At 40.8% G+C, this 144,179-nt stretch overlaps 4 protein-coding genes across 6 annotated transcripts; 1 reads left to right on the top strand and 3 right to left on the bottom strand.

Annotated features, from left to right (window-relative positions):
- Nucleotides 1-7,192: 7,192 nt before the first annotated feature.
- Nucleotides 7,193-20,540, bottom strand: INSIG2 (insulin induced gene 2). Of its 2 annotated transcripts, none has more exons than XM_039555453.1 (6): nucleotides 20,416-20,540; nucleotides 16,168-16,503; nucleotides 13,258-13,382; nucleotides 11,023-11,189; nucleotides 10,505-10,604; nucleotides 7,193-10,035 (listed from the first exon to the last, which is right to left on the bottom strand). In XM_039555453.1, the coding sequence occupies exons 2-6, from the start codon at nucleotides 16,409-16,411 to the stop codon at nucleotides 9,994-9,996; spliced, it is 678 nt and encodes a 225-aa protein (XP_039411387.1). In that variant the 5' UTR covers nucleotides 16,412-16,503; nucleotides 20,416-20,540; the 3' UTR covers nucleotides 7,193-9,993. The 2 variants fall into 2 exon arrangements, with proteins under 2 accessions (XP_039411387.1, XP_039411388.1); XM_039555454.1 differs by having other exon boundaries at nucleotides 16,328-16,503; nucleotides 20,416-20,508.
- A 2,105-nt stretch (nucleotides 20,541-22,645) lies between these two features.
- On the top strand, nucleotides 22,646-93,664 carry CCDC93 (coiled-coil domain containing 93). Of its 2 annotated transcripts, XM_019290495.3 has the most exons (24): nucleotides 22,646-22,768; nucleotides 30,042-30,196; nucleotides 58,654-58,767; nucleotides 60,462-60,556; nucleotides 63,037-63,148; nucleotides 65,580-65,678; nucleotides 66,752-66,808; nucleotides 70,927-71,027; nucleotides 72,122-72,161; nucleotides 73,600-73,692; nucleotides 74,179-74,229; nucleotides 75,234-75,320; nucleotides 78,598-78,714; nucleotides 80,159-80,221; nucleotides 80,396-80,469; nucleotides 81,018-81,099; nucleotides 82,216-82,287; nucleotides 83,385-83,456; nucleotides 83,720-83,828; nucleotides 86,342-86,424; nucleotides 89,496-89,533; nucleotides 90,442-90,526; nucleotides 91,188-91,301; nucleotides 92,490-93,664. In XM_019290495.3, the coding sequence occupies exons 2-24, from the start codon at nucleotides 30,191-30,193 to the stop codon at nucleotides 92,541-92,543; spliced, it is 1,818 nt and encodes a 605-aa protein (XP_019146040.1). In that variant the 5' UTR covers nucleotides 22,646-22,768; nucleotides 30,042-30,190; the 3' UTR covers nucleotides 92,544-93,664. The 2 variants fall into 2 exon arrangements, with proteins under 2 accessions (XP_019146040.1, XP_039411385.1); XM_039555451.1 differs by lacking the exons at nucleotides 22,646-22,768; nucleotides 30,042-30,196 and adding an exon at nucleotides 57,402-57,618.
- LOC120410306 (5-hydroxytryptamine receptor 5B-like) lies at nucleotides 92,840-106,138 on the bottom strand. The gene is given in 5 exon segments (XM_039555452.1): nucleotides 92,840-98,291; nucleotides 105,122-105,196; nucleotides 105,198-105,533; nucleotides 105,535-105,696; nucleotides 105,698-106,138. Coding segments are annotated over 5 exon segments (1,098 nt in total). The 5' UTR covers nucleotides 105,890-106,138; the 3' UTR covers nucleotides 92,840-97,958.
- Nucleotides 106,139-110,653: 4,515 nt separating this feature from the next.
- On the bottom strand, nucleotides 110,654-121,227 carry DDX18 (DEAD-box helicase 18). Its single transcript, XM_010407118.3, has 14 exons — nucleotides 121,110-121,227; nucleotides 120,823-121,011; nucleotides 119,675-119,809; nucleotides 119,024-119,159; nucleotides 118,610-118,710; nucleotides 118,311-118,510; nucleotides 118,109-118,223; nucleotides 117,117-117,256; nucleotides 116,751-116,912; nucleotides 115,662-115,814; nucleotides 114,880-114,993; nucleotides 114,362-114,418; nucleotides 113,204-113,381; nucleotides 110,654-112,571 (listed from the first exon to the last, which is right to left on the bottom strand). The coding sequence occupies exons 1-14, from the start codon at nucleotides 121,225-121,227 to the stop codon at nucleotides 112,429-112,431; spliced, it is 1,941 nt and encodes a 646-aa protein (XP_010405420.2). The 3' UTR covers nucleotides 110,654-112,428.
- Nucleotides 121,228-144,179: the final 22,952 nt, after the last annotated feature.

Genomic DNA, 144,179 nt, shown 5'->3' with positions numbered 1-144,179 from the left:
TTTTGATGAGGTTAGATAACAAGCATCACATGGAGAGAGGAGTACCATACACACAGAACCTTCTGAATATATGTCAGCAATAAAATGAGAACTACAAAGGCAAGCAGTAGCTGCCCACTGTAGGATGTCTCATCTAGTTCAAGCTCAGCTGTGCAATACAAGCCCCACTCCGCGTAGTTTGATAAAAAGCCACCCTAAAACAACAACAAACCCCCCATAAACTGCTCTGAAGGATTAGCACAAGGATATATCTTTGTTCATGGAGCCCTTTTTAATCTTGAAAAAGGAATTTCTTACATCAAAAATAGAGAATTCTTTCATGTCTCTGTCAGCTCCGTAGCCCACCTAAAACTGCATTATTACCACTGACAGAAAGACAGGTGTTAACAGCTGGAGAGAAAACAAATGTAGAGTGCTGTGGCAAAATCTGAGGAGAAACAGATGTGTGAGCAATGCTGTCTTTGATATTTATTTTAATAGTGCTTCTCAAATGTGTTCAATATTTATGCAGCCATAGGCTCAGCTTTCACTGGCACACGAGAGCCCGTGCGGTGCATTATTCGCCTCTGCCACCACCTCTTCTTTTCTTTTCCCCCCCTTCCAACCCTCATAAAAAACAGCACCCGCAAATCTCCCAGGAAAAGCTGGCTTATTCCTCCTCCCCTCCCCCAGTATGAAATGGATAGAGTTTTTTAGCAGTGGGAGTTCAGTGTGATTAGTATGCTAATACGGGAGAGAGAAAAGGAAATGGAGATGAGAGATACGGTCCTTTAGAGAAGAAAAGCAGGAACAACTGAAAGGAGGATCTCTGCTAATCAATTAACCTACAATAGACCTAATGCCATAAGTAGCTATTGTGCATAAAGGGACAGAATTCTCGGTGACAGATGGCACTTGGGCTCATGATATTACAGCGTTGCTGCTCGAGAGCTTGTTTACCTCCCGTACAGGGGTAAGCAATAAAGCAATAAAATTGCTTATTTATTTTAAAGAGAGAAGTTGAAATGCTTATTTACCAAATCAATCAAGGTTTACTAAGGCAGAACAGCCACAATCCTCATGGCCCTAAAATGCTGGATACTTCACTGATTTCAAATAGCAGTTATCTATTGCAGTTTCTTGAACCCACTCTGACTGCAAAGAGACATTTAGTTTGCAAATTTTGATGAAAATTGTCATTTTTTTAATTGCCTATTTCACCAATTTGAATTTTAAAACAAACGATTAACTAGAAGCTCATTTTTACTTGCCTTGGGCAAGCCCAGAAAAATATTTGTCAAGACCAAAGCCTGTCTGCTTAGCATTTGAGTTGAGAAATGCACAACTGCCTTCAAGTCAACATTAGCTGTGACAGAAGCAAGACTATTATTTAACAGAAGCTGAAAATGTCAAAAACAAGCGGCATTTGGCATTTTGACAAGACGGCGCTGAAAAGAAACTATTTTTTTTCCTCAACACTCAGATAACTGTAAATCAAAAGTGTACAATTACCACTTGGCTCAGAGTACAGCTTTGGTGGGTTTCTTTGAACCAGTGGGGAGAAGGAGAGCAGATGGCTCTCTGTCTTCTGCTTGCAGCCACCTTCAAAGTCCCACCATGGCCCAGACCCTCCATACTTCAAAAAACCCACGTTCTGCTCCCAGGAACTGAGGCAGCATCGTCCAACAACTCGTGTCAGGCCTCAGACACATCAGCGAGATGAAGACATCCCAAAAGTTGAGGATATATGTAAATGCTCCAAGGTATATGTTTTAGGTGTTAACTGTCAGAATAAATTCAGACTTTTTTTTTAAAGTAGATATTGTGCCTAGGCATTAATAAGCTTTTTTTGCATTAGAAATCATAACAAAGGGTCAGCTGAATTAATTAAAAATAGTATTGTGTTGCAGAGAAGCCTGATACTGAAGAAGTGCAGGAAAATTAATATTTAAACCACTTCTCACAGCGAGAGTAAGTTGGAAGTTATGGTTTTAATCAATGACAAGATGCGACAGTGCTCATGATAAACAATATTGTTAACCATCTCAGGGAAACAATGCAATGGTGGCAAGATACTGCCTTCAAGAACTTTAGATACCAGAATGAACAGGCCTTAATAATTTAAGAGAGGCCAAAGTGATGAACATATGTTCATCCTCATTGCACGCACCGGATACTACACACCATTTATCTGGACTCGAGAAGAACAATTTTCCTAGCAAGGTTTCCTACCCATGAAGTCCCTTTAACATCAGTCAGGATTAGGTAGGGTATCAAATCTATAAAGATCTGTCTATACAAGTGTCACTCGCCTGCTTCCATCCTTCCTCAGTGAAATCTCATTGTGCACCTCACAGCAGCTGTGCAAGAGAGACATCAGGAGCATGCTGCACGGACTCCATCCTAGGTCCCATCCCTTAATCTGCTCTGTAGCAGCTCCATGACCAACCTCACCATATCCCTCTGGACTTCATTAGTTACTGTGACCTTGGAAATCACAAACTCTCAGGGTCTGACAGTTCACCAAAGCCTAGTATTCCACAAAAAGCTGACCCAGATGATGCCAGAAAGCACATACTGTCCCCATAGCTTTGAAACTTCCTTGAAAGTTTGGGGGGTTCTGGTACAAACTGGGTCCCTCTGCTGTTGCAGAGCACCTCTGGTGTCCTGCTCCTAAGACCAGTGGAAGGCAGGAGGAGGGAACACCACAGACAAGAGGCACTCAGCTGGCATTGATGGGGGAACCCCTCCAACTTCAGCTAATCTTATTTTATTGCCTGGGAACAGATTAAGGGACCACATTTGTCAAGCCACAGGTTGTGGGAGCAATACAGCCACCCTCATTTACCTGTGAGCTGACTCAGAGCAGTGAAACCCAGTGGGTTTCACATCCCAAAACACACTGCAAATCCAGGGACTTGGGGTGCAAAAACGCACCCAGAATGGTTGGGTCTGAAAAAACAACTCTTCCCCACACCTTCAAGTATATTCCCACCAAGACTAAGGGTTGAATGCAAGAGCAACCTGTCATACCTCTGTCTTTTGGTACTTAGAGGTGATTCTCCTTTGTAAATTTACATTTTAAAAAAATCAAAAAGCCCGTGTGTGTACCATACAAATACCACTGGTATTTGTCTTTGGGCTGGGCATTTTGACCTGACATCTAAACTGAATTCCCTTTTGTATCCAGCCAGCTTATCAAGTGACCCCCCCCATCTTGCTGCTCTTCACTGTCCCAAAGTTCATCCCCTGGATGAGCACAATGATCAAAGTCTGCAGAACTAACCCGGAAAAAAAACCATTTCCAAGAATAGGTACATACCTTCCTTTCTACCAGCTTCATTATTTCTAAACACTGCATCTCTACACTTATTACCTACATAATACTACATATCTAACACTTCTTATACCACCTATCCCCACAGTGGACACATCACCTCATTGATTCATGTCCTTGGACCATCAGTCTTCAGAATCTTTCAATTCATCTTCCTCAAGCCACTACTCCAGCACCATTTTTGCTTGACACACTGATCTGTGGAAACTGGCTGGTAAGAGGAGCCTGAAACCACACAAAGCAGTATTATTTCTTTCTCCCCAGTTTAATCAGAGCAGGCACAGGTCCAACACAAAGCCTCAGCTGAATTTCCTACAAGCAAAATACTGGACCAAAAAAAAAAAAAGGCGGGATCGTGGCAAGCATTTATGACAACAAACTCATCACTGGCCAACATTTTGTATTTGCATCATTATTAATCTGCTCTGCCAGATCTGATTCTCCTGAAGAGCTGATATCCCATATGAAAAGCACACATTGCAAATCACAGAGGATGATGACAGTTTTCATCAGTGCTGAAAGACAGGAGGGAAAGGCAGAATCTGCAGTGTGCTGCTCTTACGTGTTGCACAATGTAGGAATTTTTTTGACCTGTATCAGATGAGAAAAGAACTAAGGTCTAAACAATTTGATCCCTTTAAAACACAGTGGGCCAAATTCCCGACCAGCACGAAATGCTGCACATCCACTGAAATCGATGGAGTTTTGCCAGTCCGGCTGAGAACTTGGCTTTGCATGTCAGTTCATTCAGCAATGATTGCACTTGACGTGCAGCTCAGAACAAGCATTTGTTTTCAAAAAGAAACAGTGGAGTCTTTCAGGGCTAACCCAGCCTAATCATAGTCCTGGCTCCAAGAACGGGATTAACAGTCCTTAGCTCAGGCTGCTATTTGTGCAAAGGAAGAGTAAGGAGGAGGAAGAAAGCATATTCTTCCCTCTTCGGCACACTGATAGCATGTCCCACTACTCAAGACAAGAAATGATGGTGTGCAGAGCAGGGCAACTTTGCTCTTCGTTGGAACCTGTAATTAACACTTAATGTCTTTATAGGCACTGGGCATCCTTTCACCCCACCTGAACACCATGGAGTCACACACTTTACTTCAACATTGTGAACCAGTGCCCTGGGCCAGACCAGCAGTTTCTCACAGAGTTCAAATGGAATGTGTCAATCTCAGCAAGAAGTTGCTAAAGCCATACTTCCATGCAAATTCTCTGGTGGCATAGCTAGGCTTACCCCAGGCATCCCTAGTCACAGAGGAAACAGCTGGCACAGCTGGGATAGAGAAAAACAGATGAGCCAAAACATATTCTGGTGATCATGGCCAATGAGGAGAACAGCTGAGTCCAGAACAAGTCAATACAAATACATCTGTAAGACTCCCCTTACCCTTGTTTTGAAACCCAGGGTACAATCAGAACGATCACTTACTGTCCTTCTCTTTCTTGCAACATTATGGAAAATGCTGGATGCTCTCCTTGCATAATTTCTATATGGTAAATTAAGGTGCAACCCTGTTCCTCACGGCTCTCTTTTTAATGCAAACGTTTTTTCCCAATAATTGTGTGAAAGAAATCTTGCTTTGAGGTTTGATTACCAAAAACTATTAAATATTTAAATGTTGGTTACAAGATGTACACTGAACTAATCAGAGAACAGAAATAGCAAAACTACGTCGTGAATTCAGACAGCGATATATTTATAAATACAGATTTTTTCTTTCAGTAACTAATTTGCCATATTTGCTTCAAAGGCACAATTTCAGAATTTCTACCAACAAAGTCATAAAAGACAGACCTTGTGGCTACACCCGTGGACCTTGCCACTGCAAATGCTCTGCAAGGTGTGCACATATCTCTGCAGAACTACAGTACAACAGGTCACCTCCTGCACGGGTATTTGACATAGACAAGGCAGAACTGCTGCCTGTACATAAAGTGAATCCTATGAACCTCAGTTTGGAAATGCTGCAGGTTGTGCATCTGACACAGATGTACAGGGCACACTGGACACAGAGCTCTCAACCAGTTTGGCCTGAAGAACATTAGTAGCTGTCTGTTCACTTTATATTCCTTTTTGTTCCTATACATTGCCTCCTACCTGCTACAGTGCTGGGCAGGCTAAAAAAGCGTGGATGTGCAACAGGAGCTACTGAACTTCTGTGCTTCAGAACCAAAGAACAAGAATGGAAACCGTCAAGAAAATGCCAAACTACATTTCAACCTGGATTTCAGCTCCGATCAGATCAAGAAACAACCCCTACTTCTTTCCCAGCACGGCTTTTAAACATTCAAAGCACAAACTCCCAGTACGCTGCCTGAAAAGCCCAGGCATAAAGTTTATCCTTTAATTTGAGGCTTTGTCATTTGGCTGGGGGAGAGGTAATCAGGACAAGGCTCTGGACCATGCTGCTCAAAACATGACAACAGACACACCAAAAATTCAAGCTGGCTGCCTGAAGCAATTAAAGGAGTGTTTACTATTCCATGACAGTTAACATGTTGGACTGACCTTTCATTTACTGTTTAGTGCTGAACATTAAGCTGCAAAATTACTCATGCTTTGCATTTAGTACTGGCATCAGAACTAACAGCATTAGATAGCTATTCCCAGAGTGAGGCATGCATTCCCTCTGCCCAGCTGTGCACCTACTTTCACAAGCACTGATCTGCTATTTGACATCACTTCCACAGGTTCTGTTCACCCACTGCCATCAAGAATTATTGGTAACACTGCTCCAAAATGTAAGAAGCATATGCAAAACGTCCAGGGTGATGCAGGTGGTGGAATTATGTTCCTTCCTTATGTACCAGGAAAGAAAAAAAGGGAGGACTGGTGTATGCCCACAGGTCCCTGTGGCAGCTCCCAGCCAGATGGCAGCAGGGAAGTACAGAAGCTGCGGAGGAAAAGTTTCTTTGTTTACTCTCCTCCTAGCTGCCTACAGCAGCCGTGTTATAATGAGAGGCACAGGGTGCATTTTTCAAGAGCCTGACAGCTCAGCAGTTGGAATATTCCCTCAAAAGCCCAGTAACTTTTCATTTGACACCCTCAGGCAGGAAGGACCTGGAATTTTCATTCTCCCAGGCTACAGATGGAAGGGAGAGGTTAAGTTTCCAGCAAAACACCTTTGCTCTTGTGCTTTTGGCTAATCTTAGTGCTTACTACCCAAAATTATGGTTATCTCTCTCCCTGGCTGTAATCTGCCTGGTCAGACACATGGCATGCCCAGGATGCTGCATTTTGATAGCAGAGTTAGGAATTTTGGGTCACAGGTTGCCAACACAAACAGGGGCTTTTTCTACTCGCCCCCTGCACTCCTTCCAGCTTTCAGTTGTGGTGCTGTCCTGCTGTGGGACTGCATCCCAAACCCCCATGCACCTCTCTTCCCACCCTGTCTTCACCTCTGCCTGGACACTTTTCCATTACACATTTCCAAACCTCTATTTGTCACATCCTTTGTGAGACAGTGATGGGCACGATGAATGGAGTCTGTGAATGGCAGAATAACATTCAGTTCATATCCAGACCAGAACATTAATAAATACAAATATATTATGAATTTTCCTGCCATTTGTGTTTTGGGTTTTTTTTAATATTCATAGCAGCTATTTGTATCTAAATCTCTATTTTCTGCATTGTGAGTGAAGTTATCAAAGTATTCAAAAGGGCAGATTTTCCAAGGCTGCTCAGCATGGTAATTAAGATAGAATCACAGCTGATTTGATCTTCTCTGCTTCTTTTTCACTATTTTTATACAGATACGCAACCAATATGCCAGCTAAATGGTCAGAATTATTATGAGATGGCTGATAGAAGGCACCTCAGTGTATTTTAAATATCAATATAATTTCTTAAAGAAAGAAGAAACCTATCAATCAAGGTTGTAATTGTGTTTAATGCACATTTTGCTTTTAACAGCAATTTGCCAGTTTAAACAGCATAGAGCTTACAAGGGTTAATTGGTGAAGAGGTTATAGTGCTTTTAAAGTTGTATCTAAAATATACCTTATTCATTCTTTATTGAACAACGTTTTTAAGACAGTCTAAGTTACAGCTACGTGCTATACGGTAGCAGCATGTCCACACCACTAAAGTTAGTGTCAGCATTCTCATCATGAACCTTTCCCAGCGTTTGAACACATCAGCCCTAAAATCACAGCACAGTTTGAAACAACAGGACACCCACGATGTGATCCTGTACTGATGTTAGTCAAGTAAGAATAAAAACAGTAAGACACATATAATAAAGGACTCCACCCAAATTTATTTTGGATGATTGCTGCCTTTGTACAACATGCTCAAAATTTCCAAAATGAAATTTAAAAGTCAGCGGACAGCACAGTCTAACCAGGTTTAGCTGAATCTGAGTGCAAAGTGCTGTAGAGTGGGTGCCACAGAGGCACAACAACCACTTCCCACATACTGCACATTTCAACACACACAAGGCTGCTTCTGTGCAAGTATCGAGACTGGCAGGTAACAGCAGCTCTACCACCATGGGAATAACAAAAACAACTCATCTTCAGTTGTGCACACTCATTGGTCACGATGAAACTACACTGTTTACCAAGTCAGCACACTGGCTACTGAGGTACCATGTTACCCCCTACAGTTAGGATATGAAACATCTGAATTTTTAGGCCACTCATGCCCTGATAACTCAAGAGGGACTTCTCACGCTGTCCACCAAGCTGAAGCCATTTGTTGAAGTAAAGAAGGTGGATGAGGTGAAATACTGTAAGAGAGAGATCCAACTTCTTCAGAGAATTGCTAGACCCTGCCTAAAGGAACTCACCTTCGTTCATGCCCAGCTTGATTTTTTTAATAAAATGCTTCTTATTGCTAAATGATTTGATTAAGAGAGAATCTCTAGTCAGGAATCTACTTAGAGATGATCTGCCTCTGCTTAAAGCAAAGTGCCTCTGTAGGTGCTTTTCTGAAGCATCACCCTGGGACAGTGTGCTGCAGGTGATGAGAATTTGCAGAGCTGCAGAACCAAACTCTTCATATATCACTTGCTTATTTATTATTTTTACAATTCCCCATTCAAGAAATTTTCCTTTTGTGACCACATCTTTTGTTACAATGCTTTTGGAAGTGCTCATTCCACACTTTTCAGACTTGGAGGTAAGCAGGTAAGACTGAATAAGTTGCCTAGCTCAAGCTTCATGTACAATGCATTCACACATTTATTAATAAAAACTTGTCTAAACATCTACTTATTCTTTGGACCAGCTCCAGCCTCCCTAGGTGACTGTAACATGTCTTATAAACCTTTCATGGAAGACTTAAAAAATAGTACTTAAAGAAAAAAAAAGGAAAACAAATACATTTAAACATCATCAACAAAGACAGAAGGGGAAAACAAAGTGGAGACATCCCATGCCAAACTCACTGCAGGCACAGGTTAGCAGTGTCCTCTTGAAATCTGCTTTCTGCCTTCTTGCACTTCTTCTAGCTCATGGTCTTAAAAGGGAGCTGCAAAGCCAAGAGAAAATTCCATGTATGCCCCCAAATATGGGTCACACATTAAAAACCTTCTTAAGAAGGGAACTGATCAGCACACAGCCCATTTCAGCTCACTGTCCTACCAGGCCGTCTGTGCACAGGCACCTGTCAAACAGGGGTAACAGCATTTCTCTACCTCAGAAAACTGCTACAAGAACAAATACATTTATGGTTGCCTGGACACAGTAACAGCAACGAGGACTCCACCGTAGTACCTAGAATACGTCCCTGCTGAACCCTGCCAACAGAGCAGGGGGTGGACAAGGACCACCCAGAGTAACATTGGTAATGGAGGGGTTTATGACACTATATGGTAGTGGCTGATTTCCTTCAGCAGAATTAAATTTTGCAATAAAAACTCCCTAAGTTGCTTTTCCTATCAACAGAAATCAGCTTAAAGGATTGTACAAGAATGACCTGAACTGTATCCTGTTTTGCACACAAGCAGTTTCAGAATCTGTCCATGGTTCACATAAATTAAAAAACAAACATATATGCTGGGAGTACCAAGGGAAAAATAGCAAATAGTTTCCAGATTCAGTTTCCATTTCTGTTATACTTCCACTACAGACAATGAAATACTATGGCAATAACCCATGGAACCTGCATTGAGTTTCCTCACCTGTACTGTGAGTCAGAAGAATGATATACTGTGTTAATAGGCATAAATCAGTTACTTATTGCATCAAAGTTCACCTGTAATCCATAAATTTCATACAGATATTATGGGCTATCATCATGGAAAGAGATCTTCATTGCTAAATGTGAATCCCCCCTGTCTTTCACCAGCTGTTAAACAAATTCCTCAAAACTTCCAAGATAAAGTGAAGCAAAAAGTTTCAGCTACAGAAACATAGTGCAAAGGTTCAGTTTGGCACTGCAACATGACAGACTGACAGGAATTCATGGTAAACTGTTTAGATTTGGAAAAAAGAATCCTATAATTGAACCAATATTGTCAAATGTATTGCATACTATTGTAACTTCACAGTAATCAAAATCAGACATCAAGGTTTCTATTAGAAGCAGCAATCACAGATTGCAGTAAAGTATATCACTCAAGGGAAAAAATTGCATTTTGGCAATTTCATAATCAAGTGTTCCTTATGCTCCTCCAACAGTCATTCGTCAGACATTTTCCTGTTTAAAAGGTGCATATTGTTTCCTCTCAGTCCTCGTGAGACTTCTCTGCAATGACTTTGCATTCATACTGAAAAACAGAAGTTGACAAAATAATATTAATTTACATAACTAGTAAAAAGGACCTAAGAAAGTGATTTTTCTACAAAACGGGTGATAAAATAGCACTTGTTAAACTCCACCCAGAGAAGTCTGATCTCCGTAAGTTCTGTGCACATACTGGTGGCTGCAATTTCTGTCCCCTGAGCAGGTCAGACTTTGGGGATGGCCTGATTTCCCACTATACACAGGAGCTCTTACTTAGCTCATGGTCCTAAAAGTATGCAACAGAATGTACAGAGCAAAACATGGGTGTGCTCTGAGTAACAGTATAATCAGCTCACTAAGTACATCAGCAAGCAATGATTGCTGATTTCTACCTCACTGCACACCCTTGAGCCAAATAGCTGGCTGGTACACAGCTGGCTGGAGGAAGAAATGATAAGTACACTTGAACTTTTACTGGAAGGCAATCAACCCTCCTCTCCCTCCAAACTCACCATTGCCAGCTGCCTGCCAATATTGCCCATTGTTATTCCACCAGCAAAAAATATACATGGCAACCAGGAACGAACATAGAGGAAGTCTGGAGAGGTGTATCTGGAAAAGAATGCACATTTTTGAGCTCAGCATTGTGCAATACAGAGAGTCCTCCAATCACAAGACAAATTCACAATTATTAGGACATTTCAACTCAAAAATATATGTTACAGAAATTTAATTTCTTGCAGCAAACAACAAAGGAGGCTTCTTATTGATTATAGCTGCATTTGTTCAACCAAACAAAGCCTGTTACATTGTTGGCAAAGTAGCAATTTTATTTCAATTAGCATTTCCAACTAGATTTCTCACTTACACACACTTAAGAGCTTTCATGAACAGTCCAATTTATGCTGTGCTCAAAATTAGGTGGTGACAGCTTTGAAAGTCATGTCAAATCATACCCCTTCAGTTATTCTCATTTAATGTTAACAGCTTCAGAACATTATCATTTCACTTTAGGGGAGCAAATACTTACTGATAAACTCCATTGTATACCAGAAGCTGTGACACCAATGTGGCCAGGAAAGCAATTCCTACTCCAAGACCAAAGCCGCTTCGTGACCTGTCAAAGGTCCACCACAGCCCAATGGACAGGGCTGCCAAAGTGAGAGACAGCTGGATATTGTTGGCAAAATCCACCTTCTGTGTTGGTTGTTAAGGACAAGCTTGGAAATACCATGTACAAGTATACAGCAATTTTTGTCATCCTGTTTATATTTAGGCACAACAGAAAAAAATACCATTAAGAAAAGTACAGTGCAACCTGTATCAGCTCTCACACAGCTATCAGACGTGAGGAAATAAGCCTTCTAACTGTCAGAATTTCAGGAAACTAAAAACTTACGACGCTTCTTCAAATTTTAGGGTCTTTGCTCTGTACTAGAGTGAAGAGCCTCTTCACCTACCAAACAATGAAGCATTTTATACAGACACACAATGCACATGTTACATCTCATCCTCACCTTTATTACACTCAATATGAAATCTTACATCTAGCATTAGACTTCTTCAACTGACAGGGATTTACCAAAAAAAGGTATTTATCACTCTTAATCGCAATTTTGTTTAAATTACATGATGCTTTACATTCAGCTCAATGCTAACATGTTAATGTTTTTTATAAATCAAAATGAAAATATTACTGGAAAGTGTTCGTGTAAATCGACATTGAAAGTCAGTTTTGTCAACTTGTGAAAGAATTGTGAAGTCACTTCAGATATCTTTGTGTGTTTTACATCCTTCAAAATGTTTTGAAAACACTAACTCATTCTCATTGCTCCTGTCCAAAACAGGTAATTAAAAAGAGGCCTGTCATGTTTCATAGGCCTGAAAAAAAATTTATGAAATGACAATATAGAAACCACTGTTCTATTTTCTCACAAAAATCTGGAGAGAGACCTAGCAGAAATGAGAAACAAGCTTGACGAGCTGAAATAAATAATTACAGGATAAAAATCAATAGCTTCAGAGAAAGTGTCAAAGAAGATCAGAACCCTCACCAAATCTGGCAATGTGCAGAACTGGCAGTAGCTGAAGAGACAGCAGTCTGGAGAGCTGTCAAGCAGGAAATACAGACAGTACATTACTGATGTCCTGGAATATGGGGAACAGCTGTTAGAGAACTGAAGAAAATTTGCTGTAAATAATCAGACCCGTACAAAGAGGAGCTATCAATTCTTATTTCTTAAAAGCCCCAAAGTTGCCACGGGCTCACCCAAGAGGTACAGGCCAGGTCAGTGAGAACCACAGCAGCAGACCAGTGCATCTTTGGCAAGGAGAGTGAGGTTTGTGAGGGACAGTGGGAGTGACTTGGAACGTTGGCAGCTCCAGCTCATCAGGCCATACTGGATAGCAGAGGGTGGGGAAAAAACTACACAACAACAAAACTCAGCAGTGGCCTCAGTGAGAATTCAGCCAGCTCTCCCACCTTTCACTGAATGTGCCCTCTCTTCCTGGGAATGAGGAGATTCACTAGCACATGAACAGAACTTTTAGCACCATTTTTGTGAACTGTGTTGGAGCTGACCCTGATGAAGACGTGAGTCACAGAGATGATCAACTTTCTTCATGAGACTCCAATTTTCACAAGCAGACCCTGGTTTCAGCTGACAGAGGAGGCACTACACATATCTACAGAAAACCTCAGGACACACAGCACTGCCAGCAAAGTGCACCATGAGAAAAGCACTCTGGCACCCAGGGTACTCTCTTGGCATGAAGGATGGCATCCTTTGCAGAAGGGAGTAGCAACACTTCCTGGCACTGTATATTCCTGGGTATTCCTGGTCCTGAGTTTTTCCCACTCTCTGCAAAGTGCATGTGCTTCACTTATGACTCAAGACAGGGCCTCAACCTCTTACTACAGCATTAAAAAGACATCAGCTTGGAACGTCCTAAAGCACTTTTCTGTAATACCTAGCACATGAGTATCTTCCCACACTTACTTTAATTATTCAAAGAACATAAAGACTCTAAGTAACATAAAGCCCAATATCGAGACATTTCTAATTAAACTATTTTTCAGAACAAAAAGATGTGAGACTCATCACTTCCAATACTGCTACAAGCTTGACACTAACACATATTCTGCATTTCCCTTGCAAGAATGTGCATGTTACACCTTTAACAACAATTCACCATGACTGACCGTGTGAGTTTTTTTAAGTGGAAGCCCAATTGTTCCCACCAATGTGATTCGAATATAGGATACAGCACTGGCATGATTTATTCCCACAAAGACTGCTACACATCGCATTACACTGGACCATTCTCTCTTGAACTTATGTGGCTCTCCCAGATGTCTGTCCATGCAGGGGTACAATAACCCAATCACAGCTGTGGAGACAGGAAAGAAAAAAGGTCCTGAAGTTAAAGCACTGGCAACATTTTACTAGAATAAAGACCATCTAGACTTTGACAATTACAGTCACTACTAAAACAGATCTTTTAAGGACAAACAGCACAAAAACACACACTGTAAAAGAAGAGGAATTTCAAAGAATTTCATTATTTTAAAAAGCCCTGTAAGCTTCAGCAGCATCTTCAACCACTGCAGCAGAAGTAGCAATACAGAGACAATTTGAACCAGGGGCAGAGGATGACAGAGCTCTCTCCCACACCAAAATCTGAACTGTAGTTCAGAAAGGGCACCAGTAGCTTGCAGGTTGGCACTTCCAAAAATCCCACACATCAAACATGTTTAAAATAGCTGCAAAACCAATACACCACAGTACTGGTGTGGTTTATAACATCAGTATTTTGTGTTTTCTTTTGTTCTTGTTACAAGCAGGCTTTGTTTGGATAATGCTTTGCTCTTCAATGCTACTATCAAGCTCACCCAGAAGAGAGAAAGCCAAGAGCCTATGGTAGCTGCTGAATACAGGAATCCCAGCCTGAGGGAATTGTGATGCTCTTTCAATATTTCTTCACAAATGTGCCCTCTACTGCAACTGCAGCTAAAAAGACTTTTACCAACCCCACTAAGGAATAATAATGGTGCTTTAATGCTAGACTGTAGTGGTGCGAGCACAGCAGAGCCTGAGCCATTGGTACAGTTTCCAGTGCCTTCAGTCTAGCACACTGCTGGAGGTAGCACTGCAAATGCTCTTTATTCTGCCACAGAGGAAACTGATCTCCAGGATTTGGGAAAATAAATCATCAGTAAAGTTGGAGCGGGAAAAAAACCTCCCTGAGCAATTTTCTTGCCAAAGGCCTTGGGCCAAAACTCATGACTAATAATGGTGATGGATGAAAGGACTTCTCTGAATGCAGCCTCGATCACCACTGATTATAAATATGCAAAATACTTTTATTCTGTTCATAATAATAAACCATACTGCAAAGAAATGTTCACGTCAATTCCAGGAAGGCTGTGCACGTACAAATGGTAAGAAAATGGGTGAATTATCAGCATTTACCACAGAGGTTCCCTGTATGTATGCTAGAAGATAAGGAAAGAAAATGGAGAAGACTGAAAATGAAAATAAAAGACCTTGAACACCTCAACAGGGGTGACTCCTGCTGGTAAAAGCCAATTAAGGCCATAGTATCTTTAAATCAGGTAGCTTAAAATCAGCTACCATAATCAAATCCACTTTATAAGCCATATCCAGTCTTTCCATCAAAACCACCAACCCATCAGACCCAGAAAGGTCCACAAGTTTCTTGTGAGAGGATGGCAAGATGTAACCTTCCTGAGTGCCCACTGGCAGCTGCAGTGTTCTCAGGTGACCCAAGAGAGCACAAGGTGCAGCCTGATGCAAACAGCCAATGGTGCAAACGTTGCAGTGAACACTGCAAACCTCGTGCACTGCTGCTGCAGCAAGCTGGGGTTCATTGTAACCCCCACTAATCCATATACAAAAGATCAAACCTTTACCAGGCTTATTTGTCAAGACAATCAGTTTAACCAGTTTAAAGCATAAAAGAAAAATGCAGGAAATAAACCAAAAACTAATCAAGAATCTTGGCAAGAAGAAGAGGACTAAGATAACTAGCAGATAAAGCAGGTGTGTAAGTGCCACCATAACACTGGAGAATACAACATTCAGGGATCTGTCTGGAAGGTTTCCTTTCAAATCAGGCTCCTCTACGACATCTGAGGTGTACTATTTCAAGAAGGTATCAAAAAAAACCCCAATTAGACTACTAGGAAAAAAACAGGCTTAAATATTATCATTAGTAAAACAGTGATGCCATGTCAAAAACAATTTTATTGACTCATATTAATACTCAGAATTGTGAGCTTCTCAATCTGATTAAAACTTGCCTCTAGGAATATACCACCTGTATTCACCACAGCAGAATCCACCAGTACTGGCTGCAAAGAATATTCCCTTAGTAAAGCATGAAACTGACCCAAAGCACCAGTGAATTTCAGAGCCAGGTAGAAAGTCAAATTCCATCATGCCTGTAACCTGGAATATCCCTTGATACTTCCAAGGAGAGGAGAAGTTCTTACCACCTACAGCAGACAACTCACTTGAACTGGCTAAACACAGAGAAGGCTCAACTCCCTATGTGGTCATAGGAGAAATGGAGCATGTTCACACCATCTGAAATACACAACTGCACGGAGGTGTTCTGTTCTGCACCGTGCCCCTACAGCTGCCAACTGCAAGCCTCAGCTCCCAGAGACACAGTCAGGGCTCCCAGCTTCGCAGGGCTAAGGCTGTACCTCAGACTGGAAGGAGGAACAAAGAGAAAGCTGAACCACAACAGAGAACATTTCTCAGGGTGGTGTGCTGTGCTCAAACAAGGCACTGTGTGCTGCACAGTCTGACACCACCAGGGTATTTTCAAGGGCTGTCTGGGAGCACACTCCTGTAACCCAACTCCAGGTCAGCAGCAGCATCACCTCCTCACATTGTTAAACTCTAACCCAGCAGAAAAAAAACAAAGGTTATGCTCTACTAACAACATTACAGTAAGAGAAGTCAGCAGAAGAACAATTTCTGGACACATTCATATTTGTGTATACATGGGGAGATCAGAAGGATATCAACAGCTCAACAAGGACAGTGATGCTGAAAGGGAATTTATCTTCCCCACCTCTCACAGAGTTTTTTGTAACTACCTAACTACCTCTGCACACCAGGCATACACACGTGACTGAACTTACCTGATGCTGTGCCACAGCAAGGTGGCACCCACCAAGCTGAGGAGAAGATGCTTGTGATCACGTCAGGGGGGAAGAGAGTAACATTTCTCTGGATCTGAAGCAAGTTTAACACTAATGCAAGAAATACACCAATAAAAAACAGCACTACACCACGAATTACCAAATTCATGCCCCGACTGGTTACAGATGAAATGTACGGGCCACACTTTTTTGGTAAGGTTGGCATTGCATCATTTTCTGCCATGACTTCTTATGTTATCAGAGGCATCCAAGAGGCTGACTGAGGATTTGCTTGCAATCAGTATTTTGACTCTTCAGTTGGGAGACACCCAAACCCTGAAAAATAATAAAAAAGAGTGAAAATGCAGATATAAGAAACATTACATGCATTTCTCTTATTTGGAGATTGGGTTAAAAAAATGCCTATTATATTTTCTTCTGAATTTTCTGAGGAGGCAATTAGTCCTTTGATAGCAGAATCAACCACAGCTGCAAAAACGCCTTACAAAGGAAACAGGTTTTACAAATAGCTTTTTCTACTAGGAGACAGAGGAGGAAACACGTGGGATGGGACAGCTAGGAATGGGAAAGCACATTCTAGGAGGTGAAGAAATGACATAGGTATCAAAATGCAAGAAAGGCTTGCTTTGCAGTAAGAATAAATTGTTTTTCTCCCCTCCTTTAAGCAACAACTGGAAGTTATATAATTCAGCAACACATAAACACAGCCCTCAATTCCAAGTCAGCCACAGAGGTTCAGAGATCTCCCTTCTTGAAGAGAAACCAAAAAACATTTCTCAATTGGAAAGTGAAATCTGAGAAGTAACTCTTGGGCTGGAGTCAGAATTTCAGCAATCCTGCAGCACACATGGTCTGTAATCTCCAGTAAAAGCAAACAGCTCAGCAAACCAGAGCAGTAACTTCAACACAGAGAAATATTTACCAAAGTAACACACACTTCTGGTGAAAACTGACATACACTACTACAAATCCTAACTGTAATCAGGCACAGAAGCACCTGAGGGCAAAGGAAAAGGAGCTCCACCTGCCTTTGCACTAGGAAGCCTCTGACATGAGTAACTGCTGGCACTACAGGAATGGCAGAGTTCCCATCCCAATCCCTCTTTTTAAAAAAAACCAAACCTGTCCATCATGAATCTTGTTATACATGGATTCAGTGCCACATTCATGTATAACAACGATTTTGATCGACAGCTTAGCCACCCGGAACTTCAGAAAAAAAGCCCTGACATTGTTTTTAAATTTGAAACTGCCAGCTGGTGGCGGCTTCTGTTAACTCTTATTTATGGCATATGGGGAGCCAAACCAGAACATCCATCCCCTTTCGTCTCAGCTCCAGCAGATCCAGAGGAAGCTCTCTGAAGATACAGCAGCAGAGCAGAGGACCCAGCATTCATTCACTTCTGCTGACTGAAAGCCAAAAGGGAAGTTAAATTCATCCAGGCTAGTTAAGATACTCCAGTCAACTGCACAGAAGATGTGATGCCACATCATGACATCCTCCACCACATGAAAAAAGTTCCAGCAGACAGAAAAAGAAAAGAAAAAAAAAAAGAAAACCAGTTCTGTTCATACAAAACTTCCCACTGGCAGTTTGGGGAGGCAACAGTGTCTTCCTAAGAACACAGGATCTCACCTACACAGCCAATTCCCCACGGTACTTGTAATCACGAACACATCTTGGGGCGAAAGAGAACAACCAAAGTGTTGGGCTTCTTAGTCTGCTTCCTGACTCACACTGCCAGCACTGATGTCTGTATCAAGGCTGGCACTGGCACTGCAACACAATTCCTCCAAGCAAAAAGGAGGTGCTCCAGATTTTTCTTCCCTGCTCTGGATGGCACAGCACTGGAGCTTGGATAATACATTTAGCCTTCAGGAATGAAACCACGGAGTTACAAAAACATCACTATTTCAGCTGAGAGTCTCCCCTGTATCCCTCAGGGTTTTGCCCACCAGGTAATCACAGGATTTCTCAGAATTTACAGGAGTCTTTTCAACACATGGCATTGGAGGCTGTAGCTCCCAATTACAAGCTTTGCAGTAATACTGTGCCTAACAGGGGCTTTCAAACTGTTATGTCCCTTCTCAGCCTTAGCTTGCCTAGGGAAATAAGCTAAACTCTTGACTCTCCACTTACTTCACCATCCCAACAGCTTTTGGCACTTCCTGAAGTCTGCATATTCCTTTTTTTTAAATGCATGATCTGAGCTGATGTACAAGAAAGTTCACACTTCTATTTCTCTTTAATAAGCACCACACAGGATCAGAGTTTCTTTTTTCAGTCATAAAGTGGTTTGCTCATGTCCCGTGATCCTTTACTACATTCGAGTCTCTCTCTTTCCTGTTACTGAAGTCCTTGTTCCCTGGTACAGCTCCAGACCTCGCATGCTGCATTTCAGCCTGTAGGTGTTATTTAATTCTGGCACCCAACTTCAATCCATTTTTCCTGAAGGATTTCTCAGTCCTCTTTGGCCCTGCAAACATTGCCAGCTTTGGGTCATCGGCAAGAATCTTACTGCATCCTATTTTGTGCACCAAGATTATCAACTAAAATAGAATCATAGGATGTTTTGGGTTGGAAGAGACCTTAGAGACGATCTAGTTTAATCCCCCCATACTGAGAGAGATCAGCCCAAGTCCCTGTCTTTGATGAAAACTATTAATAATTTCCTTGCATTGATTATTTCCCCATTTTACACTCTCTCGGTATCTCTCTCTAACAAGACTCTGCTTCTTGTAATTCTTCAACTACAGGAATCTTCAGCCTAATTAATAATCATCAACTCTCCCACATGGCAATACTAATGTAAACACCAATCAGCTCTTAACTGTCCTTTTTTTTCCAGAAAAGCTGATGATCAATACACAAACACTGCAGCTACAAGTTATTCAAGGCACCAGCAACGTATTTTTATTAGCAGGTAAACAGCCAGACCACAGCGAGGGCACCTGGGTGGGTATATATTGACATATGTTTACAAAACGTAATTCAAGGTCTGAAACTAGCATGATGCAATCGTTTCCACCTGGTGGTTTCTCACCCTACCCATATCATTATTAGTTGTTTGACCAGTTTCCAGATTTTCCATTGACCCTAAGACCTTCTGGCATGCCACAGAGCAACAGGGGAATGGAGCAAAGCGATCAATGCTCGGGAAAGCTTCTTCAGTGTCCCAGACAGCCTGGGCTCATAATGCTCTGGCACAGCAAAGATATATACTATCATTACCTTCCATGGAAATTAAATTACTCTAAAGATACCAATTAATCTCTAAAGACACCAATTCCTTCTGACTAGGAGGCCACTGTTCCTGCAGACAGCAGAGACCACGTCTCCTTTCAAGCCTTATGTTCTACTGCAGGTTTCCTCTCAGATAGGAACAGACCACAACATATTGAACCAACACGACTTCTGAGCCTTCATCTCTTAGGAATGCACATTCACAGCTGTAACACCGCACTGAAAGCTGCAGGCTTGGCACGGCCAGAGCCTCAGCTGCACTTCCTTCCTCGCTGGCACACTCGGATTCAGCCCAAGCTTTTCAACACACCGTGCACCATACACGACTTGCACGGCAGCCACACGGTGTCTGGCTGGTATTGCGCAAAAAGTTAACATGTAAATTATCACCCTAAACATTTCCAAAACACTTAGTCACTTAACTGTCTCCTAAGGAGAAGATCGGTCCTGCTCCCGTGTGCTCTCCCCGCGCACCGGGAGCGATTCACGACTTCTGACACCACCCAGACACACCGGGCACGGCGCGGTGTGGCCGAGAATAAGATTTATTTAGGCAACACCACGCAGGAGGTGGCAAGAAACCCTCTGTCTGCAGCGAGGCAACGCCAAAAGCAAAGCAAAGCAAACCATCGCCCCTCCAGGCATCGAGAGCGGCGGTTCTGCCCCGGACCCCCGGGCCGGGGGAGCCCAGCCCGCCCGGGCAGCGCCAGCACCTCCTGCCCGGCCCCGCACGGCCGGCGGAGGGGCCGCGGGCCTGGGGCAGCCCCGCCGGGCATAGGCTCTCCCGGCTGTCGGGGAACGGCTCCGCCGGCCTCTCCCTCCGTCGCGCCCGGCCCCACCGCCCCGGCCCGTGGGCAGCACGGAGCCGAGGGGCACCGCTGCCCGCCCTCCTCGCCTCGGCCCGGCCCGGCTCGGCTCGTCCTCCCCGCCCGCGGCACCACAGCCCCGGCCCGGCCCGGCCCCTCCGCAACGCCGGGACTCACTCGGCCTCCGCCATCTTCCGCAGTCCCCGCCCCGCGCAGCCTCCGCAGCGCCCGCCGGGCCTCGGCCGTGCCGGGCGCGGGCAGCGTGGGGGGAGCGTGGGGATGCTCCGGCGGGACCCGCCCGCAGCCCGCTGCTCTGCGGAGAGGCTTTGGGTACCGCAAGTGGGACTCTGGAGCAGCTCCAGAGGAGCGCCACGAAGTTGATAAGAGGAGCACTTCACGTTGAGTCCTGTGTGCAGTGTTGAGCACCACAGTATAAGAAAGGTATTAAGCTATTAGGGAATGTCCAGAAGAGACCAGGAGGGTGGGGGAGTTCTGGAGGCCGAATGAGGAGCGGCTGAGGGCCCTTGGTTTGTTCAGCCTGGAGGAGAGGAGACTGAGGGGAGGCCTCATCAGGGTCTTGAACATCCTCACGGGAGAAGGTGGAGGCACAGGTACTGATCTCTTCCATTTCATGACCAGTGATGAGACCTAAAGGAATGGCCTGAAGCTGAGCCAGGGGAGGTTTAGGTTGGATATCAGGCAAAGGTTTTTCACCCAGTGGGTGGCTGGGCACTGGGACAGGCTTCCCAGGACAGTGATCACAGCTTGGTACCAAGCCTCACAGAGCTCAATAAGCATTTGGAAAACACTCTCAGGCACATGGTGGTGTCCTGTGCTGGGCTAGGAGCTGGACCTGATGATCCCGATGAATCCTTTCTGGCTCGGGATATTCTGTGATTCTGTGATTCTCTGACAGGCTGGGAAAGTTGGGGCTGTTCAGCCTGGAGAAGAGAAGGTTGCATGGAGACCTCATAGAAACCTTCCAGCAGCTGAAGGGGCCTACAGAGGAGCTGGAGAGGGACTATTCATCAGGAACTGTAGTGATAGGACAAGGAGTAGTGGGCATAAATTGAAAAACTGGAAATTTAAATTAGATATAAGGAAGAAATCTTTTATCATGAAGGTGGTGAGACACTGGAACAGTTGCCCAGCTGAATTGTGGATGCCCCAACCCTGGTGGTGTTCAAGGCCAGGCTGGATAAAGCCTGGGTCAGCCTGGTCTAGTGGGAGGTCTCTGCCAATGGCAGTGAGACTGGATGGTCTTCAAGGTCCCTTCCAACCCTTAACATCCTGTGATTCAATCATTAGAAGGAAAGCCATATGTGTTGGGCTGTTTGCCCTGTGAGCATGCTCCCAGCTGGGCTGGGGGCAGTGGTTGGGGCTGTGCTGCAGCCTGTACCGCTTGCAGGCACAGACGTGGTGGGGATGAAATCCTTGTCCCCAGCTGAAGCTGCCAGCCCAGCTCCTCCTGAACACCTGCTTCTGCAATGACTTTCCCATGTGCTTGACTTTAGTGATTGAGGACAAAATTGCACATCTCCTTATTCCAGAAGCTACGTTTTCATCGCGGGTTTGAGCCTTTTGAGGAAAATGTACAATGTGAAGCAGAAAACAATTTGCTTCAGCCTGTCTTAGGGATGGTAAAGGCATCACAATAAAAATTATATGCATGGATGGGATATGGGAGAATAATGCTGTTACATTAATTTATATATCATATATATTCACTATAACATTATATTCATTATTATTCTATTAATGAAATCTTCCCTTTATCATTGCACTGATATGGAATACAATTTTTTAGAAATATTTGTATATTGCATTGCCCCAAGCTTGGTATTTCACTGCAAAGACTTTGACAGAGCTTTCCATATTACAAAGTCTGCAGTAATTCAGTGCATATCCCATTACAGTTCCCAGAATAATGAGTAGGTAGGATGGAATTTTTAGCTGTTTACTACAGTGGCATCTTTAGTGATAACTGTGGTTTCTTGGTGCTGGTATATTGTGACCAGCAGAGTCACCAAACATGTACAAACTGAGAGGGGAGGATATGAGTCTATAATAGACATATTAAGAATGGAAAAGGGAGGCATTTGCAGCAGCAGAAACCCATTGTGGTTTAGCTGAGCAATAAATGAATTTTCAAATCATTCAACTTTGGCTTTTGTCACACAGAAACAAAGGCTTTTTATTCTCAGTAATTCCTGCTGAGCTGCCTGCCCTGTCTGTGGTTTAGATAGTTACTTTGCTGTACTTGAACGCCAAATTCTGGATTGAGAAAGACAAAAGGTTTTTTTAATCAAATAAAATATCTTTCCCTAACATCAGATAAATGCCTTTTGCCAGCCACATGCCTGAAGGAAAACAAAGTGCCTTATCTGTTTGTGCCTTAAAGACCAGGACCATCAGAAAGCCTGAAATAAGAAACTTTGGGAACGTGAAGTGTGTGCATTAGAGAGGAATCTACTCTATAAGTGGATGGAGACTGCCAGTGGCTGCTGGATCTTTCCTTCTCTAGACACGTGTAAGTATAGTCAGGTAATGATTTGTATATAAATTTGGATTAGTTACAGTCAGGTCTGCTACTGGGTTTGGTAATATCAAATTAAAAGATCTTAATTCCTACCAAAAAATAAAGTGATCATATGACAAATATTAGCCATATTGATAGAGGGGCATTAAAACTAATATATGAGAAAGTTAATAACCAGTGTTGGTGTAAATCACTGCAACTCCAAGGACCTTAGGACATTGCCAGCTCACACCAGCTCAAGTCTCAGTCCTTAAACCCATCTGGTTATCCTAGAGGGCACAATATCCTGTTGCACAAAAATGGGAGAAGCATGAGGGAAAAGCATACAAAAGTGTACCTGAATTGGAAATTGCCAAATTAAATACATCAACAAATAGTTTTGCAGAGAAAGGAAACAGAGCTGTAACCTGCAGAGAGATGGCACTTGCTCTGAATTGACTGGAATTGCTATGAAACATCACAGGAGAATCATCTGTTTTGGAAAGCAGCACAGAGTTGTTTCATTGCACTGGCTGCAGAACAAGATAATCCAGAATGTTCTGAATTTAGTTTTGGGACATCAGTATTGCTCTGGATATAATAAATCTGACAAAGAAAAACTCAGGGAAGTTCATGAAAAGCAGAGGAGCCTAAAGCAGCCATATACCTCTAGAGAAAGCAGAATTGCTCTCCTGTCCCTAACAGGGGCTTTTTAAGAGCTGTGCTTTGTAAAGGCCTTCAGAGCTGCCTGATGTGCTGGTTGAGTGAGCCGAGGCCAGTTGGCTTGACTGGAGGTGTGTCCACAGCAGGACTGTAAAGGAAGGGTAAGAGGACCATGGGTACATGGATGGATGGATGGACGGATGAGAAAGAAAATAGGTGGAAAAACCTAACCTGAGTCTTTGTGTGGTGATCCATGATAAAATGATCGGGTGTTTCTGAAACGATATCATGTGTAACTTGGGAAAAGCCTGTGTGTATGACAAGGAAAAGCCTTCTATAGAAATCTGGAGCTGATTCCTGGTAGGGCTTCCAGAGTTTATATAAACGTCAACATCAGGCCAAAGTCATTGTTCTTTACTGAGGCCTTCACTGTGTGCAATAATGGGGCAACCACGGAGTGCATTCAGTGTAAGAAAACCAACTGGGTGGGAGCCTTGTTCCCAGGGGTTAGGCCAGGTTTGTTTTCTGTCAGGGGTGAGAATGAATGTCCATAGAGCTCTTCAAGCACAGTCTGCAGATCCTAAATATCTATGACATCCCTTCTGCAGAAGCCTGTTTGTGAGCTGGGCTGAAGCGTGGCCAATGACCAACAGCAGCTTTGCAGCAAGGGATGCCTGTCCCTCCCTCATTCCGTGTTGCAGACAACTATATCAAGGACTGCTGTGATCTGGGGCCTTTAGCTAGGACTGTGAAAAAAAATACTGTAAATTCTAAATATTCTTCAGGAATATACATCTCTTCCAAAGCCTTCACATACAGAAGCCTTCTGGAAAGCCTTCATAAATAAAGAATTATAGAACTGGGCACATTTTCCAGAAATGCCTTTTATCTCACCAGCTGAGGATGCTTTTGTGTTTTATTATCTGCAAAAGGAGGTGCTGTAGCCACCCAGGTTAGCACACAGCTGGGTCACAGGCAGAGAGCAGCATGGCTGACAAGTCCTGCAGCACAGGAGCTTGTTAGGCACAAAGTGCAGCGTGCTGTGAACTACTCTGGGTCTTGGCAAGAGTGCAGCCAGCAGTGGACAAGTTCTATAAAATTGATTTTCCAATAGTGTTGGCATTTTAGAGAGGAAAGGGAAAAGAGACAGCAGCAGTGTGAAGCCATCAGATCGCATGCACTCTCACATATGAAAAGGACTTGTGTTTATCGCAGGTTAGCAACAGGATATGCAGTTTTATGTCTGACATCAAATTTTTGTTTATTCATTTTGCAAAAGATGCTGGGTTGTCAGCTGCAGGGGCTAAAGTCATTTATGTGCTGAAAAGTGCTGCATGGACAAATGCAGCCTGGGTTTCCCTGTATCACTCTGCCAGCATGGCTCAGCCCTGTTTCAGTTTCCCTACTCATTCAGTACTTGCTAAAATAGTCACCTAGGGAGTCAACACTGCCAGCCATGGCCGTGGTTTCTGAGATATGGAGTCCAGCCCAGTCAGAAGTTTGCCAAGATAACCTCATTGCATCACGCGCCACAGAGCCACAAACAGCTGTAGCATTGAAGGACTGTGACATTTAAACAAGATACTGAAAATGCAAGGTAATCATCGCCATGTTACAATGCATCCAAATGTGGAATTTAGAAATTAAAGGCTTCCTACCATATTTTTATAGCACCAGGCAACATCTAGGTTCAAGGGACAGACTGAATAGCTGGGACAGTGATCTTCAGTGGGGCGTATTTTTTTCAGTGGTGAGAAGCAAGGGCAGTGTGGAGCCTGAAGATACACAGGGAATGTACATGAGTGCATTCTAGTCCTGTGAGTGTGTGCATCTGTCATAAGTGTGCCACTTGCTAAGAGTCAAAATAAGGTCAGTGCAGATGAGTAAGTATATGTTAAAAAAGGACAGGGAGGAAATTAATGTCAAATCAAGCTAAAAATACATGGCTGAGTGGATGAGGAAAATGGCATAAAAAATGCAAACAGAAAAACTGCAGTCTGAGAACGAAAGCAGCCTTGCACAAGAAGTTAATTTTTTTCCTGGGCTTGACTGAAAATATTTTAAATATATGTGTCTTTGAAGTTAGAATGAAAATTAATGTATTTAAGTTTGGAGGTTCACAATTTCTCTCCCCATGAAACTGAGATTCTCTCCCTTCCTGCCTCCCTCCGTCCCTCCCTTCCTCCTTTTCCCTCTCTTTCTCCTTCATTCCCTTTGTGGCATCTCAGATCCACAAGAAAGGAAAACATTCTAGGAACTGCACTTGAAAGAAAGCTTCTGCCCAGGATCCCAAGGTTTTCCATGTAGTCATTAGCAGGCAATCACAATGACAATTGCATTTGGCAATACTGTTGACTGAATTTATTTCAATTGGCATTGTATTTGTAGAGGTACAGACTTTATACAAAAAATATCAACAACTCATTTTAAATTATTTTGAGATAGGGCAATAACCCACCCCTGTTTTGCCCTTCAGTGTACAAAGGCAGAGTGTGAACCTCTAAGGCACATGTTGTGATTTTTGGGGTGGTGCTGTGCAGGCCCAGGAGTTGGACTCGATGGTCCTTGTGGGTCCCTTCCAACTCAGGATATCCTATGAATCTATGAACAAGGCTACTCCTGCAGAGTTTACAGTCCAGAGAGGAGCAGATTCCTCTGCAGGTGGTAGAAAGAAACAGCACACAGAGTGTGATTGTTGTGCTCATTTGATGCATCTATTTTAAGTTAAAAAATTGTCTTCTGGAGAGGCCTGTTTCTTTCCTTCACCTGTTGCAGTTGGAAAAGGTGCCAAACTTCATAGACATTAACTTTTAGGCCTCAGAATAAGGAGATAATGATGTTATCCTGTGTAATTTGTTCAACAGCACAGGTTATCTGGGTCAGTGTTGAGGAGTGTTTGTGTTGCAGCAGTCTCAGGCACTTCTGTCGGACAGCAATCACTGCTGGCATTGACAGTGCTGGGAAGGACACATTACAGAGCAGTTTGAAAAATGTCTATTTCTCTTAGCCAACGGAAACCTGCAAATTTACAGTGACAATTCAAATACCACCAGTTCTCATTTCCAACAAATATTTCCATTTTGCAGCATCCAGCTTCCTCACAAATTTGACCTTTCCCTCAAAAAGCACATGATGCAAATGTAAAAATAAAGGAACCAAGATCTCACTTAGAAACACAATTTTCCATTGAAAGCAGTTTTAATGAAATATATTCCATCAGCTGTAGTTGCTTCTGACAGTCAGTAAGTGATTCGGGTGCCTAAACACAGGATTCATGGTCTGTTTTAGAAATACACTAAGGCATCCAGGATACCTGCATGGAGCTGGGGATGTGACAGCCACCTGTGAGACCCTTACCGGGCTGGGGCTGGGGTGGGACACTCCGGGGCATCTGGAGTAGCATTGCACACCCTGTGGCTGTGCAATTGGTCTCAGAATCTCTGCGATTTCAGACAATAAAACATCCCATCTGATGCCATTACTAATGGGCTGTCAGAGCCTGATAAAGGAGAGGGGGCAGCAGCACAGTGCCCTTGAGTCTCACCCTAAATTCCTGACACTCTTTTGGTCTCTCCTGGTTATTTTCCACCAGAGCAGCCAGAAATTCCTGCGGTGGCATCTCCGTGCTGTGACCTCCAGTGAGTGCAGAGCGCTGGGAGCTGGCTCACCCACTGCCTCCATGCCAAGCCCCAGAGCAGGAGGCAGAGTGCAGTGCAGGCACTCACAGCAGGAACTGTCCTGGGAACACTCTGAGCACATGACATGCAGGCACAGCAAGCTTGGCAAGAAAAAAGTGAAATCTGGTGTTGGGCAACTGGATTGTGCAAGGAACACCGGGATAAATGGAGTGATACCTAGTAATGAACTCTGTGTAAATCTCCCTGAAGCTATAAAAAGAGAAGGAGGATTAATAATTGTCTGAGTTACCATTATTAAATATATTTTTTAAGTCTCAGGGTCACAGGGGCAGCACTGGAGAGCCATATCCTGGAGAAGGAAGACAAGAACATAACTGGTCCAGGTTGGCTGCGGCTCTGAGCAACCTGGTCTAGTGGAAGGTGTCTCTGCCCATGGCAGGGAGGTTGGAACGGGATGATCTTTCAGGTCCTTTCCAATCCAAAACGTTCTGTGATTTTATGGTAATATAATATAAATGGGATTGGTATTGCAGAGTTCTCAGGCCTTTTCCTCCTTCATAATTTCATTACCATTTTGCCTGTAATCTCTGTGTAAAAATAAAGAATTGTCTCTTTAGTCTATAGTGACCTGCTAGTTAGTGTCAGCAAAGCATTGTTAGGCTGCCCTGGATTGCTGAGCTACTGCTTAAACTTGACCTTTTCTGATGAAAGCAGGGACTTGGCTGTGTTGTGTAAGATTTGATGTTACAACAAGAACATGGGGTATGAACCTTCTGAACTTACATTTTAATGTGATGGGAAATGGATCTGTTAACAAAATCAGTTATATTCTTCTCCACATATTTTTAAGGTTTAATAAGGAAGGCTCAAGAAGGTTTAATGAGAAAGATATTTTTTTAATTCTTACCTCTTTTAGTAGAATTATCACACACAAGTTGAACTAAGGTACACAGGACCTCAGAGGTACTGAAAAATACGTGCCCAGCTGCGTTGCTGATGTGGAACGTTGAACTATGACCAGCCTAAACTAGCTCCTGGCCTTTGTCTTAGCCCTTTACTCCTACACTACACATTTTGAATATGAATGTCTCCTGGCATTGTAAATTTACCCCAGTGAAGAATTTGGCCTTCATGTTGCAGAGACAAAATCTCAGTATCGTGTTTGTGTTTGGATTGTTCTTAGTGGGTTTTTTTTGGTAAGCTGTTTTCTTCTTTTTGCTTGAGTGATTCATTTATGAAACAAGATGATGAGATTCAGGTTTCTGATGGTCTTTCCATTACCCGGGAATTGAAGTACTCTGAGCAGGCCAGGACTCGCATGAAGATAAACACACATACTCAAAGTGAACACAAACATTTTAAATAAAACTTGCGCCCCTTGCTATTTACCCTGCTGATCTTCTGCTGTGGATTTATGGCTGTTGTCACAGTACTTTCTTTTCTGGCCTTTCTCGGAAGAAAGCTTTTTCAAGAACTAAATTAATTAAATTCACAGAGTGTTAAACTAAAACTATTGTCCATACAGATATGCACATATAAACGTGCATACACCTACAATTAGAAACCAGTTCTTGTGGAGATTTTATCTATATCTGGCAGATTAGATTATCTGATAATTTGTTTGTTTTGAGTTTGGATCTGCAGGGCAGATGCTGGACTCCAGATAATATAATTACTTTGGGAAAGGGCACCAGCTTCTCTTATGGGCATCCTTAGACTCTTACGAAGCTCTTCTATTCCAAATAAATTCACTGCCATGTGTTAGTTGCCAAATATATTATTTTTTAAAAAAAGGGAATTTTGTGCACCAGTCTTTTTTGAGAGTAATCTGCTTACACAGTTTCTGGACTCTTAGATCATTTTCCAGCATTTGTGGTGCAGCAGAATAAAGATCATGTTTTATTCCAGTTATGAGATTTTAGCTATATATTAGTAGAGACTTTAAAAGTAGTTTGACATGCTTGTAACCAGAACATGGGCCAAAATGAGTAATGTTTTGCCATCAGTGAATTTCTGCTGCTTCAGAAAAAGTGATCTTAACTTCAGAACCAGCAATGATCTTACATCTACATGTTTCAATGAAACTTGGTCTCTTTATGGCTGTGCTAGAAGATTGATACATTTTCTGTTTGCTCTATAGGCAGAATTTCAGTCATCCTGGCTTTCTCTTTTACTGCATAATAAATGAGGAGTGTCATTCAAGGGTTTTTTTTTTTCTAAGGAATCTCATCCTCATTTGGTGCAGAGCCACTTCAGATGCTTTACTAACATTTTATTGTCTGCCTCACTAACAGATACGGTGTCTGCCCAGAAACACTGTGGCTTCCCTTAGGTTGTTCTATTCATTCAATTCAAGTGGACAGTAAAACATGCTGAATGACAGAGTGTCACTGATGACTAGAGAGCTTTAAAGGAAAACCATTCTGCCTTCTGCCTTTTCATCAGTTTTCATATATCTGAATCTACCCTGCATACACACACTGTATTTTAATGGCCTGTTTATTAATTATATTTCTATTAATTTTTAGTAATTAAATAATTAGGAAAAATAGGTACCTATGTCAAAGATTAATAATCAACCTGCTATTGAGAAATGTTGGTTAAGTGTATTTTTGGTAAATTGTTCTGCAGGGCTTGGGAAACATGGAAAACTGAGGGAGGGTCTTTAAATGGAAAAAATCATTATGTCTGTCTGCTCTGGTCATAGATGAAAGAGATGACTGAAAAATGCCAGTCTGTGACTTGTATCAAGGGTGTGAGTTGGTGGAATACCTGGATTGGTAACCAAAGACCTTCTCAGGTTGGAGTTTGCCATGTAGAGCCTGGTACAAAGCCAGCAGCACTTGTGTTCCCTTTTGGCTGACACAGTGCACATGTCTCATGTGCTGCACAGGGATAAGGTGCTATTTACATTTGCTTTTCTTTTTTCACTTCCTAGTCAAGCAGAAGTGTAAGTGACTGTAATTCCTCTCTCCATTAACTAGATGTGACACTTCAGCAACTTTTGCCTGACATACATCTGGTTTTCTGGAGCCCCTTATCCTGAGGGATCTACTGGACCTTCAGATGCCCTTCAGGTATTAGATACCACTGTGTGACTTCCAAGGTAACCCAGGAGATCTTTCTTTCTGAAATGCAGGTAGGGTTTCTTTCCTGTTTATCACATATTCGGGCACTACAAGATGGATATGGTGTAAAATACAGATGTATTGGGAAGCAGAAGTGATGGCAGCACAGGCAAGGTAATTAAATGAACTGTCTTGGAGAGGGGTGATACTGGATGCTCAGAATGCTGCAGCTCTGCACCTTTTAAAATTACATACACTGTTTACAACAGCTCTTGGTTGAATAACAATTTATGTTGCTGTATGTGCAGCTAAATGTTAACTATGACACCATGCAGTACTGCTCTGTCTCTGCGTGAAGTTGTGAGTGGGAAGACACACAGAACTTTCTTCTGAGACATTCCCATCTATAGATACATATGAATTGGTAGAAATAGCCTTTCATAATACCCACAATTTTCTGTAGTTCTAATTTTTATTGTGCCTGCTGCCTGAAAGATGATAAGACTTATTCATAAATTCACACTCCAGTGGTTTGATAAATATATAACAGTCTGAAAAGGAGTTTCTTGGTGCAGTGCATGTTATTTATCAGGTCTCAGTTTTCCTTGGGTTTGGTCCTAAGGTTTGTTGTTGATTTTTTTTTTGTTTGTTTGTTGGTTTTTTTTGGCTGACTTCTCTGATCCTCTTTCTACTAAGAGCCACAAGGAAAAATAGCACTTGGGACAAATAAAACTAAATTTGTTGTGACAAAAAATATGTTTATATACCTTTATTATATTATCTCTTCCTCTCTATCTGATAAATGAGGAGGCGAGAATATTGTAAAGTGATATTCTGTAGCAGGCACAACACTTATCAGTTACTTTCCTTTGACCTTCTGCCTTAGAAAATTAATTCACTTGAGCTGTTCATACACTAGAACATTAGGAAAAAAATAATGTTAGCACTGGTGAATATAATCTCTGCAGGAAAGCTGGGCAATTATTCAATGATCTAATCTTATCTCTTGTTTCATTTTTATATGGCAAGTCTACATTTAAAGTATTAGATATACTGTGCTTCTGCTCAGTACCATCAAACCCCAGTAAATAAACGCTGCTAAGTGCCACCATGAGTGAAGGAGCTTATAATGAGAAGTGTGAGCAGCCCTGTGCACCATTCATCATTCTGTTCAGGCCCATATTGGGGCTCTTTTTATCAGCACTGTTCGGAGCGGTGTCATCACCTCTGGTATAAATCTTCTGTCAGTGTCTGTCGTCCCCGTGCCCTATTAAACTCATGCTCTCACATAATCATGGAATGACCTTTGGATGTCTTTCATTAACCTCTGACCTGAACCCCACTGCCTTCTTGTTGGTAGGTAAATCTATAACATGACATTTGCTTACGACTCAACCTTTATCCTTGCTTAATAGTTGTGCCTTTCAATTCTTTTTTTTGTTCTGGAGCAAAAAGATAGTTACAATCTTAAGGCACAGCTTGGATTTTAAAGGTTGGAACACAATATTCACCTAAGTGTCTCCTAATAGACTTTCTAATATTTTTCCACTGCTGCATATTGAATCTTATCAGTTGTAAACTGATGCAGGATGTTAGCCTCTCAAGTAATAATTTCATTTCTGATAGAAGTTTTCTTTCCCTCAGATATTTTCTTCTTGCTGTGTTCACCTAATCAGGGATTAAAGATTGATTAATTCAAATTCAATTGTGCAGCTGTGCCACAGCTTAGCCTAAAATTTCTGATCCTGCAGATGAGGATAGCTACTACACAGGAATAATGACAATAAAAATAAGGCAAGATTTTGTTCCCATGAGGATCAAGTAGGCTGGAAAGTAGTTCCTGCAGTGCTCTCTCTGTGTTGCCGATGTCTTACTGCAAAGCCTTGGTCAAGCTACTTGCTTTTTCTATGACTCATTTACCTCACTTGTAAAACGGGCCATGGTAAAACTGTACCTGCAGAATAAAACATGAAAAATGGCTTCTATTTACCTCTGGTGTGCTCGGGAACCAGGCTGATGCTCTTATTAACCCTGCTCAGCTAAGTGTGTGTACAGAGTTGAAAGCATACTGAATTATATTCTCCTTCAGTCCTCCCTCCCCCTGTGAATGAGCCTCTAGTTACTCTTAACTATAATTAGTACCAATTAACTAAAATTCTTAGCAACTGTAGTGCTGCACATCCATGAAAGTTTGATTTGAAAGTTGATTGATGAAAGGGGTTCTTGGCAGTGAACAGGAAAGGATGCAGTTGGGGTTTGTGGAAAAGGGCAGGAGTGGCTGGTGCTGCCTTGGTGAGGTTTGGGGGAACGGGCTCAGCCTCTGACAGGAAATGGGAGGCAGGGAGTGGATGTGGCACCAGAGAAGCCCAGGGAACACAAAATGCAGGTGTTAAGGGTGAATGAGATCGTGAGGAGAGAGAGGGGTGGATAGGTGGGGTGGGGGTCTGTGTGCAAGGTGCTGTGGTGCTGATTCAGTCTTTGGAGTGACCAAAAAAAAAAGCGTGGGGCTTCCTGCGGGAAAATTAGGGAAAACATGAGTGAATGTACATGCATGGCTTTTGTAATTCTCTGCTAAAGTGCTGCAAATCATCCCAAAGCAATGGTAAAGAAAATATTAGATGGCTTTATTGTCTCCCAAATTTTACACATACCTTTAATAAGAATATTTTAGCAGTATTGTGTGCATATAAAATTTTCAACTAATTTGTGTAATGGTGACAGTGTTTCCTGCTCCATATAATGCATACACATTCTGTAAATCTGTTTTGATTTTGCTATTCAGGAAGCTAAAGCAAAATGCCAGCAGTTTGTTCCTGAAATGTTCTTTTACTGTATTCAGGAATGGCCAGTAGGTTATGCTTCTCTTTCCTGTTTTGGTATGAGGCTGTCTCCTCACAGCTGGAAGGCCCATCTCTTCTCAGCTTGTGATCAAGCACCATCAAAATGGAGACAGTTTCAGGGAATTGGGAATGAACAGATAAGCAATTTGTCTCTTTTTTTAACTTACAGTGTTTTGACCTAACATTTCTCCCTGGTTTTATCAGTACTGTCCTCATTTCTCCTTTTTCTCTCTCATTTTCTTCTATGCTTGGGTTTGTGTTTTTTGATATCAAGGGCAAAAACCCCCTGTTGTTGGTGTTTTTCACTTCATGAAATACCTGTAACAAGCTACAGGGGTAGCAAAGGAAACTGTAACAAACCCCAGCTGTCAGCAGATACCCATGCCTGGTGTTGGCTGACAGCTGTAACTCCTCTGCCTCTCTGGAGAGAGGTTGTTCTTGGCCTCAGCCATCTCCACTGGAAGGTGACAACACAACATGTGCCTGGGACCAGGGTCCTCTAAATGAGTTGGGCATTGTCTGAAACAGCATCAGCTTCCTCGTGCTGTCTGAACTCCGGAATACAGGAGATACGCTGGGGGATGTGGCTGCAGAGGTGACAGTGTCAGTGTTTGCACAGAGCTCACTGTCACTTTTGGAGCACAGGCAGTGCTCAGGTGAACCCTGAGGAGTGCACTGGAGTTGGTGGTAAGTTAAACCACAAGCTGGTGAGATGCCGATTCCAAAACAGAGTGTACACAAATGTCCTGGCAAGAGGCTGTTGGTAGGTCAGCTTGCTCTCATTGGCAAAAGGGGAAAAAACTGGGCAACACACTGTGTGATACCAGTCCCTGGACAATTAGTGACTATTAATGCCCTCAGGACACTGACACAAAGCCCTGCAGTGACAGGGAGGTAGGGACAGGGAGCAGGGAACCGTGGGAAATGTGATGGAAAGGTCATTTCCCTCATACGTGCCTAGTGCCAGTCTTCACTTGGGCCCAGCATCCCTGGTGGTGCCCATGATGTCACCTGGTACCTGGGCACAGGTTGACTGGACAGGGATCTGTTATGTCAGGTTTCATTGGAACTGTTATAATTCCAAATAATGGTAACACTAGTGACAATAGCAATAAGGTACAACAGTACTCTGGAGCTCTAGCTATGGATCAGAATTATATTGTGCTAGGCACAGCAAAGCCCTTTCCATCACCACTGGAGAGTGGGATAAATGAAATCACAAAAGCATGGGAATAGAATTAGAAAATAAAGGACTGTCTCTCTACTTTTTATTTGGATTTCCACATACATTTGGAAATGGTTGTCAGGGTCGAAATTGGCAAAATGCAATTGAGAACCTCTGGAAAAAACTATATTTTGAGGAGCAACATATAGAGTAAGGATCCTCTCCCTTAGATGGCTCAGTCCCGTGAACCTGAGTGTGCTTTTGATCTGGCCATGGCAAAGCAGAAGATTTTCAACGGATGACAACAACTGAGAGGATTTTGGATGACGGCAGCAAAGAAATACAAAGGGGTGGTTAATTGTGTGACCCATAGGGAACACTGGAAGACATTAATGGGTATAAAGAGGGCATATTTCCATAAATGACCATTAGTCTTCTGCAAATGTTCCTTGAAATGTAAAGGAATGATTTTGTCTCTCCAATTAATCATCCTAGAAATTCTCCTTCGTGTAATCTTGAAAACACGGGAGAGGACTTAGTATCAGTAAATGTTGCCAGATGTACAAAATGGCAGAGTAATGTGTTGTGTAAAATGATTTTTGGTGGCAGAAACTGGATAGGAAGCCAAGAATACTGCACCAACATTTGAGCTTTTCTGTGAGAGGCGTTGCCAGCCTCAGGAGGGAGCACTGGATAATTTATAGGTTAACATTTTCTTTTTATGTGAATAGCATTTTTTCTCATTTATAGTTAATTAGGTTAAGCATGCATGGGGAGTGAGGGAGGAAAGACTTTCAGAGAGAATCTAAACGATTAGTAATTTGAATGAGTAAAAGAATCTGCTAAAGGATGTAGCTCTGGAATTAAATATGTTGCTATAACAAGTGTAAGTATCAGATAGGAATTTTAAAGGTTCTTACATTAATTATAGCAGCAGCATAAAAAGAGGTAGAGAATATTTACAGATTTGGCATGTGGATTCTTTTCCCAAGTAGCTGCTGTTTCATTTTACTAGAGGAGGAGAAACTATTTGTCCCACCATTTCACAGGTTTGTATCTTTTGCCCACATTTCATGTCTTAGGGGTTTTGGTTCACATACAGAATCAGTTAAGGTGAATTACAAAGTAAAATGAACATTTCCTTAACCACTGAGTTTCTTCAAATCTTTTTTCCTGTATGAAATCCTCTTGACACTTTCTGGTTGGATGAATATTTTTTTGGCAGATTCTGTGTATTCATCTTTACTCAGGGACTGGAACAGTTCCACATAGGCCCCTCTAAAAATTTTGCAGCATATCTAGTCTGGGACAGACTATTATGCAGCTACTCAAATGGCTCGGGGTATTAAAATCACCTGGGCTGCAGTTTGTTTACTGGTGCACAGACCTGTCAAATGCAGCATGTTGATGGTGAGGGTTGCACAGTGGGCTGGCATCTCCCACCACGAGGGTGGTGCAGCTCTCCTTTGCAGCACCACATCACAGGCTCTGTCCCATCCTGATGTCGTGTTTCCCTGGCACAAATGGCTGGTTTCAACTCCAAGCCTGGCTCTTCACTCTCTGACCCAGAGCATGGCTGTTATGGCCAGAGCCAGGATGCCATATTCCAGGATACCTGTGATGAGCAAAACAGAATTTAAAAGAAGGAAGACATTTATGAAAAATTAGTTAAAATGCATTTTTACCTGGAATCCCTTCCACTGCGTAATTTTTGAAAACGCTCAGAACAGCTTTTAACTAATTTTCAGTTCTCTTAAATGTTGGGTGGAGTTTTTAGATGTAGGCATGTGAGTTCAAATTTAAGCACTTTATCCAAGGGATCTGATGTACAAGCTCTCCCAGCTGGAGAGTGTGTAGTACTTCTGAAGACCAGGCAGGACTTTGAGTTAGATACTAAATATAGATTTAACAGTTTATCCCTTGACACCCAAATAATCTAAAAGGTGAATGATTTATGATTTCAAGAAATGAGTGATTATTTATACTGGAAAACACTTCCATTTTTATTGCACATGAACGGTTCCACATGGAGAGTTATTCAAAGCAGTTTAATATTTGTGTGTGCCCACAAATGCCAGTTTCTTTTTCTAGACAAGGATCTTTAAAATATACTAAAGAAATTGAATGCTAAGCCCCAGTGAAAGTCAGAGAGAGACAAGCACTGAATTCCTTCATTTTAAAAGATCCCAGTATTTACTGACTTACCCCTAGTTGACACAACAACATTTTAGAAGCAATTTTGGATTCTTCCAACATGAAAAGTGTGGTGCAATGAGTTTAAATGTCCTGCCTTGGGTGACCCAGGGAAGCAGAAGCAGACACAGTAGAACAGAGGCACATGACTCAGAGCCTGGCCACCTCCTGAACTACAGAACTTCTCTCACAAGCCAAGGGGATTCTTTCACATGTGCAAGGAGAAATGTCAGACAAAACAACAGTTCAGCCAAGCTCATGGTGAGTTTGCATAAATAGGTTTTGGCCAAGCAGCCGACGCTGAGGAGCAGAGCCCAGAACTTTGAGTTTGGTTCCTGGCAAACTGCACCTGTGCCTCTGGTGGCTGCTGGTGAGTCCTTCGCCTCACCAGCCTGAAAAGCTGGGCAGGAATGACTTATGGAGTGGTTGTGAGAATTAGCTAATTTACACTGGGCCAGAGCTCTGCCAGGGAGCTGCTCTGCCCTCAGTGGGAGAGCCTGAGACGTGCTGTCTCCAGGATAGGATTGAATTGCACAAGGGCTCATCTGTTGCTGCTGAGGTCATTGGGAGGTATTTTGATCCACCCTTTAGCCCCTGTACTTGCCCAGGCAGCCCCATGGACTGAAGCTGACAGACGGGTGCAGTTTAGGCATTTTGGGCATCAACCAGCTCCCACAGGGCAGCTCAAAGAAAGAGCTGTGGTGAGCACTGCTGCCTGTGGAGCTGCACCAGATCTGAAGGGCAGCATGAGCTCTGCCACACCTGATTGCTGCACCTCTAAAGCATGTCCATAGCTCTCCATGAAGAGATTCCTGCACAGTGAGAATGTTAACAGGACTTGTCCCTCTGCCCACATGTTGGTTCCCATACATGGCAGGAATGATCACAGCGGAAGGATCCAGGTGAGGAACCACAAGACTCTTTATTTCCTGACACCCCTTCTGCTTAGAGAGTCAGGCCAGTTCACAGGGGGACAACTCTGGGATTAGGCAGGTGGACTCTGCAGCTGCTGTTTTATTTGTCCCAGCAGCATCAAATGTCTCCTCTCTTTAGCTGAGAGAAGAAGGAAGAGAGGCAGGCATATTTTATCAGTGGTAAAAATGGCAGTATCCAAGGAGAGGGATCAAGAAGGGATGGCTGGTGTGGCTTCTCTTCAAGACCTGGATCACACCACTAGCAGCTGAAATGCTTCTTGGACCAATTGGTTTTCCCATCTTTGGGAAGGGCTCCTTCCCTTGCACCTGGGCTTTGTGTGTTCTCTCTGTTCACACTTCTATACTTGATCATCAGGGCAGTGGGAGGTGCTGGGTGCACTAACAGTGCCTGGAGTACTGCATAGCTCTGATGGCTTTTGCTGTTTCCTTGTGGAATCTATCCTGGAGGCTGTGCCAGTGGATGTTCCAAGGCTTGGCTCATAGTTACATTCCTTTGAGAAATAATGGTTTCACTGGAAGAAGTTCCAAGTACATTAAAAATGTAAGAAGTACAGCATTTTTCACACAAACGCTTGCTGTCAATATGGATAATGAGCTATGTGCTGCTGGTTTCCTTCTTGGGGTGGGAGACAAAGGAGAACTGGACTTTGTGCTGAATGGATGCTTGTGAGAAGCTGGTACTATTCAGTGATTCATGAGCAGCTTGCAGACATCAGGAGTAAAGGTTCGTTACATCTCTAATTTTTTTCTTCCTTTGGGCAGGTGGCCTAACAGCCCAACAGCTGATCCTATGTTTTAAATTTAATTTTAATTGAACGCACTGCTAGAGATGCCTTAAATTGACTCTTTTTGTTTGAATTTCCTAAGGGAGCTTGCCCCAAGACCTCTATCCTAGTGATAACTTATTCTGGCCAATGGAGCCAGTGTGTATTTATTGTGTAGCTCTCTGTCCCCTCTCTGGCTTCTGCTCCCATGAACACTGCAGTTGCTGATGACTAGAAAATTACTCAAGTGTGAACTGTTTCACTGTCTGTCACTTTGCTCATTAGGCTAGTGAGAAAATGTATCTACGGCTCTGTCACACACAGCCCTCATTAGGTTAGCAGCACATTGAGATCATTGCCTTTTTTAAAGATGGCTGCAGGAAAATGGCTGGGTAGTTTGATGCTCCTCAGTAATAAGTGGAAGTAGCAAAACTAGGGCTCACTGCATTCCACTCTGAGATAATTGCACTGTTTGCAGAGCCTGATCAATGGAATGAAGTGATACTGCTGGGCGAGGCAGCATAATCCCACTTCTTACTCTGAGTGGAAGGGGCAGAAGGTGCTCAAGGTGTGCAGAAGAGGTTTAGGACAAGGACACTCCATTTTTTGCATCTGCTTCTCCTTGTGCCTGTTAAACTGGAGGAGCTCCACTGAAGATGGTGTGCTATCAGTTGTATCAGCATGAGCAGAATTTAGGTCTATCAGCTATAGCTCTAACTGGCAATGAGGGCTACCAGGGGGTTTCTAGTTCCTACCCCCAGCAATTAGCCAAAGTAGCACTAATCAATACAGACCCATTTTAGCCATTCCTAGAAGGCTGCATTTAGACTCTCTCACTGCCAAATGTCCGTGCTGAGCTTCTGCTAGAAAACATGTGCTAAATGACCACATGCCTTCTCTCTAATTAGTGCTTTCTTTCTAGTTTACTTCTTTTTTTAAGCAAACAGTGCCACTGACTTCCACATTGGCATTTCCCCTGAAACTGATGCATTAACTGTTATATGCCATGGAAAAACAGGTAGCTATTTACTCCAACCACCAGAGCAGTGACAGAATTCTACTTGCAGTAGCACCACAGTGTAGGATTGGATCCCTGTATTGATGGGAACTGCTGCTTGCTTTGCTGCAAAGGGTTATTCTGGGAGCTGCAGTACAGCCTTTCCTGCTGTGGCTTTGGTGTGGACATAGTCTAGCTCGCCTCCTTACTAGGTGCTGTTAGCATTGGTAGGTGAAGGTTTGCATGTCACTACAATTGCTCAGAAAAGTCGTTTTACATGAGGAATTTCTTCTATGCTTTCATTGTAAAGTATTTCTACTGGTTATTTGCTTCTCTGTGGTGATCCCAAAGACCTGAAAGGGAGTTTACACACAAACTTTTGCATTAATTGAATCTTTATAGATGTGTGTGGGGCAGTGTCTGGTCTCCCCACTGGACCTGCAGTGCTCATGATCCATCTCTGCTCCGCCATGGGAATGTTCATCATTAGCATTGGTGCAGAGGATCTGTGACATTCTGTAGCTGATTAGGTTCATAGCAGATATGTATCCCCTAGGGATAAGATGATGAAAAAAACTTAACGCCTTTTTGCTTATTTAAAGTTGATATCCAGCTCCAAGTTAAATTGGATATCAAGTACTTGACTTGCTCTGCATATATTCTCTTCAATTCCATATACATAGGATTCTTCTCATTATCTGCATTTACAAATTCAAAGGCAATTAGCCCTGAAATAGCTAGAAATGTAGAGAAAGAAATGTTTGAATTTTTATTTCCCATAAAGTTCACGTTTTCTTTTTCATTTAAGTGGAACTTTAATTTATTTTGAAGCACATACGACAAATGAAAAAAAAGAAAGTCTCTCGTGGGATGGGAGGCTGAAAAGGACCATTGTCATGAAATAGAATATTTGCTTCCTAAGCTGGTGATTCAAATACTCCTTGAGAAGCTGAGTCTGTATCCACATGTTGAGAGTGCTGGTGCTGGGATGGCTGGGCTCTGGTGCTTCAGGTCTCCTGGTAGCTGAGCTGGCATCAGAGCAGTGCTGGGTGTTTCTAGAGGCCAGCCTGGTTTCTGTGCTTGGTACCAGCCTGCAGTGTCACCACAAAGCACAGCCAAACCTGCAGCACCACACCATCTGCTGTGTCCAGCCCGTCCCTGCCATGGGCTGGCATCCAGCTGCCTCTACAGTCCCCAGCAGGAGCTCAAATTTTTATCCAAGCCAAGCTTTGGAGCTACCTGTGCAGGAACACCTGTGTTCAATCAGAGGCTGAGTGGGTGTTAAAGAACATGGGAATGGAAGAAAGGGCTCAAATTCTCACTTAAGATGTAATCCTGGTGTAGCCTCTGTGAAATAAGCCACTGCAGTTCCAAAGGAATTGGTGTCCCCATACTGAGAATGAGCAGACTGAGAAGGCTTGGCTCTCATAAACCCAGGCACAGAGCAGACATAGGATAGGAGCCAATTTCCTGGATTTTTCCTTTGTGTCAGAATGGAACCAGTCTGGTGAACAGGAAAGCCTGAACTGTGGCTGCAGTGCCTGGGCAGGAGGGCAGCTCTGGGGACCTGTCTCCAGCTCTCTGCCATCACTACATTCCCTGCAGACCAGCCTGTCCATCCCTGCAGGGTTTCACAGGGCTTGTCTCACCTGGCCACTGGGAATAACAGGTTCATGCTCTGTGTTGATTTTGCAGTTGTCTTCAGTTTTATATCAGTATTTAAGTTTCCTTCTCAGACACAACTTGTCTTCAGACATACCAGCTTTTCATGAAAGTAATTAATTTACAGCAATATCACTTAGTTCATCCAGCTGGCTGGTTGTGCCTTATTAGTGCCTAGGAACAAGACTAGGTTTTTTCTTCTTTCTGACAGGGGTTCTTGGAGCCTCGATGAGCAATTAGTTTAAAAAAAGCTGTCCTGGGGAGACAGAATTAGTACTAAAAAGGCCCAAGCCCTAACTTGAAAACCTTTGAGATGTCTGGAATTTTGTTATTCTTTTTATTCATCAAAGGATACATTATTAACTAACAATCTTCCCCAAAATACATACCACCTATTAAAAAATAATAACTTTTTTAAGGTTCACAAGTTAATTTTAATAATTTTTATCTAAAGTAAAAATATAATATCATATTCCAAGAGATGAATGAGTGTCCCGCTGAACAGATGATGCTTCAAGTGTTGCTTAGGGTTTTTTGTGTTGGTTGGGTTGTTTTTTTTGTACAATTGACATTTTCATAAAGAAATTTCCCAATGCAGAATTACTGCAGGAGCTGACTTTCAAAGGACTGTTGGTGGCATCGGTTTCTTCTTCTTTTTATTGGAGCTGGGGGGAGCCAAGATTAGCCTGTAGATGTTTTAACATCTGTAAATTCTTCAATATCTGCTGCAGTAGGAAAATAAATAACCAACAGCAGTACATGAAGACATTATATGTAACATGGCCTGAACTAGTACCTCACTAATGTGTACATAACCTGCTTTATAAAACCATATCTTAGCCAGGCTAAGCACTTAATTATTATTGATTAGTTCAGCCCACTCTTCCAGTATCAGTCGTTATTGAAATAATCTCCATATCCCTCATTAAACATGCATCTGTTTCCATGGGAATACATTTTTAAATAAGAAGTGCTATTTGAATATTATTGGTTTCACTGGTTGTTCAGGCACTTGGTACTGTGGTTGCCCAATCTGTCATAGTTAATCAACTCTCATCTCTTAACACTGGCTGCAGTTATCAATGAGTTGAGGATTAATATTCTGGGCGAAGCAGATGATAAATCATTTGTATATAATTAGTGTACAGCAAGGTTACAGCTGACATGAATTTTTATCTTAATTATGAGAGAAATTTGTTCCATTAATTTAATTTAGTTTGCATGAGTGGCTAGACACCTAACAAAGTTAATCTTACACCTGTCATTACAACATTAAGGAGAGGCTCATTTTCAAGCTGTAGACACAGAAACTCTGGTATATAAGGATAATGTTGCTCATTCTGATGTGAAAATAGATGATCGTAGACAGAAGATACAGAACCTACTCTGTTTAAAGACTTCCCAAAGGATTTATGTGTGAATATTACAGAGATTCAAATCTGGTTGCTGCTGTACCGAGCAGAGTAATTTTCCTTCATTCTCCTTCTGTACTCCTTCATGAGGGAAGCATGCAGTGCCTACAAACAAAGATTTTTCCCTTATTTTCATGGATATGCATTTTAATTACTTTAACTATATACATATAGTTAACATCTGACAATACCATAGCACTCGTATGATGTAATATCTGCATTAATAGCTATGGGTGAGGAAATTCTGCTGCCTGCAATGCAGCCTTCATATTTATGTGAAAAAGAATTATTCATAACTTCATCTACTACACAAATGGCAATTATGCAGGCATTTCTGAGGTTTCAGCAGATTGAATAAACCTAAATTCTGTGTTAATTATCCAAGCAATTATCAAGTCTGATAAATCATACATGATTGATAGATAAGGTGGGGCTGTTTGGGTAACAGGATATGGTGTTAGTTATTTTGCTGATAATTAACCAAGCACCTAAATGAAAAAAGACTATTTGTGGCATCTCTTATAAAAATGTTTATCTTTATAGATTTGTTGATTATAGTTATTTTATTCTGGTAGGATGACATGGAAAAAGAAAAGCCAATACCCAAGTCTTTTTACAGCTAATGAGATGAGACTGAATACAGTGGAGAGAGAAATATAAGTGAAAATTGCATTCTGCACTAGCTCAAGTCCAAATACATATTTGTAATACAAGCCACAGTCTCTTTCACATTTGCAGCATAAAAATAACCCTCAAACAGAAACATTAATTGAACAGTAACTCAGATTAATGTTTTGTAATATTAGTTCACAATTATTACTCTCAGCTAAGGTCAAGAAGTATATAGTTGGATATTCACAAAGAAATGACTGATTTAAAAACAAAGAGCTCTAATGGAATTCAATAGTGCTTTTCAGTCATTCCAGTTGGCATCTCTATTACCTGAAATGATTCACAGTCCATTATGGGAGCTTCCATGCTAATAGAATGTCTATCTTCTGTAATACAGACACATCAGGGCACTAACTGAGAATCTGTCACAATGAATTTCATCTAGATTTCACTTCATCTCTTCATGGACTGTAAAATTTGCTCTTGTACAATGCCTAAATTTACTGTGGGTAATTGAGAGAGATCTATAGATGCAGCACACAGTAAAAAGCAGTTTGCCAAAGATCTATTGTAAATTGTGCAGATTTGGTTCAGTTGGGAAAAGATTATGAAATGCTGGACACCACTGTCTGCTAATTAAATGTTTTTGGTGAGCTCTGAAAATATTTTGAATGGATCACAGTGAATAGAAAAGTGAAAACAGCAGCCTGGTTAAAATATTTCTCTTGCAGCTAGAAAGGCAATGAAAAAGCTTTTGAAATCTAAGAAACCCAAAATAAGAGGTAGGCAAATGAGTGAAAGTAAACCCCATTACCCCCTGTAAGACTTATGGATCATATCAAGTAGACCTATGATATTTTTTATCTCTCTTGTGTTTACATAGTGCAAAGTGAGATAGTATCCACTTAATCTGACTTCTTCTAGTTCTTTAGAAAATCCTTCTTAAATAGGGCAGGCAACTCCATTTTATTTTTGCAACTGAGAATATCCATCCTATCTGAAAATGTTGCTGTTAAGTTCTATGCATGGATTCTTGATAAAAAATTAAAATAACGTTTAATGCGTGGCTCATTTTTTCCCCAGCTGAATACTTGCTCCTCTGCTCATGAAATAGATTTCCTGAGCATTTTCAACCATTTCTATCTATTTTTTTTTTTAATTTTACTTGTTTCCATTGATAGCTAAATGAAGTTATTGGTATCCTTACTGATCACAGAATTTAATATTTGTTAGCCAATTACAATTGTGATATATTCTATAGCTTTTTTCCTAAGCCACAAACAGAATAATAGCATCACGCTTCACTGCAAGTGAAGTGATCTCAGCCTTTACATTAGGAGAAAATCAGAATGGTATGACTGCAGTTCATTACTGAAATAGGTAACTGATGAACTGAAAAGACAAAGGGCATTGTTAAATGAAATGTCATTATTAGAGCTGCTCATGTTTAACAAATGTACTGTAAGTTAATTCAGTGGTGTTTTCTCCAAAGTTCTCCGTAGGACGTTCACCATTCATGCTAATGTCTTCACATGGTCAAAGTATTTTTATTTTCTTTATGGAAATAAACATTAACTAAATCTTAAGCAAACACCAGTTAAACTGTTGTAAAAAATGGTACATCAATTTTTGTCCAAGGTTTACTTCCAGAGCTGTGGCTCACCCAGTGATCTCTGAAAGAAAAGCCTTTTTGAATGTTTTTGAATGCTTATGTATATTATGTTTGAATAAATGCCTTGTTTTCCTTGAAGGGAAACAGAAGGTAGATCCAGAGTTTCATGGGAAAAAGATTTAGTCTTTGGGCTCCAATTTAGCAATTTGTGATTATGCAACAAAGCACTTTGGCACGTGTTTAATGTCAGGGCCTGAAGCATCTGTTTAATATGTTGCTGAATTGGGGCCTTAAAGCACTAGCAGAATCTTGGACCTTGTGTTTTAAGAGCTGTGTAAAAGTAGTGTTCTGATATCAAATAAAAAACATATCATACTTTCAGCATCTGTTGGAAACTGTTTGCATTGCCCCAGAGGTGATAAAAATAATTTATGGACTCAGTATTTTTCACAACAAGGAAATGACCTCAGCTTTGGCAATCTGAGGTAGTTAGTGAAGCTTTTCTGCTACATTTATAGATTTACTTGAGCTACATATTCTTTGACCTGTATTTTAGATTTATTGGCAGATACATAAGTCACAGTGAATAACCTAAAAAGAAATTGATGCTCCGTGCATTTTGTGCAAGGATTGACTGACAGATTAAGAAGGGCTGCTTCTTCACAAGTGATTGAGACCTATGCCCTTGCTTGTTATAAATATGTCTGTTGGAGTGTCATGTGAATTTTTTAACTAAAAGTTTTAATACAACAGGAAAATTAAAAGCATATTTAGACTATAAGATGTGTAAATATGAGCTTGAAAAGAGAATATATGTTATGGATGGCATGATAAGGACAAACTCCTGGGAGCAGCCCTTTTCTTCTCTGAGCAGTCCCACTGGCCTGGCACCTCTCTTAAGAAGAGGACTGCAGAGTCCAAGTCTGTTGCAGTGCATTAATGGTCCAAAGGAGCAGGGCAAGAAAGGTTCCTCTGGTTCCTCTCCTCCTGCTGTTGAAGTAGTGACACTCAGGTCAGCACTGATAGCAGCTGAGGCTTCACCCAGAGCTTGCTTTGTCTTGAATTGGTTTTGAAATGAAAGTCTGGGCCTTCAAGGTACATATTTAAGGCATATTCATCCCTTTTTCACTTTAGGCAAGGAACTTAGAAGTTGCAATCAAATATCTGTACTGACAGCTCCATCATTTGCCTGATGGAAACTGGAAAACAAACAGCTCCCTCTCCCATCCTGCCACCAGAAGTGAGATTAATTTAAAGTGTAGGGCAAGACTGTAAAAGTTTACTTTCACTCTCTGTTCTTGTGGCCTTAGTAACCCCTTCACACAGTTTTTTTGCAGCAAAAAATAATTGGCAATATAAAAGTTTTAAAGCAACCCATGGTGATGTATCTTCATTTTCTTAGAGGAAGCACAAGACACAAAATAAAAAGCTCACTTGAAACTGAGCTTCATCCTCATCTGTTCAGCTATGCATAGATTTTAAATGTATGAAAGAGAGATGTAAGAAAGAAATTGTAACAGATTCTATCTGTTCTACTGTTTCTGTCACCAGAGACATCATAAACAAAATAAACACGACTTGGACTGCAAACAGCTATGGATGAATTAATATTTTCTGCCTCCTGAATGTGCTACAGGAGATCTCTGCATTGGAAGTGAGCCTTGCACTGTCTGAATATGCACGGGGCTCTCTGAGCTATCTCCAGCAACGCTAGCCACCAGGCAAAACATGTTTTCTCGACTTATTGCCACTCATTTGTTTAACTTCACCGCCACCTGCTGTCAAGGAAGGGAAGCTGGCCTGCAGGCTGGGAAATAGCTGTGATGTGCCCAGGTAGGACTTGCCAAAGCACTTCCAACTCTTACACAATTTTAATGTGTTGTAAAGGACAGGAAGGAAATAGTTGTTCATAAGGTTTGTGTCCCATGCATCCTTTACCTCACCCAAGGGAGTGTTTTATCCCTGTCACACCTTGTGAAGACTGCAGTAACACCAACCTAAGTAATGCCACCATTCTTTGGCACATTTTCCTTCTGCATTTTCCTCCTGCTTTTGCTCATGTTCTTTTTGACAGCACTCTTGCCCTATGTTCCTTCAAACAGATCCTGGAAAATCCCATCTTTTCCACCTTGCTTTAAAGTACCTAGAATAATGGCTTGAAGAGTAATCAGTAATTATAACATTTCTCATTTTGTGCAATGAAAGCACCATCAGTTTATCAGCCAGAGAGCACCAGAGCAGATGGATCCTCATCTCTTTCAGTATGTCAGTATTTCATACCTCATTCAGTATGTCAGGAAGTTCCTTCCAGTCTAGTTACTTGATGCTGGCATTTTCACTACATCTAACAAATAACACTCAGTGTGGATAATGGGTTGCATCCAGGAAAAAAAAAAAAAAAAGACAATCAACCAACTGAACAGCACCCCTTCAAAAAAACCCCCAGAAATATATGTATATGTAGGCTGTTAATTGAAAAAATAGTTTGCTTATGGAGAAGATGTTAAAATTGGAATATATTCTGCTACTGATGGGTGCAGTTAGAGATGGGAAGTCCGTAAAAGCATGACATTTTCTATTACTTCCTATGTACGTCTTTCCAGCTTTGACTCAATGACTTAGTTCTTTGGCCTGATTCAATATAAAACAACAGAAAACTTTCCTTCAACCACAGCAGGCTTTGGCTAAGACTGCCAGCAGAATGTCTGTGGAAGACAAGGTGATATTTGAAGATTAACACAAATATTGTGTTTAGATAGTTGATCTGATGGCCTTGAAAGGTAAATGATATTACAGTTATATACATTTATTACAAATAGTATATTTTTACTCTGCAATGTCAAGAATAGGCTCTTGTCAGTGGCAGTACTACTTTGGTATTAACTCCTCATGGCATTGCTTCCAATCTCCTTGCTTTTCTGATTTTTTTTTTTAATTACTAAAACGGCTAATAATCAGTACAGCTGTAGAAAAAGCAAGATATAGTCTATATATCTTCTCTTAAGTCCAAAAAATAAAATTGCGTTTTGGTCCTGATCTCAGAATATGTGTCGCTATCAAAGCTAAGTTATGAGCTATATGGCTGAAAAAATGTAGCTCGATTTTCAGATACTGTGTTAAGTGCAGACCTGGCAGTTAGAAAAATCTTATTCTGCCTTATAAATGGAGTGAATTTGGTATGGAGTTCAGTGAAGAAGCATCAGAATGGAACACCAGCATTGCGGGTTCCTTAGTAGAACACCAACTCTCAGGGCAACAAGATGTATGGGAAAAAGTCTTGTCCAGCATTTGGTAGCCTGTTAGCACAGGAGTGTGTTCTGGTGGGCAGAATGTAGAAACAGTCAAACTCATGTCCAGATCTCCTGATAAACCTCAGTATGAGACATGGAACAAAAGACTCTGAAAACGAAAGAGTTACATAAAATACTTTGGAAAAAGGTTGGGCTAGAGTTGACCATGGTCAAAGGCCAGAGATGTTGCTTTTTTTTCTTCTTGTTTTATCTCTCCATAAAATGTTTAAAATACTTGTTCTGACTCTAACCCTTTCACCATGCATTTCGTTTCCTCAGTCTCTCCTATGAAATGAGTGGATGCTCTCCTGAGAACATCCACTCTTCTGCACAACCACTCAGCATATGTGGAGGCAGACTTCGTAAACTGAAGTATCTTCAGAACTGGCTCAACATTTGAAGTTCTGCCTTTTGGAAAGTTCATGGAAAATTACTGGTACCTGGTAGTTCTAACTTACTGCATGGCACGAAAGCCACTGCTTTCCTTCTCACTTTGGAACTCCCAGTTCACTTTGTCTTCCTGAAAGCAGGCTTGGCTGTTCTGTCTCTCACAGACCAGCACAGACCTGTTTTCTCTGAGCTACTATGAAACATGCTGCTTCACTTCATACACACTTCCAGAAATAAAGGCAGGTGAATCCTGATGTGATGTTCTGATAGAGCATATGCACTCAATTCATCCTACTTTCTAAATCAAAAAATTGCAGGGGTTTTTTTGGCTATGCAAAGGGAAGAGTATAGTAGATGGATTGACTAGACGACAGCCAGTTAGGGATGCAAAGACTGACAAAAAAGAAAATGCACTGTCAGATTTTTCTTTAAATCTGCAGTAGAAAGGGAACTGGGAGACAGTTTCACCAGAAGAGATGAAGACAGAGAAGTGGCTTTAAACTCAGTAGAACAGTAGGCAAGGTAAAAGGTTAATTATTCCTTTGGTGGAAGTTACAGTCCCTGAATTAATGGGAGCAACTGCATCTTCCCCCATGAAGCAGTTCCTGGATTCAGTCATTTCTGCTCCCCATGGCTCCAGTTATGGCATTGCTCCACTCTCACTGCTCCGCTTCCCACCAGCCCCAGGCTTCCCAAAGTGGAAGGAATTAATTTCTGCTGAGTCCATCTGTGGGAAATGGAAGAGTTTCATAGCATGGCTTTTTGGTTTACAAAGTCTGAGTAAGAGAAGCAGTGCATCTCTGCAGCTACAGGGCATCATAGCGTGGGGTATGGTAAGTTGGCAGAGCAAGGCCAAGAGATGGGCAACTGGAAGAGGTTATATTCCCTCACAGAGATAGATTTAGGAGACAGAATGTAGCTGCACATCTGTTTTTCATACTAAGTAAAACTAATATGGATCCCAAGAAAGAAGGCAGCAGCAACGGGCAGCAGAGCTTGCTGGAGTTAACACTTGCTTTGTGAATGAGCTGTGACTTTAATAGCCATTCCAAACAAACTACACTGGACAGCATATGGCATATCCCAGGTATTTGTGTACCTGTAGGAACATTCCTCCTAATTTTAAAATCATGGAAGTTACAAGGCATCCTTTTCCACCTTTTTTTTCTAGAAGGCATAGTTCCTGATAAGAGGGCATGCTTTGGGGATAAGCAGTATAACTCCAGACATATTACTTCCAGCCTTTCAAAATCACAAGGATATGAACTACTGGAGACAGTGAAGAAATTGCTAGGAGAATTCTGCAACAAAAGACTTCATTAGCCTTGAACTGTAAAAAAATCCAGCACAGTCACAGGAGTCAGCCATACTGCTGCTTTTGAGGTGACTGATAAGAAAAGTGCTGACAATCTTAGAGGTAAATCTTTCTCCTGAGTGGCCCTGCATAAAGGATGTGAAGTTGCATAATAAGGCATTGAAAATTCTTATTTTTATTATGAGCCTTGCAATATTTGATGTTTGATTATAGCCCAGCTCCCAGAATCAAGGGATCAGGTGAAAGCTTCTGTTTTAATTAAGAAACAAAGGTTTTCTTCATTTTATGGTTGCTGGAAAAAAAAATTTCCAGGGGTGCAAAGCCCCCTCAAATCAGATGGAAAACCCTTCATGTTGATATATGATTTAGGTATATTAAATCACCTGATATAGGTTGATTACATTGTTTGTGGAGATTGAATTTTTAATGTTCATTGTTTAATAACATTAAGGATAATAAACCCAAGTGAAGGTTTCTTTTTTAAATGACCCATGCTTTTATTAGCAACAAAACAGCTTCAGGGAGACCTGAGCTCAGGTCAATTGGTTGCTTTGTGATAGCACTTGTGAAGGAACAAAAGGCAGGTAAGACTGATAGCTGATGTTGGAATTGTCCCTTTCTGGTAAATGACATTAGATCTTTGGCAAGAGTGGATGCAGATACACGAATCTAGAAAGCAAGAACCCCACCAAAGGTGACTCAATACAAATGTTTCTGGCCACAGTGGGCACCTGGTCGTGCTGTTGTAAAGGACAGAAGGCTGCCACGATTTGGGCAGGCTGCTTATTGTTTCTGCACAAGGCAGCTTCTTCCAAGTGGAAGGTGGAAACTGGGTCTTGTTTTGTTTTTTAACTTCTTGTGCTTTAAGAAGCCTTAGAAATCATATAAATTGAAAGCTAAATCTTTTGGAGATGTAACTTTATCCTCCCTCATTCTCTTGGGCAATAATGGATCTGTTTTCAAGTCACCGTTTAGTATGAGTGATTTTCTCCAACTCATCAACCATTGCAAACTTCCTGAATATTCCTCACTGCACAAAGCACTAGAATTACCAGTTGGGTATTTCTGCTACAGCACAATGAACATGGAAACGAACTCAACATTTCTACTCGGCATCACAGGCTGAATGAAGATTCCTCAGGCCACTGTTGTGAGATGCTGGGAGGAAGCACAACATATCACTTTTCTTTCATGGTAATCATGAGATGCTCTGTGCTGACTTACTCAGGCTACTCAGTTTTAGGCTAGGTGACATTCTGATGATTATCTTTACATTTACATAATACATGCTGTATTATCTTATTAAATAAAATATTAATATTATGTGGACCAGATTTATGTGATAAATTAAAAAATAATTTGGTAATTACATGACCATTTTTTTAATGAATTCCATACTTGAGTTAAGTACAGTTAAGAACTTCCATGGTTTTAACATTCTTGACCTTTACCTAGTTTTTGGCAAGGTTCCCTGATGTTTAGGGGCTTTGCGCAGCTTTTGAAGGGTGAGAGAATCAGTCTGCACAAACCCCAGCCTTAGAAAACCAGTCCTTTGCAGACTAAAATTCCAGAAAGTGTTTTCTAGACTTACTATAGCTACTAACTGCTTTTATTAACTCCTAAAGAAACTCACATTAGTTTGTCCTTGAATTTTAATGAAATGTGTGCCATCACCATTGTGAAGAAGAACTTATTCAGAAAAATTGTGTATTTTATTTGTTAGCATATTTGCGTTCAATTTGTGTTGAAATTAGCTATGATTTGAAAATTACAGTTAGGTTAAGATCCATCCTTTTTCCTTACCTCTGAATAGCTAGAACAGCAAAAAGTAATTCATTTTTCTTAATAATTGCTTCTGTAGAAAAAGAAAATCTTTGAAAAGACAGCTCAGCCAAGCTTCTTGAACACTGTAAGAAAATACTTGGATCACACTCTGAAAAACCTTGAACTGTCCAGTGCAATAAAACTTGGGACTGCATTTCATGATGCCCATAAAACCTGCTCCAAAGCCTCCTAAAAAATGTCTCAGAACAATTCAGAAAATGTTTGATTCAAATTACAAGAACTCAGTGATTTAAGGGACAGGAGAAGTAAGGTCACTGTCAGCCCTGATTTGTTTTCAGGATGCTCACTCTTGTACTCCGTATGTATAACTGAATAATGAATTAAAACATATTAAACCACCTCGAGGCGGCTTTCCAGAGCACAGCCGGTACTCCAGGAATGCATGTCTTACTGGCAGCAGAATACAGCGATGTGCCTGGTGTCACCAGAGGGTGCTCTTCCCCCATTCGTCAGTGTCTGCCTGAGTGTAAGCAAGATTTGATTCTTAAAAAGACACGTAGTTCTAGTGCAGTTTTGGATTACGCCAGGATCCCCTGTGTAGAAGCAGTCTGAAGATGGAGGGAGTGGTAGTGAATGGTAGCAGAGTTTGCTTTTCATTTAGGGTTAAGTTGCAGTCAGGCTAAAATTCCTAAAGAGCTTTGCTCAGTGGGACTGTTTAATTTCAAAATGCACACATGTATAAATTACTCAAGTTAAACTGGATGTCTGCTGAGACACTGAGACAGAACACAGCCTTTTTTTTTTTTCTGTAGGCTATTTTCCTTTTTGCTTAGCTGTGTCCAAGGTTACACTTCCCATGCTCACCTTGAATCTCTACAGTTCTGTCTTTTTTACCTCTACATCACTGATACTTTATCTTGCTTCTCTTACTACTTGTCTGCCTTTTCAATTCTCTTTCAAAAAATCAACATAGAAGAAGAAAAGCCAAAAATCTCCTCCATCTTAGATCATCATTCTCCTGGGAGTGAGGTGTACCTGTGAGAAGTCTGTTAACTGTTTCAGACTATCTCACTCCATTGGGAAATTACTGTTCATTTTTACAACTATTTTAAGTGAAGGATGTGTCATACTATTCTGGCATGTAGAAGGTAAGGTCTAAATCCATATATTTTGCCTAAAAATGCCACAGTGAAAATATATACCTCTCTGCACCTTTGAAAAGATTTGTAAATCAGTAATCCAATGACCTGTAGTCTCTTATTCTTTGAACATCAAATAAATCTTACTGGTGATTCTGTTTGGAGAAGTTTTACCTTTCACAAATATATTTATAAGTTCCTGGGCTTTTTGTTTTCCAACAATTCCAGATTTGCTCAGTCTCAATACACAAATGAAGCAAAGTATTTCTTCACTGTGTGAGCATCACAGACAGAGCTGTGATCTGTAATTTAATATCCTGGCCCAAATTAAGGAGTCTGTGATGCACTTACAGTGCAAAGGTTCTCATTTTGTTTGTTCCTTCTCAGGTCAAGGCTCAGTGAATCAGACTTAATTAGTAATTCTATGGATTTGTGAGTTAGAAAGACCCACTTCATTGTCCCGGAGATTAATTTCTTTTGAGCATAACAGCTACAGATGACCTGAGACTTTCAGAAGAGGTGTAAAGGCACTGTCCCAAACAAACCTCTCTGGGGGTGGCTACTCTGTGTCAAGGTGTGCTGTGCCTGTCCTTGCCTGGACTTTGCAACGTGTACCCATATAGAAACTGAGAAACTCCTCAGCAGCCTGATTTTCAAAGAGAGTACAGTAGCACTCTCTGAAAATCAAGCCTCTCAAAAATTGAAATACCCAAAATGCTTGGCTACTTGCATATCCTGACCACAGTCTTTGAGTCATGTGATCAAAATCATGATGATGCAGAAAGAGAAGTCTGGTAAAACCTTTAATATTTGTCAGATACTTAGTTATAATATTCTCATTACTCTCCAGGCAGACTTTAGACCAGGCACAGATGAAACTGTAGAGAGGACCAGCCACCAATTCTGCCAGCTTCTGTTATGTGGACCAGGAGGGATCTGTGACTTTTTTTCTTATCAGAACCTCAGTATTTTCACTATCAGACTACCTTTTCTTCTCCAGATTCCACAGGCCACAAAGTCTTTCCTCTTCCTCCTATTTAAGAAAGGAACTACTCTGTGGCCCTTTTCTAACTACATCACCAAAATGACCATGAACAGGAGTTTCTTGTGTTACCGCAGCCATTACTCTCACCTGTTTTGCCTATGTTTGCCTTGGGTTTGGTTGGGATGAGCTAACAGCTTGGAAAGTGAGCTAAAAATGTTTGTGTTCATATTGCCAATCTTAACAATATTAAACAATGTTAAAAATGACACAAACATATTTTTCAAGAAAAATGGTCTTCTTGTCTGCCTGTTTGTTTTAAACTATTAAGTGCCGAAAATAGGAATTGTTCAGAGGAGAGACTGAACAGGACCTTGGCTGGACTGGACCTTCTGAATGTCACCCATGGGTACGATAGTGAGCATGTTTAAAACATCACTATTTGCTGTTCTAGGTGAGTGCTGAAAGGGCACAATACCTTGCAGAGAATATCAGTCGGTTTGCAATGCAAAAATGCAATGGTCTGCTGCAGCCCCTAACACAGTGGCTACTGTAACAGGTCTGTGACTTTTTCATTTCACAGTGCACAGTCTCATTTCCGCTGACGATAATTGGGAATTTGCAATTGCCCACTGAATGGTTCTCTATGCTTACTACATCTCACGAAATAGATGAAGGGGAGCCGAGTAACTGTAAGGAGATGGGATACAACCAAGACAACAAATTAAAAGAGTAAATGCATACAGAGGGTGATTCTAGTGCTGTGGCCAACAGTATTGCTGATTCCAGAAACCTGGATGAAAACCATCACAGGTATCATTTCATTAGGGATCAGGATGGAAGTGATCTCTCTGCTGGGGCTGCTAGGCAACAAAATGTCTTGAAAAAAGAGCTCACCCAAGAGATGAGCCACAGAAAACAATGCAGAATTTGACACTGAGTCTGGAAGGCTTGGGTTTAATTCCCTACAGCTGGCTTCACTTTCTGCTGTTAGTAGGAATCCAACTGAGAAGATGCAGTCATGGCAGTACCGAGGTCCATAGCCCAGTGCAACCACTGAGGTCCTTTCCATTTACTCTGAGATGTGTCCATGACACTTTGTTTTATGGTATCCATAAACAAATGTTGTACCTTAACAAGAAGATGCTGTAGGAAGGACCATTGCACAGGAAGTTATACTTACTTTATTTTATCTATCATGCAGAATGGAAATAAATTGCTTTTAGGCCTTCTCAGCATAGAAAACATTGGAAAGTTACTTAAGTTACTTTGTTTATCTAACTGTGTCTGCTCTACAAAGAGTGGAACCCTTCCTGTTGCTGTTACAACTCCATCACACATTTTTATTCTTATTACAAAAAGAAACAAATATGTGCTAGAAGAGACAGTGAGACCTACTGCTACATTTTCAGTGGTGACTGAGTTTGATGATGTCGCAAGTCCAGGCTGAACAGCGAAATGAATCACATGGCTGTATGAAAAAAGGATGAAGCTCTTCAGCTCAGCTTCATGGGATCAAGATTAATGAAAAAGGAAATTCAAGACATGATTGTTGAAAGCAGCTGCACCAAGCACCAGAGCTCACTTACCTTCACAGATCAAAATGAAGTAGGGAAAGGGAAAACAAAGCCTAAGTTGAATCTGCTAGAGATTTGCAAGCACAAAATCTAAAAACCTGAAGGAAGGGAGGTTTTTCTTTTTTAGATGGTAACCCTCTTGGGACTCTTCTTAAACCTAAGTGGTATTTAGAAGATTGATTATCCAAATGTCATAGGGGACAACAGCTCTGTCTGGGTAACTGAGTGAATTTACATCACAATTAGGTATTGGGAAGCAGTGCTTTTGAGAAGTATTGTATTGAGGTTCAAGTGATCCAAGATGAGTTGTAATGACCATAGATTTTTGTATTTTTGTGCCTTTCCTTTTTCTTTCCTAACTACATACCAACAGAAGGAAAATTCCAGCCTATAAAGGAGAAAAATGTTTCCAGTCCTTGTGGTCTCATAGACATAGAGCAAATTAAAACAACCTATTACATTTCTGTAACTACATCATTTCAGGCCAGCTTTGTGATTTTGGGGGCCAGTTGCATGAGTTTTAAAGTTCATAGGAGTTAATTAGCCCTGTCTCCTTCCTTTGGATTACTGTGCTTTAAAAAGCCAGAGAAACAGTTCTGTTTCCTGGGGTAGGTTAATTCCCTCCCTTGTCTGATACTCAGTTACTACTTAAGCCCCTAGTTTATACTACTTTTGGCTTTTTATTTTTCCTTTTTCTTTAATGTATTTCTTTGGAAATGAATTTCATGACCATATCATGGCTCAGGAAAATTTTTCTCAAGTTGATGTTTCTTCTCAGCAGTTCCCTTATGACCTGTACTTGCTGGTGCGTCTGAAGGTTGTCTACATCCCTTCTAACACTCTCCTGTTTCAACCCTTCTCTTTGTCCCTGCTTTTCGTTGGCTTCAGTCTTCCTCTGCATGGCAATCAAATTAGAGACGTACAGTTCTCTGGGAGGAGAAGACAGACAAAACACAGACAGTCCGTATTGCTGTGGTGACCACATTAGCCTCTGGGGCTGTGGAACAGTGTTCTGCAGCTCTAATTAAGATGTGGCGTGTGGTTAAACCAGGCCTGAGCTGGTCTGGCCTATTTTTACTTTTATTATTGTTACTATTGTTTTGATCACTCTGTCAGGGCAGCAGTCAGAATGGACTGGCTCATGTATGCTCTGCTGCCGTCCAAAGGATGGGAACACTGCTCTCCTGTTCCTTCACCTTCTTGAGATGCTTCTAGCCACAGCTGAGTGCAAGGTTATTCTTTTTAATACTCTATGTGGCAAAGAGTCTGGAAACAGAACACCTGTGATAGACTTGAAAAGAGACCCCTGTCAGGTATTTCTGAAGCCATCGCCAACAAGAATGCTACCCATGAATACTGCCATGGTTTGCTACCAGGCTGTTCAGCCCATCAAATCCTTGTGCATTGGTGTGATTTTATTCATGAATCCAGCGTGTGTTGGCAACCAGCCTGGGCACAGCATCCAGACCCCAGCACACCCATCAGGGTCTGCCCGGTGCTGCCAAGCCCAGGATGGGAGGCCAGGCTCCAGCACATTCAGGTGCCCACCTTCCCACCAGGGGATGCTCAGACATGGCCCCCTGATGTGCCCTCCGCTGGGAGGTAGAGCCAGCACCTGTTGCAGGGGTTCCTCAGCATGGGACTGTTTGATGAGCAGCAGCTGAGGGAGTGGGGGGTGTTTAGCCTGGAGGAGGCTCAGGGGTGACTTTTTCAATCTCTGCAACTCCCTGGAAGGAGGAGGGTGCAGCTAGGTGGGGGTCGGGCTCTTCTCCCAGGAAACCAGCGACAGGATGAGAGGACATAGTCTTAAGCTGTGCCAGGGGTGGTTTAGGTTATTAGCAAAAGTTTCTTCACAGAAAGCATGATGAGATATTGGAATGAATGCGATGGTGCACCGAAGGTGACCTGCACAGCGCTGCCGGCAGCCCCACAGGCCTCCCCGCGCCCAGCCTCCTGCGCGGCACCGACCCCCGCGCTCCCGGCGAGGGCTGGGAACGAGGGGAAGGAGCTCTATTCTTAGGGAAGTGGTGAAGTCACCGTCCCTGGAAGTGTTTAAGGAAAGCCTAGAAATGGCCCTTGGTACCATGGTCCAGTTGACATGGTGGTGTTCAGTCTTGGACCTGGTGATTTCAGAGGTCTTTTCCAAACTAATTGATTCTGGGATTCCAACCTAAGTGATTCCGGGACCTGTGTGCAGGGGAGAAAAAACAGAATTAAACCCCCCTTCAGCTGTTCGGTCACCAAAGGAAATACGGCTGGCAGTGAGAAGTGTCAGCGCCCTGTGGAGCATGAGCGGCCGTGAGGCGCCTCGCAGTCACAGAGCACTCAGTTAACTTGTCCTCCATGCTGGCGGGAGGCCTCAGGACCCCTTGCAAAAGGGAAAAAAAAAAGGAAACAGCGGCGGGAGAAGGGCAACGCCGCGCACGGGAATGGCCCGGGGCCCGCGGTGCCGGCGGGGAGGAGCTGTGCTCTGAGGGGCCGTGGGCACGGGGACGCACGGGGGCACCCGGGGGCGCCCCCAAGGGCGCAGCCCGCGGGCGGGGCCGCGGCCGCTGCGCTCCGCGCAGCCCGTCAGTCACATGAGCCGCCGCCCTCCTTTCCCCGCACCCCCTCGGCCGCGAATGGCACGGCCCGGATGCGCTTGTACGCAAGAAGGGTGCGGGCGAACCATTGAGCGAGGCCGGGGGAACCCGGCAGCCGCCGGCTGGGAACACCCCTTCGCCGGGGCGCTGCGGCGGCGGGGAGCGGACGTGACAGCGGCGCGGCCGGCGGCGGAGGGCGATGGGGGTCCCGCGGGGACAGGAGCGCCAGGCCCCGCAGGAGGTACCGGAGCCGCGTCTCTCCCAGCCGCCCGTCCCCCGGGCGCTGCCGAGCCGCGGCAGCTCTTGCTCCGGCCCCGCTGCACCGGTGTCCCCGGGATCCCCGGCTGCTCCTTCCCCTCGTTCCCGGCCCTCGCCGGGAGCGCGGGGGTCGGTGCTGCGCAGCAGGCTGGGCGCGGGGGGCGCGGGGAGGCCTGTGGGGCTGCCGGCAGCGCTGTGCGGGTCACCTTCGGTGCACCACCGCTTCCCGCGTCCCCTCTGCAAGCTGGGCTCGCCGGGTTCCCTTGGGAGGGAGCGGAGAGGAAGAGAGTGCCCAAAGGGTTGGAGGTGGGAAGGGTGTGCAGGTGGGTCCCTGTAGCTCTCGGGGGATGCCTTGTTACCTTCTCTCCGGCCTAGGGCCGAGGTGTTCGGGAGCCCTGTGCCTCTAGGAAATCATGTGTATCCCCGGAGCTGTGGGGTTTCATCCTGTAAGGTGGGGACAAAAGCACTGGGACGGGCTGGCTGTGGTGGTGAGGCTTCGGAGCACTGAGGCTGTCCGGGCTGCCCGTCACAGTTTACTTTTTGTTACTGCTGTGCTTTGAAATTGCATTGCCCAAAAAGTGGAATTCCATGTGAGCGTGTCCTCCTGTTTTTGTAGAAGAATTATAGAAGCGTGTCCTGTTTCAGCTGGGATAGAGGTTAAATTGAGGCGTGTGATTTTATGAACCCTGAAATTGAATGAAATGTGCGAAATGGAGAATAAATTAACTGCCTTATGGCAGTAGGACAATCTCACTAGCTGGAGGCAAGCAGTGGACCAGGAGTTCGATCAGTAAAAGCATTTAGCTGGGTGAAAATATGTGATGTTAAATCCATGTAGAAATGTGTTACCTGTTTCTTTCATGTCTTTCAAATGAACAGTTTTAGCATTAAACCAAGTTGCTCATAGAAGACAGGTTTTTCTCTGGTACGTGATCTGTGCCAAGGTTAAGTTCAGAAAACGTTCATTCCTCAAATGAATGAGAAAAGCTGAATTAGTGTTGTGTTGTTTGTTTGTCAGGTTGAAACAAGAGAAGATGAGGAGCAAAACATCAAGTTGACTGAAATTTTGGAACTGTTGGTGGCTGCTGGATATTTTCGAGCAAGAATCAAGGGGTTATCACCCTTTGACAAGGTGAGGCCAGCACAATATTTTTCAATGCCTTTTTTAAGTATGAGGCTTATATGTTTTGCCAGTTTGCTTAGCAATTCTAGGTGACTTTATAAGAGACATTTGCAACCTGTGAGGCTTCCCTGTGTGAATAATTCTGCAAATGACCTAGTTTCAGACAGGACCTCCTCAGTCTTGAAAGACAATTTTGTGCAGCAAGGCCTGTTTTAGAGGAGACAACTGGATGCAAACCAACTGCTGTCTGCTTTTATTGTGGGTGTTATGGCCTGTGTTAGAATTGTGTACAGGGAATTTTCCTCCCTCTCTCAACAGCAGTTAGAATAGCTAGGATATGTGGAGATAGCATGGTAATTTTAAAAACAACATTGATGAGAAATGAGGAAGTGTCTGTGTAAGAATGGAACAGTTAGCCTGGCGAGATTATTTTGGGGTTGTTTTTACTTATCTATAGAATATCATATTTGTTAACCTTTCATTGTCCTAGACAGGAAGTGTGTGATACTGAGAGTGAGCAAAGTTCAGGTTGAAGAGAGATTTCTGAATTGTTTTAGTGCTGACTCTGTGAGAAATTCCTGAACCAGGGTTTGAAAACACAGAACTACAGCAGCCTTGAAATGGACTCTGCTGTTTTCTGCTCTGTCTTTGATCATAGCACAGCCTTACTTTGCAGTGCAATTTTATTTTATTCAAACTCCTTGGTATTGCTAACAGTAGCTGCTCAGGAGTGTCTGCTCACAGAGAGAGTAGTTTCAAGGAGACTGCCTTAGGAGGTAACATTGTTGCATTTATGTGTAGAAATCACTTACACTTACTTAAATACGATTGCAAAGTTACCATTTCATGACAGTGCCCAACCTCACCGAAATGACCACTGCTGCTGAAAACGATCACGCTGCTAATGCAAAAGGGATATGTAGGTTATCAGTTCCAGAGGGGAGCGTGAGAGGGGTGATGTGTCAGAAACCTTGTTAGAAACACGGGGTCCTAATTTGCTGCATGATGTTGTCAAGTTACTCCACATTTTAATCCCTTTTTCTCTTCTTTGCCTTTGCATACATTTAGGTTATTTTGCACATATTTATGAAAAGTTGTCTTTAAATATTTATGTAAAGTTGATGAAATCGCTCAGGAGTTTAAATATGCGTATGTCAGAATAGGGCCTGAAATAGAGATTTCTACAGAGCTGGGGATTTCCATTGCTGTGCTGATACTGTGTCTAGCACTTTGTGTTGCATATGTCAGCAAGCAAGAAGTAATAGTAGCAAAGATGTATATAAAGAGGTAAATATATGACTGCAGTAATTATGACCCTTGATAAAATTTTGATATGGTCACTTTTTAGAGGTCATGACATTTAACATACTGTTGCTTTGTATCCATTGTTTTTTTTTGTTTGGTTTTCTTTTTTCAATCTGAGAGCTGTTTCAAAACTAATATATAAAGCTAAAAGAGGAATTTAGATTGTCAATAACTGCTGGGCTGGTTTCTGTCTTCTGGTACCTGTGCATTATGTGTAGTATTGTATGAAGTTGATATGGTTATGCCATGTATTTCAGTCTGTCTTAGAGCAGAGAGGATACTGAGCATGGAGAGATTACTGAGATGTCGTTTCTAAAATAAATAAAGCCTCGAAGATGTATTTGGGTTTACCTCTTCAGTTTAAAGTGGCCCTGACAATGCTGTTGCTTCTTTGCCAGGTGGTGGGAGGCATGACGTGGTGTATCACTACCTGCAGCTTCGATATCGACGTGGATTTATTATTTCAGGAAAACTCTACTATTGGTCAAAAAATGTGAGTTGATTAAATGGCAAGTGGGGGATTTTTCTTCTTTTTCTTAGAAAATAAAAAGTGGGTGGGGAGGCGGAAGTTACCTTCTATTTTTCTGTTTCTAAGAAAGAGTTTTAGTTTAAATTTCCTGCTTTTGAGGACTGCCTGTTTACAAAACGTTGCATGGGTTTCTGGGTTTCTCAGACTGTAGTTCCACAAATCCTAAAACCAGAAAGAAGCTTATTTCGGAAAAGGCAGGGCTATTCCCACTGGGCTGCAATGTTCTTATATCCCTACTAAGCACTGAAAGCATTTGTTGGCTCCACACTGAACTGAATTGGGAGCTGATGCAGGTTAAAACCTACCCTCCCCCCAAAAAAACCAAACCCAAAAAACCCAAAACACCCCAAAAGAAAAAAAAAAGAAAATAGTTTTAACATGAATGAATTCCTGGATCCGGTTCTCTGTGCAGCTGCACAGATGCTTGTGCTGGCACAAGGGGATGATGCAGAGGCCAAAGCAAAGGGCAGAGGGAGACCACGCTGCTGGAAGTTGGAATGCAACATTAGAAGACCTTCCCTGAGTTTCATGTGTCTGCAGTTCTGCTGTGTAAATAACCTCTGACTCCCTTTTATGGTTCTGGGTTGGAATTGTAGGCATCAGCAAACAGAATTTAAAGCATGTCACTGTTGCCAAAATAGTTACCTGCCCCATACTGAGGAGGAGGATTTCCTTCTCAGGGTGACCCAATGAGAACATTTTGTTTTGATTCATTTCTTAGGCATGGAATTTGCTCATAAGCCAGCTAATTCCTGTACCAGGGAGGTTATAGACATTGTTTTTGCTGGGATAGGGAACACATTCTAAACTCCATTATTTCTTCATGTGTATCTGTGATAAAAGAGCCATAATTAAAATTTCCAGGAAATAAGATTAGCCTGACAAATTACAGTGGCATGAAGAGACTTGTTTACTCAATGTAGTTAAAAAGAAATCTTTCTGTGTTGTTTTCTTGAAAGTCATGGAGCATTTACACGGCTTTTCAAAATAAATATTTGTGGGTATTGCAATTGCATTTGGAGACACTCAAATCATCATGCATAACTAACTACATAAAGCATTGCTGACTGCAAAGAATTAAGTAGAGACCATGAATGAAGATGGTGGTGGTAGTTTTTTATCTTTGTTATCCTTAAGAACAACCAGGTAGGAAATAGTTAAGTTGTTCTCAAAGTGTTCTGTTATTTTTCCAGCTGACTGGATGCAAAATTGGCAAAACAAAAACCAGGCTCCTCTCCCAAAACAGCAACAATGATTTATTTGTAAATCTAAAGTGTTCAGTATGACAGTAGCATAGGCTGTTTTGATGTCCATGTAATGTTTGTATTGGTAGAGGCTCAGGGCTTCTGTGGTGTTCTCAAGATAAGGAAAAGTTAAACTGTGTTTTCTCACTATTATTCCAAAGGCATTGTGAAGGTGTCCTGTTATTTAATTACTGAGCTGAAATAAACATGGAAACATACATTGGATAAATAGCTTTTGTTTTAATTGCCCTGGCTTTGATTGTGCTTCACTTCCCTCCAGGAAGTAAAATGTTTCAGGCTCTATTCCCAGATTTTGGTCACTGTCTCATATCTCTTGATCCCCTTTTGTTCTTCCAGGATCTTAGTTGTCCTTTTGGACAGTATTAAATATCATTGAGGTCAATACTGGACCAGTTAATTTTTTTCCTTCATGGAGAAATAGCTTTGGTTTTCCTAGTAAAGTTTTCATCCTCAGTAGTGACACCTGCTTTAAAAATGTACTTGTCAACATTGGTAGCCAAAAAAATTCTTGCCCTAAAATTAGGTATTCAGTGGAAACAGGATGAATTTCTTGCAGAGGGATCCCTTGTGGCAGGGTAATCCTTTCACTTAACCAGCTCTTACTGAGCTCTAGAATGAGATTGCTGCCAATTCAGTTTTAGTCACTTGAAAAGTATGTAAAGTGTACTGTGTATTTAGATTTTAAGTGCAGTATGTACTTAAATTCATAAAGTTTCAGGAGTAACATCAGGATATATTCTGTGAGTTCTGCTAAATAAAGTCTTAAGTTCTTATATTTGATTCTGGACTTCCTTGGAGTGCACATCTCTTACTTAATGTAACTATTCTTAAAGCTACTGTCTCTTCATATTGAGTGTACACTAAAACGTGCAAAGGTGTTTGTAGGTGTATCTTACATGGGTATTTCATCTGTCCAGACATGCAGATCCTGAAATTTTCTGTAATAGTTAAATTTCCAAGGTAGGAGCCTGTAAGTCGGGCTTAATCACCTCTTCACAGACTGATGATATAAATAGTGCCTGTAAAAGCTGTGTTGTAAATAGTTTGATTGCTTTTCAGTATATATAGTGGAAGCCACTAGAGGGAATCTTTGAACTATTGTGTTTGCAAAAATAATTTGTAATTTACAAAAGAAAATTGTAGCATATATACATCTGTCTTTTTGTTGTTTTATAATAGTGCCTTAACTGAAAAAATTGTGTCAGTGTTACCAAAAATGAAGTGTCCACATCGTTTGGAACCACATCAGATCCAGGGACTGGATTTCATTCATATATTTCCTGTTGTTCAGGTAATAATTTCATGGTGTATTGATACTTTGCTGAAAAAGGCCATAAAACTTGCATAAAAAATATAACAAAGCTTTGAATTATTGTTTGGCTCTTTATTTAACTTTGGAATAAATAATCACAGAGAAGTAGTTTGAATTAATGTTTTTAAAGAATGAAGTGACATTATGGATGATAGAATTTTTAAGTATTGCTTGATTCACATTTAGAAAACAAACTCTAAATTCTTTGCCATGGAGTCAGATTGTGCCTATTGTGGAATGGCTGCTTAAAGAAGCCAAAGTTTAATCTTGTTGTGGACTCTGATAGTCCTCTTTGCCAGACTAGGAAATAGAACAAATACCTTAGGTCTGTCTTTAAGCGTATGGAGTAAGTTGTGCAGATAGACCTTGAATCAGAAGGACATGAATAAGGCAAAAGCCACTGGGGTCATTTCTTTAGGCATAATTCATCCTTATTTCATATCACTGAAAAACTGTGCTCTGACAAGTGATCCTCTTACTGTGTATTTGTTGAGCACCACTAACTCACCACGTGCATCGTTCTCAAGTTTATTAAGATTTAAGCTAACACTTGATGTGTTCCAGTTACATGTGGTATTTTGAGAATCCTTGGCATGTTGTTATCATTTTTTGATTTTCCTTTCATCTGCACACAGAAATGTATCTTTGACAGATAGGCAAAATGAAGACTCTTAAGGAAGCTTCTTTTCCATTAAATATCTCCTTACCTCATGTCTGTGAAGGAATTTAGTGAGTAAGAATTGAATCTAAATTTTGGTTTGTAAGAAGTGGGGAAAACTTCCTGGTGCTCTTTCCTGTTATCTTCTAGTAGGAGCTCCTGAGGAAAACCACACTTAACTGCACTCCCCACAAAACATTCTGTGGTGTGTGCTACTCTTACACAGCTTTCAAGCTGTGGTGATGCTGCCTAAAGTGGGAAGTTGGTATCTTGCTAATGTGAGTTTTTACTTCTGAACTCTATTTCCTAAAACTAAAATTCAACCCAGGTGAGTTTCTTGCCCTGGTCACTTGATGGCAGTGAATGGTTACATTTATCAAACACAAGGCTTCTTTCACAGGAAATATATTGCTCCTGCTGTAAAAACTATAGCACTAGGTATTATTTTCTCTCACCTGCTTTATTCCAAATCCTGGTTTGGGATATTGCCTCTGGCAATGAGAAGCAGGGAGGAAATGTACTTCTGGGTTTCCCCAAGAGCAGTGAGTCTTGGTATTTGTAGCTGGCCAGTAGTGGTAGAGCTGACCCCTACTTGGCAATGATGTTCTTTTTTGATGGGCTTAGTTTTTGGTATGTAGAGGATCTTTCTTTAAAAAATGTGGCTTTCTGTCAGATCTCTGTGAAGTTCTGCCTGCTCCACATACTGCAGGATCCTCATCAGACTTCAAGGAAAACTTATTGGTGTCACCAGTATACTATGTTCTGAAAAAGACCATGCAAAATATGAAATGCTGGCTACACCACGTAGGAATTATGTATTTGATAATGGCACTTTATTCAATGCCCTGTTAAACTCAAGATTCTATTTGCTATCTGTAGATCTCAAATCAGTTTCCAAATAATACAAAAGCTTGCTCTTCAGCCTGGCATTGTGTCCCATTAGCTCTTGCACTGTGCAAGAATTCAGATGGATCCTTCCCTACAGGAAGAAATTAGGCTGAGTTGGCTCACTGCCATAGACTGTAGCAGAACTTTAAAAAAAAAAAATTTAAAAAAGTCTAACAGATATACCAATGGGCAGAAATGTTCTTCCTAATAAATTCTGCTTATGATCAGAGGCAAAAGTATGTACACAGTCTTGTTTTCAGATGTGCTTGGTAATTAATAGTCAGCATTTTCATCTCTTGTCATCATGTTCCCCTCACTTTCCAGGGGTTCATGGTTATAGCACAGGAAACAGTTGCTGGTTCAAACTTGGATCCCACGATTGATCTCATCTCTTCTGTGACCTCCTGCACAGGCTGTCAACAGCCTGCAAGATTTATCTCCTCCAACATTGTTTAAAATGTACTTCAATATTTTGTGGCTTTTTGTGTGGTCTTATAAATGTCAGAAGAAGTCTTTTTTCTTGCATAGGCATGTGGTTCTTCATGAACATTTCATAGGCTTGAAGATACGTCTTTTCATGGTGGAGCTGTAGTTTTTTAAACCAGTGAGTGATCTATAATAGGAGAATTGCACAGAGGAAACATATGCACAGAAGAAGAAATGTGACGTTTATAAAGTAGCAAATGCTGACACATTTTGTTAGGATTAGGCCAAAGATTTTCCATGTTTACAAATAAATCACATCTTCTTGTTTCTGTGCTTAAAATGTGCTTTTAGCTTTTATAATGTATTAAAAATTATGCAGTAGTTTGGTGTTTGCTGCTATTATTCTTCTGTTTTCAGCTGGTACAATTTTTTTTTCAGTGGCTGGTAAAGCGTGCAATAGAAACAAGGGAAGAAATGGGAGATTATGTCCGTTCTTACTCTATATCACAGTTTCAAAAAACTCACAGACTGCCAGAGGTAAGATCAAGACAGTTCTTGTTTCTGTGATAGTATGTCAAGTACTCAATTGCAGTACCAGCCCCACAGCTCTGAAATCTGCATGCTTTACCAGAGTTGCTTTTGCAATCGTTTTATGAATCAGTCCTAAAGGAATCCTGTACAAATTCATCTGGGAAAAAGTTTAAGCATTATTGTGACAGAAATTTTGTAGATTCTGGTTAACTTTTGCTTAATGATTGCCTTAGTTTTTCTGCAATATTTGGTATTTTTTTGTCATTCTAGCTGTTCAGAAACACCCAGCATGCTGTGGAGAAGCTGATGTAGCTAACTGAGACTTAATATACTGTTTATGCTCCATAATTTAGGGTTTCTTTCAGAGTGCTGAAAGGCAGCTATTGTCTCTCTGTATCCAAACCCCAAAACTCGTTCTTGAAAACTAGATTTGTAAAAAAGTTCATTCAAAAACTGAACTGTTCTTCAGCAATGATACGAAGTTTCCTTGGTAGAGGAGGAGAGATTGAATGACCTTGGATATGTGCCTGTAGTGCAAAGCCATCAATTCTGTTCATACATATCACAAGGCAATTCCATGTTTAACATGTAGAACCCAAGTTTTGTCTCTTAGTAACAGGATTAAAGGTAGATGTCCCTAGTATTGGGATAGACAGATTTTATTAACTTGGCGTGGTTTTGATTTTGATTTTTTTTAAATTATTATTGTTAATGCTTAAAAACTAAAATAACAGTTACAGGAAGCTTCTCTTTTCCATATCAAGTCTATCTCAGCTTCATTTCTTAAAAGTGTAGTAAAGATTGGAGAGCCCAGTAGTGGGCTGGGATTGCATTTGTGTCAGGTACTGCCTAAGCAGAGAGCAGAAGGGCTGCTGATCTGGACACAGTTTTAATGACCTACCTACCATCTGATGGCAGAAGCAGGTACTTTTCTGTGTTACAGCAAATCACTAACATTTCACCAAATCACTGGGCAGCTCAGAAAGTATTTGACAGCTTTGTTTCACAGAACAGTTAGAATGTTTGAGATTTAATCTCCATTCCTGGTATTTTTAATTACCTCCACTAATGTCTTTCAGGATGATGAATTCATGCAAAGAAAAGAGAAGGTGATCAAAACGGTTACTGATATCTTTGTAAGTATGTTAGATTTCTTTTTCTATGATGAAGAAGCAAGTGATTTTACTAATGAAATGGAGGTGGTTAATTCTGTTTTATGCAGCCAATCCTGGGTTTTCTCATGAGAAGATCCCAATTAAGTTACATGTTGAGTTTCATTCTTAGAACAGGTCTCGAATGCCAATATATTAGATTGAAAACCTTTTAGGTGTGCATTGTACGAGTAGATAAACCGTATCAACTGCCTGCACAGACTGTGTGGAATTCCACACTATCAAACAAAAGTCACAAGGTAGCTTACAGACTATTAAACACTCAGCACACTGAAATGTATTTAAAGCTATCAGCAGTTGTTCTATTTGTCTTGAAATTAGTTAATATGATGATGATCTCAATTACCTTCATTTCAAAACCTGACTTTTTAACTTCTTGTAATTAGCAATGAAAGTACACACCCTACTTCAGAAATGTTTTCTTCAAGTAGCAGATGTTGGTTGGGAGAGGCGATCTCAGCTGTGTTCTCCCTCTTCACATGCAAATCGTCTAACTCTTGCGTAAACTGTTTGTATATATTTTTGAAACCTAGTTCATGAATGTGACAGAGTGTGGCACATAAAATATGTAAGCTCTCTCACTCATACTTGAATTCAGCTGCCTGGCTGGTCACTGGAGTTTCTGTCCTTGCTTTCTAATTTCCCTCTTTGCTTGGGACCATCAGTTCACCATTTCTGACTCTCAGTAGTTCGCTACTGGTTTTGGGGATTTTTTGGACCATCTTGGTAAATTCCAAGCTAGCATTTGACAAGAGGTGAGAAATCTGGGTTTGCTTTGAATGGGACATTTCCAAGGCTCTTCAACAGATGGTGAAACCCTGCTCTCCTGAGAAAATCAGTGCTTTTTCAGACAGCTCTAGCCAGGCACCCTGAGCTCCTCATGCACAGATGGAGGTGCTCAGTGCTGGTGTAAGGAGCCATATGAAAGGGTGTGTAGTGTACCAGTCAAGCCACCTTACTCTTTGTCAGGTTTTGGAGGGAGGGAGCTGTTATTCTGTGCAAATGACCTGAGTGCTACTGAGCCTAATATATGTGGTTGAATTACAGCATGTGTTTATAGAACAACATTGCAAGGCAAGTCTCCAGGTAATGACAAGCGTAACTCCTTTGTTAATGTTTGAATAATTGTCCTTGCTTTGGAAATTTCAATTACAGTCTCTAAAGTATTGTTCCCCATGATTTGATTGAGCTTTTTAATTATTAGCAGACTTACGGTGAGTCTTTTACTCCAACTAGAAACGCTTGCCTTTCCAGTGAGACATATTTTCTGTTTTAGAAGTTAGCTCCCCCTGAACATAGGTATCATTGCATCATTTATCCACCTGTATAGCCCTTTAAACTGAGAGACAATGCAAACCTGTGTGAGAAAGCAAATTACAAATATGTATTCTATCAAGTACCACTTGAAATTCATTGGGGTTCTGCTTATTTTCAATTTCAGAATAATTGTCCTAATTTTTCAAGTGTGCCCTTTACCTGCACTGTCCTTAAATAGCACTAAAGGTTCTCTATCCAAGTGGCTGATCTTGATCTTGTCACTGAAGAGAGAAACAAAATAATCACAATGCTGTTATGGGACACCAGTACCTAAAATTTTCAGTAAATTTAAATGTTAAAATAATTTAAAAAATAAAGAAGATACTTGATTAACAGCGATGAAGGGTTCCCTTTGGTTACTGAGAATCAGAATTTTTCAGGGCTTAGTGTTCATGTTCTATTAATTTGTATTCTGTCTTCTACTCTGTCTCACAGATCTCTAGTTTATAGGTGCATGAAGTTTTTACCTTTGTTCATCATTGCTCAGGGTATCATTAGCCAAATACCTTTTCCCTAAATGTACGAGCTCTGTTAGGATCATGTCTTCTACAGCTGGCACCTGATCTTCTTAATGAAAGATTAGTTCATGAGACCTCTTAAGGCATTAAGGCATGAGTGCAGTCTAGAAGAACACACAGAATGAATTTTCAAGGCAGAATGTTCACAAGCTTTCCCATCTATCCATAGGAACTGGAAGGAGGAGAAGGTGGCTGTTAGATGAAGGCTCCTTTGCAGGTCACTGACACAGATCATGCCATAATCAAACCTCTCCTGATGGGAGAGAGTTTTTAAAGTCCTTGCCAGGAGTTTGAGACACAAACAGGGACTCCCAGCCTTCGCTGCTTCTTGATAGTTGTTTATTAAGTCTTATCAGAGGAAAAGAGTCACTGGCGTGATCCAGACATAGCACAGAGCAGAGAATACAGGAGAAAGTTGAATTATCAAGATTACACAGCCTTTTTAAAGGTAAATTAACCAATGGTTACTGAAAACGTACATTATTTTTACTTTTTTGCCAATTATTCAGTAACAAGGACAGGAACTGTGGAATTCTTTGTCCAATCATCCCAAACTACTTTTACTGCAGAATATGGAGTAGTAGAAGAAGAAGAAGAAGGAGGTTTGGAGAATTACAACAATCCTCCATTTTGATGTTTTTTGCTTTTATCTATTTACTACATTAACAAACCCAAAACCTCTAAATTTTTCACCCTGTGACAATCTTACATAGTAGTCTATCACCTAATTTACACTAGTGTAGTTTCTAGTTCTTCTCTAAGAGTAGGAAGTTTTTTTCAAGGGCGCAGGTCAAAACCAGTGTTGTTCAGGGGGTAAAATTCTTCAAAACAGGCAGAGAAATACTGTCTGCACTCTGGGTTCCCACAGGTCACCTTTAAATCATTGTGCATTGGAACTGGAAGAGAAATCCACTCTCCTCAAAGTGGATCAGCAAGTATGAAAGATGAGTCTGTTGTCTGAATTCGTTATTATAACTGATCTAAGGACCTACCCTTTTTTCTCAAAGGGACAGTACACTAAGATTCATGGTCATGATCGGGCCTAGAGGCTGGAAAAGGGAATGTTAACTATCAGTAATGGTCATTAGAATAAGGACTACTGCTACTGAAAGGTGACTGGCTGGTGAATTGAGGTTATCTTGCAGTGGTTTTGTTCAACTGCTCAGTTACCTGATGCCCAGACTAATGTTTAGGGTATGATGCCTACACTTCATATAGCACAGGTATAAAATAGAATGCCACCATAAAAGTACCAAAAAGTAATTACCTTTATGACTTACATTGCCTTTCTGTAGATGTGAAAGTACATTTAGTGGAAGATCCTTGGTCATAAAAAGCTTTTTCATGTGACAGTCAAAAATGCTGCAAGATTGAATAGCTGCAAGTAAAGATGACAGAAATTAAGATTAGAAATGAAGTAAAAATTGTAAAAAGCAACAGACAAATTCAGGAGAAGCCTGCCAAGGAATATTGTCAATTTTCACTTGTTTGAAATCTCCACTTTGGGATTACATATTTGAAAATGATGGAAAGCCATTTCAGCTGTGTTATGGTGCAGGAATTGTTTGTTGAAAATAATAGTTTGCACAGTGCAGAAAGTCAGATCAAGCAAGAAATATTCTTCCTTTTGTTTTTAAATTGGAAGCAGCTCTATCAGTACAAAATAGTAATTGTGAGTTCTTGTTTTATTTGATGGGCTGTTGTCCAGATATTGGATTACACTGGGATAGAAGGAGATTAAAGTAATTTTACTACCAAACTTCTTGAGACATTTTTGTTCCTTAAATTATAATAAAATCTGCTTTAATTCCATTGTAACCTGTGATCATTGAGTAAATAATAATTGCATTTAATTAACTAATCAGAGTTTAAAAAGAGAATTAACTCACAAAGGAGGTAACATTTCTAGACACTGGCATTAGCCAAATCATTTTAATAGATGTTGAGTGTGTTACTTTTTATTATTCTTTCAAACATGGCAGAGGAGATGGCTGAGACATTGTTCCATGTTAAATAGTAATTTATAATTTTTTTTAAACTTAGACAGTTTCTGTAGCAAATTGCTTAGAAATCAATTCAGTAAGATCTTACAATGTAATTCCAAAAAGAGAAGGTGAAGAAGGATGTTTATTCGGGTAAGTATATTGAGTTGGAAAGCAAACAGTGTGTATATCACTCTAGATAACAATTCCTCATTTATTTTAGAAAACCCTTTTACAAGCTCTGAATTCATTCACTGTCTTGCAGGAGGTTTACAAACCCCAGAGAAAATACAAACGTCAGACGGGAGCTGAGGAACTGCTGGATGAGGAATCAAAGGTTCATGCTACACTTCTGGAATATGGCAGGTGAAAGGCTTCATTTAGCTCTCTGTGGGTTTTGTAGTGTGTATTACAAGCAGTACAGATAACATTTGGGTTGTGGTAGGGTTTTTCCTACTACTTTAGAATTGAACTATTTCAGATTTACTCCTGTTTGGTTTCCAATCTTGTTTAATTACCCTGTAAATTCTTTGGGGACTGGACAGTCCTTGTATGTGTGAACCGTATTTTGTACAATGGGAGACCAAGTTCAAGTTTTATACTCCTACTAGGGTATGTTTCTTTAACATACTTGTTCTTTATAAAAATGGCTTAAATTCACGACCCTTCCAGGTAGTGTGTGTCAATCAATATTGGTTTTTTGCAAGCAATCTGATGAAAATTTGGTGAAAAAGGAGCTGCAGTTGCTGTTGCTTCTTTTTCTAGTTCTCATGTAGTTGCTGAATCATGGTTGAATGTTTTGTCTTCTTACTTTCCTGCAAACTTTCATTCAGAAACAAAGTTACCAAGGCTTTCACTTTTCCATTATCTCTGAAAGTCCCTCTGGTTTACTGAGAGCTCTCCAAACATATAAAAATGAAGTTACAGAGCTTCCATTTCTGGTTTGTATTTCCAGTTTTCTTTTCACAGTTTAGTGGTAAGGACAGCTTGTCTGCTCTCTGAGCTCTTAATACTTAACAAGTGTGGATGACATTTGAATTCCATTTTGTATCTTCTGAGGCTTCTTTTCCCCTAAAGCCATACATTTTTAGATTTTTTTTTTTTTTGTCTCTTTGTTTTGAGTACTTTCCTTTTAACACGGACATGGAGTGTAGTGTAATAACTCAGAACTAACTTTCAAATGGGAAGAGGGCATTGCTTTTTCCCTTCATGAGCTTTACATGACAGTATTTTATGGAAAGTCAAGATTTGCAAATCATGATGGAAGGAGTAGATGGATCTGAAATCATTCTGTAAATATGCTCCAGTACCTGCTTATTTAGTTTCCTTGAAACATTTCAAAACTGATTTAGTCCTGGCTCTTGGTGCATATCTTATGTTGAAAACTGATAGAAACTTAATGTATTTGTGAAAGTCATAAACAACAGTATTTTTCCTTCATGTTGCTATTGTTCTTTTAGGAGATACGGATTCAGCAGACAAGCAGGAAAAACAGAACAGGTAAAAAATGTACTAATTTAAAATACTCAAATTGTGGGAAGACCTGCATTGTTGAAGTGTTAGTTACTGTTAAATCTTAAAAGAAAACAGCAGAATAAACAGCTATAACTTCTGTTATTAACAGATCTTAAAAATGGCTAACTGGAACTAAAAATCTGCATGCTGTGAAAGGTGGAACTGATTACCCTTTTTTAAAGGATTTCCTTCATCTCTGCTCACAGATCACATTTTGCAAACTTTTTTTTTTTTTGCTTAGAAGAAAGAGAGTTTGGATGTTGTATTTGTTTTGATTTGATTTTTACTGTTAGGTAATGACATATCTGGTCTGTTTAGTGAGTATTTTTTAACTGAGTGTTCTATGATGTGACCATTTAAGGGTTTTTCTTTTCAAAGAACCATTCAACTTGGTACGAAATATTGCAGACATTTATTATGAAACAGTTTGTTTAATGTGATAGAGAAAAGTGATACCATGGCATAAATAAATCATTGTTCTTCTTGAAAAGTAACATCCTTGCTGTGCTTTTGATGATTATGGAATCTTAAAACGTCCTTAAAATGCAGTCTACCTGCAGTTTTATTATTTCAGTGCAGATATTAATTTGGCTACAAGTTTGTATTATAGGCAGAGATAATGAAGATAATACATTAAGCATGGTATGGACCCAACAATACATTGAGTAGATTAAAGTGGCTCTTCTTTATTATTTCAATATTCCACATACAAATTTCACATTTAATTTTTTATAAATGGAGATATTTCCCAACCTAAGCATGCCTGTTTTCTCCTCAGATTTTTTTTACTCCCTCGGAGTAACCACTAGTCATGTTTATAGAGTTCACTTTGTTTCTCCAAAAATTCTGTTGCCTTTGGGATATTGTATATTAGACATTCACCATGATTGTTGTGGAAACTGAATCTCCAGTAAGGCAGAAGTGGACAGTGAAATAGGTTAGTGGTGCAGTAGAGTCACCTAGAAATTGAGTCTGGCTGTCCCCAGTTCTCTTTACTTCAGTGGTACGAATTCTTCTAACTGAACCAGGCAGGTTTGCACTTTCTATGTTGTACGTTTGTTACACCAATATTAAGTTGCAAAAACGATTTATGTAAAAAAAAGTTTTCAGTCCTGTCCTGTGTAGTAGGCACCATATTCTTGGTTGTCTCCTGAGATTGGTAGCTCTCAGAAGGCTGTGGAATAAGGAATCTTTGGACCAGATGAGTCCATAGGAAGCCAGAGGCACAGTTGGAACAGTTGGAATACTTGTGAGAAATCAGGGAGGCTTACATTTGGCATGATTTGAGTGTGAGGATGTTCCAGTAGCTGAAATGTATTCATATAAACAGAACAGCTACCTTCCAGTTTTCTCCTTGATGTCTTTCTTAACACTTTAGAATATTGGAACTAGGTATAATAATGTCTTAATTTTTTTTTAAAAGGCTGAAGATAAAAAAGCAGTGCTACCTCCAGGGCTTGCAGCAGCAGGGAAAGCTGAGCCTTGTGATGAAGATGACCTTCAGGCTGCTGAAGAGGTGAGCCCCAGACACAGTAGGCATGGGAGTTACTTTCACTGCCCACCAATTTTCACTGCCCAGTTGTTCTCCAAAAGAAGGAAAATTTTCATGGTTAGTTGAAGTGAGAGTTGCTTCCCACAGGAGAACAGGGAGCCTGAAATTGACGCACAGAATTAATGTTTGTTGATGTTTAATACCCAAAAACCGTTTTTTTTTTGTTGTTTGTTTGTTTTTTTGTTTTTTAATCTGAGCATTTTTTTAAAAGATTGATTTTTGGTTGACAGTGGGAGCTGAATAATCTGAGTGAATGTTTACTGTTATAAGAAATTTTCCTTAAATTTGGTAACTTTAGCTGCCTCTTCTTTAACTTTCACAGCCTTAGTGCCCCACTACATGTTTTAAAACGCATTATATGATACTAATTATATGTATGTGTCCCTGACAGAAAAAGGCTAAATAATAAAAGTTAAATTGTTATGTGTGATTCTTCATATTTTGCTCTAGCTTCGCATTAAAACTCTGATGACTGGAATGGCTGCAATGGCAACAGAAGAGGTCAGTAGCATTTAAAACTGATACAGATTTGTTTAAATTATGGTTGATTGTGGTAATTATTCCTAAAATCAGACTGCTGATTCAGGTCTGAAGTCTTGGAAATGACTGTGTTTAAATTTTCAAAAGGAGAGTGCATAAAAGATGGTTGAATCAGCAAGACAGTAAATTTTACAAGGCTAATTAGTTCATCATTTGCCTTGAAATGATAACAACAATATAAATAAGTGCCTCTTTCAAATGATTTCTACAAGAATTTCAGAGGAAAGATATCACTCTGCAGCTACCCAAGATGCACTGTCTTACTTTGTTCATCTTGTGAAGTTATTCAGAGGAATAATCTTCTTACTGAGGAGAGTGGAGGAAAATTTTATGCCTTTCAAGGTGCTTTTCAGAGCTTTGATAAATATTTATAAACAACAGCATTAGTGTCAGACACTGAAAATACTGGATATGTGATACTGGATATGTATCTTCTTAATTCATTGTGTTTAATGATATAATGGAATTTGTAGTCTGTTCTTTGATTTCTGGGTGAAAGCACTGGGAATAAATTCAGTTGTTAAACATTGTTTCTGTTTATGTTGGAGTCATGAAAGAAAAGGTAATAATTAGTCTCAGAGTTGATTTGACATGCTTTCTACTGAAATCCATTGTAGAATTCAGTTCTGTTTGAAAACTGGTTTTATACATGCATGCAGTTTAAAGGTGAATTCTTGCATGTGCCTGCATGCTTAGAGTTTTATGACTGCAAATGCAAAATTCAGTATAAAGAATAAAAAATAAGTTTCTGAAATACTAATAAAAATTTGCTAAAAAGATTTTAGTGAGAAATTTCTATCAGCAAAATTATGTTTGGGGGGTGAAATGTTTCCTGGACTTTCCTTATGATTAGAGATTTTTACCCATTGCGCAAATTTCTATTTAAAATTAGATCTTACTGGAAATTGGCATGTAAAAGTACAGGCAGTTCCAAAACTCCAAGCATTTTCTTGATACAATTGCAGGGCAAACTGACAGCAAGCACAGTTGGCCAGATTGTTGGACTCCAGTCAGATGAGATCAAGCAAATTGTGTCTGAATATGCTGAGAAGGTGAGTGTGTTACCTGAGTGGGTTTAACCATGTGGTGTTTGATAGCTTGTTAATTTAGGCCTTAAGCTGCCAACTTCATTGCCATGATTCTCTTGAAACACACTTTTTAATACATGCTGTGGGTAGCAGCACAGCCAGAATTTATTTTAAAGAGATTTAAACATACACAGGCTTTTGGTGTGATAGTACACATCCCTGAATTACATTAATGACTAGTTTGGGTTTAAGCACCTGCCTAAAGGCTTTAATGAAGGAAGAAGGGCCTGAGTTTTATCTATTCAAACTACAGGCCTAAATTCTGGATGTGTTTTAAAATGTTCAGTGTTAAGCACAGACATACAGCTCTGTGGGCCTGCTCAGAGAAAAGTCTAGGCCTCCTCCACTCAGATTTCCAGGTGCTTGCACTGGACTCCAGTTCTCAGTCATGCCCTGGATCTTGAGTTTCATTTCATCAAATCCAAACTTTTGTTGCTTTGAGAATTCAAAGCAATTAAATGTGTGTGTTTGCTCCAGTTACTGTGTTGAACTGTGACTGTTTTTTGCAGTAATGTGAGAAGAAAATCTGGCTTTTCAAGCAATTAATGCATATAATACATCACTGCCAGATATGAGCTATAGGTCGCTCTTACTTGTCCAATAGTCTTCTCATATTTCTTCCTTTTTGTTGACACATTTGAGGTATGGAGCTTTCCCATTTTGGAGATAAACCCTATAGCTCAACAGCAAATTCTTGGCCTTTCTCTATTATAAAAGATTGGAAGAATAGAAGCTCAAGGGTCATATTTCAATGTTACATTTCTTCTGTTCTGAGAGAAGGCAGCAGGACCTTGACTATTATAGTAGAACAGTGATTAATACTCTGGAAAGTAAGAACTGATTCAAGTCAAACCAAAAATAGATCACTCTTCAAATCTATCGAATGTGATTAAAAAAAAAAATAAAATTTCTGTGCATGTATGCATGTACTAGGAAAAGAATTAAGGAAGTTATCAAAGAGTTTATTGAAACATCAGCAATGTTTGGATATAATTCTAATAATCTTAGCCCAAGGTAACTATACATAGCCTGAGAAACACAGCAGTGCTTATTTGTCCACCAGAGTCTTAACAGAATCCACAAGCCCAGTGAAGATAGCTGGCAACCCAAATTCTGGGTCTGATGTTGCCATATGCCAGGACCTTTCTTACAAGAGGCATTTTTGCACAAGATCAATGCTTACAGTTTTCTGCATTTGCCCCTCCTCTGCTCCCATGTTAACTTGCTGGGTGAACTGGAGGATTTCAGTGTCGTCCCTCACCTTCTAAAAATGTTGGCAGAAAATTATTAATGAGTAGCAAATTGATCATCTTTAAACAGTCAGAGAGATTAGTGCTCAAATACAGCTTCTTAAACTATGCTCACGAGGCAACTGCTGTTTCAGTGTAGTGAGAGATCAGGTAACAAAAAGGTCAAAAGCAAAGTGGCTTCTATAATTTGTGCTTGCTTTCTTCTGTGCTGAAAGATGGGTTTTTCTCCACAAGTTGGAACCCACATCCTTGATAACTTTAAAGCTACAGTGTTGTTGCAGAATGGATGCTTAGCCCACAGTGACTGCATGATGCTCACCCCAGTCTTTTTCATTTGCAGACCAGGATTTCTCTGCAGAAACCTCTGTATTGGGGTGATGGTTCTTTCCCATTTTCAAAAAGCAAGCTATAAAATTCACTTCTTGAAATATGATCCTTTTTTATTTAATGCCAAAGCTGTAGTGTATGGATTTTTACTGTTTTTGCAAACATCAGTCTCAGACTGGTTTAGCTCATGTTTCTTTCTCTTGCATTTCCATTTTTCTCCATTTGTATCTTATGCATGTAAAAGGCTAATGTGTGGTGAGAAGGATGAGGCTTTGGAATGTATAACATGATGAAGGAATGTGGTTTGACTAAATAAGGAGAGGAGTAAGTAAGACTGAATGTGTATTTGTTGAGTGGTTCAGGGTTACAGGTGTTGCTTAGAGGCACTTCCAAAAGGAAAGCAAGCCTGTGGATTGATGGGTTAAGATGTCAGGATTGGTCTTTTCTTGCTGTGGATGTAAAAACATAACAAATCATTAAGCTGCTCTTCAATATGAATAACACAGAAAATGGAGAGGAGGAAAACAGGTTTTGCCTCTTATTTTCATTTAAAATTAAGCAGCTTACCCATCTGCCTAGAGTGGAACCAGGAGCAAATATGAGTGAAGAGTTTATCACACTTCTTGTAGCATTTTCTATGATTATGCATTGTAGCAGTTGTCAACATTTGGTAATTATTCAAAAAGCACTTAGTATTGAAGTCTTTGACAGGCTATAAATTAGCACTTGAGGTACTTGAAAATTAACTGGTTTTCTAATGAAATATTGGAAAATGGATTAAGTGGAAAAAAGAAGTCTGAGTGCATGAAGAAAATTACCAAAATGGATGGATTTAAGTGTTAAAGTGAGGACTTGCAAAAGGTACAAATAATTTTTAGGCAAATAATCCCTTAGACATCAAGATATTGCTGGTTTTTAATGATTCTTTTGTCTACTGCAAATACACAATTTCTATTATGTATGTTATTTCTGATAAAGAATGTTTCTGTCAGCTTTGCTTTCACAATCCAGGGAGAACCAGAGACTGGATCCAGATTGCTGTCTTCCTTATGTATTTTATGAGACACTCTTGGCAATGCATGCTGGATGGAGTAGTTCTCAAAGGCTGGTGTCAATAGTACACCTGCACACACAAAAAAACCTCAGTGGTAAATGTATCTACCACACTGAGTATGGCATTGTCATTCACCATAAAGATGCATCCAAGCCTCTGTTTCAGAATCTAAATCCACTATTGTTCAAGGCTTCTGAAAATTCTGGAGCTACTTACTGGGGTGTACAACATCTCTGATTCAACAAGTTCAGTGAATATCACGGCTTAATGTGTTTTTTAGTACACTTACATTTTTTCCATTTAAGAACTCTACCAGGTTTAACCATAATGCTGATGCAAAAAAATTGTCTGTCTTCTAGTACACTGTAGCATTTCCACCTGTCCCAGGGCACCTGACTTTTTTAGCTTACTTTACTTGTAAATTTTGGAATATAATTCAGTTGTTTAGCTGCTTCCTTATTTTGATGTGAGATGAATCGGTGGTTCATTCTGTTGGACAGGGGAACACAGTTTTTTATAAGGTGTGTCCCACTTCGGTGTTTCTTAAGCTTCTGAAGAAGCAGAAAACAATGTTGGGAGGTCCAAAAGGCTGTTGTTATTGTTTTTTCAGCAATCTGAGCTTTCTGCTGAGGAGCGACCAGAAAGGCTTGGAGCTGCCCAGCAACACAGAAGGAAGGTGGCATCTCTGAACAAGCAGATTTTGCAAAAAACCAAACTCCTCGAAGAGGTAAGTATTGCATGTGTAATAAAGAAGAAAACATTGATAAAAGTGGTTGATAACAAAGTTTTTGCCATCCAGAAAAGATTTGCAAGCTGTCTTCTGCACCAGCAATTTGTCATGCTGAACGCTGATTTCTCTGAATGTCTTGCTTGCGTTGGCCTTGGATTGTGAGAATAGGTTGTGTTCTTGGGGGCAGTTAGCTCAATTAATTTTGGGGAGGACCATGCTATTTGCCATTTTAAAGCTTGAGGGCCCTTTAATTCTGTGCTGCTTGTTTTCAGTACATAACAATCTCAGTGCAATTTTTATATGGGGAAAAAAATGTACTGACAGCTGTACGCCAAATATAATCCTTTTATCACTTCAGTGAAGTAAAAATTTCCTGGCTGAATTTTATTTACCACTTGCCAAAAGCAGCTTTTGAAATCAGTGACAGTCAAGACCCCGCCTTTTAAAAAATGTTTATGGAGTTCTGGCTTCAATACTGCAGTAAATTTTGGCAAGATTTCTCAAAACTAACAGTTCATGTCAGTTTTCATGAGATGCAGACGGCAGAATTAAATTTTTTTCAGCTAGTTGTAATTCAGTCTATTGGCGAATTATTGGTGAAAAATTACGAAAAACAATGAAAAAGCTTTCTTTTTATAAATTCGGCTGTGGAAAGGGAAGAGTAAGAACAATAAGTCACAGCTCTGTGTTGTGAATAGCAAACTAAAGCAGCATGAAAGGAAGTGGAACTGAGTTACATGTGCATTTTTTGTTTGCTCACTTTTGCTCCACTTTTGTAAACCACATCCCATTTTTGTTGTTACTATTTGCAATGTTATCTTAAATCATAAGGAGTTTAAGGAAGGATGTTATTTTAAAGTTAGCCTCTGTAATTTAATTGACAAGGGAAATACCTAATATTTGATTATAATACATATTTTGCTAACTGCCTTCTTAATAGACTTTCCATAGTTACACAAAAGAAAACCATAAAGCAGCTTGGTTATTTGGTGTGGAAATGTCTGTGGTTTGGTGCTGTAATGCTTCTGTGCAAGTCTTGAATTGCCATGACTTATCTGGAGAAATATAAAATGGGACTCATTCTTAGCCTGGTGTAAAACTAGGCCAGTACAACCAGGCTAAAAAAGTTTGACCAATTTAGCAGAGATTCTGTCCAGTAAGTCACCATTCTGTTGGGCTCTATTTTGTAAAATAAAAGTTTATTCTGGGACTTAATGCATGTAAAAGGTGGTAAATGTTTGCTGTTAGTAATTAAATATTCAATCAGAATTCTTGCAATCAGATGCAAGAGTAGCTGACAAGAAAAGACAGTGTTTGTTGTGCTTGGCCTGCTGTTTGACAGACAACCATTATGAAGAGCTCAAATATTCTCTGTTCTCCATTACAGGTGTAATTAGTGTGAATATAGAATCCAACTCTTTTTTTTCCTCTTTCATAACAGTTGCAAGCTAAATGTGCTGATCTGCAGGCAAAATGTACCGAAGCAAAAAAGACATTAACAGAGGTAATCTTTGTATGTTTTAATGTGTGCTGATTGTGGCTGAAACTTCTTTGAGAAATTCTGTGTGTGAAGGGATATATTAAACAGTGAAGGTGTTTGCCAGCTTAACTCACTGATCTCATGGTGTGGGAAAGTCACTTTATTATTAATCAATTTATTATCAATTGTAACCCTTAGGTTAAGAGTTACAGTGAAAAGCTGGACAAGGAATTGGCAGCCTTAGAGACAATAGAATCCCAAGCAGATTCTAGGTAAGTGTCTTCCTTTGTTACATTTCTGAAAAATAATGGTTTTAAAATGAATCATTCAGTGTTTCTTGCTTTGTCAACCTAAACAGATAACTAAAATTTAAAAATTAAATAATTCTCCAGCTTGCTTTTCAAAGACAGGAAAATATTACAATAGAATTCAGTCAGAATGAAAAGTGTCAGTCTGTAGTTCAAAATAATTGTAGGTGTTTCAAACAGAAGAACACTAGACACATTTGACAAGTAGATGAGGCCTTCTTGATTTATTTTGTTCGTATTTGAAGCCTTCATCTCACATAAATTAAATAGGAGTCTCTCAAAACTTCCACAATAATGAGGTTAAAACATAGCAAAGCCATCAGAATAGTCAGTGTAATACTGCATCTTTATTTTGACCTTGGTATATCAGTGGTGATACTTGGGGTTTTAATTTACCCAGGTTTTATTATAAATTTATTCAGAACTCAGATTGTTTTAATATATGTTAATTCTCCATCTGTTTAAATTAGAAACTAAAAATCTAACGTGATTTACTGGATCTTCAAATTTAGCATATTACAGAGTCTGCGAGCACTGGTGGCCATGAATGAAAACCTAAAAAGCCAGGAGCAAGAGTTCAAAGCACATTGTAGGGTAAGTTCCAGTGTCTCCTACAAGGATTCATTTAAAACTTGGTAAATAAGCACTTTACTGATTTGTTGTTGTGCTGTGTGTCCCTGTCTGTCATCTGTCCCACACCCCCAGCCTCCAGGTAGCAGTAACTCCAGGTTTATGTTGAATGTTAACACCCCTGGAGCAGGGAGGAGTGAGGAAGGCATCTGAGTCGTGTGGCCTTCCTTAGTACAGGGCAGTTCCCAGACACCACACCTGCCTTGTGCTGGTCAGAGCTGTGGCTCTTGTGGCTCCTCTGCCTCCCATTCCCATTCTGCTAAAATGTAGGTGTGGGGTTGGGCTGTACTGGACACGCACCTGTGCTGTCACAGCCTGAAATGGATCATCTCTCCCTGGATAATGCAGCCAGCAGTGCCCTGAGAGGTGCCCAAGAGGAGGGGTCAGCAAGGCCCCTACCTTTGGAGCAGGCCACTGAAAGAGACAAGAATGAGTTGGAGCTATTGGAGTTTTCAGAGCTTGTTTGAGTTTTACTGCTTAATTGCTGTGTTTGGTGTCCTGCTACTGCTGTGTTTATGGACTGCCCAGAGATTGGATCAGAGAGAAGTGTTTTCATTTCCTTCTATTCAAACAATAGTGGATGGAATTTAATAGAATGAAAAGAAGTAAATACTGTTCTAAGGCCTAGACTGAGTATAGGAACCTTGTTTTCCCATACATACACCTTTGGAAAGCTCGGAAGGATTGCAATGGAAACTTCATTGCAAGGAACTCTAGGTTCATTCATTTCTACAAATGCCATACATTGCAGTCCCGTGTCACACTGTTGTAACGTTGCTTTGCTTCTTCAGTTTTATTTTCCATGTCACTCATGAGTTGTCTTAGCTGGATCTGGTATATTTGCAAGTAAGAAATAAATCTGTTCCTGTGTTTGATAAAAGCAGACAGTTTAATGTAATGAATATTAATGGCTGCCTTACCCTTAAGCAGGGAATGCTGTTTAATCTTCCAAATTTAAATATAATGTGTATGGTCAGCTCTAACATTTTGTTAGAAGTGTGTGTGGTCAAGATCCTTCTCTCCCCTGTTAAGAGAATAGGTCTCAGTTAAAAGAATTATCAATTTGTGTTTGTTTTAAAGGAAGAAATGGAGAGACTACAACAAAACATTGAGAATTTGAAAGCTGAAGCAGCAGAAAATGGGGAGGAACAGGTAATAGCAAATGTCTAAGTTTTATTTTCAATTTGTGTTTTGAAATGTTGGTTTGGGTCCTTCTGACTTTTGGGACATTCTTATAAGCAGTAAAGTGTCTGCTGGAATATCTGAAAAGCTCTGTAAAGCCACAGTTCAGGCTGATAATCATAGAAATACAGGAGTCTGAAAGCAGCTGCAGCTTTCTCTGTTATTCTTGCAGAATCCATGGGGCTCTGCTCATAGACGCTTTTGTGCCTTTTACTCCTTTCTTTGTAGTACCAGAGGAGAATCTCTGGGTGTTGTGCTAAGAGCTGTGCATACCTCTGACAGAAACAGAAACAGGTCCTCCTCAGAAAGGATGTCTGCTTTGGTTGGTTTTTTCCTTAGAAGTGGGGTTATCTGAAGGATGAAAGCACGAGCTTTCAGTGGCTGGGTGCACTGCATGCAGTGAGCAGCTGTCAGAAGTTAGGCTTTAACACAAGTGCATCCAGACTGATGGCAATGAATAATGAATGAACAGAAAAGGAAAAGCTTCAATGACTTTATTTTCAGTGGGTAAACATTTGATACATTCACGCCTCTGGAACAAGGCAGATTACAACTTCCATGATGCTGCCGTCCTCCTCAACACAGCATGAAAAAATTAAAATGTAAATCTAAATCTTGAATTTTTTAGCAGGAAAAAGTTACCTTGAAGTCCACACTGCAGGAAATCTAGAATACGTGTCAGAGGGTTTATGTTCTGTTCAGGTGCCATGTTTATTCTTAATCCCACCGCTGAATCAAAGTATAAACACAGACAAGAGATACTGATAATCTTTCGATCTGTATCTTCATTTAAAGTGTGACTGTTATACTGTATAAAGTGCAAAAACTATTGATAACTCTTAAAAACTAAAATATCAAAAGTTAAAAGCTATCTAAATGCACTTGTTTACAATAAATTATGTCAGGCTTTTAATACAGATCATGAATTATTATTAAAAAAACCCTAAACAACAAATGGTGATGTTATTGTGGGAGCCAAAGACAGACAAACCCAGTCTGCCCATTTTTGCACTGCAGCTCTCATATGCTACTGTAATACACTACTGTTTTGGGTTCTCAACTTCCAGGAGCCAAATAAGGTTATAGAACAGCAGTACAAAGCTGAGAAAGAGAAACTGCAAAAGATCCGCCTGCTACTGGTGAGTATCTCTTTGGGTACTTGTACAAAATAGTTGATGTTTGTCTTATCTTGTAACTTCTAATACTTCATTTTGTTGTTCTAATTTTAACAAGTGTTTCTGCCAGAAATCAATTGCAAAAAAAAAAAAATTGATCCTCAGCCAATGCTTTTTGTTTTTAAAATCAATTATTTAATAACAAAGTATTACTGGGGGGGCTTCATCCATTTTAAGAAGAGAACAAGAAGAGGCTTTCTTTTCTCCCCTCCTAACTTTCTATTCAGGCACGAAGAAACAGAGAAATAGCCATTTTACAACGCAAGATTGATGAAGTACCCAGCCGAGCTGAGCTCACACAGTATCAGAAGAGATTTATTGAACTTTACAGTCAGGGTATGTATATCAAGCAGGAGCATCCTGCTGAAGGCTAAAGCCCTGAAAGGAGGGCAATTGCATTTTAAGCATATGGCATGTAACAACAGAACTTACTGATTTGGTGGTATTTTAAAGGTCTTTGGTACTTACGTTACACATCATATTTTTGAGGTTTTATAAGCTGGGCTTTAAGAATTTTCCTAGGGGTGAAACTCAATGTACAAGATCTCTGGACTAAATTTTGTCTGCAACAGGTTCTATCATTTAGGTTAATGACCAGTGTGTTTTGAAAGTCCTTAATTTACCATTTACAAATGAGGTTGCTGTGACTTTGAGTTGTGTTTAATTAATTTGCCTTGCCATTAGATTGCTTCTATTGTTTCCACTGACATGACATAACTGGTTCTGAACCAAACTATGTCAAGAACTACAAGCCATCTCTTGAAGGGATTGGTTTCTTTCATTTTTTATTAACACAATCCTGAAGTAACTTGGTAGGAGCAGAATACAAATTGTCTTTAGCTGTTATGGTCAGAAATTATAAAATTGGAAAACATTTCAAAGTTGTTCCATTAAACTTATAACAGACCAGTATGCTTACTGGTGTATATTTAACTAGCTTGTGTATTACAGTAAGAAAACCTAGCTAATGATTCGGAGATATTCTGCATTTATTAAATATGTGTGTGAACCAAGCTCTGGAAGGGTGAGCAGTTCCAAACTGGTTATCTGAGTGTGATCCAAATCCCTTGCCCTGCTGGGGCATCTCCAGGGGCACAGTCTTGTGCTGTCCCTCCGCATGTGTTGTCTCACTCATGGAATAGATGTGAGTACAAATGCAGTACTTCTTCCCCCTTCTTTGCTGTGCCATGCAGTTTTTTAATCAAGTCCAACTATAAAGAACTTTGTTGTTTTGCATTCAGTTTTCTGCAGATTCCCTGTCATGTCTAATTCAAAGTCTCTGGTCAGAGCTACCTGCTCAGAAGATGGAGCTTCATTTATATCTGAAGTACAGAGAGACTGGGATCAAAGAGACTTGTGCAGCTTTGGGTGTAGATTTAAGATGCTTTGAATTTTATGGGGCTTTGTTTTCTAGAGTACAAAGTGTGAGTAGTATCTCAGGATAACACACTGCTCAGTCGTGGTTGCGAGCCTGCATTCTAAGCTAAGCTTCTAGAGAAATGAGCTGGAAATCTCTGGCCAGTTCTTCTGTGATTTGTGGTATTTTTGGAGGTTTTTAGAGGCTTTTCATTTAGCCAGGTTCCGGTGACCTTCAGTTGCCAAAATGTGGTTTTTTTGAACTTTGATTCAAGGGCTGTTAGACAAGACAGTTTTCAGGGATAACTTCCAATCTTAGTGATTTTGTGATTTTTGTACCAGAATGTTTTTCAGTTACAATATTCAGCGCTTTGTTTTTGACCTAACTGAACATCTTCCACTGAAAACATTGAAGAGAATCAATGAGCCAGTTGGTTCCTTCTTCCTCTTCTCCCTTTGTCTGTCATACCCTGCATGGGTTCTGGTCTGTACCCACAAGGCTCCATAGGTTGGCACAATTTCCAACACAGTGGAAATCTTGAAAGGTTTTCTGAATTACGTGGAATCCTCTCATGAAAGACTTGTGACTACTAGAGCTGCTGGAAGAACAGAAAAAGTTGCATGAAGGAAATGGTTTGGGAAAGGCCTCTTTTTCATTTGCCAGCAGTTCTGCAAATCCCAGACTAATGAGCATGATTTCACTGAGGTTTATCATTTTTAATCCATGCATTTTTTCCAGGTTCTGGTTTCTAGCCAGAATGACTTTTGCTGCCTGTTGAACTCTTTCCTTGGGAATCACAAATATCCTGGGTTTCCTTAGGCATTGAAGAACTAAAGACTAAAGGAACACTCAGCAGATTTGAGTATGATCTTGTAGGCCCAAAGGGAAGGCATGTCTGAGCCTTACCTTCCCAGCTGAGCTCTGACCAACATCTGCTGTAACCACCTAAACCAGAAAGTATTATTTAATTCTATCCCCACACATAGATTATAAGGAGATAAAACCACTTTAAAACAGCAAAAGCTTTGTTGGGCATCCTGCACATGTGTAGTTTGAAACACACCAGCCTAATGCACTTTTTTCCACACAGTGCTACCAGCTTATCTGCTCTTCCCTGTCCCTGCCGAGCCTGTGCCCCTCCAGCAACACGGGCAAAGCCACTGTGGGCAGCACAGCTGCCTGTGTGATTGTCAGGGTAAAGCTGGGGAAGGAAGCATGAAAGGCAGCTGATGGTGCCAACATGTGTTGGCATAAAGGGCTGTCAGCAGTTGGGACTTAATTTAGACACTGAGCTGTGTAGTTCTTACAAGAGATGATAGCTGGAAACCCTGCTGAGACATCCTCTGGAAGGAGGTTCCCTCTGCATGGACATTAATGAGTGTGTTCCATTATTGATAGTGGAAAGTATGTTATATAAAGCCTATGAAGTATTTTTACAGATTCCATTTTACCTCATGTTCTTTTATTATTCTACCCCCTTTTTTGTTTGCAGTCTCAGCAACTCACAAAGAAACGAAGCAATTTTTTACCCTTTATAATACACTGGATGATAAGAAAGTATATTTGGAAAAGGAGGTAAGAAAAGGTTATTACTGTTTCCTAAGTATTCAGTCTGTGGGGAAGGAAATAAAAAGTTTTTGCTTGGCTTTCACCATATTCAGTCCTGTCAGAGCAGAGTTACTGGTCTTTGTAAATAAAAATGGAACAACTGATTCATAAGAATATTTCTAATCTTGGAGGGGAAATGGTCTGTGTTGTAAAAGAATTGCTGTTAGTAAAGCATGTTTAAACCACTCGCTGTGCGCTCAAAACATGAGCAGCATCCGATCAGCAAATATCTCTGCCCTAATGTCACAGCACCAAATTACCCTTTTTTCTCTTTTTAGTCAATACTTTTTATTTTGAACCCAGACTACAGTCAGTAACTGGAGTGCAAATTCCAGCTGCTGTCAGAAACATCAGAGTTAGGTCTCAGGGTCTGAGCTGCCTACACTTAAGTTGCTGGTGATTTTACTGGGTCAGAGGAGCAGTTTTCATGAAAGCAATTTGGTTTTTTCCCCTCCTCTCTCCCATTTATGTAGAGTTTGCCTCTTTCCTGGGCATAAGTGAGTGATTTCAGTTTTCTTTTTTTTGCAGTGACAAATGTCTGATTTCAGTAAAGATGGAGAAATAGGAGGAAATAAGAGTAGATAAAAATTATGACTTTACTTTTAAAATATAAATGTTTTGATACCTGAGGTTTCGCTGTTTATTCTAATAAAATAAGAACATATTAGTGAGTTTTGCTTTACTTAGATATATTTGTTTAGTTTGTGAGACAAGCAGTGGTCAAATTCCTGATGATATAAAGATACTTTTCAGTGTCCTTTCACATCCTGTTTTGGAGATCATGAGCAACCATTTCCTTCCCTTAAGCAGCTGATACTAATCCATGTTAGGTAGTTTTCATTTTTTCCATTCAGAAAAATCATATACCAGATTTTAAAAAGCTGCATTAAGTAGAAGCTATAGAATTTGTATTACTTTAATTTCTCCCCTACATTAGAGTTTAATACAGATTTATTTATTTGGGTTTTTTTATTTTAATTTTGGTTTGGTTTTTTTTTTTGAGGGGAAATCTGAAAATTAAAAAAGCATACAGAGATTGTTTTTGAAATGGGGACATAAAAAGCAGGTTAGAGAGAATACAGAAACAGAATATAGAGCAGATTTATTTCACTGTTGTATAGAATGGGAGTACTCTTGCCAAAATAATTCCATGCCTTTTGGGGGTTCACAGAGGGAATTCCGAATGTCTTCTGATGCCATCTTAACTTCGTTAAATGTATAATGTCATTGAGACTTCCTTGAGATGCATTTCATATTAGAACCAAGGTTTCAGCAAGTAAATATTTTCTAACAGTGCATAAAAAAATGTCTTTGGCATCTGTGCCTCACAGAGATTTCTGGAATATATTGCACTTTGTCTTGTTCCTTGTATTTGGGGGGGGGGGGGAGGGGGTTTCCCCTTTTTCCTCCCCAAACCAGCCCTTTTGTAAAACACACTGAGCATCACTGCTTTAAAACAACAATAGTAAGAATTGTTGTACAGTTGAATTTTGGCCATGAAGGTTTTAGTTCTGACATGAAAGGTCTCTGTGAACACTGTTCATATTTTAATCATAGTTTGAGAAAGATCCATTTTTAAAATACTTTTAAACTCATTTTTTCATAATGTCTTTCAATTTTGGGGTGTGCACGCTGATTTCACTGTAGTGTAACACATCCACACTCTTCCTATGCAGTGGTTGTGCAGCACTGCTGTGCAGGGACATTATCCCTGGCTTGCATGTTTTGTGGTATAAATTGTAATTATGTTCTCAAGCACAGGCTTAGTGGAAGTATCTTGAGGCAGGGATATGGACGTGGCAAATATTGATAAGTAATGCAGTAATTTCACTGCTGTAAATAACAGGAATTCTTAAGCATCTTGGCTGCTTGGGAGTCTGTTCAGAATTTGTTTGAATTTTCCAAGGGAAGGTCAGGAACACCTGCAGATTCTGCCATGCCTGGTTATTGCCATCTCATTCAGGTGGAAGATTTTATATTTGGGAGAGACGAGTTCAGCTTTGTGTGGCAGGTGATTCTGCTTGCAACCCTTGGGTTTGTTTAGTGCAGAACTCTTCAAATACTCATCAAAAGCAAAAGCTGCTTGGAAGCCTTAACCACAGGAGACTTGCAAGATGTATTCAAAGCTGAGAGAAAGGATTGCATTAATTGCCAGTTGTTGAATTTTAATGCTCTCAACAATATGTAAAAAACAAAAAAAACCACAGGCAGGTACATAGGATGTATTCCATATAGTTTAATTAGTAAGGGGAATTTATACAAGCAGCAAAGTATTCCTGAGATGCTGTTATAAATGTCTATTTTTGTCTTGATTCTGTGCAATGCTACTGTTTTGTAAGAGAAGCCAAACCTCTGAAATGCCATTCTATACTTTTTATGAGTGCACCTTTTAGCATCCAGTAGAATACACATAAGCCAAGTGAGCAATGATGCATGGCTGGTAGGAAACCTGTAAACCTCATCCGCACAGTGAAAGCAGTGCAGGAATTCACCTGCTGCTCCTGCACTGCTTGGAGAGTCTTCAGAGGCTTGTGTGGAAGTAGTTCTTCAGAATACGTTCAGTGGTTCCCATCTCAGAGGCAAAAGTGGCTTCTTTCCTGTCTATTTGTGATATGCTTGTGCACAGTCACTGTTCAGCACTGGACCAGTGTCTGCAAGGTGCTTTTATGTCAAGTTTCAGCACACACTGAACATGTGTACAGGCCACTTTACCTTACTGCTTTCGTTTGGGAAGGCAGCATGCTGGAAGATTCTCAGTGGTATAATTAAGTGCCAGTAAAATGTCAAGTCTCTGTTGTGGTCCAACATTTACTTCTGCTTTCTGTGATTCCACCAGTGGGATAGATTTTACTAAATCAAAAGGATTGGGGTTTAGCTTCTGAAAGAAAACTCATGGAGATTTTTGTACATCTGTCTGCTTTTGAGGGTATTATCTATATAGTCATTTTTTTTAAACTAAAATTCATCTTATTGTCTCTGAAAATTCATATCAGAAAAGACAAATGTATATTTTCTTCATTTTTTTTTCTAACTCACAGGTTAACTTACTGAATTCTATCCATGACAACTTCCACCAGTAAGTTATGGGTTTTATCTCTTTAATAGTTGCAAAGAATAGTTGATTGGACAAATGGGAGTGGGCATCAGTTACAGAGACTAAAAATTTCTTAGAAGATTTTATAGTCATAAGCTGATTTATAGAATGGTTTATTAACTCTGTTTAAGCCAATTGGGGAATCACAGACTTGGAATTACATAACTTTATAGCCAACATATGTTTTTAATACCTGACTGTTTAGATGTGGAAATTCAGTCATAATTTTCCTGGAATTAATTAAAATATTTTCCTCCTTTTTGTGGAGTTGTGGTTATTACATTATGTACAAAACATTAGACAGGGACATATTTCAGACATGTTTATTATAAACTGCCTCTGTATTTGAAGATTTTGATACAGTGTGCAGTCTTTAGGTAAAATCATGGTTCTCTTGGAAGTTCATGGTCAAATACCTGTCTGTGATGCAGCCAGTTTTTATTTTTCTCTAATGATTTTGAGGTCTAAAATGATTTCTAGGCTTTCCCTATTACAGTGTGAAATTACTTTGTACAATATTTGGTGTTCTCCTAGACCTCTAGTCACCTTCTTAGCATTCACAACAGAGGCTTTTCTTTAAAAATAATGCTTTTATTTAGTTATTAGCAATTGGTTCCTGTACAGCACATGAGAGCAAGGAACAGACTTGAGCTGACAGGGAGAACACTTGTGATGAGCTCTGAGTCTGAGCTCTCTCTGTTCCCATCTCTTTGGTAGCTCACACCAGCTGAAGAGCTGCACTGTCACTGGTACCAGTGATTAAAAGGATGAATTTTTACACAGAACACTAAGCAATGAGGACTGCTGGACATGGGTAGATGTGCAAGACAGCTGCAGCTGAGACACAGTGTCCCACATCCCTGTCAGGTGTTCCATTTTCTCCTTTCCAGAGCCATGGCATCGTCTGGATCTCGGGAGCAGTTTTTGCGGCAGATGGAGCAGATTGTAGAAGGCATCAAACAGAATCGAATGAAGGTCTGATACTCCTCTCACTTTCTTTGCTAGAACCTGGGAATTATCTCAGCAAAGCCTCTTGGAAATAATTGTGCATAGAAAGATCCATTACATGAGGTGCAAATTAGGCGAGCAACTAACAAGTATTAATTCTTTTCACATTCGTCAGAACCTTCTCACCACCAAATGTCAATGCATAGAGTATGACAGAGGTGTTATAACAGCTCTGTCCTGACAGGAATCTTATACCCCTTACCCTCATTACTGGCAGTGCAGTGATTTAAATGCTTGAGACAGCTGAATGCCGCTGAAGTCAGTGAGAACTCTTCCATTTGCACTGCGTGGGTGCAGTCAGACCTGCACCTCAGGCATGTTTTTGCAGACAGCTGGAGCTGGCTGAAGGTGCTTTCTGCTGCTGAAGAGGGTCAGCAGCACCTCCGAGTCCCAACCATCAGGTGCCCTTGTCCCAGTTGTACCTATAATGCCACTGGAACTGAGACTTCAGCATTAGGCTCTTAATTTTCAAGAGCTAATCTCAATGTTCATTGCATTTCAAGCACAAGCCAGGGGTATGTTTATGTAGCATGTGTCTCCCCTTGTGTGCTATAGATAGTTGTTCCTCGTGCAGTATGTCCGTGTGTCTGTGTGTATTCCATCTCTTATCCTTCCTGCACACCAACAGATGGAAAAGAAGAAGCAAGAAAACAAAATGAGAAGAGACCAGTTGAATGATGAATACCTAGAGCTTCTAGAGAAACAGAGGCTTTACTTCAAAACAGTGAAAGAATTTAAAGAGGTAAGAACACTTTTGCTACGTAAACTGTCAAGTGTTCAGTGATCCATTTTGACTTGACTTGTACATTAATATATGCACAAGATTTCCTGATATGATGCTTATCACACCATGTTCATCATGCATCTTGGTCGTTTTCTCCATGTGACTCTTGGGATTCTGAATCTGATTCTGGGAATTCTTCTTTCACTGCTAGATTGGCACCTCTGCATGTTACAGGGAGCGGTTATCAAGCAAGCTGTGTATTTAGGTTTTCAAGTGGAGTCTCTTGAAGATCTGTGAGCAGTTAGGTATTGGAGCAAAGAGGGGTGTGGAAATGTGTGTGAATAAGGAGGAAATGCAGAGTCTTGGTAGTTAATCTTCAGGAACCAGCCTTGTTGCCTAATGACTGTGAAAGCACTGTACAACACTTCATTGATTTAGCCTTTCCCTAGCTTTTAATCATCATGTGCTTCTGTTAATTGCTGTCTCCATGAGAATGAATGAATGAAAAGGAATGCTGCAGGCAAAGTTGTCATTTGGCTTCATATGTTTGAGGAAAAACATCTTTGTGTAATTATTCCTGCTTTGTTCTGAGACAGTTCCTTCCTGCTTCAGACAGCGTATCCTTGCAGAGTGACAGGGGCTGTTCAGCTACTTGTCTGACATACAGAATTTTACATCCTACTTGCAGAATTTACGTGGATTTATTTTTAGGTTTTTTACCCATTTTTCTTCCATTGCCATGTGAGGGAATTTCTATTCAACCCTGCTACCCTTAAAATAAGTCATGGTTGTGGTACTGAACACAGGTGTTCTTATGTAAGTATATTTCCTGACCTAGAGTTGTTCTCTGAGCACTGACTCTTTTGCAAACTGTCCTGTGACATTCAGATCACCTACAAGTAATCTCCATTTCAGATTTATTCTATTCATAAGTTAAAAGCTGGGTTTGCTTTAGCTACATGTAACAATTTCAGATGAGTGATCAAGCAGTGTTCCTTCTGGCTTGCATGTCATAAAGTCTAATGAATATTGCCACTGGAACAACATTATGGATGAATCATAATTATCTTCAACTCATCATCTGCTCCAGGCTGCTTTGGATTTTGTAGATGATTCAGAATGAAAGGGTTTGGTTCTGTTGATGTGGAGATACAGGTAGCAGAGTTAAGAGCAATTCCTCCTTACATGTTTGCTCTCTGTTAACAGGAATGCCGTAAGAACGAAATGCTGCTGTCCAAGCTGAAAGCCAGTTCTTCCTGAAGAACTCCAGCTGGGGAAATTTATAGAAGATTGTTCAGTCCATTGAATCTCTTTTGTGAGGTGACAGTTATAACTGCAATGTAGATGTATATATACAGATATATATAAAAAATATATATACACAAAGCTGTAAAAGTCTGTTTTTTCCAGTATGTGTTCAGTTTATATTCCCTCATCACATGGCTGTATTATTCATTATTGCCTCCACTACACAGTAAAGAGTTAACACAGTACAGCAAAACAGAAATACTGTCTAATTTTATTTATTTGGGTTTGTTTGGTTTTTTTTTTTTTTTCCTACTGTAAGGATAGTGGGAATGTTTGTTTATTTGGGTTTTAACACTGAATTAGGTGAAGATTCTGGTATAAGTTTACATGTACTGTGTAGTACGTCCACCATCCCACAGGATGAGCACTGCAGAATGCAGTAGTTTGTTAACTTCGGCCCAAAAAAACCCCACAGAATGAGATTCTTCAAACTCACCTCACCCGCTAATAACTTCACATTATTTTAATTTACACTCTAGCCATAGATAGGACTCCAAAGGATAACAATTAATTTCTAATGGTTAAGAAAATGAAAACTTACCTTGGATAATTCCTGGTGTAAAATTATAGATCTATATTTTTATAAAGTCTAGCTGTTGTATAAATTTCTTTGAAATTTCATTTTTATATATAGAGAGTGTGCTTGTTAAATTAATAGCTCCAGGAAAAAACACCTTAATACTAGGACCACCACATTATCCCTGGCTGGGATGAAAATCAAAGTCTGTCACCTGTAATATGGGAAGATAAAGACTCAGACATTCTGCTCTAATGAACTGATGCTCACCTTTGAAGGCAACAACCTACTTACCCTGCTGAAGATTTGCTCTTGAAAGTTCAGAAACTTTGTGGGACACTTTCTGAAACATTTTTTGTATCTGTATATACAGTATTTTATAATTCAAACAGTTGCTTTTTGTACTTAACACCAGGATTTTGGACTGACTTCTTAATGTACATGTCATCTTCAGGAGAAGAAAATCCATGTTCCTTTTTCCCACTGACACTGATGACAGTGCTGTTCAATTACTTTCTATGGCAGTGAATATAAAATAAAGAATGTTTGGAATCCAGTCACATTCTGCTATCGTGTTTTTAAGGTGGAACTTGCCTTGGAAGCTTTCCCAGGCTCTTGAATTACAAGTGCATTAAAAGATGAATCGTGTCCATAGTCAAATGAGTCACTGGTTTTTTGATGTCCTGGTCCTGTTCTTCAGCACAAACAGAAAGAAAACCTTCCCACTGAGCCAGCTGGAACCTTGCTCCCCAACACGGGTTAGTGAGGGAATAGATCTGGGCTGCTCCTCTTGCATCTGTTCAAAAAGTCAGTCTGCCCAGAGCTAGCAAAACAACAAAGGCAGAATCAGATTCCAAGTCCTTTCAAAGAAGGAAAAATTTACATTCAGCATTCCTTCAAAGAAGCAAACCTGCATTGAGTGCTACTTGCAGACTTTCTGTAGTCGGCTACAGAAGGTGTTATTTCTGTCTACAAACTTTGCCCTCTATAAAAACTGTAAGGCTCTTTCTAGTTTGTGAATTGAATAATTCAACTTTGGCACCAAGGACACCTGCTTGGGAATTCAAGCTGTGCTGTGCTAGTGTACCATGCAACTCTAAAAAAGTAACTTGAATGGACATTTCAGTTTGGGATTTATCATTTTAATCACAATTGCTTTTTAGCATCAAGCAAAATTTCCTAGGTAGGGTAAGTAATGAACTTGCACGTAGAATAAATGATGTGGTTATTTGTTCAGTATAATGTTGAAATTTACGCTTACCTGCTACAAACACAGTAACCTGGAAATTTCCACAAGAAATATAAAAATGTGAGATCCGTTGCTCTGACCAGGAACTTGTGATTTTTACTAAAATATAAATCTGAGGTTTTTGAAGATGCAGCTGTTGCTCACAAAGAATAAATCAGAGTCCAGATAATAACTGTCTATTGTAGCTGGAGCCCAGGGCAGATGGATGCTACCTTTGCTGTGAGACCCATGTGAAAAGAAGAAAGGAGGCTGGTGAGGGTGTGAAAGCAGTTCCGTCAGCTCTGGCTTTCTGGCACAGGCTCTATGTGTTGGGTGCCATTTCTCCTCATACCTGGGCAGGAACCTATAGCAAGGAGAATCTGCCTTAATTCTCCATCTTGGCTGATTGCAAGGGAGGAACTGAGACTTAGAATTCTACTTCAATATTGCTGGATTTCTTTGTTGAAAGAGAAAGCTCTTACCCTGAATTCATCTAGTGTTACCAGGCTTGTAACATTTACAGGACTTGCAGCAAAACCTAATTTCTTTCTAAGGGTTATCAGCATTTTCTGCTCACATTCATCTTCCAAAGCCCTTTCATTTCTGCACAGTCTGGGCTCCAACAGCACAGCAAACGGGCCTTAATTTAAATACAGCTGCTGCAGGATTCCCAGAGCCTTGCTGCAGGATGCAGCAACGCCCTTCTGCTGAGCAATAGGCTCTGGTAAGTTTTTCTAGGAGCAAATTCCATGTCAAGAAATAAAGTTTAAAACTAGCAGTCCACTGTGTACAGAGACGATTGGTGTATTCCAAATCGGCAGCTTCAGTTGGGGAAATAAATGACTGTAATGTCTAAGCTCTGCCCAGTGATGTTCCTTTGGAATACCTGCTTTTTTTTTTTTTTTTTTTTTTTTTTTTTTTTTTTTTTTTCTGTTTGGACAGTCAAGATACTGTGTCATTTATTTTAGTTCATTTATCTTAGTTCATATGGGACCATCCAGCAGGTTAGGCAACAACCACAGACACCATAATTTCTTTGCCCTGGAGTAAGCTGTGATTAAAAACCAGAATTTTAAATCCTGAGTATGTGCTGCTGCTCTTCTAAATGCAGTCTGCATTTAGAGCCAGTGTGGGAAGTTGATTTTGTTAAGAGTTTCCTAAAGCCACTGTAATGAAATGAAAGCTCCACTTGCTTCTCGGTACGGAGCCAGGCTGTGCGAGCCTGTCACTGTAACAACTCACTGCTGGCACAGATGCTTGGGTGGGCAGAGCACTGGCTGCTTCTCTTCAGATCTGCTCACAGCAAAATTCCAGAGGCCCAGCCTCACCTCCTAAGAGAGCTAAATTCATCCTTGAGGAGGAGGAGAGCTGCGTCAGTGCCCTGCTGCAGCTCTCCTGTGAGCTGAAGGCACCCTGCTGCCCATCAGTGTCTGCAGCAATGCCACGTGCGCAGCTGCAGGAACAGCTCTGTGGGGTTCTCCCAAGTTCCAGAGGCCAAGCCATGGTAGGAGGTGCCTTCACAGCCTGTGTCGCTCCAGGGAAGGGCTCCTGCCCAGGAACCAGCGCCGGGTGCTGCTCCAGTCAGCTGGAATGTGCAGCTGGAGTATCACTGCTGCTCCTGCAGCCAGACTGGGATGGGCCAAGGGTTGGCATTAGATTTGTGTGACAGTAATGGCTTGGCTTAGCAGGCTGAGGGAGTACAGGCACTAAAATTTGGCCAAAACATGTTACTAGAAATTTCAGGAGTGCCCCATGCAGAAGATTTGTATGCTTTTCAACACCAACTCAAGACAACCTCTTCATTTCCTCCTTCCATATCATCTGTTTGGATTTTAAAGGTTTTAGAGCAATGACTCTCTTATATGAAAAAATTCAACTGACTTGAAAAAACTGTCAGTGGTTCTGAACGAGGCTGCAGGTTTTAGTAGCATTCAGTCTCTCACATATGTGCCTTCCTTCTTGTTTAACTAAGCCTCCAAACTCTGGTTGGAATGGTAGCTATTCCATATGCAGGCAAGTTGAGAATCAGAAGGGAAAGTTATTTACATTGGCATTTAAGTCTGAGTCACTATCTAACTACTCTTCGAAATTCTAGGTTATTAAAACTTCTGAATTCCCACTGAAATTGAGAGAAGCATCCTCAGCAGGAATGCAAGACACACAGGAGGCTGTGGCTGCAGGCACAGCAGGTCACACTGGACTGCCACAGCAGCGCAGGTGTGAGGTACAGCACTGCCTGACCTCACCATACACCGTGCTCCTGAGATGCAGCCAAGCTTCCCTAAGCTTCCTGGGACTCTATGTCAGTAAAAAGCTGCCATGCTAGAAATACACAGAGATGCTGTCAGCTCTCCCACTCAGAGCAGGGGAGGAAGTAAAGCCCACCAGAGAAACAAATACGGAGCAAGATGGGCTTGGCAGTATGCAGGAAATACATTATTTATGTATATATTGTTGGGTATGGGGTGTTTGTCAGATCTTGGGAAAACAATTTAAGGCTTGGGTTTGAGTCCCTTTGGGTTTTTGGGAGTCACTTAGACCCAATAGCATCAACACCTTTGTTACAGGAGAAGGAAGTTGATGCCAGCTGACAACTTGTGGACTTTACTCAGGTTGGGTGATGAGCACATTTATGGTGCAAGGCCCCAGACACAGTGCAGGCACTCACCTCCCACTGCCAAGCAGCCACATGTTGCTGCCAGCACAGCTGGTGTGACTGAACATCATGTTTGGTGTTTGTAACACAGATGCCTGCTCAGTTTTATGGCAGCACAAAATAACCACGCATTCAGTCCCCATTCACTTGGAGGTGTTGGTGTCTATCTTGAGCTCACCTGGGTTTCATAAAACAGGGAGAGCCTGAACCTGGCAGAGTGACAGAGGACAACACAGGTGAAAACTCCTCACTAGATCCTCCTGTGCAAGCAGTGAGAACACATTCTCAGGGGCTCTGAATAATTTTATACTTGCCTCTTGTTTCACTTAACCCCAGGGGACACAACTGACCCATCTGACCAAGCCTGCCCATCAAGCCCTGCTGCTTGCAGAGTACACAGCCCCTCAATCCTGGCAGGGTGTGTTTCTGAGCTGCTTAGTCATCCACTTTAATTTCACATCAACTCAAGGACTGATTGACTGCAGCATGTTTATTCCCTTCCAAATAAATCTCCAAACCGAAGCCAGCATCCTGCCCATATCGCAAACATGCCAGTACTGCTCAATTAGCAGCTCCCACTGGTGCCTTTGCTAATGAGGAGAGCTCCAGCACAGCCCCGTGGCCGGCTGGGTGGGATCAGCCATTGGGTGTGCCGGCCACAGCACCGGCCACACACCGGGCTTTGCTGGCACACCTCAGCGTGCGTTGGTTTGAAGAGCAGACGGGAGGCATTCCCTGCTTCCATCTTCTTTGCCAAACCCTGGAGAAGCACATAGGTATTTCTAAGGGGGAACTGTAAACTCTCAGTAGGTTTATATCCAGACGTCTTCCATCTTCTTTTTCACGGCTCCTAAATCCCCTCAAGTAGCTCTTCTGCATGAAAACTGTACATATCACAGGCATGTTTCCCTCAAGAAATCTCTCTATTATGCAATAGAGCAATCATATTCTCCTCTGTCTCCCCTTTTATCTCTGCTTTACAAAAAGGTTCTTGAAGGCATTGTTGTAATTTTTGTTAAATGCTGTATAAATAAGAGGATTAAAGAAAGAATTTGAGTAGCCAAGCCAAAGAAAGATGCTTTTCCAGACGGGTGGGATATTGCAGGAACAGAGAGGACTTATTAATGCTGTGATGAAGAAAGGGATCCAGCACAGTACAAAAACTCCAATTAAGATGCCAACCATCAGAGCTGCCTTTTTCTCTTTCTGTTCTCTCCATGTTTCTCCATCTGTCTGGAAAGTGATAGCTGCACGACGAGCTGTAAACACCATCTGTGGTTCCTGCGAAGCTTCCTTCACCTCAAACAAAAGCAAACACAGTTTCTTACCAAGACAGTTTGTTTGAGTGAAGTATTACTTTTAAATGACAGCACAACATCTGTGCACCTACCACAAAAGGCCTGAACTCCATTCCTTCCATGCTAAAAGAAAGAAAATACCCCAGAGTGCCAAAGTTACCGGGTCTTCTCATTACACTGGAAAAGCTGCCAAGTGTAGCTGACAAACAGAGCTAAATAAAGAGCAACTGGTGCCATGCGTGTTGTGGGACACTTCTTCAGTTTATTTTCTTGGATGCCTTCATACCTAGAGGGAAATTGGGTTGTTAAGGCAGGCTAACAAAGGCCTGTGTCTGCTGCCGATCCCTGCACCAGACTCATGCTGCTAGCTGGCCTTTAGACCTGCTCCAGGTGAACTGCTTTAGCAGGGGGCTTGGATTAGATGATCTCCAGAGGCCCTTCCAAACCCTACCATTCTGTGATTCTGTATTTTCTCAAAAAGTACTCTATTGCCAGAAAAACACCATTTCAATTGGCCTTCAGTTCAAACTCTGGCTTCAGCAGAAGTCATATAAGAGAGGAAAAAATTTCAGCTACTCCAGGCTGTCAACAGTGCTTCTTGTCTCCTCACCAAGGGCAAGACATTCATCTCTGCAGTGAGTACAGCACAGTGCTCTGGGGCAAACTGCTCCTGGGCAGAAGTTATTCATGTGCTTTGAGTCTGACCAGATGAAGACACTACCTAGTAATTTTAACCTGAAGATTGAAGTATCTGCGATATTGAAGTTCTTCTAGGCACTACAGTTATGAAGAGAGTGCAATAAAAACAACAGTTTAAGGCTGTAAAATTTGCCTGAGTGATAATTCACAGCACTGCAGGACTTTGACACCACTCCAAAGATGGCTCATTGTTAAATTAGCCACATATTCCACATGCATGTGCCACCTTTGTAATAGATGGAGGGCCTCTACTCAATATGAGCATAGCAATTCAGACATGGGAACACTGGCAGTGGATGAACAATCACTCTTCAGGATGGATATCCCTGTCTGCACCCTCAGACATGAGACAGGGCTGCAGAATATAAGAGCAGCAGATTGTCGGTGCAGGCAAATAATGGAGGAAAATGAAAATCACATCTGTTCTGACAATTAAAATGGGACACCCCTCATGTAGCAAGGATCACACCATTTGTCTGCAGAAGGACTTGCTCTGCATGTCCTTAATCACACTCTGCAAAAAGGGATGAATGTATGACATGAGGACAAATCTGTGACAAGCAACCCTGAAAGATTATGTCTTAGCCCTGCGGAATAGTTACATAAGTGCCTCTTGGGAAGAGCCATACAAAGGACTTCGTCACGAGCATCAGGCACAGTTTGGTACTGTATTAAACCTTCAACTCTTGCTCAAAAGATGGAGCCTGCTGTGTGCCATCATCAAATCAGAGCCTTCTCACTACTTCCGACTGCAGAGTTTACTAGCAGCGACCCTTTTATCACTTAATTACATATTGTAAGAAAAAGTTATTTCATTTCTTTCCTAGAAGATACCACAGGTATCCTCATGTGTTTTCCCCAATGAAGCCTGCATTTACAGCCTGATCAAGCTTCCACTGAAGTCAGAGGAGTTTTTACAAACTTCACTGGTTGTTAGGTCAGGCCTCTGAATACAAAACAGCAAGTGAAAACAGATCATGGTACCTTCTGTAAATTACTTGCTAGAACTAAATGCAGCTCTAACTGTACCAGATCTGCAGTTCCCAGCACCAATTCCAGAGGTTTTGCATGAGTCCAGTTTCTAGTGTAAGTCACAACACCTCACCTTTATCCTGTACCATGCAGAACAAAGGACAAGTACAGAACCTTTACCCCCATTTTTGAGCACTAACAAGCAGCCTGTGATAGCAGAAGAGGTGGTCACAGACTGTAAATGAGAGCAGTCCATGGAGATGCCTTGGGTTATGCTGGAGACATCTCTGCAGTGCTGCACACTGCTCTCACTTGGTGTCTAGCAGCACACTCTGCCTCCGGCACAGATTTCCTTCCATCTGCCCAGGCACTGCTCCAGGAGCTGCGAGTCAGGAGCACTGGGGAAATAGCTGATAGAAAAGACTGCTACTCTGAGGCCAGAATTCGGGTCTAAATTCATGAAATCAGCTATTTCCAGGACAATGGGCTCTGAGAAGTGCAGAGATGACTGCTTTTCTGTGAGAATAATAAAGAGAGTGAATTAAGGAAATGAGCTCAAGTACAAATCCTTCTACAGACACAAAGGAGTTTGATTTAGTTCCAGAATTTATTCCTCTGTATGTTGATCAGCACTTACAGTTCAATGCCCCTTCTCTTGTTTGTCTATCCCCAGTAAATTACTACTATTAAATGGCTACATGTTCCCAGAGCTGTATGCTCCCAGTTCCTGTGCTCCTAGAATGTCATAGAAAACATGCCACCAAGGAGCTTCTGACAAAATCCCTTGATTTAAAATGTTCCTTAAAGCTGTAATGATTGCTATTATTGGTCCTTTGTGGCAGGTCCTGCACCTGCAGGGTCTGCAATAACAAAACAAAACAACAGTAAAGATGATAAACATCAATCAAATCTGGCTTACTACCACAAATTCAGAGCTTTGCTTATCAGTTTGATGCAGCAAAGGTCGTTACTGCCTCAGTGCAGCCCTGGCACACTTCTTGCTCTTTGAACAAGAACACAAGAAACTAAATGCACAGCAAAGGATCGAAACATGGAAATGTCTACACTCTCTTGGATGCTCCACCAACATGACAAACAGTTCATTTGACAGGGAGAAGAACACCCACTTTCTCTCACAGGATTTTCTTCTGCTATAAGCAGGACAAATTCTGTATTTCTCCCAGGAAATCACTACCCACTCCAGTTTGCTTCCTGCCTCACTCTTTTCTGGACATTTTTTGCCACTCTTCTGGACAGCTGAACTTTGTTTCCTGACTCATCTCTTGTACTTGTACAGTCAGGGGCAGAAATAAGAAATAAAAGGCCTGTGACCCCTTCAGAGAAGGAGAATCTGTTTTCTCTCCCACACTGTCCTGACTGGTTAAGTGAGTTTGAGAGGCTGAATGGGCCAAGGTGCAGAACAACACAGCACCACTGGAGCTCTGGGGCCTGATCTTACACAGAGCGGGAAGGACACTCACAAAACTCTAAGGTTTGGATCATGCCTAATGTTTTATACACCATACAAGTACTTTGAGAGGGGAGAAAGAAAAAAAACCAAACAAAACCAACAAAAAAACCCCCAATCATCAACAGAACTTTATTTTTAAATCATATGAAAGTTTAAATCTGATTTTGCAATTGCTACATGTAGTAATCCAGACATTCAGATCCCGTCATCCTTGGTTTTGCTGGGCTATCCCTATGCTACAAGGGATTTCACTGATTTAAAAGGGCACTATGCAGCAGTATCTGCTGTTTTTCAAGCAGTCTCATTTATTTCAATTGGACTGTTTAGAGAGAGAATTATTGCCTGCTGTCAACAAGGTGTGACAGAGCATAGCTCTCTGTCAGTGATGATATGTCACTGGGTTTTTAATGAGGGTCACCCACATCAGTGTTGCCTGCAGAATTCACTTTTTACGCAGTTTCATAATTAGCAAACAATTTTAAAAGCACCAGCTTAATTTAGGATCCCAATTTGGCAATTATTTTATTTCAAAGGAAAGCAAAAAACCAAGCTCTCATTAAAACCTGAAGCACCTCAGATGTTTCATGTCCATCTCCCTCACCTGAATTTTTTCAAAGGTTTTGAAAAGTGTTTTTCAAAAACACAAGTAAAATTTTAACCAAAGAATGACTCAAAATAGTTACAAAATAACTATTCTATTCTGCAGCTCTGTAAGAGTGTAGGAACATAAGGTACGTATGCCAACTTCCAGTTTCAAAGAAATGTTCTTTCTCTGTAAAAAAAAATGAACATTTTTTATATACATATACATATATATAGTGGCAACCTGCAAAGCATTTTGGTGCCTGAGTCTGTTGGCTGACAAACATCAACGTACCACCCTCACTGCTCCACTTGGTGCATTGGTTTTTCCAAGACATCCCTACTGGCATCTGAGGTCTATGAACTCAGACCTTTTTTGTCCTGAGACTTGCCAGAATGAACCAGCTGGTTGTACCTCAGGCCACAAACTGCAGCCCTGCTGTGCAGCTCCAATCCAGCACTACCTGACAGCTCATTCCCGAGTGCAACACAGACGTCTCTCCCAGCAGGGATCACTGCTGTTATTGCTCACCTCCAGACTCGGAAGCACTTCCAGCCTTTGGCACTGTCTGCCAAAAAAACCTTGCTAATATTCCTCAGATCAGCTGGTGCAGGGCACCTGGAGTGAGAACTGACATAGATGCAGAGGGGAATTCACATCCAGAGTCACACTGACAGAAGGAAAATGTTGCCAGGGTGAGCATGACAGGTGAGCATTCTCTGAGAAGGAAGAAATGGAATAAAGTAGAGGGAGGAGAGACATCAAGGGAGAAAGAAAGGGAAAATAATGATTTTATGGGCAAACCATGAGAAGCAGAACAGAATTTGTCCCATCAGAGAGGAGAGAGCTGATGCGGACAGCCTGATCACCCCTACATGTAGAGAAGCAAAGCTTGGCAATGTTGCCTTTTGTTTGCATGTAAAGAAAAAAACAACAGGGTTTTGCCAAAGAACAGTAGTAATGTGCATGAAGATTCCCCTCCAGAATTCACTGGGGAACTGCTACTCTTCCTGTGGATGTGAGCTTACTACCACAAGCTTAAATAAGATCAGGATAACACTCTGTGAGTAAATCTCAGTATCTTAATTTAGAAAGAAAACAAGAAATGCATCCTGAATGCCAGCTTGCTTGATCCACGAGTTCATTTAATGTAAATGTGTGCAGCATCAGCTCTTCCTTTAGGTGAGGAGCAAAGTTTGCATCTGAATCACAGAAGTCTTTTAATTTAAGTCAGCAAATGGAGCTGCTGGGATAATGGGGGAAGTTGCTGCCACATACCAATTGCAGATTCAAGAATCCCCGTTATAAAAGAAGTTAATATGTCAATCACACCAATATGAGAAAGATGAAGAACTACTGGCTTGAGCATTTACTGGTACTGCAATAACCCCTCCAAAATGGGTGTTTAGCTCATTCTGACAGAGCCCTTCTGTCAGTGCAGCCTGAAGCAGCCCCCAGACATTGCATCAGCAAAAAGCACTTACCTGCCAGCCATGCTGGGCCCACGCAAGGGCTTTCACAGACAGAACTAAACAGTTTGCAGCCAGACTCTTTCTTGCTAAAACTGTCATATGATGTGTCTCTCCACTGGCTTGAGCAGCAATGCCTCAGCTCATTTAACTTCCCAGAATTTGATTCCAAACAACCAGTCCTGAATGGGTATGTGTGTATGTAAAAGGCAAAGCATGCAAAACCACTACAAATAATCAGCTGGCTTTTGTGCTTGAAAGGATTATACATTAACTCCAAGCAATACATTCATCATACTTAAAGCAATTTGAAAGAAATTTGGTGCAAACTAAGGGCTGAAGATCGTAGGGAAAAAAATGCTGCTAGAGGAGATATTCTAAACTTTCCTAGAAAATTTTTTGCTTTTGCATAGAAGACACCTTCATAAAACAATATACATTAATAGTATCTTTAAGACATTACAAGCCAAATCTGCAAGCCTAATCACAATTGCCAGTGCTGTTATCTCTTGCAAGAATCTGGGGACACAACCTACAGACTCTTACTTGTGACCATAATAATGTGCTTCCTTGACCCCAAATCAAAGAGAGAAGGATTTAGCAGGGGAATGAGGCTGTGCAGGATTAGCCCCAATGGAACAGAAAGGTTCTCTGTAGGTATCTCTAACATCCACAGAGCTCATCTTTCGCTCCTGGGAAGCGAAGGTCTTAGGAAGTTCAACATGCAATCACAAAAGCATAAAGAAAATTTTTCACTGGTAGGAGAGAGAGTAAGAATATGTGAAAGAACGCAGGGAGAGTTTGCAGAGAGCACTGCCAAGCACGGTGGAGGCATGGGATGGGTGACAGCAGCATCATGCAGAGAGCCTGACTTAGAGGGCACAAGGAGCCAACCCCAACCCTTCTGAAGGGACACAGCTTTCCTGTCAGTAAGGTGTATCCCCAAAATGAACGAGACCTCCCAAATGGCTAGGGCACCGCGGGATCATAGACAATCTTTGGGATAAGAAAGAGAACATGGTTTTTAAAACAGCAGGTCATTTTAAACCAGAAACAATTAATTGCTCATTGTTTCAACATTATGCAGTGAGCAGTACTCAAGGTAAAATAGCCCAAGCACATCAGAAGGTATATATATATAGAGAGAGAGAGCATATAGTGTGTAATTTGTTTATCAAAATCTATTCAGACACACAAAGTCTGTGCTGGTAAATAAATGTGCATGCATTTACTCACTACAGGACCTAAGGAGCTCTTTTTTTTTTTTACCCTACCAACGCTGTAAAAAACAAAAAGAGGAAAAAAAAACCCCAAGGAACGGCAAATTCAGAACAAAGAGACCATTTTCAAATGTCTCTCCCGACTGGCAGTGAGTGCACCTGTCCCTTACTCTTATAACACACAAGGAAAAAGTGAGAATAAAGCTCTTCTCCAAGGGTTGCCCTTTTTGACTGGCTGATTACTGCTCACATCCAGTCTGTGACAAAGTTCAACTCAAACGGGAGCCCCAGGGCACCTCGCAGCCTTCTCGCTGTGCAGAACCCACCAACGCAGGGGTGAGGGCCGGGAGCTGGCGAGAAGCAGGATCGCAGTGCCTGGGGGAGCAGCAGGGGCTCCCTCCCCTTCCCCAGCCTTACCTCCGGCAGCGGCACCACGGCGTTCCTCCTGCGGCCCCCCATGTGGAACTTGGACGCCTTGTAGATCTTCCAGTAGAACGAAGAGCACCACGCAGAGGGGCAGGTAGAACGCGCCGCCCGTGGAGACGATGGTGTAGGACGGGTCCTGGCTGACCTGGCAGCGCTCCTGCTCGGGGCTGTAGGTCTCCCCCCAGCCCAGCAGCGGGGCGAGGGAGATGGCGGCGGAGAGCAGCCAGGTGAGAGCGATCATGACATTGGAGATGCGGCGGCGGGCGAGCAGCGTGTACTGCAGCTGCCGGGTGATGAACCAGTAGCGGTCCAGGGCGATGGCCGTCACGTTCCAGATGCTGGCCGTGCAGCACAGCACGTCGAAGCACACCCACACGAGGCACAGCTCACGGCCCAGCCGCCACCCGCCGCCCGGCCGACAGCTCCTTCACCAGGCTCAGCGGCATCACCAGGGCCGCCACCAGCACGTCCGACACCGCCGTGGAGGCCACCAGGTTGTGGGGCACCCGGTGGAAGGCCTTCACTCGCAGGATGGTCGCCAGCACCAGCAGGTTCCAGAGGAAGGTGGGCCACGGTCAGGAGCACCAGCAGGGTCAGGATGAGGACGGTGAAGATGGAGAAGGGCTCCCGGCCCCTCCACGCGCTGCCGCCCACCACCGAGGAGGAGGCGTTGGCGTCCATGTTGGCGGACGAGGTGTTGGCATCCATGCTGGGCTGGCACTGGCCCCGTGGGGAGCAGGGGCTCAGGGTCTCCGCCATGCCCGAGACCGGGGCTCGGCCCCTCACTACTGCCCCATCCCAGGCCGCCGGCACCGTCCCCAGCCCCGCTGCCGGCGAGCGGGAGCCCCACACCGGGACGCGGCTCCGCTCAGCGGCCGCCCGCCATGTGCCGCCGCCCCAGCGCTGCCCGCGGCTCCCGCCCGCGCCTGCCGCTCCGCACGCCCATCCCGGGCGGCTGGAGAAGGGAGCGAGGCAGGACTGCGGAGAGGCTCCCGCACGGGCAGCGAGGGCGCGCGGGCGGGCGGCACCGGCCGCTGCCGCTCCGCCCCAGCGGCCGCCTCGGGGGCGGCGGCGCGGCCGGTCCGTGTGGGGCGGCGGGAGGCGGCGCCTCCCCGGCTGCTGTCCGCGGCCCCGTCAGGGGCGGGACACCCGCTGCTCACGGAATCACGGAACCGCCGGGGCTGGAAGGGACGTCTCGAGATCATCCCGTCCCACCGCCCTACCCGGGCAGGGTCACCTCGGGCAGGTGTCACAGGAACACCTTCAGGTGGGTTTGGAACATCTCCACAGAGGAAGACTCCACGCCCTCCCTGGGCAGCTTTTCCAGTGCGCTACCACCCTCAGTGTAAAGAAGTTCTTCCTCATATTGAGGTGAAACTTTTTGTGTTTTAGTTTATGGCCATTACTCCTCGTCCTGTCGCTGGGCACCACGGAAAACAGTCTGGCACCATCCTCTTGGCACCTGTCTTTGAGATCTTAATGTGCGTTAATGAGAACCCCTCTCAGTCTTCTCCAGACTAAACAGGCCCAGCTCCCGCAGTCTCTTCTCGTAAGAGATGCTCCAGACCCCTCATCACCTTTGTGGCCTCTGCTGGACCCTCTCCAGTAGCTCCTTGTCTTTCCTGTACTGAGGAGCCCAGAAGTGGACACAGTGCTCAGATGTGGCCTCACCAGGGCCAAGTAGACAGCAGTAGTCTGTGTCCCACAGACCCAGGTGGTGACGAGACACCCCCTTCTCCCCATGAGGTTACAGGACACCCCTTTCTCCTCACGACCCTGTCCTGCCATGTTCCCTCAGTGCTCCCACCAACCATTTCATTGCTCTTAAAATAAGCAGTCAAATATGGGACCAAGGGCTTGGACATGGACAATAGAATTGACAGTGAATACAAGAGAATGTCATCTTTCCATTTGGATGTTTGGCGCTTTGTGGGCTGAGAAGTCGGAGGGATGCAAAACACAAAAGGGTGGAAAATAGGCATCTCCTGTAAGTCTAATTACTTCACATCTTCTTTGCACCCGTTCTCACTTTTCCCTATTCACCTGAGAATTGATGAGAAAAGGACTTGTGACAGAGGTGAGGAATTGCAAAACGTGTTTCTTAGTCCTCATCACTTTACCAAACATCACTTCAGGACTCTCTTTAACTGAATCTTTTCAGACTCAGTCTTGTCGTAATACGTTTTTCTGTAAGTCTGAAAGTTCTTAACTTGTCTTAACCCTCGCTGCATCCTTGTAATTCCTGTCTATGCTCCCCGTTGCTCAGCTGTGCTGAGGAGGTGTCTGTCCTCCCCACAGAGCAGTTGCCCAGGCCAGCTTTGTTACAGCGCCCTGTTTCCAAGCACTGCCGAGGACAGCATGCAGCTTAGGAACAGCTCTGGAGGATGATGATTCATCCAGATAACAGAATTTCAACCCATGAAGTGATGCTGTATTTTTATAGCAAATATATATAATTTAATGTTACATTGTCCCGAAGTTTGGTTTTATCTTTTAGAGAGAGATTATTTTTAGATCATTATAAAGGGAGTACACTGAACTTGAATGTCTTTGCTTATATTCCATTTTTTGTTTTAGATCCAAAAGTACTATGAAAGCTTCTAGCAGATGCACTTTTATTCCATTCTCTTTAATAGAAAACCAGCTTCCTTTCTAAAGCATTTTTTAGAAAAGTCAGTTATATAAATCCTCCAATTAATTTGAGAAATACATAGAAAATTTCAGCTCAAGACAAAAAACAAACCTTCCAAAGTCCTTTGACAGCTGGTTCCATACTTTTATGATTGAAAATGTGATGGAGAATCTAGATGTCACATAAATGCCTGCTAGTATTGATTTTATTAATAATAATAACATTCATAGGTGATTGCCAATGCTCATAGAAGAGCCCAGAAAGCCCTAGGTGGCTCAACATCTTCACCTGACAGCCAAAATAGAGGAGAGTTTGGAAGTTTTGTAACTGTTTTACAGGATTTTGCAGAGCCTACAATTTTCCTTTTTTTTTAATTTTAAATTCTGACCAACTGGGAAAAAATAGTAGATGGTTATGTTTTTCAGTGTTGCAGCTTACAAAAGTGTTTGGGAAGATGGACTACTATTGGAGAGTATGCTAAGGTTTTGGGGACTTTTTTTGAAAAGTGAATGCAGTTCTTAAGCTGGATGACACCTATATAGCAAAGTGCATGTGGTTCTAGACAGGACCCCAATTTTCCATTTCTCTTCTCTTCTTCTAATGGGATCTTCCCTCTAGCTCTCCTCACAACTCCTTATCAAAAGTTTATTGTGGTGGCTAAGAGGAGCAAAAAAAGTGTAATCTCTTCCCCAAGCAGCTGTGCAATAAAGAGATTTGACAGAAGCAACATCATGGTATTTACGACTTTGATGCAAGCGAGCAGATTTTTTAGCAGCTAAGAGCATTCCAGTTCAAGAGGGTGGATTCTTATTGTCAGGGCTCAACATCTTCTATAAATCTAAAAGCATTGGACAAACGAAAGCCTCAGAAAGTGTTGCATGAATTCTCCTGTCAGCTAAAGTCCCAAGAAAATCAAGCTAACAGCAAAAGCCAGGAGCAGTGATAGACTTTATTCTGTATGCCTAGCCCCTTGATTATAGGCTTCTTTCAGCATTACTTTAGTTTGAAAAAAACCCAAACCAAACCATCAACTCACCTTTCAAGGGCTAATGATGGTTCTTTACTGGCTCTTTTCAGTGCTCTGTAAAGTTTTGGGCAGTTGAAGTACCTGGACAATGATCTCCTAAACAGGGCAATGGTAGAGCTAAAACCAAAAGTCACAGACCTGTGCAGTATCCTGTCAGCACCCTCTCTTCCTCTACTAAAATGTTACTTTTTAAAATCACATAGTCCTTTTCACCCTTCCTGTGAGAGCTTGCTTTCCCTGAGTCTCAGGTCACTGGCTCGAAAGCAAATCATCTGGGTATCTAAAGCTTTGGTAGCTTACTTAAATTGAGTCATCAAATCATACATCAAACAAAAAGGCTAATTACTGCCAAAATATAAACATACTTCTTATTTACAGCAGACCTCGGTAGATAATACCTTACCCAGTCCTCAACTATTCTTGCTCTACAGTGTCAATAAAGGTGCCCTCCACCTGTGACATTCACCCTGAAAAAATTTGATGGCAACACTTTCTGACCAGCATTGTGCTTGTCTATAACTCGGCAGCTTTATGGCACAGGAAACTTGGATCATGACAAGATTTTTCATGATTATGAGCAGTAACTTGGCGGCAGAGTTCTCCTTTATGGGCCTGTTCCAAGAACTGTCAAAAACATCTCCCAGTCCAAGCAGGACAGTTTTGATCACCCCCTTAAGTGGTTTAAAGAGTCCAATTTCTTTGTCAAGGTTCTCAGAGGAAGAAAGCAATTTCTCAAGGCACACAATATTAGTCCCCAACCGATCGGTCAGTGTTATGAGACAAGCCTTGAGAGCCTGATGGCTGAGGTCTATTAACTGCTCACAAGATTGATGACAGGGGAAGCTGCAAAGGAAACGTTAGATTTCCAATCAGTTTGACAATCTTTTGCACTTCTTGCAATGCCAGTGGAATAGATGCTGCCCAATACGCAGATATTTCATCAGAAACTATTTGTCATTTATGATTTCATAAACAAAGCAAAGGTAATTGCATCTGCACAAGACAGGAAGCTTTTAATTCCCACTTAGTCTCAGGTCATGAATTTCTCTTCCACTTAATCAGGAAATTAGAGCTGACTAGGTAGCTACTACAGGCAAGGTGCACCCATTGCACATCTACATTTAAGTAACAGTATTAACTTTTTTTCTTCAGTGTAAGCTACTATTACTCTAGAGCAATACCATCCAGTCTATCTCCTAGGTAAGATTGTTTCAAAGATTTCCTCCTATTAGAAAATTCAGAAATTAAGAAAAACCAAACCAAATATCATAGGGAGGAGTTGTGCAGGCTCTTGCCAAGCCCTGTTTTGTCAGTTTTCCATGTATCAGACTTTAGAAGCTGACAGTGCCTCAGCTCTTCCAAAGAAAAAATTAGGTGAAGCCGGAGTATTGAAACTGCTGGGAAAGCAGTTAGCCTGCTGTTCCCAAAACAGTGACCGGCAGAAGCAGCTCTCTGTGAGACAGGCCTTTGCCTATATAGAGAAGTGGCAGCAATTTTGATGCACTTTTAAGCCCAACCAGTCCTGGCCATGAGCACATGGTCAGAAAGGTGGTCACTGACTCCACATCCCAGCTCTTTTCCTGTTCCAAACAAATACTCCATACCACTGCAGCCACTGCTTGTGCCCACATAACCACACTCTGATCTTCACAGTGGTTTACTGCAGCTCTGCTTACCTCTCTTTCCAAGTAATTAATTTTGCAGTTCATCTAATGAGTCCCTCAGTGTTTCTTTTGCTTTAATGAAATTTAATTCCCATACAGTAACTGCACAGCTGGCAGGTATAAACAGAAGCCTTAAACTGTATGATGATGTAGATCTGAGAGACAACTCCTAAGATGTGCTGTTAATAAAGACATGAGAATTACTTTGACATCTATTATTTATAAATTTATAAGAAAACCCAGAATCAAAGATTAGAACTCAATGAGACAAGCATCATGTTTAGCACTGTTTACCCTTCAGAGGAGATTTTGCTATTTCATTGCAAGCTTAGAAGCACAAGACATTCAAATTCTAGTAACGAAATTATTGTGACATTAAAACTCTTGAAAAGCCCACTAGGGTCTAAAGTCAGCCATTTCATAAAAGAGGGAAAACCAGGCAATGCTCAGTTCTGAATGGTGGAAGCACTGGCAACAGAATGGTCCTATTATTTCTCCCCCCCTGCAAACGATCTGGTTTCTCCAAGGATGAAAAGAAAGTTCACTGATTTTTTTTTAAATACTTCAATGCATGTATCAGTTTTAAATCTAACATGCTACTTTAGAAGACCTAAGAAATAACATTCCAATTTATATATATATTTATATATATAATTACTTATGCAATTGTATTCGTAACTGCTCCTGGGTTACATTTTAAATATACATCAAAAGCTGTTTTACTGTAATTGCATGTGGCCCACATTTCTGGATGCTGTGACATTTTAGTCTTTCACTGATGCATGAACACTTTTTAAACACTTCCCACCACCACTGTAGCCCCATAAGAGCAGTTACCTACTGCTTCAATGGCAGAGAGATGGAAATAATATATGTAATACAATTACTCTCTTACCCAACCTGTGTATTCTTCTTGTGCTGAAGTCTCCACATTTTTCCTGTCTGTGATGTGTATTCCTCCCTCTTCCAGTTCAGTCTTTCACATTCTTCCTTCAAAATACCCTTCTAGTATATTTACACCCCATTTCACTGTTTCTTTTATTGAGTCTCTCCACCCCCTCAGTCCTGTGGCAGTATCTTTGACTTTGCCCATCACTGATCTGGTGTATTAAAACCAAAAAGCAATACACTTTTGCAATGTACAAGATACAATTGCAGAACTTCTTACTTCATCAAGGTTATGGAGCATCTTAGAAAACACTGCCTGGGTTGAGTGCTTCAATTTATGTCATCTGCTTTCCTTAATTCTTTGCCAAATACACTAGACATCACTAGATGAATAAATTCAGATTTAAACTGAGTGTGATGGAAAACCAAATATTTTTGTCAGAGTGCTCCCATTATATCACAACATTAAACCAGTATTAATAATGTCCCATAATGGTGTAAGAGATGTTTTTTATTTTGGACACTGTACTTGTTATACAGATACCATGGCTGAAATTAATCACAAGCTCATACAGCCTTAATTATTCATCCATGGTTCAGTTCTAAAGGAATCTTCCTATATTCTTCAGCATTATTTGATGGCCAGAGTAGAGTTCTGTAGCATTAAAATCCCTTGCAATTATTCATGTGAGCAAAACCTTTTTATCTCACAATGTCCTTATGATGTCCACTCTAACAATTTTCAGAGGTATGCATAGAAAGAAGGGTAAATGTAAAGCAAATTCTTCTATAAAACCTAAAAGTATTCTCCCTTTCTTTAATAAAAATCTCTGTAGTATTGACTTAAGGTAATTTAAATGATCTTCTTCCTTACAAGTATGGCAAAACTAGCTGCCCATATTCTCCTTTAGCCTCAGTTCCAAAGAGTCTTCCTGAAGTGAAAAATAAAAGATGTTCCAAGAAAAAAAAAAAAATCCTTAAAGAGACCTAAAAATGTGAAAGGAGCTGTTTAAATTGGCAGCAGCTGCCAGATGGTTTTGATCAAGGTAGGCTATCCCAAGGCCCCAAGGCATTTCAGTGACCATAATTAACGAGAAAACTGCCGATTGTCAGATTTCTTGCTGATGTGCTTGAAGATTTTCGCTTTGTGGACGTTCTTTGATTTCTGGTAGCCAAATCCCCCACCTCCACCTCTTTTCTGTAGTCTTCTGCCATGGTTGCTGTTCACATCTGAAATTTTATTGGTTAAAGAACTTTAAAAGGAGTAATTTGAAATATTGCATTTGGGTTTAGTAAGGGTTATTGACATGAGAAAAAATAGTTACACAAAAAGCTGAGCTGCCTAATTACAGAGAAACCCAGAACTTTGTGCCTGTGGTTCTAAATACTCCTCCAGCTGTCCAATTAAAGGGTCCAAAGTACTACTGCTTCAAATTCCATCCACTGTCAGGTTTGACAGTAATTTAGATACAGTCTTCTATTTCCTGCTCTTGCCCCTCTATGTCAATATTCCATGACTACAAAACTTAAGCAAGCAGATTTCAATGAAAATAATTTTCCATGGAGGAGAACAATACTTCAGAATATGTGTGCATTCCAGAATCTGCCCAAGAGCAACTGAAGCCTGTATAGCATGGACATGTGCTAAACTAGATTTTGTAGGCAATTTTGCAGTTATAATGTCTGCAATATTTACATTTCCTTTGATAAAGTACTGCTGGAGCATGATTCATTTTTATGATTAATAGCAAAAAACCCCAACCCCCATAACAAAACAGCAGAATTTGAGGTACCATAGGAATTTAGCAATGAACATTTATAATGCAGAAATTCAGCTTTGAACCACTGCAGTAAAAGGATACTGAGGTCAACAAACGGAGGAACTTTAAAACCAAACGAAAGGCTGACTTTGGGAAGATCCAAGTTGTTGACATCATAGATCTGCTTCAGAGAGTGGGAGTCGTAAGCTCTGATGTAAGCTTTGTATGCCTCCTGGGCTGACTTGTGAAGGAAGTAGTTCTTCTCTATCAGTTTTTCCAGCTGGTGAGGGGAAAAAACCCCATAAGAGACATAAACAATCACAGCTGTTAAAAGGCTCTAAATTATATTTAAAAGATTATTTACTGTGTGAGTGGCAATGACATTCACTCTTTGCTTCAGCAAAACTGCCCTGTGACATCAACCTGCACATACAGGTGTAAAAATGCTTTTATAAACAAGGAGAAGGACAAAAGAGCCTGAAACTGAATTACAGTACAGTACAGTACAAAGTCGCAGCAACATGAAAATTTACAGAAATATTAAACTGGGTTGTCCCAAACAAGTGAATCAAGAAGGACATGAAACCATGTGCATGAGAATTTCCAGCCTGACATCTGAACTGTGGGATTCCATGCAATTCTGTGCACAGTCTGATCTATTGTGGTGAAAATGTGTTGTGAAACCAGCACTATTAATTCTAAACCAAAATGCAGGTACACCAATGTAGACTGAGACATTTTATTTGATGTGGGCCCAATTCCCAGTACTCATTAGATCCCAGTGTCTCATTTGATGTTTAACATACATTAATTCAGCATACTAAAAATAAGCTACATTAGGCGTCATTTCTTCCTGATTATACTTAATTAGGAACCTCTCTCTGTAAGGACTGTCTTCACTGCTTCTTGCACCTGTTATTTTAAATTCCAGTTACTGAAAAGAAACTTTACAGAGCTCTTATCAAAAGAATGATTCACAGAGGTAATCAACAATAGAAATTCACATCTTCAGAATTATCTATGCTATTCCACTCAACTCTGTGCTCCTTGGCTATTTTTGTAGCAGAGCAGCACTGAAGAGGTTTAGCTGATGCTGAGTTTTATTAACACCATCTAATTAAAAATACACATGGACTATTTACTTACATTCCTAAACAAGCACACATATTTGTGACCTGCAGTCATTATAGACTGTAACATTCTCCATGTAAATTATAATAAAGATAATCAAAGCATTTGAAGTATAAAGCCATGTCATACCTGAGACTGGATGTCCGAAATTTTTGACCAAGAAAACTCAAATTCACTTAGTGGTACCTTAAAAATAAAAGAAGAAATGAAGTATCAAAATTATTTACACTGTGTAAATACAGTGAATGTGTTTAAGACCAAGGACAAATAGAAAACAACCTGCTAGATAACAGATTTTTTTTAATACCACAGCTGTATCTGTAAAGTGCCTTTACATCAATATGACAGTATTATCACTTCCTTTAAGCTAGAGTAATAGAGACACTCAGTATGACACCATTTTTTTACCACTTTTGTTTTAGAAGTTAAACCACTTTAGTCACAAGTCACAAAACAAGTCCATAAGGAGAGCAACCAAGAAACTCTTGTGCAGTTCTATTAAAATGATTACCTTTAGAAGAAGGCTGTGCTTCTTCTGGAATTAAACAAAACGAAACTGAGCTTTGAAAAAACAAACCAAACCACCAGGTTTTGCCTTTAAAAACCAGATGCACAGTAAAAAAACATAAATGTAGACAGAAGTTTACCCTGGCTTGTTTTAGGTAACGAAGAAAGCCCAATTCTTCTGGTCGTAAAATGAGCAGAGCGTGTCCTCTACCATTTATTCCTCTGGCAGTCCTACCAACACGATGGATATATTCCTTTTGGAAAGAGTAACAAGCAACAAGGTCAGGCCGTCTCAATAAGCAACAAAAAATACACCAAAGTGAACCTCAATATAATGTAATGCATCATTCATTTGGTAAGACTTTTTCTTGGCACTGACAATGGATGAGGGAAAGCAAGCGCTGAAGGTGCAAAGCAACATCAGGCTGAGACAGAGCCCCTGACTGAAGTATTTTATCTTTCACTGAAGAAAAAAATCTTAGTCTGCTGTAACTGAAATTTAAATCTTGATTTTGCTCTATGTGTCAAAACTTCTGAGTTTTTTGAATTTTGCTTGTTTACAGTAGACATTTATTCAAATAAGAATATTATCTTTAAACAAAAAGCAAATTTCAACTGGAAAAGCTCTGGCATGCATTTGTAAACTCACACTCCTCTTGAGAAGTGTTTTGTTGTTTAGCTGATTAGATTTTAATTTCACAGCACAAACAATATTTTAAAAAGCAATTCTTAAGAAGGCAACAAAGGTCTTGGCTAGGAACAGCATTTCCTAGGAGCTGGTGAAGGAGGTGAAAGAAAGCAGCAGCTGGATATGACTATGGCTGAATCCTGACCTCTGTCAAGCAGCAGTTCCAGCTTTTCTCTGCAACTCAGTTTGTAGATTGATTTCTTGCTGTGACTCTTGTCTGCTTCCTTAACTTACCTTTGGATCATCTGGAGGGTCATACTGGACAATCCAGTCAACCTCAGGAATATCCAATCCTCTGGCAGCTACGTCAGTGCACAGCAGTATTCCAGACTCGGCATTACAGAACTGGAAAAACGTTGTAGTACGTTTGGTCTGTTTCTGCTTCCCCTAAAAGTAAACAAACACACTGGGGATGACATAGCAACTAAAAAAATTATTTGAGACATCTTTCCAAATCGTGGTCTTGTACAGACCAAGCAGGACTATTTTGCAGTGAAGAAACAAAGAAAAAAATAAATGGCACAGGGTTACATGAAGTGGCATCTCTCAGAGGTTACCCTGTATCTCCCAAAATATTAAAAATTGAATAAACATTCCTCTCATGAGGACAACATGTATGTTTCAAGTTCAGAAAAAGGACATTTGCAAGTCTAGCAATATGTTAAGACAGATCACAGGTTAAAAAAGCAAGCAACCAAACAAAACAGATACTTGTCACAGTTCTATTGAAGAATAGCAAAAAATGTCCCCCCAAAACAAAATACAAAAGGACATCTGTGGTTAGTTGTAACTACTACTGTGGTTAGTAGTAGTTCGATAGACTTTCAGTCAATTCTTTGTTCTAAACTATGCATTTTGTGGTTGGTTTTGACAAAAAATTTACAATATTCGTCCAAATGGTAAGAATTGGCATAGTAAATCCAGACATCACCCTGACCTTAGGAAAAGCAACAAACACTTCAGGGATCAGAGATCTTGGATTTCTCTGAGAAGAGCTTTGCTCCACATATTGAGTTTCAGTGCTTGTGAAAGGCAACCCCTTGGAAGAAAACAGCAATGTTGCTAGATACAGAGCATAAATTAATATCAATGTTCAGCCCTGGTTCAAAAAATAGCAAGTCTGATTACTGAAGTGTTGTTATTACATAATCTTTGCTTTATCTCCATTCTCTACAGACTAATCAAGACCATGATCAGTTTTGTGAGCAGGGTGTCTTGCTTATTAGAAACTGGACTGAAACAAACAAGGTAAATGTAAACTCAGTAAGAGTTAACAGGTACTATCAGATTAATTAAAAATAAATCAATGAATAAGACACTTACATGAATGGCCAAAACAGGCAGATCAATGTAGTTGAGTAATTCATAGTGGTACTTCACTGACATACATGAAGAAAAAAATACCATCAGTTTCTTCTTCCGGTTCTTCTTGAGGAATGTGAAGAGCAAAAGGAATCTTTTTTCAGATGGACACACTACATAGCCCTGCAAAATTTTTAAACATTGTTAAATAAAAGTAGTAAGGAGCAAACTTCTGTTTCAGTAACACAATTACATCAGGAAAAGATTACTTTGTGAAAAAACCCCACACCAAATAATTAAACAGTGAAATACATCTGAAGCATCCCAAGGAAAAACCACACAGGGCTTGGTGTTCACAAAACACACCCACTAACATTTGTGTCTTACCTGTTCAAGACCATCTACTGTTGCTGTCTCCTTGTTATCATCAACCCCAACATACAGTGGCTCTTTCTTCAGAGAGATCTTTGCCAGGTCTTCAACCTTTCTGGTTTGTGTGGCAGAGAAAAGCATCGTCTGTCTGCACTCTGCAAAAACATTGGAAAGACAGCCTCACGTTTTAAAGAAGAATTTAAATAGCGAGTCCATAAAATCTCTAACTGCAAACCTTCCTGGACAAGTCCTCTACATTTTTTCAATTCTAATTCAAACATAGTGCTACTGACAAAGGGCTGTAGTTGTATTATGGGGTGTACACCATGTTTATTTCAGCTGTCCCCACCCTCAAAATCCTAACAGCTATCAAAACACAGTACTCTCTCTCTGTAAAAATGTTAATACTCAGCTGCAATCCAATTTAGACACAAAACAATGACTTAAACAGAGACCAACATTGTATTTCTAACTATAAATTATTATCTGTGAATACTGTAATATTTTTGTTTAAGAAAAACAACTCTGAGATTGTGTTTAATGCATCAATTACAAGGAATAGCTGAATGAAAAATTAGGAAAAGAAAAATTTAAGGTAAATACTTAAACTTCTTTAAAATACTGGTCTTGGAGGTATGAAAAAATATCGAACTGCAAGTCAAAGACCTTTTTCCTTATATTTAAACCTTATTAGGAAATAATGAATTCCAGGAAACACACAGGCAGAGAAAAATGAATGAGAAAATGTAGATGTTAAACTAAAAGGATTTTATATGAACAGAATTGTATCTCTAAAGAGTGTATGAAAACTCTGTTCTTCAGACAAATTATGCTGAACAAGTAATATATGCTGGGTAGCAGAAAAAAGGGACAGAGTAAGACAACCACTACGAAGTTCATTTACAGAACTATAAAAATTAATGACTTCTCTTATAATAATTGAGTCAGAAAGAAGACATCATGTTAGTCAAGTGATTTCCAGGAAAGATAGATTTTTTTTTTCTTACTTGGTAAAAGTTTTATGATCTGTTTCATTTCTTCTTCAAATCCAACCTCCAAGATTCGATCTGCCTCATCAATTACCAAACACTGCAAGTTCTTGTACATGAAACCTGGAGTGTTCTAGAAGATTAACAAATTCACAGTGAGACAGGCAAAAGAGTTTTATTATGTTTTAATAACCAGATTAGACATCAATATTGTATCTACCTGCATATGATCCAGCAGTCTTCCTGGTGTTGCTACAATGATGTTGATTCCATTTCCAAGCTTCTGTGCTTCTGCTGATCTGTTACTGCCCCCCATTATCAGACCATAGGTGTGAACATGATGATTCATAAGTTCTTTAAGAACTCCGTAGGTTTGCATAGCCAGCTCTCGAGTAGGAGAAAGAATAATAACACCTGTTCCTAAAAATACATCAATCAGACAGGAGTCAGTTACAACTCATACAACCCTCTAAATGGCTGCACTACAGTAAAATCCAGCTGTGAAACAAAGAGCCTTACCATTCCTCGGCATAAATTTCAGCTTGTAGATGAGCTCTATTGCAGGAATGAGAAACGCAAGTGTTTTTCCACTGCCTGTTTTTGCAGCTGCTAAAATATCCCTGCAAGCAGCAATGTCAGAAAAAGAAGTATTTAGTTGACCATATAGATAAAGAGAAAAGAACAATCCCACTCTGATCAATGCTGACAATGTAAAAACCTAACATGGCTTAGAGAAGACCAGTGGAGCTGGTACTAAGAGCCTGCTGGCAGATGCAGGTCACAACAATCGGTCAGTGAAAGGCTGGATTGTGGAGGTCTTTTCCAACATTAACAATTCCATGATTCAATTCTATGATTCATGTGTGTAGCTTGCCAGCAAAATTTACAAAACATCTGGGGTCATTAGAGTGATTAAAAAGCCCTATTTCTTACCTGCCTTCCAGAAGTGGCTTAATACTTTTATGCTGAATTTCGGTCATGTGTGTAAACCCCATGTCATTTATGCCTTTCAATGTATTCTCACTGACAGAACCAGCCAGGGAAGCAAAAGAATTGTCTTCAAAAGCACCTGAAGGGGAAAATGAAAAATATTTAATCTTATTTCTTCAATTTCATCTGCCATCTGAGATTAACCAGTTCAAATTGACCTATATGAAAAAATCAAAGGACATTTTCTTATCACAAGCTACCATAAAATCCAAAGAATTGGCAAAATACTCTATTAATGAGTTCATAAGAAAACTACACAGAGTTAATAAGAATGAAGATGAATGTATTGCTGCTTCTGCCAAATTTACTAATTCTACATCTCCAGCTTGCTCTTCATGGATTTCTTCCTTTACAGATAAGCATGTGTGTATATAGGTTTAAAAACCACTTTCACTAGTAATTTTAGGACCAACAGGTGTGTACATAATGCAAATTTCCAAGAACAGTAACTGGGTTACTGTACAGCTGCCAGTGTCACATCATGTATTCAAACACCTGACTTGCAAAGCTCATTTGAAAACTGCAATTTGCTCTGGAAGAAATGTGTTAGGCCATGGGATTTTGCACATGCATGAAAAAGAGAACACAAGGTACCTGTTACACCTAGTGGTAAACTGGGCACTTCATCCTCCTCCTCTTCCACTTCTTTCTCTCCTGAGTCCTGCTTATCTCCATCTTCTACCTCTGCAGATTCATCTTCTTCAGTTTTTGCTTTTTTGGCTTCTGTATCTGGAGTGTTATTTTACAGAAGACAGGTCAGTTAGAAATATCATGGTTATGGTTAATAATATGGAAATATTATGGTCATGGTTATCATAAAACATTGTTCCACAGAATGAATTTCCTTTAGTCTGTAAACCACGTACAAAGATCACAATTTTCAATGGGGTGGAAGGGGGCTGGAGGAGAGGCAAAGTTTCTATGGAATTTTCTGAGGCACAGAGCAAAAAATCCCCAAGTTCCTTCCACACAGCCTGCTTCGCATAGTGAAACAATGTAGCTTGATGTATGTCATGTGAGATTTTGAGTGGAAACAAGATAAACTGTCCTTAAATGAGTTACAAAATTCTTTCCCATCTGCAATACAGACACTAAATTTCCCCCACCATTTGTGCTCAGGATATGTAAAATGTTGCATTTTAGGTACCTGAATCCTCAGAGAGGAAAGCAACCTCTTCACTGGCATAACCATGGTGAGTGTCACAAAAATCAAATACAGTTTGGAAGCTTCTATTCCTCATGTATGTCTGTATATGTATCTATAAGAATATATGTAAAAAATATATGGAAATCTAGCAATATTTGTGAAGCGCTATTTTTTTTTGTAGTTTTCCAGTATACTTCAGTTTTGTAACATATTGATGTTGCCAAACGCTGGACATGTTGGAAAAAGCTGTATTGGCTCCACAGCCAGGCACAGAGAGCACCCATCTGCCAGAGCTCTACCCTGAAACACAGGGCAGGTATTTGAATAATAAACAAGAAAAACATCCAATCAATGTTAGAAAGCAGAATCTTATGAAACAATTAAATTGGCTGCTAGTATGAATTAAGAATTCAAATATCATAGCTGGAATGAAAGAGGTAAAGCTTTAGACCTCAGGGACTTTAAGCGCACACCTGACCGGCACATGGCACTTCAAAGTTCCCCCGACGCGGCGGGAACCCAAAGGAGGCGCTTTTCGGGTCTCCCAGACTAACTCAGCCCTGGGAGACACGCTGTATTTGCTAACAACACGCACCATCTCCTCCATTGGCCACCGCTTTCCTCTTTTTCTTCTTCTTTTTCTTCTTTTCCCCGCTGCGGGGTCCGGCTGCCTCCGCAGACTCTGCGCCCTCCTCGACCGCCGCATCCACCTCTGGGACCGCCGCCTCCTCCACCTCCTCCTCCTCCGGGGGTCCCTGGGAGGCCGCCTCGCTGGGCGGGGGTACTGCACGGCGGAGAGACAGAGGGGAAAGAACACAAAGTCAGCGACAGCTCCGCCAGCGCTCTGCCGGGGAGAGGCTCCGCGGCACCGCCCGCCCGTACCTGCCCCCTGGGCCGCCTGCAGCTTCAGGTTGCGCTGCCGCAGCTTCAGGTTGCGCTTGTGGATCTTCCTGCGGAGCAGCCGCATGGGCAGGTTGCTGGCAGCCGCCGGCACCGCCATCGCGGCAGCGGCGGCGGGAACTCCGCGCTCCCGGCACACGTGGGGAGGCCGCGTCCGGGAGCCGCCGGAAGCGCCGCCCGCGGGGCCTCACGGGCGCCCGGCAGCGCCCTCTGGGGGCACGGCGGAGGCAGCGCCGCGCGGGGCCCGGCCCCGGTCTCGGCCGCGGAGGGGGAACACGCCCCAGGTTTCCCTGAGAGGAGGGGCTCGGCGTGTCCCACACAAACCACCCGCAGCCTCCTCTAACGCCCCTCTGCCCGGTGGTGCTGCCTCCACCCATGGTTACAAGTGTTCAGCGGGAGAAAGAGACAGAATGAAAGAATCAGTTAGGTTGGAAAAGAGCTCTAAGATCATCGAGTCCCACCTATGACCGAAATCACCATGTCGACTACCCCACAGCACTGAGTGCCACGACCAGTCTTTGTTTAAATACCTTCAGGGATGGTGACCACCACCTCCCCGGGCAGTTCATTCCAGTGTTTAATCACCCTCTGTGAAGAAACTTCTCCTGATCTCCAGCCTAAACCTCCCCTAGCGCAGCTTGTGGCTATGCGCTCTTGTCCTGTCACTGTAGCCTGGGAGCAGAGCCCGATCCTCTCCGGCTGCCCCCTCCTGTCAGGGAGTTGTAGAGAGTAGAAGGTCCCCCCTGAGCCTCCTTTTTCCAGGCTAAACACCGCCAGCTCCCCCAGCTGCTCCTCATCAGACTCGGGCTCCCGTCCCTTCCCCAGCCTCACTGCCTTACTCTGCACTCACCCCAGCCCCTCCCTCAGTGTCCTGGGTCTGAGCGCCCCAGAGCTGGACACAGCACTCGAGGTGTGGCATCACCAGTGCCGAGCACAGGGGAAGAGTCACTTCCCTGGTCCTTCCAAGGAGTAATTCCCGAAGGCTGGCACGCGGCCCCATCGGCTGCTTCCTGACCAGCAGAGGGCACAGACAGCACAGGGATGTGCCGCAGCTTTGCCACCTGAACCAGAAACCAGCGCCTTCTTAGGCGTGAGATTCAGCCCGCGGTGCCTTGCTGTAACACAGAATAAATTGCAGAACTATTTCTATATTAAGTTCCAAGTGTTTATTGAACATAATTATTATTATTTTTTTAAAGCTACTGATGTTAGAGATGAAACAAAAGTAATTTTCCACCATCTGTACTTACTGTCTTGCATAGGTCATTTGGATCACCAGGATGAAAATTAAATTTGTCTTGCCAGAGCTTCAGACTCTGAACCATGTGATCCTGTCTGGACTTTAGCTGGATAGCATGTCTGGCCACTGCTTTATTAAGCTGGATGAGTATTTCCATTCCCATCAGCTGCATTTGAAACTAAACTGGTCCCTCCTCAGCAAGAAAGGCTTTTGGTACAAACTCCAGAGAAACTCAGTTTTACCTGCTTAATTTTAAACAGGTGAAAGTTCCTTACTGCAGCTCAGTGTAATTTATATTCTGGGAATATTGTCTTCCTGGCTACCTTATACTGCGTTTACAGAATGTATTTTTAAGTGGACATGGGTTTGCTCTTCCTACTCTGTACTGATTTATATGGACATGACTAGGTTTACTATTTGGATCCAGATTTAACCTGGGCGGTGCTTCTTTCTGAAATATGGTCACTGTGCAGATAAAATGTATAAAAATCTGGGCAGCAGGGAGCTGACACTAATACACTGAGGGAGGACAAAGCTATGTCCTTTGGGCATGGCATGGTCTTCATGTTCCCATCTTAACCAGTAGTGCCAGGATCTCACTATCTTTGCTTTCACCCACGTCATCACACCCCCAGCTCTGCCAAGAATCAGGACCTGGAAACCCTGGTCAAGTAAAAGCCTTTATAAAGAACTCACCTCAGTGTCCATGCTGGGTTCTGGCTGACTTGGCAAGTCTTTGTGAAATCACATTAGTGTGGCACAAGGCCCACATCGATAAACCGTCCTGAAAAGTCATGTCAGATCCCACCGGCCAGAATATATTGGCTGTGTCTGTTGGCTACAATCAGCATAGCACACAAGGAAAACTTTATAGACAAAAGATGGTCTTGCATCTGTGTACACAGATGTAAGGGTATTATGTAGAAGAATTCAGAAATTACAGATTTTTTTAGGTGGCAAAGTATCATAGGCTCCAAAATTGCTTTCTCTCAATATCTTGTAAAACATGTTACTTAGGGTTAACAAAAAAATGTGCTTCTTTGGAAATTTCAAAATATGTGGTTTTGACCTTCCTTCTTCTAGAATCTATTTGTTTTTTTCAAGCTGTAATTGTGGGAAGTCATCAAAAAAAAAAAAAAAAGAAGAAGACTCAGAAGATAATAATGATAATGTTATTGTGACCTGTCTAGACAGTAATTTAAACCACTAACTGATGTTAATAGTTTTTCTCTGAATTTTGGCATTTCTTAGAGAGCGTATGAATTCTCCCTTAGTATAAGTGTCATTCCTGTCCAACACATTCATTCCTAATTGCCTGAGTTATCAGGCAATCATTACTAACAACAGGATTATCTCAAATGGTTATTGAGTTGTTGTCAAAATGCCTCAAATTTCCTGCACATGATCTTGCAGGAAGGTTTGTAGGGAAACGTTTTGTGTTAGTGGAGCCTTTATAGAACTGACTAAGTTCATATGAGGTACTCTGAATTTGTCTGTAAAGATGAATGTTTTTAATGGGCTGCCAAGGTCAGTATTTTATCTCCCAGAGTTAATTCATCCTCAAAGCCAAATTAAACATATTTGTGCCTACTTACCATTAGCTAACTTGTGTTGATTAAAATGTAACACAGAGTAGTCATTGATTTCAGTTGTATCATTTCAGGTAGAAGGTGGTAATTTATACAAAATGTACCAAAATCCCATCTAGAAAAGATCACGAAGCAAAAGTGTGTAGTCATTTTTTAATACAGGAGTTTGGGTACAGAGCTGAACTAAAGAAGACAAGTTTTATTTTCAGAAATCAGAATTTCTGAAAAAATGCATTCTTGATGTCTTAGGTTGGACACGAAGAAAATCAACACTGATGTAATTTATGAACATCTGCACCATTCAGCTAAAAGTTCTGAACTAGAAAATTAAAGCTTCTATTGCTTGCAGCCACAAACTGGAAAACTGTTCAGAGCTGTCTTTTCATTTTTAACAGATTATAATTTTCCATGTTAGAGCAAATTTATCTGTCAGACAGTAATACAAAGGGACTTGGTTTAGAATCAGATTTTTATTTTTTTTTCAAATGTGTCCTACCTTACCAATCTGTGTACACATGCAAATGATAGATACAAAGGTATCTGCAGAAATAATCAATTTTCTGATTTAATGGAGACATATAATTCTGAAATGTGGACTTTGACAGAGAAAAGTTACCCAAACCTGAACTGATATAAATGGCATAGATACAGATATATTCAGATATATCACATAGGGAATAGATGATTTGATTTATAGAACATGCCAGTGTTAATGTGAGTTAGAAATTGCTGGTACAAATCATGTCTTTGTAGGGTATCACTGAATAGCACTGAATCTGAGAGGGAATTTAGACTGTGGCGGACAAGGAGAGTAAGGTATTCATGTTTGGAAAAAGCAAGGTAGGCCATCATAGTCACATCTTTTTAGGGGTTTTGTTTAATACTGCTTTCAGATAACATTTCCCTTGTGCCATATGGAAGTCTTGTCTCAGTTATAACTGACATCACCACACCTTTTGGACATGGCAATAGAGCTGGATTCAAGTCATACCTGTGACTTTTTTAGGAAATTTCTCATTCAGCCCATATTTTACAACTGGAACTGAAACCATTGCAAGTGTTCTAGTGCATGGTCTTCTCTGACACACAGAGGACCAAAGTCCAGGAAATGCCACCCTGTATGAAATGCTATAGTTCTTCCTTGCAGTAAGAGATAATTCTATATTTAACACCTACACACTGCAAACAAAAAATCTTCAGGTGCCATATACATTTTTCTCTTCACAGAGGCAATGAGAGAACAAAAAATTCGTAATGCAAAAGCAGTGCACAGTTTGTAATGTACCCCTGTCAGGCAGGAGGGTACCATGAGGATAACTGTAGTGTAAAATTATGCATGGCACACAGCTGAAGAGTTTAGATTCTATTTATTTTATTTTATTTTATTTTATTTTATTTTATTTTAATTTACAGTTTGTTTCTGACATTCACAACTTAAACTTGCAACGTATTTTTGGGGTCCTCAAAAGCTGCTTTTCTGAATCGGATGAAATAATAATCAAACATTTTCTGTTCTATTTTAGGAGGCTTTTTACAGTTGTTTGCTTCCCCTGTTCCACAAACCCTAGGAGGTGTTGATAAATAGCCTGTTTGGCACATGACAGTAAGATACAGCCACTTTTATTAAGACAGCATGTAAACTCACAATATTCTTTTTTTATATACAAAGATCCAATTTTTGATGTTTTCCTGTTTTTAAAAATCTTAGTGAAGGTTTCTCAAGATGCTGCAAAGACTACAAGTGGGATCAAGTGGTTTATTAGTAGATTAATCAAACTGCAGGTGTAGCAACTGGTTTATAACTTACAGACTGACAGGTTCATAATCCTTAAAATAACAGTTTTCTCAGGCATAAAAGGCATTCCTTTTACAGTGTTCTCATTAATTTAAAGAATCCCAGTAAATATATTACTGTGTCCCATTCAGAAGGAGTGTGTCTTTTATATTGCTTTATCATTTACAGATCTTCATTTAAAATAGCTCCGTTCAAACAATATAAAGTCATGATTATGAAATCTGAGACATTAAGGGTCTCATATACAGGGTCAGCTAAAATTCTTTGCAAATCTTTTGAAGATAAAGTTTGAAGGGGAGGGATATTCTGGGTGCATGGCAGCTGGATGGAGGCTGATTAGCGGTAGTTTGTGGCTGCAATGAACACAAGATGTCACCCTCGCTGTGAGAGAGCTGCAACACACAAATGCCTTTAGTTGGAGAGGAAAGAGAATGAAGGATTGAGGTTACCTTTTTTTTTTGTTTCAGTTGTCCATCGCAGGTGTTCCTTCATTTACCTATCCTGGAACACTGTTTCACTGCAAAATTTTCTCCACCATGCTGAGTATTTATAAGAAAATTCTGTCATGCCATTTATCAGTTTTTAAATTATTGTTTTAAAGTAGGTTCTCAAATTTGGAATCAGATTTTACTTTCTTGATTAGTAGCCCTATGTTTCTTACACTGTTAGTGAAAAAGATGATGGAGAACTGAGTGCTATATTTTTCTGAGTTTTCTTCAGTAGAAGCTCCTCATTAATTTTTGTACATTTACCTGGAAGTCTAAAAACTTATAGAAGAATGGAATGGTAAGTATTGTAAAAAACTCTCAGATAACATCATGACCTGAATTGTTAGTCTTCCTAAAATTTTTGTGCTGAAGAGTAATATTTTCTTCATGTAACAATTAGAAATTCCATTTAACTTTACTCTGAACAATACAAAATTCTTATTTTGAGGAAGAAGGGGTTTAAAATCTTAAATTAAACAAATAATTGATTAAACAATGGTATCAGCATTCTTCTGATTACAATTTAGCTCCTTGAGCTCAGGCCTCTGAATTCAGTAATGCAGACAGCTTGCCTATGTTCAAAGTGATATTTATGCTTTAAATGTTTGTTTCCTTGAAGACACCCAAAGTGTGGGACTTGTGAGGACAGACCTCAATGTCTTGTTGAGTTGTAGGTGCTCCTATTACCTTAAGAGGTCGTTCTCATTTTGTTTATGGTATCCACACAGTGGGAATATCTTCATCAGTAAGATGAGGATAGCCATACTTCTTCACTCCCGCTGCCTGTTTGTGTTTAAATTGCAAGGCCTTGAAGAAAGAACTATTTTAAGAGATGTGTTTGCATGGGACCTATAGAGACAGAGTCTGTATTGGACAGAGAAGACCTGGGTGTGTCAGGGAGCTCTGGGCACTATTGTAATATTGATTAAACAAAAGTATATTACTCTTAACCACCAAAATTTAAATATGCAAGTGATAGTAAAATACTATTTTATTGCAAAGTATACTTCTTGTGGGAACAAATTCTCATCAACCTGGACAGAGGTGAAAACTAAATAGGGAACAGAGAGCTTGTCAAATACTCTGTGATACCTCCAGCTGACTGTCATTTTAGCCCATTCTTAAACACCTACAAGAAAATATCAAAAGAGTTCATTCTCACATTTTCCTTGGAGTGGCTCACCCCTCCCTTGCCCAATATTATTATGCTCCTAAATCCATAGTTTTACACTCCTCTTCTGCTCTACAAAATTCTGCATGTGCTTAAACTTGGTGTAAGTCACTTTTACTCCTAAGACCCTTTCAGATTGCCATTTAAAGGAGATTTAATATCCCTGAGAAAGAGTATAGTTGATTCTTATCAACCATTATGTAATATTGCTTTTCCTGATTGAAAGTCAGCAAAAGCTTGGAGAGTCAGCACTCCAGAAGAGAATGCTCAGTAGCTTGTATTATTGGGCTCTGAGCTTTTACGGCTCAGGCCTTTATAAACTGTGTCAAGCTGTGATAGTTATAATTATTGCACACGTTGGCTTAACCTATATCGTGCAGTCATAATGCATTAGCCTTTCCAGCTTTCACTTGCCTGTCCTTTATTAACTGTGACATTTTCCCTTAAAGGTTCAGAGCAAGCATGACTTTATGATCAACCGTAAGCTTTAACTAAACTGACTCTTTTTTCCCAAGGAAGACTCTTGTTGAAGTAACCAGGAGATGGCAGTCTTTCTTAATGGATCGCAGTTCAATCTGTTGGTGACCACAATTTCTGTTCTTGTGCCCCAGGATAGGCAAAAAATTTAAAATGAGGTGAAGGAAGGGCTTCATTTCTTGTCTTATTGGCACAGAAAACCATTGCATGCTTTAGTGTCTTCCAGAGGCTTTTCTTTCATTTGTCAGATCTTGAACTGTCATATAAATCCAGGGGAACTCTTGGCCTTAGTGCAGTTTTCTTACCTGGCTGTTTCAACATACCTGCATTACAGTTCCCTGTTCCCTGGTAACACACAGGAGAAGCCAATGAGTAGCCTGATATGAAGGCAGGCCATTTCACAGAAACTAGCTTAGAAACAAAACTCAGTTCATTCATGTATGTTTAATCAGCAAAACCGTAGTGATCCAGAGACTGTATAACCTACTCTGTCTCTCTGTTAACTTGTCCTTCAATTTATGTGTCAACATTCTTGGTCAGCTCAGTGCTTCCTCAGGGGATCAAGATGGTTTTAAGTGGCTGTGGTGCTTTTGATCTCTGTTGTGTAATCTGACAAAAGGCACCGTCATATCTGTTTATAACCCAGTGGGATAACACTGTCCTGGTGTGTGTTTGTCTGTTCTTACTGGAGAAAAAATTGGTGCATGGCAGTATTAGATACCAGGTTTATTTGAGCCGTTGGCTTCAAGCATGAACAGAAACTTCTTACCTTTCTATATGATTTTCTGTAGAGTAAGCACCAGAAATTGGAACAGGAGGGCACAAATGTGGCTTAAATTAAGTCTTTGTCCTTATTGACACAGTGAAACTCAAACAGAGCTTAGGAAAACCATGATCTGCCTTCAATTATTTACTAGAACCTGTGACAGATTTAATTCTAACAAGCTAATAATCTTGTACCTCCCCAGTCATCATGGCCTTTGGACTCCCAAAGCTGCCTCTCAGCATTACCGCTGCTTCCCTTAAACTGCAGTAAAATGCATGGGAGTGGCAAGTGTGTGAAGTCCAAGAGAATGTGTTATTCATAACCACATCAGGCTCATACATTGTTTGGACCAACACTTTGTCTTTCACTGGGGCAAATTCTTGCTTTGCACTTTAAAAATAGTTCAAATTCTCTTAAACAACACATAACTGACTAATAGAAATATTAACAATAATAAAATGAATACATTCTTTTAGACAGTGTTAAATAAGATGAGCAGATATAGAAGTTTATTAAGTATTCTAATTGCTATCTGAGCTTGTTGCAGAACCAAGCAGAGGGAAAACAGTACGTTGCTCCAAATGTCCAGCTATATTCTTACTCCTCATATTTGTCAGTATTGTAAGGGAAAGGTTTTGGTTTCTCAAGTAAGTGATAACAGACCTCCAGTTCATATTTTTGTGTAAAGGTCCTTAACCTCTCTTCTGAAGCTTGCCATGCTCACTTTGGTGCACGTAACTCAATGTCTTGGCACTGTTTTCCTGAGCATTCATGCCTGTAGACATCCTGCAGATGACTGGTTCTCCCAGAAGAGCCCTATTTTTAACTTGGCATGCAGGAAGATGAGCTGTTCACATCTAAAAGGCAAATGTCTGGAGCTGCCAGGATTCTGCAGGTGAGAATTGTGTACATGGTAAGGAGTATGTGGGTACAGGTTTGGAATACTGAAAGTTTGGATACACTGAAAGTGTAAAACTCTTTGGTGTGGCAAAACTCCTTGATGTATGAATAACACTGAGTGTGTTTACCAAAGTTTGTTATTTTATCTGTGTCACAAAATATCAGAAAGAGTTTACCTTAGCTGTGTATGTGACATTTCCGTTGCTAAGCAGCATCATGCAACAGGCCTCTAAAAGCCATGCCAAACATTTAGCTTAATCATTTGCCAGAAATGTTTAAAAGCATAATGTCTCATTAAGAATTATTAAATCATCGAGTCATTCAAAGAGAGAGGTTCTGTCTTTACTTTCATAATGGTAAAACACAGATCATGTACCAAGTATGCAACAGTACATCAGGTATCAGAATTACAGAGCCTTATTGGAGGATATGCATGAATCAAAGAAGAAAGTCATGGTATACAGCCTAGTTTCTACACTCCCTCATTCTCTGACAGCTTAAAACAGTCTCATGTAAATTGATAGGTGTAAAGAAACAACATTAATAATATAACCAAATTATTTTCATGTCGGCTATGGGACTGGGGCTCAGAAAATACGTGTGGAGCTTCTACCTCTGGCACAGACATCTTGCATGATTGAAATAAGTCATTCTTGGTCTCATTCCTGCCATCTAACCATGGACAGTATCAGAGCATTAAAGCCTTCACTTCAAGGAGCTCCACAGTGGTGTCTGTCTCTCTTCATCGACTGTTGGGAGTACAGAGTGAAGAGGCTCTGAACACTCCTTCCATGCAGTTTGGGAAATCATGCTGGATGTATCTGGGTTTGTAGGTTATGAGCATTACCTGGTTGAATTGAAATGCTGTACTGCCCTAGAGTGTTGCTCATACCCTTTGGATACAGTTCAGTAACCATTATGCTTGTTTATCCATGGTAACTATAAATCCTTAACCCAGGTCCAGGGCATGTAGGGCATCCTGGATACTGTCAGAGACAGGGTCTGCAGGGCTTTCCTGTGTCCTTCTGCTAAGCCCTTGGCCTCTCAGGGATATGTTTTGGCAATCCAGACTTAGGACACACACATATCTTGGCCTCCTCAGAATAGACATGCCCTTTGAAAACACAGTTTTCAGTTGTATTCCACCCACATGATCTTGCAGTACTCTAACTCTGGCTGATGTTGCACAGCTGTTTGTTGGTCACTACGAGGCTTTCTCCAGAGTCTGATTACTTGGGATAAGAATTTATCTGCAAAAGTAAAGACATTTGTGTTGAGCCAAAGAACTAGTGTTACTCACTTTTTTGTACTGACAGAAGATAAAGCACTGAATAAGTCTGGCACAGGAGGTGATGCTGAGAGACACTGGGAGATATATCAAATTGAATTCCCTGGCCAGACTGACTTTAGTGCAGAATATTTACTTCTTCCAGCAGTTAAACCTCATCTCCACAGAGCATTTCTACACATTTACACCTTCTGCAACTTTACACCTTCTAGGTAGTTAATTATCTTTAAGAAGAATAAACAAACTATTTGTAAATAATTTTTAATTACATAATTTCCAACAACCTATTATCTTTCCATTAAACAGCACAGCTTTAGCAGAAACATAGACCTGTGAGACAGCAGTTAATCTTTCCTTCATTATTATCGTGTGTTTTCATTGATTTTAAGACAGATTCTTTGAGTTTAATACTCAAAATAATCTAGTAGATCTACTCACATGATTTTAAGTGTGAAAGATTCGAAAGCTCCCAGTGTCTCTACCCGACTTCTCTGATTTTGCCTTTTTATGTAGCAGTGAAGGTGCAGAATGAAGGACTGATCCTACTTCAAAATTCTGCCTCCCTCTTGTTATATTGCACTTAATGGGAAAATGTTTATAATTTCAGCATGTAATTTTCTGCTATTCTCAGACATCTTTAGTGGCATAAGCAGTACTCAGGGTGTGTTTGAGAGATACACTTTGATTAATAAAGAACAGTCTAGTGAACTAATGTGAAGAACTGTATAAAGATTAAGATTTTCCTATGATATTGGAATGGAAATAGACCCTTGAGTAAAATATTTCAGGAAACAAATTCAGTAGGGTCCAATTTAAAGAAAAAGTCCACTTACATGGATAAGTACAGGTTTCTGACTATTCCTCTCTTAAAGAATTTCCCCCAAAGTTATAAAATAAGAATAATTACTTTAAGCAATTTTTTTCGATCATTTATTCTACTAGGATTTTCTGGGGCACATTTTCAGATCACGGATTACAGGTGCATTTCTCATTATCTCTAATGAGAATTTCAATGCATGATATAATTTTACGGTGCTATTTTGTCTGACTTGTATTACACCTGTCAGTCTGCTTTCTCCTGCTATTTCATTAATATTTAAATACTAATATTTAAAGGTCAAACTTAGCCTTCAGTGATATTAAAATATATTATTCAGTTTCATCTGACTTTAGGAGAACATCTCTGGGACAGTTCTCAGTAGACGGGGAAAAAGACAAATCACCACTTTGATGGCTTTTTAATCCAGGTTTTTTCTTCTCTCTCCAGCAGAAATTGAACAGTTTCCATTTCAGAGGGGGAGGAGAGAGGTTTGTAAAGGAATGAAGTGTAATTCATAGTGCAGTCAATGGGATGAGGTGCCACTCTTCTTTGTGCCTGGAGAGCCTTGCAGTGAAGCAGTTACAGAACTGAAAGGCTTCATGGGACAAGGTTTGTCCAGCAGAATTTCTCAGAGCATATCTCAACAACATGGCATCCTGGAATAAAAAGAAATGTTAAGTGCATTGGTGTGGTAAAGGCAGTGCTCCAAATGGAACAGCACTTTTCACACAGATATGTAGATAGCTGAACTGTGTTTCAAATGTGGGATTTTGCATTTTGAGCAAAACTCGATTGTCCCAGAAACTTCTTGTGAGTGTAAATATTTGTGGCATCAGAACTGAAGACTATAAGGCCAGGTTTGCAAAGCATCATGAGTACAGGGTGTAAATTCCATTTAACAATGTTCTTTGACTCAAGACCATGCTAATGCCAATATTTTCATGTGACTGAATCCCCCTGAAAGCACCAAAGATATTATATGGCCTTTATTTACTTGTTCTGTTTCAGAAGTTAGTCTGGTTGATGCCTTAGGTTTTAACCTTTATATTTTTCAAATTCTGTACTGCTTGGTGTGTGATTTTGAAGTTTCTTGTAGCCTGTTAATTTCTGCTCTCTCATGCTAGGTAGACATAACAAAGCCTCTCTGGGCCTGCTCTCCAAGGACACCAAGACTGTCCTAGGCCAAAAGTATAAACCAGAGAGCCACTAAGGGGGGGGTAAGCTGAGGGGAAAACTAAAGCTTTAACTGGACAATTAACCCTGCTATGCAAATGAACCAAACCTATAAAGAACTCAAACATGAAGAACTCATGACCTGGGGTCCATCTTGAGGTCCATTTTTAAGAATAGCTTCAGGCTCCCCAGGGTGTACCTTTGAAGGCCTTTCAAACAAATACCTACTTTTATTCCCTTACTCCTGTCTAGTCTCTGTTTCTGGGAGGCCTCTTAAGGCATCATGGTGCTGCTGAGGAGGTGGAAGAGGTCCTGCAAAGCATGGGATGGATATGCACAGATAAACTTCACTGCATCAAAGCTGCTTGTGCTGTGAATTTAAGGGATTCTGCCATGAGAGGAAGGTAAATCTTGAGCCATTCATATAGTGTGTGTGTAAATTGTTGCCTATAGCCTGCACTTGTGGCAGTCCTTGCAATATTTGTTCATGTGTGCATAAAAGGGTCCTGGGAAAGACCTTGTAGATGAGAAGTCTTCTTGATCTCAGCCACTGCTACAAGAGCAAGTGGGATATGTGGCAGCAGACAGCTTAAACGTAGCATATCTGTCCTATCAACACTGGATATTGATGCAGTTGGACTTGTGCTAAGGGGACACCAGGGATCCAGCTTTTCCCACTGTCTTCTTTCAGTACACATCAAGGGATTATGCAGATTTAAACCCAAATTGTGTCCACACAATGTGGACACAGTAGAGGTTTGGACTGAGCACAAGTTTGAGCAGATGTCAGTTATATATAGACACACCTCTGGTGCTGGGAAGCTGTGCAGCTTGACACATTTATTGTAAAAGACTGTCAAACAATGGGGAAACTATTTAGTCAAAGTGTCAGATCTCTACTATGGACGTGAAGAGAAACATAATTGTTGACTTCAGTGGAGTTAAGATCAATCTCCAAGTGCCTAACAGTCTAAATAATCCTGAGCTGATATCCTAAATCTGCCCTTGTAGTAGTTCACCACTGCTGATTGCCAGGCTGTATTTCTTCTTTTGCCATGGATCTACATATTATGCCATGTGAGAATATATTGGTCTTGTAATGTAAAAAGATCACAGTCTTTGAGCCTTTGAACTTGCCCACTAAGGCCTGGCTGTAAGGTGGAAAATTAAAGTGGACTCTCTTTCGTCTGCAACTTTTTTTATCTAACCCAAACATGTTAGAGTGTAACTTTACTTACCTGCAATGTAAGTTGGTGATTATAGCTCTTGCTATCAGACACAAAAGGAGAAATTGTAAATGCATATACTTTTAATTGGAGAAATTATCTTCAGCCGTATAGCTGTTAATCCATTCCCTAATGTCATTCTTACGAACCTAGAGCTATCTGCTTCTGAAGGTCTGATGTAAATTACAATTAATTTTGTGACTCTCCTCAGCTTAGTATCATTATTCAGTGTGATTTTCTGACCTAGGCTGGTGCTGGATAATCAAATGCCCTCGCTGTATTTCCAAACACCTCTTTTGAAACATAGAACAGCAATAAGAAAATACAGTTGCAGACACATTGAAGGAAATATGAAAAGTGGGATATGATAACAAGTAGCTTATCTTTTATCAATTTTTGCATATTATCAAAGAATAAAAAATAATTTTAATAAGCTAAATAAATCTTCCTAAATTCAATAGTTGAATAGTTCCTCTGGGAGGGTGTGCATGGGAAAAAATAAACCCCTTCCTTTCTGCTGCCATAGAAACCAACCTTAACCAGAACATTGTAAATAAAAAGAGCCTCCTCTGGCTTCATATTTATGTTGAATATGCATTGCTTTTTAAATAGAAAAGAAGACAATTTCTCAAACAGGTAGTCTGTTGATCCCTTCTTAGATTTATCTGTATTTGCAGAAACAAGCTTAAGAAGAGATTTTTGACTTAGACCCTAAAGAGTCTGCAGAGGCAGCCCGAGCACCCCTACAGATTTTTACTGTACAGCCAGAAAGCTCCCACTGCATCTCAGCACGGGGCACAGCAGAGTGCATCTCATCCCTGGCTGTGCCTTCATCCTTCATGTACTTGTCATGGACAGTGGGTTCTCATCATTTCAGGTATTTTTTGTAATAAATCAAACATTTTCTTAGAGTGGGGTAGGTGACACAGCCACTTTCCTGCAGCTCAGTTCTGATATAAAAAGGTATGACTCAGGCTTTCCAAAGAAAGGAGCTAGTTGGTGCTTTCATTGATGAGTGTCCATCTGACAGCAGTATTTGCACTGAAAAGGAGTAAGTTTCATTGAAGTGCCACAAGCTAAAATCCCCACAATGAAGGCACTGAAATGACGAATGAAATGCTCCCTCTATTGGCATGGAAATTTTGGCACATATCAATTGCTTCTTTTGAATAAAAAAACCCAAACTAGTAACTAGAACATTTTTGCAAAAATCATGTAAAAAGTTGCAAAAATATTTTTTCAGTTCATTTAATGTTGAAACTACTTTTTTAAATCCCAACCTTTTTTTTTTTTTTTTAATTTAATGGCTGAAATTACCTTTTTTCTCAGTTTGATTCCTCTCTATATTTCTTGAGACAACTTCAAAATATGCCAGTTTTTTTGGAGGCAAAACCCTGCAAAGTACTAATACAGCTATGAACTGAATTAGCAGCTGGTAGTGTCTTTCCACATGTTGTGTGTATTGTCTGAATATCTGCTTTTGGTGAACTGCAAAATTACATGTTACAGATAGGAACTCCAGTGCTCTTTTTGTCCTTGACACTGGGGAGATGAGACTGGGCTGCACAGGGGACACAACTGTGGGAAATGAAGGTCCATCTGTTCTGCTCAGTGCAGCTGTACTTTTCCAGCCATTTATTCGGTTTCTACATTTAATTCAGAGAGAATATATATAATGCCAACAGAGGTTAAAAAGGTTTTCTGCCACTCACTCCCGCTGCTTCAGGAGGGACACCTGTCTGATTGCTGCAACTCTCCAGAATAAGAAGCTGAAACACTTATTTTAACATCTGAATGTAAATCCAAAAGGCAATGCTGGGTACAGCCCATTCTGGAGAGCTATGGGGACATTCACATATACATTTTTTTGTGGGCCATGTGTAGTCCAGCTGCACCATTGTAACGAGGAGACCTGGCAAAAAACACACTTCAGAAAGATCCTACACTGTTCTTTGTCTGCAGTCAGTCATACAGCACTTCCACAAGGATAAACAAGTAGGTAAAAGTAGCCAGATCACAGCCTAGTTAGTTCTACATATTTTGCATACATAGTAGGAAGCAGTCAGCCTCCCACAGGGTGGGTGATATCAATGGCTGATTGTCAGTAGGTACAAAATACTGTGTTGCAAGAAATGTATAAATATATCCTGCAGTCACAGCAGGGGGAAACTAGCAACGTTCTGTATGGAAATCTGCTGTTCATTTCTGTAGGGTCTGGGTCAGCCATCAAGGCTTTGTGAAGGACATATGCTGAACCTGGTTGTTCACGTAAAATAAAGTATTTCATGATAGTCTTGTCTTTTTTTGCCATTGCTGGTTTCATTCCAGACGAAGCTGCATTTCTTCTCTGACTGGTCTTTGTGTTCTGGCTTTCAAATACATACTTCTACCTTAAAATGCACCGTAGATCAAAAAGTATCTATGTAATGATTGCCTCTTCCTTCTCAACAAGGCTGCACTCAGAGAATAATACTCACTGACTAGCATGACAAGAGACACCTCAGAATGATTTTTCACTGTTAGCAGAGTGCCTGTGAGGTTTGCTCAGCCAATACCACAAAGAAAAACACTTCTTTCCTTGCTGCCTTTCAGCATCAGACCCATTTGCTAAGTCACAGCTGTGCAAATACACTGACAGCCAGGGTGTTACACCGGGGAAACCAGGCACCTCCTGTGACCTCTACAGCCTCCCCCTTGATGAGAGTGTGGTACAAGAAGGAGCAAGCCAGTGTGAGCTTGAGATATCCCTGCCTTTCTAGATAGCAAGACTGTTATTTTACAGAAAGGCACGGTTCAGTTCAAAGAAGAATTAAATGCAGTCTCTGGGACTTTTCCAGGTGCTAATGGCTGGGGTGTGGCATAGGATGTGGATACCAGGCTACTCAGGGAGAAGCAAAGTCAGGGATGACACAAAAGCTGAATGTGGGCGTGGTAAATAGTTTTTATATCCGTTTTATCTCTTTGGTAAATGCTTATTTTACTCATGGGTTGGGAGTCTTTCAGGGCTCAGTGATACCCTCTAAATTCAGAAGTATCTTCAGGCAAACACAAGCAGACCCCTGTGGCACAGGGCTGTGGGATTAGCAGGTGTGTCCACAAAATGACTGACAAATGACTACTGAGATGTAAGCTTGTGACAGGTAAAAATTAAATATGATGTTATATTATTTATATTTCTTCTCATTTCAAAATGATGCTTGTCTATATTAACAGCCTCCTTTTATTTGGAGCAATGCAGTTCATTAAGACAGTTGCTTAGGCTGCAAAATCAAGTATTTTGAGGCTGAAAATTGCCAGATTTATGGTTGTTCATGCAACATTAACTATATGTCCAGTGTCTTAAATTATAACACCCTATTTTATTTCTCCACAGGGTACTTATTCAGTGTTCAAAAAGGGAAAGGAATCAGGGCAACTGAACTGGCCTTGACTAATTGCCTTGTGCCCAACTTTGTTCTTAATATTTCCCATTTCACTGGTTCTTTATTCAACTTATTAGCCACCTATTTCTAGTCTGGTGACACCAGGCTGCCCTTCCACCAGGAGACTTCAGGACCTTTATAAGTTATACATTACCTTTTCAAGTGTTCTCCAAATTAAGTTCTTCATTTTACAAAGGCAGTTATATACACAAAAATGAAATTATATACTTGGACCCACAGGCACCTAGACTCAACCCAGAAATATAACCTAAATTTGTGGGCTCCTGATTTTCCATTTTAATAGCAAATCTCTTGTCTTATGCCTAGTAGTTATTGATTTTCAATATCTTCTAGGGAATCAGAAATCTATGGTCCCTTTTAATAGGTCTGCAGTAAACTGCTGGAATTACATTTTATAAAATTTCGGGTAGGGTCTTTGAGACAAGTAGAAGTAATCAATTAGAGCCATATGTAGGTGTGTTTATAAATTGCTAACTGACAAAATCTGAAAGTGAAGTCTCTTGATACATCCAGCAATATTAGTGAGTGAGGAGACTTAAATGGAAATGATTTTTCTTTTCACAGTAACACCATGTGAAAATACAAGTTGGAACTTTATCTAAACTGTTGTCCTCATTACAGTTACCTCTGCTTTCTTCTGCAGTGAATGCACTTGCCATAAATCCTTAAGCAGAAATTGCACTGTTAATCCCACCTACCAAATTTTGTGTGAGTCTGTGGAGGTGCAACTAGGATTGTGAATACATTCTACCCCAGCAGCCAGCACAGCTGGTTAGGGTGGGACTGGGAAGGCTCTAGACAACTGGAATGCCAGAAGAACAGGAGGAAATAGCTTGACAGCCCTTCGTGGGGTTGTTCATGGTGACAGTCCAGGCACCATGCTGAGCAAGGTGGATTTTTGCTTGAAAAGGTTACTGTTTCATTAAAAGCAAAAACTGCCAATTTTTGGCCCAGTTGAAAAAGCTTTAAGGGTGAAAATAAATATATATAATCCTCAAAAAAAAAAAAAAAAAAAAAAAAAAAACCCATAATACAAATAACCTATAAAAAATCTGATAGCACCAAAAAAAAAGGTCTGGCCCTGGGGTGCTGTTAAGACCTTCGATTCCCTATGTATTCTTTTTTAAGAAAAGCTGGTGTTCTCTCAGCAGCAGAGAGAAAAGAGCATAATAGTAGAAGTTGTTCTGGCTGTAATGGAAGCTTTTTTACAGAGTGAAGGATTTGTTTACATATCTGTTTGGAGTAAGGCTGCCAAAATTCCTGCCAAAGCATAACCACCAAAAATAATCATGCTTGTGTCTTTGGTACATTCTAAGCCAATTTCTTTACTTAGCATGAAGTCTGCAAGGGGATATCCATTAACATGAAAACCTACCATGTAATTTGAGAAATAAAATTTGTCCTAATCCTTTTTTCCTTCTGTCTCCTCTCCCTCCCCCTTCCTGTCTCATCCCTGCTGCAGAATGCTGTAGTGATACTGAATGCTGATGAGACCACACCAAGCCCAAGCCCAGGCACTCACTATTGACCAGCTAAATTGGCACCATATCAGCATTTAATACTTCTGGCAGGGAGGAAATCGATGGAAAAGGCTAGTCATGATATTAAATTTTCTAGAGAAAATGGGACTTTGTTTCATTTTAGTTTGTTTTTTAATATATTCAAGTCCTACCTGATTATATTCCCTCCTCACCATGGCAAAGTCTTCCTGTCTTCTGCCATCTCTGTTTTCTGAAGACACACATGCAAAGAGAAGCCACGACCTTCTTTCAGCATGCAGCAAGAGAGGTTTATGGTTCATATTTCCTATTTCTGTCCACCTGCATGCCTTAGTTGAAATGCTTCTTGATCCAAAAATGTTTATAGACGAGACAAACAGATTCAGAAAGGAAACCGAGGCAAAGAAACACCAGAATGGAAGGTGGCATTTTGTAACTCTATATTTGTGCTATTTGAGCCATATATACACTATATTTAAGTAAGATCTATCAGTGCAGAATTGCTGTTGAGATCATACTAAAGCTAAGAGAAAAAACAGAGAGGCAGTGGTTGCTATTAAGCAGCAACAGAATACAAGTGTTTGCCTGTGGGTAAAGCAGATCTTCTTCAATGAAAAATATGAATGTATTAGAGGGAAAAAAAGGTGATCCTTGGCTCTGAGAAACAAGTCCCAGGACTTAGGAGCTGTAAGTATAATCAATAACATGTAAGTGCTGGTATCTTTGAATTATGGAAGCTTTAAAATATATACAATATGAGTTACAGTTTCTTTGTGCATTACCAAAGAGGCTGAACTCTTTCATACACACATTACTTTGGAAAGAGCAATGGCATCCATTTTTTCAGGTACTTCTGCCTAATAACAGTCACTAGACAGTAGAAACAGTCACACTAATGCACTGCAATGTAAAGTATACTTCAAAACCATTTCCCTGACTGCAGCTGTCAGACACAGCATCAAATGTGTCCTGCCTAGTGGCATACACACATTTCTTAAATTAAATAATAGACATCTCACAATTTTGTTGAATTACCTCACTGAAAGATATGCAGACAATTAAGCAAAATGGTAGATTCAATAATCCCAGAATGGTTGATGGTGGAAGGCAACTCAGGAAATAATCCAATCCAACTGCCCTTCTGAAATCAGAGTCAGCCAAAGCAGATTGCTCAGGATCCTGTCCAGCCAGGTTGGGAATAGCTCCAAGGATGGACACTTTACAGCCTCTCTGGGAAACCAGAGTACAAGAATCCTCTGAGTCAAAAAGCTTTCTCTTATTTATACATTTATTTATATTTCACTTTGTGGCCATTGCCTCTTGACTGATCACTGGGCACTACTGAGAAGAGTCTGAGTCCATTTTCTTTACTCTCCCATCAGGCATTATTATGCATTTCTGAGAACACCCTGAGCATTCCTTTCTCCAGCCTGAACAGCCCTGGCTCTCTCAACTTCTACTTGTATCTAAAAGCCCTCAGTAGTCTTTGTGATGATTTGTTGGATCACCATATCACAGATTCACAGGATCACAAGTGCCTGTCCATCTTGTCCTGGAGAACCCAGGGCTGGACATAGGACTCCAGATGTGTCTCATCAGGGCTGAGTAGAAGGGAAACATCACTATTAGTCATGAGTATGCTCTGCCCAAAATATGAAGTATTGCAATCCAGCCTGTCAAGATAACCCAAAATGTAATCCCCTGGTCTGGAAGTGCAAGAGTGTGGCTTGTATTATTCCATGCTTTTCCTTACTGGTAGATCTGGTGTGTGTTCCTCTGCAGCTGTAAACATCTCTGAGCTTAGAGCTGTAAACATCTCTGAGCACATTTCATTACCCAAAAAGTAGTTTTAGAATGAAATCCAAATAATTTACTCCAGAAAGTTCACATTAGAGCAGATCTATGTCTGCTGCCTAATGGTGATGTGCTGCACTGGCCTGTTCAAGGCAGTTGAATTATGCTGAATCAATTCTTATCAGAATGAGATGAGAATATCCACTCTATTCCTAAGTTCTATGATAACTTGTGTAGAGTTTCTCCAAATTAGAGAACAGGCAGGTAGTTGCTTAAGCAGTATGAATTTCTACCTGAGAGGCAAACAGTATAAACCAGATCATCTGTATCTGTTTATATTTTCCTATTTCCCTGGGTTTTCCTGAGTTTTCCGTTTTCAAGGAAAGCTGAAATGGCATGCATGACACTGTGGTGCATAATGCTTCAGTTGCTGCTGAATCAAAGCTACATTTAGCTCTGGCTGAGTCTTATGAAAAACAGTGTTTACCTTGATCTTTACGCACTACTCACTTGCTGTGGCTGTGGCTGTTTTGCTTCCTGACAGATTTCTCACTAGTTGTGTAAGAAATCTATGGCAAATGATTTGCAGGGCTTTCCTTCTAGGTCAGCAGTTTGCAAACACTCTTTCAAAAGTCAATTAAAATGTTCCATTTTCTCATTGGCATGAGGATAGTAAATGGAAGAATTTCAAGGCTTAATATATCTCTCTCAGAAACACTTCAGCTTGCACAGCTGTGAGCAGAGATGCTTTATCGGAGATTAGTTTGTTCAGATTTCCTCCTGAAAATTGTTAACAAGGATTCGATTACTGTTTTGGGGAAGGAACCTAGAAAATAAAGGCAATTGCTGGCTATTTGCTGAAGGAATCAGTTAAAGTAATAGTATCAGTTAAAGGGAGTTGATGCTGCTTTAGAAGTTCCTATTTGCTTAATTGCAATCCTTTCCGGTGTAGCATCAGGTAAAAATAGAATTCCAATACGTCCTGCACTTCAAGTTGTTTATGTCTTGTACAATGTCTCATCTGTTCTATCTACAGGGGAGATCCAAAATGGGAGAGTGGTGTCCATGCCTCTCTCTGGCAGACAAATATTGCTCTGCTGGGCAGCTCAGCACCTTGGAGGGGAAGTGCTCCCCCTCTCCTCCCTGTCCCATAGTAGCTGTGGGACACGTTTCAGCTCGCAGCCACCCTGCATCCCTGGCAGCCTCTACAGCTGAACTGCAGGTTTTCATCCACTCACAGCCAGTGTCAGCAGCCACGGCTTCATCCAACAGTATTACATTGCTCTGTGCAGCTGATTCAGGCACAGTTAGTCATGCTGCCCTTCAGCACACAAGCCGTGCTTTTGCTGAAGGAGTTTTTATTGAATAGAAAGAAAAAGAAGTAACTTCTTGCTTTCCTCTGCCCCTTACTGCAAAGTATGGGACTGCCTCCTGCTTACCCCAGCTCTTTCACCCAGATATCACTGATTTTCATACGGCCTTCCTCAGTTTTGATACGTTTCACCTCAGGTTGATTATGTTCAGCCCTCCACTGGTATCCCCCGGATTGTTTTCTCCATCAGAGGAATTGTCAAGCTCATCATTTCTTGCTGCTCTGTCTGAACTTTATAATTAGCTCTGCCCTAAGGGCTTGTGAGCCTGAAGAGCTCTGCTTTGACCAAAGTGGGTTTGCTCGATAGGCTAAGTGCAAATTTTCTGACTCTTTCCTGGTACCTACCCAACCTGGCTTATCTTTGCATTGAGCTCCCTCATCTATAATTAATACATGTCAGAGATGAATCTCTGCTATGAAATTTTCTTATGAGGATAAGTTCTTCCATGAAAATATTTATCAAGTTCTGCTCACCTTGACCATAGCAGTGAATTCCTTTGTTCAATTATTCACAGTCCTGTGAAGGACTCAAAAGTTCAAATAGCATTTTAATCACAGATTGGGTGGTATATGGCATAGGCTTTGTACTTTGAGTCTGTCTTCAGAAGAATTAAAGCTTTTTTTTTTTTTTGATGTGTTTTGAAGGCCTTATTTTAATTACTTGAAGAAGGTAAGTCAATAGTGCCTCAGAATTACTTTTAAATATGTGAAATTTTGGTGCAGGTGTATTAATAACCTGAGTTTCCCTACTGTGCTTAGTCTCTGCAGCTTTCATTAACTTCAGAGAGACTTGCAGTCACCCGTGCTTCCTACCATAATTTTTCAAGCTTTCTTGACTCATCAGTGACAGAGATGGGAGAATGAGTCATATTTTTCATTAATGACTGGTGATTTTGAATATATCAAGGCTTTAATTTCCAGAAATCTCACAAGAACCATTTTCTTTTGCCTGTCTTCCTCCCAGTCTCCCACCTAAACAACTTGGTCAGAGATCTTGTTTTGAAAAGTCAGGCTCCCTTATTTCCAGGCTGCAGATTAAAACTGAAAATGCAAAGTTTTGAAAAGCACCTGTCATTCACAAAGGTCCTGGCAATGACCCCTTTCATTTAATTTCATCTCCAGCATTCCTCACAATTCACTCTGCCAGTTCTGTGAAGCTGATTCTAGTGTTTTCATCCCATCCTGCTAAATTGAGAAGAATATTTCTATTGATTCAGAAAGTAGGAAGATTAAGCTGTAGTGCATGCTTTGCTCCATTGTGCCAGGGAGTGCCTTATAACCAATTTATGGCATATGCAGCTGTGGTTTTCTGAGTGCAGTTCCAATATCTAACTGTTTACATCAACGGTGACTTTCTGACACTGAGGGTTATTTTATTGTGTTATAAGTGATATGGTCTTTCTGGAAATTAAAACTAATAGGTTTTTTTATATCTGCTGCAGCTGCCTTAGTAAAAACCAGTCAGTTTAAGAGCATCTCTCTGACTCACCTGGGCTGGGTGCAGCTGACAGACACCTGCTTTGGCACAGGGATAGAGCCATAAGGCCGTCTGGGTGATCCTCTTCTTCAGTAGCCTGTTCTTGGAGAGCTTCTGCTTACAGTTTTTGATATTCTGCCCATTGAAACAGTGTGATATTTGAAGAGCTACTCTCAAACCAATAGGATTAGGAGGAGCGCTTGCTGTTGTGTATTTTCTATTAGACAGACTGCTCACTGTGCTGTTTCTCAATTCTGAATTTCTACAGGCCCAACAGTTAAATGGGCAAGAAATTGGCCACTCTAATAATTATTGTTTGAAGGCTGTGATAAAGGAATTTTTCTCACTTTGATTATACTTAACTGTATACATTTAATCCAAGCAAAAATTCAACTACAATGATTCCTTAGGTTAAGGTGAAATCAGGCTAAATCTGCTTTGACACAAAAATATGTTATTCTGTTTGCAAATATTTGGAAAAAAGAGATCTACAAGTGTGAGTCAGCAGCTCAGTCATTCTCTGTCTCGGGCATG

Source organism: Corvus cornix, chromosome 7 (genome assembly GCF_000738735.6).
Source record: "Corvus cornix cornix isolate S_Up_H32 chromosome 7, ASM73873v5, whole genome shotgun sequence".
In the NCBI taxonomy this organism is placed as follows: Eukaryota; Metazoa; Chordata; class Aves; order Passeriformes; family Corvidae; genus Corvus; species Corvus cornix.
The sequence above is the reverse complement of the archived record's forward strand: the minus strand, read 5'-3'. Positions and strand labels throughout refer to the sequence as shown.

Coding starts and splice junctions, on each gene's coding strand:
- CCDC93 (XM_039555451.1), top strand. CDS start 57,577: ATGGGGGTCCCGCGGGGACAGGAGCGCCAGGCCCCGCAGGAG. Junction 66,809..70,926: donor AAACGGTTACTGATATCTTT/GTAAGTATGTTA, acceptor ACTGTCTTGCAG/GAGGTTTACAAACCCCAGAG. Junction 80,222..80,395: donor CAAAAAAGACATTAACAGAG/GTAATCTTTGTA, acceptor TGTAACCCTTAG/GTTAAGAGTTACAGTGAAAA.
- DDX18 (XM_010407118.3), bottom strand. CDS start 121,227: ATGGCGGTGCCGGCGGCTGCCAGCAACCTGCCCATGCGGCTGCTCCGC. Junction 118,224..118,310: donor GACTGCTGGATCATATGCAG/GTAGATACAATA, acceptor TTAATCTTCTAG/AACACTCCAGGTTTCATGTA. Junction 115,815..116,750: donor TGCCTGTTTTGGCCATTCAT/GTAAGTGTCTTA, acceptor GTTTACTTTTAG/GGGAAGCAGAAACAGACCAA.
- INSIG2 (XM_039555453.1), bottom strand. CDS start 16,411: ATGGCAGAAAATGATGCAATGCCAACCTTACCAAAAAAGTGTGGCCCG. Junction 13,383..16,167: donor TTGCTGTGGCACAGCATCAG/GTAAGTTCAGTC, acceptor CTGTCTCCACAG/CTGTGATTGGGTTATTGTAC. Junction 10,605..11,022: donor GTATACAATGGAGTTTATCA/GTAAGTATTTGC, acceptor ATTCTTTTCCAG/ATACACCTCTCCAGACTTCC.